Source organism: Elephas maximus, chromosome 27 (genome assembly GCF_024166365.1).
Source record: "Elephas maximus indicus isolate mEleMax1 chromosome 27, mEleMax1 primary haplotype, whole genome shotgun sequence".
NCBI lineage: Eukaryota > Metazoa > Chordata > Mammalia > Proboscidea > Elephantidae > Elephas > Elephas maximus.
The window spans coordinates 38,252,732-38,378,272 of record NC_064845.1 but is presented as its reverse complement, the minus strand read 5'-3'; the positions used below and the strand labels follow the sequence as shown (position 1 = coordinate 38,378,272).

The 125,541-nt window shown below is 42.4% G+C and overlaps 1 long non-coding RNA gene and 1 pseudogene across 2 annotated transcripts; one reads left to right on the top strand and one right to left on the bottom strand.

The window, feature by feature from the left end:
* Positions 1 to 10,235: 10,235 nt before the first annotated feature.
* LOC126068469 (uncharacterized) lies at positions 10,236 to 66,054 on the bottom strand. Of its 2 annotated transcripts, XR_007515706.1 has the most exons (5): positions 65,773 to 66,054; positions 62,742 to 62,879; positions 34,827 to 35,022; positions 34,557 to 34,671; positions 10,236 to 10,530 (listed from the first exon to the last, which is right to left on the bottom strand). It is a non-coding gene; the product is annotated as an uncharacterized LOC126068469 (long non-coding RNA). The 2 variants fall into 2 exon arrangements; XR_007515705.1 differs by lacking the exon at positions 10,236 to 10,530 and having other exon boundaries at positions 34,025 to 34,671.
* On the top strand, positions 39,335 to 40,464 carry LOC126068461 (cellular tumor antigen p53-like; annotated as a pseudogene).
* Positions 66,055 to 125,541: the final 59,487 nt, after the last annotated feature.

The following is a 125,541-nucleotide window of genomic DNA, read 5'->3' as shown; positions in this document are numbered from 1 at the left end:
TGGTTCTATAAGTCTTTTGAAGCTAGGGAAATGTTTATTAATAACCTTGGATGTATATTTTTAAATCCAGTTTATGCCATCGGTAAACGATACTAAACAAGGGCTTCTTGTTGTTGTGTGCCGTCGAGTCGATTCTGACTCATAACAGCCGTATGGGACAGAGTAGAACTGCCTCATAGGGTTTCCAAGGTTTATAAACTTGGAAGACAAAAATCGTATTCGCACTAACCTCTAACTGAAATTTTGCATTACCTTCCGTAATGAATGTAGGTAACAAATCACAGGAGTGTTAGCAGGAATTGTAACTGTCACCCACAGAAATCACAGATATTCTCATACAAGGTTACAGTTATTGCAGATATCTGGAAGTACTGCTTATGATCATTATTTCAAAATTATTGCAGTCATCAATCTGTTACTAGATCTTCATATTTCAACCACATTTACTACCATATTATAATACTTTAAATATTTTGAAAGCTGTATTTTAATATAATATTATACATTATGTTTTATGTACTTAAAATTTTTAATTTGAAAAGGGGTCCACAGGCTCCACTAGAATGCCAGAGGGGTCCATGAATCAAGTAAAATTAACTGCCCTCGCCCTGCCCCTGCTCTAGGGAGTGGAGCCCTGGTGGCAAAGCAGTTAACAGATCAGCTGCTAATTAAAAGTTCTGCAGTTCAAATCCACCAGTCACTCCTTGGGAACACTATGAGGCAGCTCTCCTCTGTGCTATAGGGTCGCTATCAGTTGGAATTGACTCAACAGCAATGGGTGGGGTTACAGCTTAGGTTGGGTTATAGCTCTAGGGAGTAAGCAAGGCTATTAATGCAATCAACTTTTCACCATCACTACTCCCCTCAGAGCCCAGCCTCTGCCAGTTTTTTCCGGCCTTAGGTTGCCTGTCTCTTCTCAGAGCCTGTGCACTGAGAACTCATTAGGGCCCAGGCCAGGCAGGGCCCCAAGGCAGGGGAGGCAGGGAAATGCATTCTTGTCCCATTTCTCCACCTCACAGCAAATCACCCCTCAAACCTGAACTGTGTGGACACTTTTCCAGATGACCTGGGGGCACCAAAGCAGCCTTTCAGTTTCAGCTTCTTTCTTACCTCCCAGTGAGCCCAGGATTTTTCACCTGAGCAGACAAGCTTTTGCAGTGAGGTGCACAAGTGTGCCTTTCCTCCCTGGCAAACATTCGCAGCTTCTCCTGGCAGGTTCCAGGACAGGACATGTTAATAAAAATATATATATATATATATATATATATATATATATATATATATATATATATATATTAATACGTGCTATTAATTGGAGCCTGATTTGCAGACCTTATGGATTATTTGAAGTTTGTAGCTAATGGGGATCAAAGCTTGCACATACAACAGCCTCCCTCCAGAAGCCTGGATCACCCCAGTCTGCGCATCCATGCTTTGTGAGAGCAGGAGAATAGGAGGTTTATCACACGAGGGCCCCCACAGTGGAAATGACTGACCCCGTCCCCCGCAACTTCTGCAGGACACAGACGAAGCCCTTCCTCAGTGCATGCAAGGGAGGATGGGTACATGAAGGGGGGCTCCATGTGATTTAGTCAGTGGCAGGAGATTTTCGCTGGTACCCCTGCCTCCCAGCTGGGCACTCACAAGCACCCTGAAGTGTTTTTCTTCTTCTTTTTTTTTTAAATCATAGCCTTTAAATGCTCTTTGTGTTTATAATTAGTCAAAAGCCCTGGGATGGCTCAATTCGAATCACTGTGCAGGGCCCGGCCCCCTTGGTTGCCCAAGGGTCGTTATTAGCCCTGGGATGATCAGCAAGCCTGGTTGGCAGGGGTGTTTGCAACACGCCCCCAGCCCTTTCTGCCACAAAGAAAAATGTGTTAGCATCTTGGCTTTCTAGCTGCCATTCAGATTCTTTGCTTTTCAGTCAGCCACTCCTGAGGATTTCCTAGAAACATTTATTTATTTTGAAATCTTATCACTGATATTTTGGTAGAGATTTGTAAATCTTGCCCGTGAGAAATAATGTCATGTTTGAGATTCTTCACAACTCAAAGAAAGGATACGATGGAGTTTTGTTGCTCTTGTGTGTCATCGAGTCAACTCCAACTCATAGTGAATCTATATGACAGAGTAGAACTGCCCCGTAGGGTTTCCAAGGAGCAGCTGGCGGATTTGAACCGCCGCCGTTTTGGTTAGCAGCCTGTGTTCTTTAGCACTATGCCACCAGGACTCCAGAATGGGAGTAGGGACGTTTACTGTTAGGTTAAGAATGGGCCTTCTGTTTTGGAAAATTGTTTGTCAGTATCTACCACAGCTAAACAAAGACACACACTAAACTAACCAAACCCATTGCCATGGAGTCAATTCCAACTCACAGTGATCCTACAGGACAGAGTACAACTGCCCCGTAGGGTTTCCAAGGAGCAGCTGGTGGATTCAAACCGCTGACTCTTTGGTTAGCAGCCAAACTCTTAACCATTGTGCCACCAGGGCTCCCAGACACACACTATGTGACCCAGCAATTCCATTCCTACATTATTCCCACAGACATGTGAACTGCATCCCCCCAAAATGTACAGAGATGTTTCCAGCTGCATTACTTATAAGAACCCCAAACTAGGAACAGCCTGAATGTCCACCAACAATACAATGAATAAAAAAGTTTGGTGAATTCAGAAAATGGAACACTATACAGCAACGACAATACAAACCACAATTACATGCAACAATGTGGGTGAATCTCATACATGTAAAGTTGAGCGAAAGAGGCTAGACATAAAAGAGAATATGCTAGATCATTCTAATTTTTTAAATAATTTTTATTGTGCTTTAAGTGAAAGTTTACAAATCAAGTCAGTCTGTCACATATAAGCTTATATACACCTTACTCCATGCTCCCACTTACTCTCCCCCTAATGAGTCAGCCCACTCCCTCCTTCCAGTCTCTCCTTTCCTGACGATTTTGCCAGTTTCTAACCCTCCCTACCCTCCTGTCTCCCCTCCAGACAGATGCCAACACAGTCTCAAGTGTCCACCTGATACAAGTAGCTCACTCTTCGTCAGCATCTCTCTCCAACCCATTGTCCAGTCCCTTCCATGTCTGATGAGTTGTCTTCGGGAATGGTTCCTATCCTGGACCAACAGAAGGTTTCGGGACCATGACGGCCGGGATTCCTCTAGTCTCAGTCAGACCATTAAGTATGGTCTTTTTATGAGAATTTGGGGTCTGCATCCCACTGTTCTCCTGCTCTCTCAGGGGTTCTCTGTTGTGCTCCCTGTCAGGGCAGTTATCGATTGTGGCCTGGCACCATCTAGTTCTTCTGGTCTCAGGATGATATAAGTCTCTGGTTCATGTCGCCCTTTCAGTCTCTTGGGCTCATAGTTATCCTGTGACCTTGGGGTTCTTCATTCTCCTTTGATCCAGGTGGGTTGAGAAGAGTTGAATTTTTTTTTTTTTGTTAGATGGCCGCTTGTTAGCATTTAAGACCCCAGACGCCACATTTCAAAGTGGGATGCAGAATGTTTTCATAATAGAATTATTTTGCCAATTGACTAAGAAGTCCCCTTAAGCCATAGTCCCCAAACCCCCGCCCTTGCTCTGCTGACCTTCGAAGCATTCAGTTTATCCTGGACACTTCTTTGCTTTTGGTCCAGTCCAGTTGAGCTGACCTTCCCTGTATTGAGTATTGTCCTTCCCTTCACTTAAAGTAGTTCTTAACTACTAACTAATCAGTAAATAACCCTCTCCCACCCTCCCTCCCTCCCCCCCATAACCACAAAAGTATGTGTCCTCAGTTTATACTATTTCTCAAGATCTTATAATAGTGGTCTTATACAATATTTGTCCTTTTGCCTCTGACTAATTTTTTTTTTAATTTCACTTAGCATAATGCCTTCCAGGTTCCTCTATGTTATGAAATGTTTAACAGATTCATCACTGTTCTTTATTGATGCGTAGTATTCCATTGTGTGAATATAGCATAATTTATTTATCCATGCATCCGTCGATGGACACCTTGGTTGCTTCCGGCTTTTTGCTATTGTAAACAGAGCTTCAATAAACATGGGTATGCATATATCTGTTCGTGTAAAGGCTCTTATTTCTCTAGGGTATATTCCGAGGAGTGGGATTTCTGGATTCTATGGTAGTTCTATTTCTAACTTTTTAAGAAAACGCCAGATAGATTTCCAAAGTGGTTGTACCATTTTACATTCCCACCAGCAGTGTATAAGAGTTCCAATCTCTCCGCAGCCTCTCCAACATTTATTATGTTGTGTCTTTTGGATTAATGCCAGCCTTTTTGGAGTGAGATGGAATCTCATCGTAGTTTTAATTTGCATTTCTGTAATGGATAATGATGGAGAGAATTTTCTCATGTATCTGTTAGCTGCCTGAATATCTTCTTTAGCGAAGTGTGTGTTCATATCCTTTGCCCACTTCTTGATTGGGTTGTTTGTCTTTTGGTGGTTGAGTTTTGACAGAATCATATAGATTTTAGAGATCAGGCACTGGTCGGAGATGTCATAGCTGAAAATTCTTTCCCAGTCTGTAGGTGGTCTTTTTACTCTTTTGGTGAAGTCTTTAGATGAGCATAGGTGTTTGATTTTTAGGAGCTCCCAGTTATCTGGTTTCTCTTCGGCATTTTTGGTAATGTTTTGTATTCTGTTTATGCCTTTAATTAGGGCTCCTAACATTGTCCCTATTTTTTCTTCCATGATCTTTATCGTTTTAGTCTTTATGTTTAGGTCTTTGATCCACTTGGAGTTAGTTTTTGTGCATGGCGTGAGGTATGGGTCCTGTTTCATTTTTTTGCAAATGGACATCCAGTTATGCCAGCACCATTTGTTAAAAAGACTATCTTTTCCCCAATTAACTGACACTGGGCCTTTGTCAAATATCAGCTGCTCATATGTGGATGGATTTATATCTGGGTTCTCAATTCTGTCCCATTGGTCTATGTGCCTGTTCTTGTACCAGTACCAGGCTGTTTCGACTACTGTGGCTGTATAATACATTCTAAAATCAGGTAGAGTGAGGCCTCCCACTTTCTTCTTGTTTTCAATAATGCTTTACTTATCCGAGAATTCTTTCCCTTCCATATGAAGTTGGTGATTTGTTTCTCCATCACATTAAGAAATGTCATTGGAATTTGGATCGGAAGTGCATTGTATGTATAGATGGCTTTTGGTAGAATAGACATTTTTACTATGTTAAGTCTTCCTATCCACGAGCAAGGTATGTTTTTCCACTTATGTAGGTCCTTTTTAGTTTCTTGCTCTAGTACTTTGTAGTTTTGTTTGTATAAGTCTTTTACATCTTTGGTAAGATTTATTCCTAAGTATTTTATCTTCTTGGGGGCTAGTGTGAATGGTACTGATTTGGTGATTTCCTCTTCGATGTGCTTTTTGTTGATGTAGAGGAATTCAAGTGATTTTTGTATGTTTGTCTTATAACCTGAGACTCTGCCAAACTCTTCTATTAGTTTCGGTAGTTTTCCGGAGGATTCCTTAGGGTTTTCTGTGTATAAGATCATGTCATCTGCAGACAGAGATAATTTGACTTCCTCCTTGCCAAACCAGATGCTCTTTATTTCGTTGTCTAGCCTAATTGCTCTGGCCAGGACCTCTAGCACAATGTTGAATAAGAGCGGTGATAAAGGGCATCCTTGTCTGGTTCCTGTTCTCAAGGGAAATGCTTTCAGGCTCTCTCTATTTAGGGTGATGTTGGCTGTTGGCTTTGTATTTTTTTTTTTTTTTTTTCTTGTATAGATGCCCTTTATTATGTTGAGGAATTTTCCTTCTATTCCTATTTTGGTGAGAGTTTTTATCGTAAGTGGGTGTTGGACTTTGTCAAATGCCTTTTCTGCACAAATTGGTAAGACCATGTGGTTTTTGCCTTTTGTTTTATTTATACGGTAGATTACATTAATGGTTTTTCTAATATTAAACCAACCTTGCATACCTAGTATACATCCCACTCGGTCGTGGTGGATTATTTTTTTGATATGTTGTTGAATTGTATTGGCTAGAATTTTGTTAAAGATTTTTGCATCTATGTTCATGAGAGATAGAGGTCTGTAATTTTCTTTTTTTGTGATGTCTTTACCCGGTTTTGGTATCAGGGATATGGTGGCTTCATAGAATGAGTTAGGTAGTATTCCATCATTTTCTATGCTTTGAAATACCTTTAGCAGTAGTGGTGTTAACTCTTCTCTGAAAGTTTGGTAGAACTCTGCAGTGAAGCCGTCCGGACCAGGGCTTTTTTTTTGCTGGGGAGTTTTTGGACTGCCTTTTCAATCTCTTTTTTTGTTATGGGTCTATTTAGTCGTTCTACTTCTGATTGTGTTAGTTTAGGTATGTAGTGTGTTTCTAGGAAGTCATGCATTTGTTCTAGGTTTGCAAATTTGTTAGAGTACAATTTTTCATAATAATCTGATATGATTCGTTTAATTTCATTTGGGTCTGTTGTGATGTGGCCCATCTCTTTTCTTATTCGGGTTATTTGTTTCCTTTCCTGTATTTCTTTACTCAGTCTGGCCAATGTTTTTCAATTTTGTTATTTTTCTCAAACAACCAGCTTTTGGCTTTGTTAATTCTCTCAGTTGTTTTTCTGTTCTCTTTTAATTCATTTAGTTCAGGTCTAATTTTTATTATTTGTTTTCTTCTGGTGCCTGATGGATTCTTTTGTTGCTCACTTTTTATTTGTTCAAGTTGTAGGGACAGTTCTCTGATTTCGGCTCTTTCTTCTTTATGTATGTGTGCATTTATCGATATAAATTCACCTCTGAACACATCTTTTGCTGTGTCCCTGAGGTTTTGATAGGAAGTGTTTTCATTCTCGTTGCATTCTATGAATTTCTTTATTCCCTCCTTAATGTCTTCTATAACCCAGTCTTTTTTGAGCAGGGTATTGTTCAGTTTCCAAGTATTTGATTTCTTTTCCCTAATTTTCTGTTACTGATTTCCACTTTTATGGCCTTGTGGTCTGAGAAGATGCTTTGTAATATTTCGATGTTTTGGATTTTGCAAAGGTTTGTTTTATGACCTAACATGTGGTCTATTCTAGAGAATGTTCCATGTGCACTAGAAAAAAAAGGATACTTTGCAACTATTGGGTGGAGTGTTCTGTATAAGTCAATGAGGTCAAGTTGGTTGACTGTAGCAACTAGGTCTTTTGTGTCTCTATTGAGCTTCTTACTGGAAGTCCTGTCCTTCTCCGAAAGTGGTGTGTTGAAGTCTCCTACTATAATTGTGGACATGTCTATCTCACTTTTCAGTTCTGTTAAAGTTTGTTTTATGTATCTTGCAGCTCTGTCATTAGGTGCATAAATATTTAATATGGTTATATCTTCCTGGTCTATTGTCCCTTTAATCATTATGTAGTGTCCTTCTTTATCCTTTGTTGTGGATTTAACTTTAAAGTCTATTTTGTCAGAAATTAATATTGCTACTCCTGCTCTTTTTTGCTTGGTATATTTTTTTCCATTCTATGAGATTTAGTTTGTTTGTGTCTCTAAGTCTAAGGTGTCTCTTGTAGGCAGCGTATACACAGATCGTGTTTCTTTATCCAGTTTGAGACTCTCTGTCTCTTTGTTAGTGCATTTAGTCCATTTACATTCAGCGTAATTATAGATAAGTATGTGTTTAGTGCTGTCATTTTGATGTCTTTTTGTGTGTGTTGTTGACAATTTCATTTTTCCACTTACGTTTTTGTGCTGAGACGTTTTTCTTTGTAAATTGTGTGCTCCTCATTTTCATAGTAGTTGACTTTATGTTTGCTGAGTTGTTATGTTTTTCTTGGTTTTTATTTTGAGTTATGGAGTTGTTATACCTCTTTGTGGTTACCTTAATATTTACCCCTTTTTTTCTAAGTAAAAACCTAACTTGTATTGTCCTATATCGCCTTGTATCCCTCTCCATATGGCAGTTCTGTGCCACCTGTATTTAGTCCCTCTTTTTGATTATTGTGATCTTTTACATAATGACTTCAATGATTCCCTGTTTTGAGCGTTTTTTTCTTTTTAAAATTAATCTTAATTTGTTTTGTGAGTTCCCTATTTGTGTTGATATCAGGATGTTCTGTTCTTTTACCTTGTGTTGTGTTGTTATCTGATGTTATTGATTTTCTGACCAAACAATTTCCTTTAGTATTTCTTGGAGCTTTGGTTTGGTTTTTGCAAATTCTCTAAGCTTGTGTTTATCTGTAAATGTTTTAATTTCGCCTTCATATTAGAGAGAGAGTTTTCCTGGATAAAGGATCCTTGGCTGGCAGTTTTTCTCCTTCAGTGCTCTATATATGTCATCCCATTCCCTTCTTGACTGCATGGTTTCTGCTGACTAGTCTGAACTTATTGATTCTCCTTTGTAGGAGACCTTTCTTTTATCCCTGGCTGCTTTTAAAATTTTCTCTTTATCTTTGGTTTTTGTAAGTTTGATGATAATATGTCTTGGTGATTTTCTTTTTGGATCAATCTTATATGCGGTTCTATGAGCATCTTGGATAGATATCCTGTCATCTTTCATGATGTCAGGGAATTTTTCCGAGCACAGATCTTCAACTATTCTCTCTGTATATTCTGTTATCCCTCCCTGTTCTCGGACTCCAATCACATGCAAGTTATTCTTCTTGATAGAGTCCCACATGATTCTTAGGGTTTCTTCATTTTTTTAAAATTTGTTTATCTAATTTTTTTCCAGCTATATTGGTGTCCATTCCCTTGTCCTCCAGATCCCCCACTCTGCATTCCAATTGCTTGAGTCTTCTCCTCTGACTTCCTATTGAGTTGTCTAATTCTATAATTTTACTGTTAATATTTTGGATTTCTGAATGCTGCCTCTCTATCGATTCTTGAAGCTTATTAATTTTTCCACTATGCTCTTGAATAATCTTTTTGATTTCTTCAACAGCTTTATCAGTGTGTTTCTTGGCTTTTTCTGTTGATTGACTTATTTCATTTCTGAGATCATCCCTGATATCTTGAAGCATTCTGCAAATTAGTTTTTTATATCCTGCATCTGGCAATTCCAGTATTGTACCTTCATTTGGGAAAGATTTTGATTCTTTAGTTTGGGGAGTTTTAGAAGCAATCATGGTCTGCTTCTTTACGTGGTTTGATATGGAATGCTGTCTCCGACCCATCTCTAAGATATTGTAGTGATTTATTTTATATTTGCTCACCGAGTCTTATTGTGTTTTGTTTTCTTTCAATATACATAGATGGGCTCCTAGATTGCGCTGTCCTGATTGCTGTATCCCTTGAATCACTTATGTCCTATTATCAGCTGGTTTAGGCTGTTACCAGATATATAAGCCTAAGAGTCCATTCACTATTCTTGAGTAGTATCTGATTTTAGGTCATCAAGTGTGTGGTACAGACTGTCACAAGTCAATAAACACACGCAATGAAAATGCCTCATTTGGTCCTGCCCCGGGGGCCCTTTGCATGATTCCCTCTTCTTCAAGTGCTCTTTCTTCTAATAGTTTTTGTCACTTACGACCCAGCTTAAATGTCACCTTCTCATAGAGGCCTTTCCTGCCACCCAGTCACCCTTTAGAAAATCCCTCAATTTTCATTCTCTGAGTACAACCAGTTGCCATTGAGTCGATGCCGATTCACAGCAACCCCGTGTCTGTCAGAGTAGAAGTGTGCTCTACGGGGTTTTCGATGGCTGATGTTTCGGAAGTGGATCACCAGGTCTTGAATTCGAACCACCAACCTTTCAATTTGCAGCTAAGCACCTTATCCATTTGCACCACCCAGAGACTCCATTCTATGGGGAGCATTTCCCATTATCAGATAGTTCCTTATATGTTTATTGGTTTATTTGTTTACAGTGTCTTTCTCCCCATAGAAGGTAAACTCCGGGAGCAGCAGATCTTGTCTGTCGTGTTCACTACTGTATCTCAAGCTCTTAAAACTGTGCCCGGCATTAAGTGGTGCTCAATCAATAGGTATTTGAATAAATGATGACATAAATTTGGCTCTCAACCCTTTCACTACTAAGGAAAACATTTTATTCTTTATCCTGTACAGTTTACTGGTGATTTTACATACCTTTCTGTCTCCAAAAACTGCACTTATGCAATAATTTGCACACTTCTTAAAAAAAAAAAAAAAGGACATACATATATTAACAGCCGATTACATTCTCTGCTTCTCATGAAAACCTGGGGTAATCTGAGAGGGCTTATAGAATTCCAGCCAGAAACAATGCAAATGGACATTTTCATCGGGGAGTTTTCTTACCCTGGATAAATGTGTGATATTTAAGGGGAATTTAGAAATCTTGGAAATAGCACACGGGCCCTCGTTACTATCCTCACAGGCTCCCGGTGGACATGAGTGATATGCATCTCTCCAGCCACCACACTAGAGTTCATTTTCAAGTCTATCAAAGTCATTTCCCAACCAGCCATACACTGAACACACACCTGCCTCACGCAGACCAGGCACTGTGCTACGCTCCGGTGTACAGAGTTGAATAAGACATGGTCTCTGGCCTCAAGGTGTTCAGATACTGTAGAGGAGCCTAAGACCAAAACAGACAAATATTATATGTTGTGATTCATTCAGTGTTGGAGCTAGGCAGAGACTGCTGGGCAAACACACTGGAAAGGTACCTAACACAACCTGGGAGGGTTGGGGTGGAGGGCTGCCTGGAAGAGACACTGCTCTTGTTGAGTGTTAAATGATGGGAAGCAGTAGCCAGGAGAATGGAGTGGGGATAGCTGGGCAGAAGGGCCAGCAAGGCTATGGGCACAGAGGGGAGGGATGAAACAGCTTGAGTGAGAATAATGAGCAGAGAAGAAAGGAGAAGAGCTGGGGGATGAGGTTAGCTGGGCAGCAGGAACCACTTGGTCCAACACTGGGTCCCAGTTCTGATGACCAGATCCTGTCTTGTTCCTTCTATCCTCCCTGTCTTATCAACCCACCTGGGCCCTAGGAACCTGCAGTTTCAGAACCAGGATGCAAATTTATGAAGAGCAACATGGACATTTTGGCCATTGTCGTTCATTTTCTTAAGAAGAATTTTTTGCCTGTCTTGGAGGCCCAGAAGATAAATATTTTTCTCTTACACTTCTTTTGGCCCCTAGTAGCAGCTAGCTTTTAAAAAGTCAGCGTGTGTCCACTCACTCTGAGAAACTTCAGCGAAGAATCCAGGAAATTTCCGCTACTTAGACAACTGGCAAAGACAGTAGTTTTCTCCCAGCACCAGGCAACAGTTTCACCCATACTGTGGTTAGACGGCAGGATAAACAGCAAATTAGAGGAAGAGATTAAGATGTAATTGAACCTGTTTTTTCTGGTTTATGAGAAACCTTGGAGACCCATGTTTTGTTTTCCTGCTCCACAATGAACAAGTGAACTATTTCTTGTGACTTCATCTGCTTTGTTAATCAAAAAATAGGATCCATAATACTGAAAAAATTAATTTTGGGAGAAATTCTACCTGTATTAGTACTGGTTGCCATGGAATCTACCCCAACTCGTGATGACTCCATGTGTATTAAAGTAGAAATGTTCTTCACAGGGTTTTCAATCACTTATTTTTCAGATGTAGATCTCCAGGCCTTTCTTCCAAGGTGCCTCTGGGTGGACTCTAACCTCCAACTTTTGAGTTTAGCAGCAGAGCTTGTTAACCATTTGCACCACCCAGCACTCACTCCCATGGGGGTAGATTCGCATCTGCCTTCCCATGCTGCTCACCAAGGGGCAAACTAAATCCCTTTAACATGGACTGCTCAGGAAGAAATATTTTCCCCAGAGTGCTGGATTTTCTTGTTTTTGTTTGTTTTTATTTAAGCCCATACCTAGAATCCCCCTTTAGTCTCAAAACCAGTCTATCACTCTAGTCCTACACAAACTCCCACACCAATGATGCTTAAAGACCTGGAGACACACACTCCAGGAGGCCAGTGTTGGGACAAAGTTCTACTGAGCACGTTGGGGAGAAAGAAGAGGAGTCCGCAGGTGAGTGTGTGGCATCTTATCTGGCAAAACGCTGCTCACATGGCTGCCTAGGGCTGATGGCACAGAGGCTTTGGGCCTGGGGTGGAGGCAGAGAGCAGCAGGGAGGGCAGGGTTAATGGCAGCACCATGACCATCAGAAAGGGCATGAAGCTTCCTGGTCTCACAGCATGGTGACCATCAGAGATGATAACAAGTTCCAGGGTGAATGGAATTGAGACAGAGCCCCCACAGTGCTGTGTTCTTTCCCTAGCTTCCTCCCCTACAGGGCTGTATTGAAAAATCTTTTCCTTTGCTGGGCTCTCCCCACCCCACAGCTTTGCATTTGAATCTTGCTTTTGCTTAGAAGTTATACATAAACCTCATTGCACCTGCATAGTACGATTAAGACTGATGCTGACTTAACTTGTATGAACTCCCTGCTTGTAAACCCCTTTAAAAGTAACTTGCCTGCCCGTCCCTGGTGAGCAGTCTTGGTGGCAGCAGCTCTGGCTGACTCCATTTCCTTGCACAACAGAATAAAGGTGCCTTTCCTGTTCTCCCACCTTGGTCTCTCGTTTATTGCCCAATATGAGTCATGACCAGTAAGAACCTGGGGTTTCCACCCAGTAACAGGAGTATGAGAGCTTGATCTTGTAGGAGGATTGCCATACTTAACAACTAAAAATACAGGAGTCTTACTTCAATTTGAATTTCAGATAAACAACAAATAATATTTTAGTACAGCCTAAATATTGCATGGAATATACTTACACTAACAAATTATTTGTAGTTTATCTGAAATTCAAATATATCTGAAAGTCCTGTATTTCATCTGGCAACTCTAACTTGTAGGTCTGTAGCTCACCATCTTCCATACCTGTCCCATTCCACCTGTTTTGGGGTTTTTAGTTCCTACTAAAATTGCCCCCAGACAATATGCAATGGGTGAGGGGAGATCTAAGGGCAACCCGCTTTATTAATTGAAGGAGTAGTAGTTGTTGTTGTTATTAGGTGCCGCCGAGTCGGTTCTGTCCCGTAGCAACCCTATGCACAACAGAACGAAACAGTGCCCGGTCCAGAGCCATCGTTACAACCGTTGATATGCTTGAGCTCACTGTTGCAGTCACTGTGTCAATCCACCTCGTTGAAGGTCTTCCTCTTTTCCACTGACCCTGTACTTTACCTAGCATGATGTCCTTCTCAAGGGACTGATCCTTCCTGACAACATGTCCAAAGTATGTAAGACGCAGTCTCACCATCCTTGCCTCCAAGGAGCATTCTGGCTGTATTTCTTCTAAGACAGATTTGTTTGTTCTTTTGGCAGTCCATGGTATATTCAATACCCTTTGCCAACATCACAATTCAAAGGCATCAATTCTTCTTCAGTCTTCCTTATCCACTGTCCAGCTTTTGCATGCATATGATGCGATTGAAGATACCATGGCTTGGGACAGGCGCACCTTACTCTTCAAGGTGACATCTTTGCTCTTCAAATGCTTTAAAGAGGTCCTTTGCAGCAGATTTGCCCAATGCGATGAGTCTTTTGATTTCTTGACTGGTGCTTCCATGGCTGGGGATTGTGGATCCAAGTAAAATGAAATCCTTGACAACTTCGATCTTTTCCCCGTTTATCATGATGTTTCTCATTGGTCCAGTTGTGAGCATTTTTGTTTTCTTTATGTTGAGGTGCAATCCATACTGAAGGCTGTGGTCTTTGAGCCTCATTAGTAAGTGCTTCAAGGCCTCTTCACTTTCAGCAAGCAAGGTTGTGTCATCTGCATAACGCAGGTTGTTAATGAGTCTTCCTCCAATCCTGATGCCCTGTTCTTCTTCACATAGTCCAGCTTCTCAGATTATTTGCTCAGAATACAGACTGAATAGGTATGGTGAAAGGATACAACACTGACGCACACCTTTCCTGACTTAAAACTAATCAGTATCCCCTTGTTCTGTCCAAACAACAGCCTCTTGATCTATGTAAAGGTTCCTCATGATAACAATTAAGTGTTCTGGAATTCCCATTCTTTGAAATGTTATCCACAATTTGTTATGATCCACACAGTCGAATGCTTTCCATAGTCAATAATACACAGATAAATATTCTTCTGGTATTCTCTGCTTTCAGCCACAATGCATCTGACATGAGCAATGATATCCCTGTTTCCTCTTCCTCGTCTGAAACCAGCCTGAATTTCTGGCAGTTCCCTGTTGATATTCTGCTGCAGCCATTTTTGAATGATCTTCAGCAAAATTTGCTGAGAATGACAACTTGAAGAGGAATGGTGTTGCATTCATCGTCAAAAAGAATGTTTCGAGACCTGTCCTGAAGTACAACGCTGTCAGTGATAGGGTAATGTCCATACGCCTACAAGGAAGATCAGTTACTATGACTTTTATTCAAATTTATGCACCAACCACTAGGACCAAAGATGAAGAAATAGAAGATTTTTATCAGCTGCTGCAGTCTAAAATTGATCAAACACGCAATCAAGATGCATTGATAATTACTGGCGATTGGAATGTGAAAGATGGAAACAAAGAAGAACGCTCAGTAGTTGGAAAATATGGCCTTGGTGATAGAAACAATGCCGGATATCAAATGTTAGAATTTTGCAAGACCGATGACTTCTTCACTGCAAATACCTTCTTTCACCAACATAAACGGCGACTATACACATGGACCTCACCAGATGGAACACACAGAAATGAAACTGACTACATCTGTGGAAAGAGAGAATGGAAAAGCTCAGTATCATCAGTTAGAACAAGGCCAGGGGCCGACTGTGGAACAGACCATCAATTGCTCCTATGCAAGTTCAAGCTGAAACTGGAGAAAATCAGAGCAAGTCCACGAGAGTCAAAATATGACCTTGAGCATATCCCACCTGAATTTAGAGACCATCCCAAGAATAGATTTGACACACCGAACGCTATTGCCTGCTCTGGATCCTGCAGCTGCCTCCTGTTCATCTGACCTCCGTTTCTTGGGACTTGAGCTAGCACCTTACCTGCTGATCTTGGGCTTCATCAATCCTCACATCCCACGAACAAGAGCCCTGCTCTACAACCTGTCAGTCTTGGGTTTGCCAGCCCCAGCAGCTACATGAATCAGGAGAAGCCTCTACCCTGATCCACGGATGTGGGATGATGCAACCTCTATAATGCTGTGAGCCATTTCCTTGATATAAATCTCTCTCTCTCTCTCCCTCTACTTATCTGCTTTACTGGTTTTGCTTCTCCAGAGAACCCAGCCTAAGACACTAAAAAGACACTAGGGGACCTAAATTTTGGCATAAATAGGCCATCAAACAAAACTACAAATGCACAAATGACAGAACATAAATTAGATAACTGGGACCATATAAATATTAAATATTTATACCCATCAAAAGACTTTACTAAGAGAGTAAAGAGAAAGCCTATTGACTGAGAAAAAAATCTTTGGCAACAACATATCTCATAATGGTCTAATCTCTAAAATATATAGAAAACTTCAACAACTCAAGAACAAAAAGACAAATAATCCATTCAGAAAATGGGCAAAGGACATGAACAGATACTTTCAAAGAGCATATAAGCCAGCCAACAAATACATGAAAAGATGTTCATGATCATTAGCCATTAAAGGGACATCAATCAAAACTACAATGAGATACCATCAAACCCCTGCAAAAATGGCAATGAACAAAAAAACAGAAACGACAAATGCTGATGAGGTTGTGGGGGATTGGAACTCTTATACACTGCTGGTGGGATTTTAAAATGGTAAAAGCACTATGGAAAACAGTACGGTGCTTCCTCAAAAAGCTAGAAATAGAAATACCTTATAATCCAGCAATCCCACTCCTAGGTATATATCCTAGAGATATAAGAGCAGTGACACAAATATATATATGCACATTCATGTTTGTTGCAGCATTATTCACAATAGCAAAAAGGTGGAAACACCAAAGTGCCCATCAACAGAGAAATGGATAAACGTACTGCGGTAAACACATGCAATGGAATACTGCACAACTATGAAGAATCATCGAATCTGCCAGGTACTCCTTGGAAACTCTATGGAGCAGTTCTACTCTATCCTATAGGGTCACTATGAGTCAGAATCGACTCGAAAGCACTGGGTTTGGGTTTTTTTTTTGGTTTATAAAGAATCATAAGGAGTCTGCATAACATTTTATAATGTGGATGAATCTGGAGGACGTTATGCTGAGTGAAATAAGTCAATCACAAAAAGACAAATATTGTATGCTCCCACTATTATAAAAAATCAAGAATAGATATAAACACAGAAAGCAAAGTTGATGCTGCTCACCAGGGACTGGAGGGAGAGAGAAGGGGAATCACTTTCTACATAGTAGACACTTGTTACTTTCGGTGATGGGAAAGACAATCCCAAATACGGGTGCAGTCAGCACAACTTGCCCAAGGTAAATGAAGACACTAAGAAGTACACTTAGAGAAAAAGGGCCAATTTTGGTAAAAACTATAACACATACAATTTTGCAACAACAGTAAAAATAACCAAAGGATATGTGTGTGGTTAAGTAGGTAAATACAGGTGCACGTACCTGTATAGGAAGGCACATGCAAGTAAATGCATGGGCTTGTATAGGTGTATCTGTGGGCATCTGTATATACACCTTTGTTTGCTGTTATGTATATCCACACGTATAACAAACCATATGGGAGGCACTATTACAGAGGCTTCCTAGACATATCCAAAGAACACACAGAATTGGTTTACTGGATTAGAAGGCTTGGAATCATAGCTTCCAGGGACAACTCAGTCAATTGGCATTCACAAAGATAATGTTCTACATCCTAGTTTGGTAAGTAGTATCTGGGGTCTTAAAAGCTTGCAAACAGCTATCTAAGATACAACTCTTGGTCTCTACTCGTATGGAGCAAAAGAGAATGAATAAATCAAAGGTTCCAAGAAGAAATTAGTCCATGGGTAATTATAAAGGCCAGTTATATTGTATTTTTGGCTAAGAAACTTGTCATGCCCCACATGATATAGAAGACAGATGCATTAAAAATAACTATAGTGGAGGGGGCCAAGATGGCTGACTAGGCAGACACTACCTCGGATCCCTCTTGCAACAAAGACTCATAAAAACAAGTGAATCGATCACATACATGACAATCTACGAACCCTGACCATCAAACACAGATGTAAAGAGTTGACCTGAGTGACAGGTGAGCGAAAAGTTGCGCCCTGAACCAGCAACCGCTTCTGGAACCCGCGACCCACCCCACGGCCTTGAGCCCCTGCAGTTCCCTGGTGCTGAGGGGCGCTGCTGATTGTGGCTTGCTGAGGCGGGGCAGGCACGGGACACAGCCCTAACCCCTAGTCCCCTGGGGTAACCTCCGTAGAGACTCAGCCAGCACAACCAGGCTGCACACCGACAGGGCTAACGAGAGAATGAAAAACCACGGGGAAGCAGCGACTGTTTTCGGAGCCTGGAGCCAGTGTCCCTGTCAGAAAACTTTGGCGCCGGGCTTTGGACTGGACGCAGGGGAGCTGAGCACAGCATCCTGAGGTGGTGCTAACACGGGGTGCAGCCCTAGCCCCCTGAACTGACCTCGGGGGAAGCCCAGCCAGTGTACGCAGGCAGTGCAGTGATGCAGCTGACAGGAGGAGAAGTCACCGGGAGGCAGCGACTGGTTTTCGAGCCAGGAGTGCGGCATCCCAGCCAGGGAACCTTGGTACTGGGCTTTGGACTGGGAGCAGAGGAACTAACCACAGCTTCTGAGACAGCACAAGCACAGGATGTGGGCCTGACCCTCAGGGGCAATCTCAACCCAGCCAGTGCACACAGTCCACACACCCCTTGGGAATCTCAGATAAAAGTCATGCCAAGCAAGACAAGTTGCTTTGTCTACATTCCTGGGTGCTACTCTCTCCTATCTATCTGATCCCTCCCCTTCCCTTCCCAGGCAGCTTCATTAACATTGGAATTTCCTGGGCCAGAGAGTGAAGTGCTCTGAGGTTTTTTCTTCTTTGTTTGTTTGTTTTGTCTTTTCCTAACCCATTCTCCTGGCCTGAGAGAAGAGAAGCAGCTACAAAAAAGCCAGGGACCAAGAATCCTTCCCTGACTTCCTGAAATTGGACTGAAAATACAGAACCAGCTCTAGCCAAGCATTTGTGATCCAGAGTCTTGGGCTTTCATCCCTACAGGGAACAAGGTGGCTATTATACCGCAAAGCAATTCTGATAGTGATCTGACTGTAATTGTTTTAGCGGATTACTGGAAAGACAAGTTTACCAGGACTGATATCTCTACCTATTAAACAGAGCCCTCACTGGCCCACAACGGGGAACTGAGGAACTGAGGGCTGAAGCTCCACCCAAACCACCTAACCTCCTGCCATAGGGGTCTGAGGATAGTGACATCTACCTACCTGTAGAGGTACATGCACTGGGTGTCTAAAGTACAGCTGCAGAGCCCACCCACCAAAGTGCTTTAGGAATAGAGACACACCTACCTCACTGGCATTTCGGGGAAGCCTGTCAGCATCGTGCTCCCCCCGGAATGTGACCCCCTGCTGCTACTAGAATCTGGTGCACACAACTAACACCACCACTCCTCTAAGAGAATACATGACAGTCTATCCCACACACTTGGTGACCCAAAATCAGATTCTACTCAAGAATAGTGAATGGACTCTTAGGCTTATATTTCTGGTAATGGCCCAAACCAGCTGGTAAGAGGACATAAGTGATTCAAAGGCTACAACAATCAAGACAGTGCAATCTAGTAGCCCATCCATGTATATTGAAAGAAAACAAAACACAATAAGACTCGGTGAGCAAATATAAAATAAATCATTACAATATCTTATAGATGTCTTGGAGACAACAGTCAATATCAAACCACATAAAGCCTCAGACCATGATTGCTTCTACAACTCCCCAAATTAATGAATCAAAATCTTTCCTAAAGGAAGATACAATCCTGGAATTGCCAGATACAGAATATAAAAAACTAATTTACAGAATGCTTCAAGACATCAGGGATGAACTCAGAAATGAAATAAGTCAATCAACAGAAAAAGCCAAGGAACACACTGATAAAGCAGTTGAAGAAATCAAAAAGATTATTCAAGAACATAGTGGAAAAATTAATAAGCTACAAGAAGCCATAGAGAGACAGCATTCAGAAATCCAAAAGATTAACAGTAAAATTATAGAATTAGACAATTCAATAGGAAGTCAGTTGAGCAGAATCGAACAAATGGAATGCAGAGTGGGGAAGTTGGAGGATAAAGCAATTGACCAATATAGCTGAAGAAAAATCAGATAAAAGAATTTTAAAAAATGAAGAAACCCTAAGAATCATGTGGGACTCTATCAAGAAGAATAACTTGTGTGTGCTTGGAGTTCCAGAACAAGGAGTGATAACAGAAAATACAGAGAGAATAGTTGAAGATCTGTTGGCAGAAAACTTCCCTGACTTCATGACAGACGAAAGAATATCTATCCAAGATGCTCATCGAACCCCATATAAGACTGATTCAAAAAGAAAATCACCAAGACATATTATCATCAAACTTGCCAAAACCAAAGATAAAGAGAAAATTTTAAAAGCAGCCAGGGATAAAAGAAAGGTCTCCTACAAAGGAGAATCAGTAAGAATAAGTTCAGACTAGTCAGCAGAAACCATGCAGTCAAGAAGGGAATGGGATGACATATATAGAGCATTGAAGGAGAAAAACTGCCAGCCAAGGATCCTTTATCCAGGAAAACTCTCTCTCTAATATGAAGGCGAAATTAAAACATTTACAGATAAACACAAGCTGAGAGAATATGCAAAAACCAAACCAAAGCTCCAAGAAATACTAAAGGAAATTGTTTGGTCAGAAAATCAATAACATCAGATAACAACACAACACAAGGTCACGAAACAGAACATCCTGATATCAACCCAAATAAGGAAATCACAAAAACAAATTAAGATTAATTTTAAAAAGAAAAAAATGGTCAAAACAGGGAACCATTGAAGTCATTATGTAAAAGATCACAATAATCAAAAAGAGGGACTAAATACAGGAGGCACAGAACTGCAATATGGAGAGGAAAAAAATGCGATATAGGACGATACAAGTTAGGTTTTTACTTAGAAACCTAGGGGCAAATATTAAGGTAACCACAAAGAGTTCTAACACTTCCATAACTCAAAATAAAAACCAAGAAAAACATAACGACTCAGCAAACATAAAGTCAACTACTATGAAAATGAGGAACACACAATTTACAAAGAAAAACGTCTCAGCACAAAAAGTAAGTGGAAAAATGAAATTGTCAACAACACACACAAAAAGGCATCAAAATGACAGCACTAAACACATTCTTATCTACAATTACACTGAATGTAAACGGACTAAACGTACCAAGAAAGAGACAGAGAGTCTCAGACTGGATGAAGAAACACGATCCGTCTATATGCTGCCTACAAGAGACACACCTTAGACTTAGAGACACAAACAAACTAAAACTCAAACGATGGAAAAAAATATATCAAGCAAAAAATAAAAAAAAAGCAGGAGTAGCAATGTTAATTTCTGACAAAATAGACTTCAAAGTTAAATCCACCACGAACGATAAAGAAGGACACTACATAAAGATTAAAGGGACAATTGATCAGGAAGATATAACTATATTAAATATTTATGTACCCAATGACAGGGATGCAAGATACATAAAACAAACTTTAACAGAACTGAAAAGTGAGATAGACACCTCCACAATTACAGTAGGAGACTTCAACACACCACTTTCAGAGAAGGATAGGACTTCCAGTAAGAAGCTCAATAGAGACACAGACGACCTAATTGCTACAATCAACCAACTTGACCTCATAGACCTATACAGAACACTCCACCCAACAGCTGCAAAATATACTTTTTTTTCTAGTGCACATAGAATATTCTCTAGAACAGACCACATATTAGGTCATAAAACAAATCTCTGTAGAATCCAAAACACCAAAATATTACAAAGCATCTTCTCGACCACAAGGCCATAAAAGTGGAAATCAATAAGAGAAAAAATAGGGAAAAGAAATCAAATACTTGGAAAATGAACAATATCCTCCTGAAAAAAGACTGGGTTATAGAAGACATTAAGGAGGGAATAAGGAAATTCATAGAATGCAATGAGAATGAAAATACTTCCTATCAAAACCTCTGGGACCCAGCAAAAGCAGTGCTCAGAGGCCAATTTATATCGATAAATGCACACATACAAAAAGAAGAGCCCAAATCAGAGAACTGTCCCTACACCTTGAACAAATAGAAAGTGAGCAACAAAAGAATCCATCAGGCACCAGAAGAAAACAAATAATAAAAATTAGAGCTGAACTAAATGAATTAGAGAACAGAAAAACAATTGAAAGAATCAACAAAGACAAAAGCTGGTTCTTTGAAAAAATTAACAAAATTGATAAACCATTGGCCAGACTGACCAAGGAAATACAGGAAAGGAAACAAATAGCCCGAATAAGAAACGAGAAGGGCCACATCACAACAGACCCAACTGAAATTAAAAGAATCATATCAGATTATTACAAAAAATTGTACTCAAACAAATTTGCAAACCTAGAAGAAATGGATGAATTCCTGGAAAAACACTACCTACCTAAACTAACACATTCAGAAGTAGAACAACTAAATAGACCCATAACAAAAAAAGAGATTGAAACGGTAATCAAAAAACTCCCAACAAAAAAAAACACCCTGGCCCGGATGGCTATACTGCAGAGTTCTACCAAACTTTCAGAGAGAAGAGTTAACACCACTACTACTAAAGGTATTTCAAAGCATAGAAAATGACGGAATACTACCCAACTCATTTTATGAAGCCACCATTTCCCTGATACCAAAACCAGGTAAAGACATCACAAAAAAAGAAAATTACAGACCTATATCCCTCATGAACATAGATGCAAAAATCCTCAACAAAATTCTAGCCAATACAATTCAACAACATATCAAAAAAATAATCCACCATGACCAAGTGCGATTTATACCAGGTATGCAAGGCTGGTTTAATATTAGAAAAACCATTAATGTAATCCACCATATAAATAAAACAAAAGACAAAAACCACATGATCTTATCAATTGAAGCAGAAAAGGCATTTGACAACGTCCAACACCCATTTATGATAAAAACTCTCACCAGAACAGGAATTGAAGGAAAATTCCTCAACATAGTAAAGGGCATCTATAATTTTTTTTTTATACAAAGCCAACAGCCAACATCACTCTAAATGGAGAGAGCCTGAAAGCATTTCCCTTGAGAATGGGAAGCAGACAAGGATGCCCTTTATCACCGCTCTTATTCAACATTATGCTAGAGGTCCCAGCCAGAGCAATTAGGCTAGAGAAAGAAATAAAGGGCATCCGGATTGGCAAGGAGGAAGTCAAATTATGTCTATTTGCAGATGACATGATCTTATACACTGAAAACCCTAAGGAATCCTCCAGAAAACTACTGAAACTAAGAGAAGAGTTTGGCAGAGTCTCAGGTTATAAGATAAACATACAAAAATCAATTGGATTCCTCTACATCAACAAAAAGCACATCGAAGCGGAAATAACCAAATGAATACCATTCACAGTAGCCCCCAAGAAGTTAAAATAATTAGGAATAAATCTTACCAAAGATGTAAAAGACCTGTACAAACAAAACGACAAAGTGCTACTACAAGAAACTAAAAAGGGCCTACTTAAGTGGAAAAACATGCCTTGCTCATGGGTAGGAAGACTTAACATAGTAAAAATGTCTATTCTACCAAAAGCCATCTATACATACAATGAACTTCCGATCCAAATTCCAATGCCATTTTTTAATGTGATGGAGAAACAAATCACCAGCTTCATATGGAAGGGAAAGAATTCTCGGATAAGTAAAGCATTACTGAAAAAGAAGAAGAAAGTGGGAGGCCTCACTCTACCTGATTTTAGAATGTATTATACAGCCACAGTAGTCGAAACAGCCTGGTACTGGTACAAGAACAGGCACATAGACCAATGGGACAGAATTGAGAACCCAGATATAAATCCATCCACATATGAGCAGCTGATATTTGACAAAGGCCCAGTGTCAGTTAATTGGGGAAAAGATAGTCTTTTTAACAAATGGTGCTGCCATAACTGGATATCCATTTGCAAAAAAATAAAACAGGACCCATACCTCACTCCATGTACAAAAACTAACTCCAAGTGGATCAAAGACCTAAACATAAAGACTAAAACGATAAAGATCATGGAAGAAAAAATAGGGACACCCTTAGGAGCCCTAATACGAGGCATAAACAGAATACAAAACATTACCAAAAATGCCGAAGAGAAACCAGATAACTGGGAGCTCCTAAAAATCAAACACCTATGCTCATCTAAAGACTTCACCAAAAGAGTAAAAAGACCACCTACAGACTGGGAAAGAATTTTCAGCTATGACATGTCCGACCAGCGCCTGATCTCTAAAATCCATATGATTCTGTGAAAACTCAACCACAAAAAGACAAACAACCCAATCAAGAAGTGGGCAAAGGATATGAACACGCACTTCACTAAAGAAGATATTCAGGCAGCTAACAGATACATGAGAAAATGCTCTCGATCATTAGCCATTAGAGAAATGCAAATGAAAACTACGATGAGATTCCATCTCACTCCAACAAGGCTGGCATTAATCCAAAAAACACAACATAATAACTGCTGGAGAGGCTGCGGAGAGATTGGAACTGTTATACACTGCTGGTGGGAATGTAAAATGGTACAAGCACTTTGGAAATCTATCTGGTGTTATCTTAAAAAGTTAGAAATAGAACTACCATACAACCCAGAAATCCCACTCCTCGGAATATACCCTAGAGAAACAAGAGCGTTCACACAAACAGATATATGCACAACCATGTTTATTGCAGCTCTGTTTACAATAGCAAAAAGCTGGAAGCAACCAAGGTGTCCATCAATGGATGAATGGATAAATAAATTGTGGTATATTCACACAATGGAATACTATGCATTGATAAAGAACAGTGACGAATCTGTGAAACATTTCATAACTTGGAGGAACCTGGAAGGCATTATGCTGAGCGAAATTAGTCAGAGGCAAAAGGACAAATATTGTACAAGACCATTATTATAAGATCTTGAGAAATAGTATCAACTGAGAAGAACACATACTTTTGTGGTTACGAGGGGGGGAGGGAGGGAGGGAGGGTGGGAGAGGGGTATTTACTGATTAGTTAGTAGTTAAGAACTGCTTTAGGTGAAGGGAAGGACAATACTCAAAACACGGAAGGTCAGCTCAACTGGACTGGACCAAAAGCAAAGAAGTTTCCAGGATAAAATGAATGCTTCAAAGGGCAGCGGAGCAAGGGCGGGGGTTTGGGGACCACGGTTTAAGGGGAGTTCTAAGTCAATTGGCAAAATAATTCTATTATGAAAACATTCTGCATCCCACTTTGAAATGTGGCGTCTGGAGTCTTAAATGGTAACAAGCGGCCCATCTAAGATGCATCAATTGGTTTCAACCCACCTGGATCAAAGGAGAATGAAGAACACCAAGGTCACACGATAACTATCAGCCCAAGAGACAGCAAGGGCCACATGAACCAGAGACTTACATCATCCTGAGACCAGAAGAACCAGTTGGTGCCAGGCCACAACCGATGACTGCCCTGACAGGGAGCACAACAGAGAACCCCTGAGGGAGCAGCAGATCAGTGGGATGCAGACCCTAAATTCTCACAAAAAGACCATACTTAATGGTCTGACTGAGACTAGAGGAATCCCGGCGGTCATGGTCCCCAAACCTTCTGTTGGCACAGGACAGGAACCATTCCCGAAGACAACTCATCAGACATGGAAGGGACTGGACAGTGGGTAGGAGAGAGATGCTGATGAAGAGTGAGCTACTTGTATCAGGTGGACACTTGAGACTGTGTTGGCATCTCCTGTCTGGAGGGGGGATGGGAGGGTAGAGAGAGTTGGAAGCTGGCAAAATTGTCACGAAAGGAGAGACTGGAAGGGCTGACTCATTAGGGGGAGAGCAAGAGGGAGTATGGAGTAAGGTGTATATAAACTTATACATGACAGTCTGACTTGATTTTTAAACATTCACTTGAAGCTCAATAAAAGTTAAAAAAAAAAAAAAAAGAATGAAGAGCTAGGAGGGGAGTGCATCCTTTGGTCCCAGGATCCCTGCGCTGAGAAGCTCCTAGACCAGGGGAAGATTGATGACAAGGACCATCTCCCAAAGCCTACAGAAAAAGCATTCCCCTGGAGCTGGAACACTGGAATTGGACTTTTACCTCTTAGACAGGGAGAGAATAAATTTCTCTTTATTAAAGCTAAAAAAAATAAACAAGTAAAATAAGTGTTCTTTCTCGTGCAACAGGGAAAGCTATTGATAGCTAGGAGAATCATGCTCCCCCTTGCCTGCTTTCTTCCTTGTTTCTGATGCCCCCTCGAAGGACGTGGGCTGCTAGGAACGGGTCACATTTAAAAACATTAAGTCAGCCACAGCTTTAGTTGTTTGGAAGTCCAAGGCAACAGCCAATGATGGGCTCAGGAGAGAGAGCACTGAGAGGCACTGCCCGTTCCTGGGCCTCACAGGAAGGGTGAGGCGGCTCAACAGGTGGGGGGCTCTCAGTCACAGGTCCTCAGTCAAGCATCTGCACCCACAGTCCTTCCCCTGGTGCACATTTATCCCTCAGGGGTCTCACAGGGAGAGGCCTGTGGCAGGACAGAATTCAAGGATACAGGACTCGAGGCTCTCAGCCATCTTTCAGAATCTCTCAGGATCTCTTTATATCCTGCAGGGAGCAGATGTCTTTACCGTTCCTACAGGATCTTCATTGAGGGTTACTGCAGGTTAATTCCTGATCCTATGGGAACAATTATATTTTTGGGAAAAAAAAAAGTTATGTATGCGCAGATTTGAGTTGCTTTATCTTTATCTAGTTTAGCCTGCAAGACTAATGCTCATTTAAAATTAAAATTGAAGGTTTTAATCTTCTGGCAATGTCTGGTTATCTATGTATCAATCTTCTCATTCAAAAGAAATAAAAGTAAAATTAACTACATATAATTCTGTACTTCTTTCTCTTCTCATTTTTTTCTTTTTTAATTCCATAGAGGGTGTAGGAATCTTCAAGAAGAGAAAGAAGAGCAACTGGAGCAAATGATTCCTCTCTGTTCTTTTCACTTTGGTAGTCAGCAGCTGGGTGAGAAAGCTGACCCAGGCCACCCCTGGGTAACAAACTACACTTTCTCCTCACCCACCAGCTGGAGAAGCCCTGCTGCACCCCTTCTCTGCTGACTCCCAATCGACAAAGCTCCATCCCTTTAAGGAAGCGCCGACTGATTCTCTGTTAGTGCCACGGGGATCCAGCTACTCGGTGAGAAGAATTCAGTGTTAGAGCCTTAAATGAATTCATCGACATCATGAGCTCTTTGTGCTGCCACAGATCACCCCGCTCACAGCTGTGCCGGTCCCAATGGAACCTGGACCGTCGTTCTTACCCTGACACAGAATCAGGAATCAGGACAGAGCCTTCTGTGATATTATAATGCATTCCCTTGTAAAGTCACACTCAGTCATTGGTTCACATGAACAAAACCCACTATAAAAAAATTTTAAGTACACTTTCTAAGACAGTAATCCCTGAAATGACAACATTAATATGGAACTTATTTATAGACTAAGAAGCCAAGATATTTTCTTTGTCAGAACTGGAATCTTACAAGCACAGCTGTTGAAGAACACTTGTCAGAGGTGTCAAATCATCTTTCACCATTTAGACAGTCACCTAGCCATTATTCTCGTGGGATACATGAGTGGCTGAGGGAATCATACTTGACAGATGGAAAAAACAGGCTATCCATATGGTAAATACAACTCCCCATTTCCCAATCATCCAGTTTAGCAATTTCCCTACTATTCTATACTGAGATGCAGCCCATCGTCTCAACTAAAAGAAAGGGTTCATGCTTTTCCCCAACTGCTACTGAACATGAGAACACGTAAGTTTTGTGAATAATCTTTCATTTCTCTATGCTGCATATAACCCACAAATGCTATTTGTATTGATCCCGGAAGTTAACAATTAAGGGTCCCTATGCCTGGGTATGCCAGAGAGAGATGTCCCTGACTGGTGCAAACGCTGATGTGCTCGATTACTAGCTGAAAGGTTGGAAGTGTGAACCCACCCAGAGGCGCCTTAGAAGACAGGCCTGGTGATGTACTTCTAAAAGCTCACGGCCTTGAAAACACTACAGAGCAGCTCTACTCTGCACGCACGCTCTTGCTATGAGTCAGAATTGACTTGACGGTGACCAACAACAGCAACATACTAGAGACAGAGTGCTTGGGTGGTGCAAACGGTTAAGCACTTGCCTACCAACCAAAAGGGTGGTAGTTCGAAGCCACGCTGAGGCTCCTTGGTAGAAAGGCCTGCTGATCTGTTTCTGAAAGCTGACGGCATTGAAAACCCTATGGAACAGGCCTACTCTGCACACATGGTGTCACCATGAGTCAGAAATGATGCAAGGGCAACTGGTTTATTGGTTTACACTGGAGAGGGGTCTCATGCTCTATCAGTCTATCCTTCCACTGCTCTCTTCTAGGGAAACTGCCAGGACCACAGTCCTTACTGAAGCAAGTAGCCCTAGGCCACAAATATTTGGACCATGTCATGGATTCAATTATGTTCCCCCCCCAAAAATGTGTGTATCAATTTGCCTGGACCATGATTTCCAATATTGTTTGGTTTCCTCCATTGTATGATGGTAATTTTATGTTAAACAGGATTAGGTGGGATTGTAACACCCTTAATAAGGTCACATGAGTGATTCAATGTAAAGGGAGTTTCCCTGAGGTATGGCCTGCACCACATTCATCTTTCACGAGATAAAAGGAAAGGGAAGCTAGCAGAGAGGGCAACCTCATACCAAGAAAGAAACACTAGGAGTAGAGAGTGTCCTTTGGACCCGGGGTCCCTGCACCTGGGAAGCTCCTCCACCAGGGGAAGATTGAGGGCAGGGCCTTCCTCTAAAACCCACAAAGACAGAAAGCCTTCCCTTGGAGTTGACGCCCTGAATTTGGACTTCTAGCCTACTAGGTTGTGAGGAAATAAATTTCTCTTTGTTAAAGCCATCCACTTGTGGTACTTCTGTTACAGCAGCACTAGATGACTAAGACAGTCCAGGAGAAGCTATGAGCATCCATAAGATTGCCTGGTTTAAGAGCTTAGGCAAAAAGGGATGATAACTACTACAGAACCTATCAGTCTATGCTTTTCTTGGAGTTTGGTCCATACACAGACCATCAGTTGGTTGTAGGAGCAAGAAGGGCGAGCACGAGCACAAAGACGCCAGAAGAGAAGCCTAAATGGAAACGCCGTGAAATGTTAATGGCAAAGAAGTAGAGTACGAATGAGCAACCAATGTTAGTGCAGACACACCCTGGAGTGGCACCAGACCGGGAACTATCTCCCTGCTCATGAGTTAGGTCCCTCCCTGGCAGTAACAGAGGCCTCTGTTGATTTTCAGCCTCTGAGTCCAAGTCTTGCAGTTGTTGTTGTTGTTAGGTGCCGTCGAGTCGGTTCCGACTCATAGCGACCCTATGCACAACAGAACGAAACACTGCCTGGTCCTGCGCCATCCTTACAATCCTTGTTATGCTTGAGCTCGTTGTTGCAGCCACTGTGTCAATCCACCTCGTTGAGGGTCTTCCTCTTTTCCGCTGACCCTGTACTCTGCCAAGCATGATGTCCTTCTCCAGAGACTGATCCCTCCTGACATGTCCAATGTATATAAGACGTAGTCTCGCCATCCTTGCTTCTAAGAATCAGTCTGGTTGTACTTCTTCCAAGACAGATTTATTTGTTCTTTTGGCGGTCCATGGTATATTCAGTCTTGCAGTAGCAGAATGCAATTCTTCTAGTCTAATAGAACAAAATCAGCTCCCAGCATCACTTCTAGCACTGCGAGAAGCGGCTGTTTGGGGCCAGGTTGTGTCAGAAATTAATGAGCGAGCCCCTCGGAGCACCTGCACCTTCACCAACTCTAACCACTTCTCCCTCCCAAAAAAGACACCAAGCTCATCTCTTTAGCAGCCAGTAATTCTCAATCACAGGCATTTGCAAATGTGTACTGTGGGTGGGGTGGATATCTCTGGTTGACACAATGACTTGGTTAGGTTGGAGTAACATGGGCATCAAGGGACCAGTGATGCTAAATGTCTGAAATGGGCAGGACAGTTCCGTATAATGATAAATCACGCCAATACACCCTCCTTGAGAAACACTGGGCCCCCTCCAACATTCTGGGCAGACAAAAGAGGGTAAGAAAGGCAAATTAAAGAGAGGAGGGCAGTAAGAGAATAAGCAACATCCTCCCTCAGAAGTGAGCCAGTCAAGTTAAGGCTGTCCAAAGGTCAATGTGATCCCCTATGCACCTCCTTCCCTCACCTCCAGCAATAATGCTAAAGACACACAAAATTTTTACTTTCATACCCCCTCCCATGGGCCCAGTTAGCTTTCCATTTTATCTTTTAAACACCGTGCATCTCCACATCTTTTTATTTGTTCTAATTCGGAGAATTTCTTAGCAACTAAATAATTATTGCTATTGTTGATAATAGCAATGACAAAACCAAACTCACTGTGATCAAGTCGATTCCAACTCAGAGCAACCTGACAGGACAGAGTAGACTGCCCCACAGGCTTTCCAAGGTTGTAATCTTTAGGGAAGCAGACTGCCCCATCTTTCTCCCTGTGAGCAACTGGTGGGTTCCAACCGTGACCTTTCAGTTAGCAGCTGAGCACTTAACCACTGCATCACCAGAGCTCCTTGATAATACCAATAGAGTATCAATGGAAAATTTTTCCACGTTGATAAAGGGCTTAACTACTAAATCTGTGGTGTAATATGTCTATTGAAATTTCACTTTAGCAATTAATTCTTCAGAGGATAACTCTTCTCAGATTGTGTGAATTAATTTTTTGAGCCATGCTGGGGAAAGAGAAGTGAAACTCTCTTGCCACCTCTTCCAGACTCTTTATAAAGCTCTAGGCAGTATTCAAAGAGACACCCTGCACAAACAAGCTTTAGCACCCATGGTCAGGGCATGGGCAGACCAAATGGAAAGAGACAGCTTAGCAGATATTAGAGGCAGTGCGCTCAATTATGTGGGAGACAGACCCACGGCACTTTCTATACCAGGCAGATACCGCCACAAGGTAAAAAGTTCACCAGGATACAACTACAGTCTGAAAGTCTCCCCAGGGTAGAGAAGTCCAAAACTCAATTCTGCTTTAAATGAGTTGAGGTCTTGACTTAACTAGAACACACCATCACTACAGGTGGGGGTTTCCGGCTTGTATGTGTCAAATAGGGGTCATTACAGGCTGAAACAGTGCTGTCCAATAGAACTTTCTGTGCTGATGAACATGCTCTACATCTGTGCTCCCTAATAAGGCAGCACTAAGCACATGTGGCTCCTGAGCACTTGAAAGGTGGCTAGTTCAACTGAATAGCTACATTTCTTTTAATTGTATTGAGTTGTATTAGTTTAAATATAAATAGCCACATGTGGCTTGTGGCTATTGTATTGGACAGCATAGTTAAAGGCTTACACCATGGACTAGGAGAATAATCCAAAAGTATGTCACAAGACAACTTTACTCATCTTCTGACTACCTGATAAAACACTTCCTTAACCCTTGCCCCTCCATACACACATAGACACCACGCATAAGATTTCACCATATCACACATCACTAGAGCAGTACTTCTCAAGTTTTAGCACACATCAGAATCACGGAGGGCTTGTTGAAACACAGATTATTGAGCTCCAATCCCAAGGTTCTGATTCAGGAGGTCTGGGTTGAGCCCCAATCATTTACATCTCTAACAAGTTCCCAGGTAATGCTGATGCTGCTAGGACCACACTCTGAGCAGCACTAGAATGAAAACTTCAACTATTCAAACACCAATTGTCATGGATTGAATTGTGTCCCCCTAAAATGTCTGTCAGCTCGGCTAGGCCTTGATTCCCAGTATTGTATGACTGTCCACCAATCTGTCATCTGATGTAATTTCCTATGCATTATAAATCCTACCTCTATGATGGTAATGAGGTGGGATTAGGGGCAGTCATGTTAGTGAGGCAAAACTCAATCTACAAAATTTGTTTCTATTTTAAATCAATCTCTTTCAAGATATAAAAGAGAGACGTGAGTACAGAGACATGGGGACGTCCTACCACTAAGAATGCAGAACCAGGAGGAGAGTACTTCCTTTCGACCCAAGGCCCCTGCACTGAGAGCTCCTAGGATGGGAAGATTGATGACAAGGACCTTCCCCAAGAGCTGGCACAGATAAAAAGCCTTCCCCTGGAGTTAGCATCATGAATTTCGACTTTTAGACGCCTAAACTGTGAGCGAACAAATTTCTCTTTGTTAAAGCCATCCACTTGTGGCATTTCTATTACAGCAGCACTAGATGACTAAGACACCAACCTATCTACCAAAACAGCTTCTCTCACTGTTCCCTTTCTGCTACATGGAAGTGCCCTTTCTTCTATTAAATACTTAACACCTAGTACTATAAATGCAGGGTAGAGAGAATATAAATAAACAAGGCTACCTAAGACGGCTTCTCCACGTATTACATCCAAGATCTGTCCACATTTGTCATAAACTTTGTTAAGTGTGTATAATGCTACAGAGACCAGAAACACAGAAAGGGTGAATGCAACCCTGCCAGGATAGTTTATGCCTAATCCCTAGAGTCAAGCCAGTGCTTTCTATCAAAATAATGTAGATCACTTGGGTCTATATGAGCATTACAGCCTTTTTCACCTTTCTGACACAAAGTTCTAAAGAGTAATAAAACAACACACATATCATAGTAAAGCATTTATGAAAAGCGTATATGAAGACATTTTTTTTTCCATATTCCAAAAGAGAGGAGACAGAAATATAAAGGCTCTAGAACAAAGAGACTTCTCCAAACAGTCTCTGGTCTACATTAATTACCTGCAACAACTCTTCTGGATCAGCAGTCATTTAAAAAGATATTTTGATTTTGGGGGTTGCTTTTTCTCTCTGTCCTCTGGTCTAATGATATATGAGTCTCTTTCACATTAACGAGATGGCCCCATCAAGTGCACTTTCCTGACTGTTCTTCTGAGCAGCCTCCTTCCTGCCTCCTCCACCCTCCCCTTTCTTTCCTCTCTAAAAGAAAGCCTTCATCCAGAATACACTGTCACAATAAGCTAGGACAGGATGCCTTCAAATAAACTCAGATTCCAGCAGGGTTCACCGTTTCCCACACCACTAAGCCTTTACCCTTCTCCAAATTCCCACTGCCCCTCACTCACTGCCATCACAAAGATTAAGAGTGATCTTTGGGTCCTGGAAATGTGGGCAGACAGGTATTGTTTCCAAGCACTTAGAGAACCCCCTAGTTGCCCCGCGGTACTATGCACATTGCTTCCTTAGACTGTGTCTACTTTACAGGTAGGGAAACTGAGGCATAATGAGGTTAAATCACTAAAATACAGTCCCAGAGAAACTCAGCTCAAGATTAAATTTGGTGCCCCTCCCCCCTCCCACAGACATTTGGCATGTCTGGGGACATTTTTGATTGTCACAATTTGGGAGGGGGGCAGAGCTACTGGCATCCAGTGAGCAGAGGCCTGTAATCCTGCTAAACATCCTACAACAACCGCCCCACGACCCCCACAACAAGAGCTATCTGGACAAAAATGTCAACTGCATTGAGGTTGAGAAACTCTGGTCTACTGGTATCTCTAGGATTACTTACTTAGGCCCCTAACTGACAGTTAAAGAATGGCTTACTCTACAAATTTGTCATTTTACAGCATTTACATATGCCAGTCAAGTGCTATTTCCGACATGCTACGCTTTTTAGTTACTGTTCAAACAGAGGATATAGGGAGCCATAGAGGAAAATGAGTAGAGCTCACAAAGCCCAACTCTTTTCCTTTATTGAGAAAACCTGGCAAAGTCCAGCTCCTTTCCTTAGCGACCTCCATCCCCTGAGCTGAGGTCTGCCTGTGCCTGGCTGCTCACCTGGAGTCTTCAGTTGCTGACATGCTTCTGCAGCTGCCTTTTCTCTGCTTTGCTCATCCCCTCACCCATGTGTCACTCCAGAGCAGTAATGAGGTATGTTGATGGGAATCTCCAGAGATCTACAGCCCCAAATTGTCTGATTTGTTCATTAAATTGCACTCATTACCAAGCCATGTCAGGCATCTAAGGACATCAGCCTTTCTGGCTTCCCTGTCCGAGGCTGGGCAATGGGACATTATCTAATAAGGGCTCCAAAGTACTACCAAAACGAAAACCAAACCTAGTGACGTCGAGTCGATTCCGACTCATAGTGACCCTATAGGACAGAGTACTGCTGCCCTATAGCATTTCCAAGGAGCACCTGTCAGATTTGAACTGCTGACACTTTGGTTAGCAGCCATAGGACTTAACCAATACGCCACCAGGGTTTCCAAAGCACTAAAGCAAGCTTAAAACAACACTCCAAACAGTTTATAAGCTGAATACAATTTTTCTTTTTTAATTTTTCACTTCCTGCCCCTCTTTCCTAGCCATCCTTGGCTCTGCCTAGATTTCCATTAGTTGTCATTTTCTTTTCAAGGAGTCTGATTTTACTTCAAGCTGTAGAAGCGGAGAGTTCAGAAAGAGACGTGGTATCTTTTCTACCCCTTCTTCCCAGACTTCCACCTGGACTCTGAGAAGGGGACACCAAACAGTGACTTTCTCCTTCTTGCCTCAAAAATCGTCAGCACAAATGAGAGCTCAAAGCCAGCCTTGGTCATAATGCTCCCAATGCCAATACCCGATTCACTGTTGTTAGGTGCCTTCAGATTCCCAGGTCTTTCTCCCATGGAGCCGCTGAGTGGGTTCGAACTGCCAACCTTATGGTTAGCAGCTGAGTGCTTAACAATTGTGCCACCAGGGCTCCTTACCTGACATGTGACTGCCAGTGATGAAGGATAAAGTGGAACTGGCAAAAACCATGTGCTTTACTAATGCTATTATCTACCAAACCTGGAATCGTCAACTCTCTGGCAAGCTGTTTCCTTTCTAGAAAAAGTAATTAACAAAACAACAGTTCAGGAAAGTGATCCATGGAGAAGGAGGACAGTGGTTGAGGGAATGTGAGCTGGCAGAGCTAACAACCTGATATGGTACAGGAAAAGGGCAATCAGACCTGGTCCCATTCTCGACAACACACCTCAGGAAGGCCCAATAACCCTTCCCTGATTCGAGGAAAATCACGTCTCATGTAAATAAATCCCTAATAATGCCTGAGGTATTTCCATGCACATAATGAATTCCATCCTATCACCCAAAACCTAATGGTTTCCTGTTCACAATTATTGATTGGCATAGTGTCAATCACTTGAATCAATAGAGATTTTGGGAACCTTTCACAGGCAGGGCATCCCATTGCACTGACTCCGAGAGGCTGGAGAGACAAGAGTCCCTGTGACTTGGCAAAGTCAGAGTAACAATGGCAGCCATTGCCTTTGTCTTACCCTGGAGTAGAGAGTGTGGCAGCCTTCAAACACATGTCTTCACAACCCACCAGCTCTGCTGCTTTTCTCCACTCACTCACTTCTGCATGCTAGACCACGATCCATTGATCACCAACTGCCAGAGACAAAAGGAATGAATGAATGCATTAGGCCAAAAGACCTATGACTTCAAGTACTAAGTCACTGCTCGAATGTATTTGTTACAGTTGGCTAAGCACTTAAGAAATAGACCCAAACACATATAACGGCTCAAGCTCAATAAAAGTTTACTTGTGGCTCCTGTACAGATACTGGACAGGTGAAAGATCCGTCACTGCAGTGGGCCTCCTCAATGCAGTCATCCAGGGACCCACGCTGACAACAGCCTTGTCATCTCTAAAACATTTCTAAGGTTGCTCTGGGGTGAGGCGGGGCCAAGATCGCAGAGTATTCAGATGTTTCCGGAGGTCCCCCTTACACCAAAGACCTGAGAAAACAAGTGAAATGGTTACATATATGACAAAGTAGGATCCCTGAACATCAAGGACAAAGTTTGGAAATCGGACTGAGCGGCAGGGCAAGGGAGAGATGGTTCGGAAGCAGCAAGGAGTTGCTGGACAGGATTCGACAGGAACCAGTTCCCCTCAGGCACAATCCCCTGGAGCAACCGCAGCAGTGCTGGAGGTAGTGTTAGGGACCTGGTTTCCTCAGGGAGAGACAGCCAGCTGCACAGTCCACTCACGTCTCACAAACCAGAGAAGAACGGCACTCTTGGCAAAAGCTAAGTACTTGCATTTATTTTACCACGCCCCCAGCCCCCAAGACGGTTTCAGTGGCTGTCAATTTCCTGGGCCTGAGACAGGTTCTGCTGCGTGCCCTGAGCCATCCTCCTGGCCTTGAAATAAAAAATAATCTGCCAGATCCACTAAGCTGGGGAGCTCAGGACAGAAGCGGCTCCTGTCCAAGCACAAACGGTCCGTGGACTTTGAATACCTTTAACCCCTGCACGGACCTGTGTGGGCCCATTTCAGGACATTAGGCCCTTCTTGGTAGACTGTGACGGTATATCTGCATGAGATCTGACTTCAACTGTCTCAGCTGTACGGTGGAGAGGTGGGTTTTTGATGTTTAACACCAATTTGCCTATTAAACAGGGTCCTGACCTACCCACATCAGGGGCCTGAGGACTGGTGGCTCCACCCACGTCACCTAGCCACCCAAGACAGGGGTCTAAGGATAAGCGGTGCCTACCAGTTGTTACAACCAAAAGCATTAGGTGCCCGTGATCCAGCTGTAGGACCCACCCACCTGTGCGTTCCAGGGAACAGGCATACGCTTTCCTCATAGACACTCAGGGGATGGTTGGCAGGCCCTTACGCTGTTCAGAGCATTAACCCCTGCAACACACAGACACCTGTGCCTACACCAGTCTCCCCTGCCCCCTGAAAACCAAGGTTGCTCTGGGGAGTTCTCTCTTTTCAAGCCAGCTAGGAGTGGAAACCACAATGGAGGAGCTACATGGGAGTTATCTTTTTGAGTTTGTGTCTTTTCCCTAGAAAGGGATCACAGTACTTCCTACTTTCACTCACATTATGCTGGCTAGAACTCAGTCACCAGTTGGCTAGAACTAACCACACAGACTGCTGCCAGGAGTCTCTGTTGTACAAGGCTGACTCCGCCCAACCAAGAAGACAGCATTAGGTTTGTTGTTGTTGTTGTTAGGTGCCGTCGAGTAATTCTGACTCCTAAAGACCCTGTGTACAACAGAATGAAACACTGCCTGGTCCTGTGCCATCTTCACAATTGTTGCTATGTTTGAGCCCATTGTTTCAGTCACTGTGTCAATCCATCTCACTGAGGGCTTTCCTCTTTTTTGGTGACCCTCTGTTTTTCCAAACATGATGTTCTACTTCTGCAGCTAGACCCTCCTGATCACATGTCCAAAGCATGTGAGATGAAGTTTTGCTATCCCCACTTCTAATGAGCATTCTGGCCGCATTAGGTTTAGAGCAAGAAATTTTGGAGAAGACACAAGCACAGTAACCTTGACTTAGTTACTTAACAACTCTGAGTCTTGATTTCCTCATCTGTAAAATACCCTGCCTTCCTCTGAGGGTCACTGTTGTTACTGTTGTTAGGTGCTGGTGAATTGGTTCCAACTCATTGCGACCGCATTAGGAGACTCACAATGAGACAAAGCAGCAGTTCTCAGACTCCTTGTGCGTGCACATCACCTGAGCATCTTGGTAAAATGTAGATTCTAACTCAAGAGGACAGGGCGAGGTCTGAGATTGTGCTTTTCTGGGAAGTTCCCAGGTGATGTCAATGCTGCTGGCCTCAGAGGAGCAGAAAAGAGAGTAAAAAGAGATAGTTAGAGAACAGTTTTGTAAACCACAAAGTGATCTGTAGAAATAAAGTATTATTTTCCTGGTCCTGACTTTAATTGATTATAAATGAATTCCCAACTAGCCAGCAGTTTTAGGATGTGTTTAGTATGAGCATCAGATAGAATCTGACAGTCACAGGGTTTGGAGAACAGGAAGAATTTAAGGAGTTACTACCTACTACCACCTCCCTTATTTTGAAAACAAGGAAACAAATTCTGAGAAATCACTGATGCCCCCCCAAAATCTCTCAATAACTTAGTAGTGTGATAGGATTAGAGAGCAAACATTTGACTTTTTTTTTTTCTGTCATTAAATAAACTCAATGATAGCCTTCTAAAGAAAAGGAATTTTTACTCTTCACTAAAGCTAGAACAAGTATGATTCTGGCCCATACCCAAAAAGGTCCCAGAAGGTGAAATTCACCAAGAAAGGCCACCGGGGTACTAAATACAGGCAAGCTGTCACAGGGTACGCAACAGGGATTTTTCAGGCATATGATCTTCAAAATACAGTGAGCCCTAACAAAGCTATGTCCCCCATATCCAAAATGTCATTTAAACACAAATTACCTTCCTTTCACTTTCTGGCAAAAACACGAGTTTTGTTTCCAATGTGTACTAATTCTGAGTCATTCCTATTTGGGGATAACCACAAAAAGAGAGAATTTGGGGTAGCAAATAGAAAACGGAAACCAATGAATTCGCAGAAGAGGAACACAGGTTTTGGTGGCGAACCCTGAAGACAAAAGAATGTAAAGTTTTTTTTTATCCTGGCATGTAAATTATTTTGCATCTCTGAGATGATGGTGGGTTCTAGGAGCTTACAGAAGAACATGAGATGTAGGATCACTGATGTGAAAGACAGGAGTCAAAAACTCCCAAGCGATAAATCAGAAAGGCACAGAGTATCTGGAAACCAAATCGGAGAGGAAAAGAGGGGAGCCACTTAGCACGCATGTCATCTCCAACAAAGCAAAGGGAATTTGAAAGTGTCTTGGCGAAATTAGGAAGGAGTACTTATTGAGCAAGGAATGGTAAATGGAAATGAACACTTACATAAAATTTTTTTTTTACGTACTCGTTATTAATTTAAGATGAGCTACTATCAGCATCTTCATTTAATGAGCAATTTTAAGTATTTTTAATAAAGATTAAACTACTACTTGAAACTTCCATATTCCACCTCACAGCTCTCTTCCACCTTAAGGCTTTTAACTCCTCAATCAAGAATTCTCCCATCCTGGGGATTTTCCAGAATCTTCTGTAGACTACAGCGTTATTAGTATTCTTTGTAGCATGGGCTTCTCTCACAGCCTGTTGAAGCCAAGAACTCCATCCTCAGACTAATGTTAATATTATTATTAAAAAGGAAGCCATGTCGAGAAATTAGAACCCTGTGCATTGCTGGTGGGATTGTAAAATGGCAGTCACTGTGGAAAACTGTTTAGCAATTTCTGAAAACATTGAACACAGAAGTACCATATGACCCAGCAATTCCACTCCCAGGTATATACCTAAAATATCTGAAAGTAGGCACTCAAACAGATACTTCTACACAAATTTTCATGGCAGCATTATTCACAACAGCCAAAATGTAGAAACTACCCAAGAGTCCATCAACAGATGATAAACAAAACATGGAATATGCACACAATGGCCTATTATTCAGCCACTAGGAAAAATGAAGTTCAGATACGTGCTACCACATGGATGAACCCTGAAAACATTAGCCCTTTGGGAGTTCGTGAACCTCAGTTTAAGAACAAGTGATTGGGGAAGGACTCTTCTAGGATGGTGAAGGTTTTTTTCTTACAGGAAATGGTGTGCAGCAAAGTTTTTAAAAACCCGAAGATGCACAGTAAAAAGTCCTGCTCAGGATCAGTCAGGGAAGAAAAGAATGAGCTGCAAAGAGAAGCCTAACCTTGACTTTCTCCCAAAACTCAACACTATTCATGCCATGCCTTCAAAATCCTATATTAAGGAATTCCCAAGAGATCTCTTTGGCCCCAGCCTCTATGTCCTGATGGCAGGTGAAGGGAGGCAGCACTGAGAAATGGAAGACCCAGATGAGATCCAAGCTTCAGTCTCAGACCCCTTGTTTTCTGCCACTAACTAGCTCTGTTAGCTTAGTCAGGTCACCTAGTTTCTGAATTGAAACTTCCTGTCTATAAAATGAAAAGTTTGAATTAAACCATCTCTGGGATTCTTTCTAGCTATGACTTTGTGATTCTAAGATAATGCATAACTATCTGGGAAGTAATGTTAATGTGTCAAAAGCGCAAAGCCACCACCCGGGGCACAGCTAGCTGCTGGGCTCTGAGGGCACCTGCTTTCTGGGCGTGGAGTGTCCTTCCCAGGACTGTTATACACTTCCCTGAGGTTCCATGGACAGACTAACTTCCCTGGAGCTGCAATGGAGGAGCCCAAGTCAGATCTCAGTACTGAGCTCCCTCTGAGTCAAGAGACTTTTTCATACTTGGGGAAACTCCTTCCTGAGAAGCTGGTTCTGTCCCCCTCACTGTCCCCAGCAGCGGAGGCAGTAGACGATCTGCTGCTCCCAGGAGATGCTGCAGACTGCCTAGAAAGCCAAGCTGGGGCTCAAGGAATATCAGCAGCCCCTGCACCAGCCTCACTTACACCAGCCACCTCCTGGACACTCTCATCCTCTGTCCCTTCCCAGAAGACCTACTGCAGCAACTGTGGTTTCCGTCTTGGCTTCCTGCATTCTGGGACATCCAAGTCTGTCACCTGCATGTACTCCCCTGGCCTTAACAAGCTGTTTTGCCAGCTGGCAAAGACCTGTCCAATGCAGCCGTAGCTCAGCTCACCACCCCACCCCAGCACCTGTGTTCACATCATGGCCATCTACCAGACGTCAGCATATGACAGAGGTCGTGCAGCACTGCCCCCACCTTGAGTGCTGCTCCGACTATAGCGATGGCCTGGCCGCTCCTCAGCATCTTATCCAGGTGGGAGGAATCCTGCGTGCTGATATTTGTAGGACACCATCACTCTTCGACATAGTGTGGGGTACCCTATGAGCTACCTCAGGTCGGTTCTGACTACCACCATCCACTTCAACTTCATGTGTAGCAGCTCCAGCATGGCGGGTGGGGAACCCATCCTCACCATCATCACACTGGAAGACTCCGATGGTAATCTGCTAGGACACAACAGTTTCGAGGTGCATATTTGTACTGTTCTGGGAGAGACAGACGTACAGAGGAAGAAAATTTCCACAACAAGTGGGAGCCACCCTCTGAGAGGATCACTAAGTAAGCACTGCACACCAGCACCAGCTCCTCTACCGAGCCAAAGAAGAAGCCACTGGATGAAAAATATTTCACCCTTAAGATCCGTGGGCATGAATGCTTCAAGATGTTCCTAGAGTTGAATGAGGCATTGGAGCTGAAGGATGCCCAGGCTAGGAAGCAGCCAGAGGGGAGCAGGGCTCAATGCAGCCTTCCAAACTCTAAGAAAGGGGAATCTACCACCCACTGTAAAAAACTAATGTTCAAGAGAGAGGGGCCTGACTCAGACTGACGTCCTTCACTTCCTGTCCCCCATTTACACACCCTGCCCCTGCCCTCCTTTCCTACCATTTTGAAATTCACATGCTTGAACCCCTACTTGATACAGGTGTGTCTCGAAAACACTCAAGAACTCTTCACTTACCTTGGCATGGGCCTCCACTAAAGAAGCTGGCCTACACTGGTGTTCTGGGGGGCATGAGGGAGCTGGGACAATCCAGCTTAGATTGTAAGGTTTTTACTATAAGGAATACTTGGAAGAGATAGGATGGCGTTCCTGCACGTAAGAATTAGATTTTAAGAGCAGTCATAGAACTTACCATACCTGGGTTGGAAGCCTAGACCAGTAACAGACTAGCCAGGGGAACTATCTCAAGGTGTTTCATTTCTCCTGACAGCAATGTGTATGTCTATAAAATGCTGATACCTACCGCCTACCTCGTGGGGTTTGCTGTGAGGTTAATGAAATGATATATGTATGACTCAAAGATCCTGTAGGGCTGGAAGTCACCAGGCTGCCTGGCCTTAAAACCTTCTTAGATTACATGGCATCTGGGACTTGGCCTCTGGGGAGTGCTGGTCCCCTGTCCCTGTCGGTTGATGGATTGACTGGGCAGCTGGTTAAGGGGAAGGAATTTCCTAGTTCCTTTTCTGCTGGCCTAGCCACGTCCTGTCTAGCCTCTAGGTAAACCTCAGCACCTAAAAGGAAACCTCACCCCATCCCACTCCCTGAAGGATTTCAGCTTTTACATGGAATCCGTACCTACCACCACGTCTAACTGCAACCAGACACTCAGAGCCTCATTTATTTTGCACTTTGGAAAGCACATTTGCATTCTTTGCCTACATCCCTTCTCCCCTCCCCTTTTTATATCCCATTTTTATATCTGTTTCTTATTTTACAATAAAACTTTGCTAATAAAAAAATATTAATGAGACTTTAAATTTCTTCTCACACTATGTCATGGATTGAATTATGTCCCCCAAAAATGTGTGTAACAGGAGGCAGAGCCAAGATGGCAGAATATACAGACACTTCCGGAGAGCCCCCTTTAAAACAAAGACCCAAAAAAACAAGAGAAACAAGTATATTTATGACAAGCTAGGAGACCTGAGCATCAAACACAACGTTAGAAAATGAACTGAGGGGCAGGCGGAGGAAGAGATGGTTCAGAAGTGGAGAGGAGTTACCAGACCTGAATCGTGGGGAGCCCTCAGACACCATTCCCAGAGTGGTGGCAGTGGGTTGCACTAGCGTTCAGACACAGTTTCCTCAGGGAGAAGCAGCCAGCCACACAGCCTACTCACACCTCCAGAACCAGAGAAGAATGGAGTTCTTGGCAAAAGCTAAGTACTTGCATATATTGTACCAAGGCCCCCCCCACCCCACCCCCGCCAGCCAGCTTCAGCGGCTGAATTCCCTGGGCCTGAGATTGGCACTGTTGAGCACCTATAGCCATCTTCCCAACCTTGGAGAAAGAAAAAATTTGCAACTGGGGGAAAAGATAATTTGCCAGCTCTACTAATGGGCAGAGCTCAGGACATAAGTAGCTCCTGGCCAGGAATAAATGCTCTGTGGAACTCTGAGCACCTTTCCCTTCTGCATGGACTTGTGTAGGCCTATTTCAGGAGAATAGGCCCTTGTTGCCAGACTCCAACCGTTTCAGCTGTGAGCTGGAGAGGTGGGTGTTTGTTGTTTGACATTGCTTTGCCTATTAAACAGGGCCCTCACCTACCCATATCTGGGGCCTAAAGACTGGTAACCACACTCAGGTCATCCAGCCATCTGTGACAGTTGTCCAAGGATAACTGGTGCCTCCCAGTCCTTACAACTAAAAACACTGGGTGCCCATGGTCTGTCTGAAGAACCCACCCACCTGCACGCACTAGGGAACGGGGACGCGCTTTCCTCAGAGACACTCGTGGGTTGGTTCTCAGCCCCCTACCCTGTTCAGACCGTGATCCCCTGCTGCAATCAGATACTGGTACATACACCAGTCACCCTGGCCCTCTAAGACTGTAGGACAGAGCCGTACCACACACTTGATGATCAGCTAAGAAGACACCTTAGCTGAATTCATACAAGAAAAGTCAGGGGACTCCTAGACTGATATACCTGATAACGGCTCTAGCCATCTGGGAAAGGACATCAGAGCTCCAAAGCTGAAAATAATCCAGCCAGCTCACTCAAGCAACCCATTTGAGCATATCAAAACAAAACAAAACAAGAAGCTATGACACAGTAAGCAAGTATAAATTAATACAATAACTTACTGATGGCTGAGAGACAACAGTCAATATCAAATCACATAAAGAAACAGACTATGATCACCTCAGCAAGCTCTCGAAACAAAGAATCTAGGAATCTCCTAGATGAAAGTGCATTGCTGGAATTACCAGAGGCAGAATCCAAAAGATTAATATACAGAACCATTCAAGACATCCGGAAGGAAATGAGGCAATATGCAGAACAAGCCAAGGAACACACAAATAAAGCAACTGAAGAAATTAAAAAGATTATTCAGGAACATAATGAAAAATTTAAAAAGCTGGAAAACTTCATAGACAGCAATCAGAAATTCAGAAGATTAACAATAAAATTACAGAAGGAGACAACTCAATAGAAAGTCAGAGGAGCAGAATTGAACAAGTACAAGCCAGATTTCTGAACTTGAAGATAAATCACTTGGCACTAATATACTTGAAGAAAAATCAGATAAAAGAATTAAAACAAATGTAGAAACCTTAAGAATCATGTGGGACTCTATCAAGAGAAAAAACCTACGAGTGATTGGAGTACCAGAACAGGGAAGGATAACGGAAAATACAGAGGAAATTTTAAGATTTGTTGGCAGAAAATTTCCCTGATATTGTGAAAGATGAGTATACCTAACCATGATGCTCATCTAACTCCACATAAAGTAGATGTTAAAAGAAAGTCACCAAGACATATTATAATCAAACTTGCCAAAACCAAAGATAAAGACAAAATTTTTAGAGCAGTGAGGAATAAACAAAAAGTCACCTACAAAGGAGTGCCAATAAGAATAAGCTCAGACTTTTATTTTTTTTACTAGGCAGAAACCATGCAGGCAAGAAGGTGATGAGATGACTTATTTAAAAAACGGAAGGAAAAAAATCCCCAGCCAAGAATCCTATATCCTGCAAAACTGTCTCTCAAATATGAAGGTGAAATTAGGACATTTCCAGATAAACAGAAGTTTAGGGAATTCGTAAAAACCAAACCAAAACTACAAGAAATACCAAAGGGAGTTCTTTGGTTAGAAAAACAATAATATCAGGTATCAACCCAAGACTGGAACACTGGGCAGAGCAACCAGAAGTCAACCCAGACAGGGAAATTAAAAAAAACAGAGATTAAAAAAAAAAAAGGGCTCAAAACAGGGTAACAGTCATGTTATTATACAGAAGAAGACAACATTTAAATAATAAAGAGGGACTAAGAAACGTAATAACAGATCTTCAATTGGGAGAGGAAGATAAGGTGATACAAAAAAATAAAAGTTAGCTTTAAATTTAGAAAAATAGGAGTAAATAACAAGGTAACCACAAAGCAGAGAAACTATCCTGCTCATCAAAATAAATACAAGAAAAAAATAGAGACTTAGCAAAAACAAAACTAACAAGAGCAAATACGAGAAAAGAACAATATATAATCCACTCAGCACATAAAATTAAGTGGGAAAAAGAAACTGTCAACCACACACAAAAAAAAAGACATCAAAATGATAACACTAAATTCATACCTATCCATAATTACCCTGAATGGAAATGGACTAAATGCACCAATAAAGAGATAAAGAGTAGCAGAATGGATTAAAAAACAAGATCGGTCTATATGCTGCCTACAAGAGACACACCAGAGATTTGGACACACAAACTAAACCTCATGGGATGGAAAAAATGTATCAAGCAAACAATAATCATAAAAAGAGCTGGAGTGGCAATATTAATTTCCCACAAAATTGACTTTACAGTTACATCCATCATGAACGATAAGTAAGGACACTATATAATGATTAAAGGCATAATATGCCAAGAAGATATAACCATATTAAATTTTTATGCACCCAATGACAGGGCTGCAAGATACATAAAACAAACTATCAGCATTGAAAACTGAGATAGACACCTCCACAATTATACTAGGAGACTTCAACACTTTCGGTGCAGGACAGGACATCCAGAAAGAAGCTCAATAAAGACACCCAACCCACTGCCGTCAAGTCGACTCCAGAATAAAGACACAGAAGATCTAAATGCCACAATCAACAACTTGACCTTGTAGACATACACAGAATATTCCACCCAATAGCAGCCAAGTAAACTTTCCTTTCTAGTGCACATGGAACATTCTCTAGAATAGGCCACATATTAGGTCATAAAGCAAGCCTTAGCAGAATCCAAAACATTGAAATATTACAAAGCATTTTCTCTGACCATAAGGCCATAAAAGTGGAAATCAGTAAAAGAAAAAGCAGGGAAAAGAAATCAAACACTTGGAAACTGAACAATACCCTACTCAAAAAAGACCGGATTACAGAAGACATTAAGGATGGAATAAAGAAATTCATGGACTCCAATGAGAATGAAAACACTTCCTATCAGAACCTTTGGGACACAGCAAAAGCAGCGCTCAGGGGTCAATTTATATCAATAAATTCACACAAAGAAAAAGAAGAAAGGGTCAAAATCAAAGAATTTTACCTACAACTTGAACAAATAGAAAGAGAGCAACAAAAGAAACCCACAGGCACCAGAAGAAAACAACTAATAAAAATTAGAGCAGAACTAAATGAAATAGAGAACAGAAAAACAATTGAAAGAATTAACAAGACTAAAAGACGGATCTTTGAAAAAAGAAACAAAATTGATAAACCCTTGGCCAAACTGACAAAAGAAAAACAGGAGAGGAGGCAAAAAACCCGAATAAGAATTGAGATGAGCGATATTACAACAGATCCAACTGATATTAAAAGAATGATATCAGATTACTACAAAAAAACGTACTCTAAGAAATTTGAAAACCTAAAAAAAAATGGATGATTTCCTAGAAACACACTGCCTACCTGAACTCACACAAACAGAGGTAGAATTATAACAAAAGAAGAGATTGAAAAGGTAATCAAAAAACTCCCAACAAAAAAAAAGCCCTGACCAAGACACCTTCACCGCAGAGTTCTACCAAACTTTCAGAGAAGAGTTAAGACCACTACTACTAAAGGTATTTCAGAGCATAGACAAGGAAGGAATACTCTAAAACTCATTCTATGAAGCCAGCATATCCCTAATACCAAAACCAGCTAAAGACACCACAAAAAAAGAAAATTATACACCTCTATCCCTCATGAACTTAGATGCAAATCCTCAACAAAATTCTAGCCAAGAGAATTCAACAACATATCAAAAAAATAATTCACCATGACCAAGCGGGATTCATACCAGGTATGCACGGATGGTTCAACATTAGAAAAACAATGTAATCCATCACATAAATAAAACAAAAGACAAAAACCACATGATTTTATCAATTGATGCAGAAAAGACACTTGACAAAGTTCAACACCCATTCATGATAAAAGCTCCCAGCAAAATAGAAATAGAAGGAAAATTTCTCAATACAAAAAAGAGCCTTTATACAAAGCCAACAGCCAACATCATCCTAAATGGAGAGATTCTGAAAGCATTCCCCTTGCAGTTGTGAAGCAGACAAGGATGACCTTCATCACCACCACTCTTGTTCAACATTGTGCTGGAGGTCCTAGCCAGTGCAATTAGGCTAGACAAAGAAATAAAGGTCATCCAGATTGGCAAGGAAGAAGTAAAATTCTGTCTATTGGCAGATGACATGAACTTATACACAGAAAACCCTAAGGAATCCTCAAGAAAACTACTGAAACTAACGGAAGAGTTCAGCAGAGGATCAGGATACAAGATAAACATACAAAAATCCGTTCGATTCCTCCCCACCAACAAAAAAAACACATCGAAGAGGAAATCACAGAATCAATACCATTTACAGTAGCCCCCAAGAAGATAAAATACTTAGGAATGAATCTTACCAGAGATGTAAAAGACTTATACAAAAAAAAACTACACTACACTTCTTCAGGAAACCAAAACAGACCCACATAAGTGGAAAAACATACCTTGCTCATGGATAGGAAGACTTAACATTATAAAAATGTCTATTCTACCAAAAGCGATCTATACATTAAATGCAATTCTGATTCAAATCCCAACGACATTCTTTAATGAGATGGAGAAATAAATCACCACTTTCATATGGAAGGGAAAGAGGCCATGGATAAGTGCAGCATTATTGAAAAAGAAGAACAAAGTGGGAGGCCTTACTATACCTGAGTTTAGAACCTATTATACCGCCACATTAGTCAAAACAGCCTGGTACTGGTACAACAACAGATACGTAGACCAATGGAACAGAATTGAGAATCTAGACATAAATCCATCCACATATGAGCAGTTGATATTTGACAAAGGTCCCAGAACAGTTAAATGGGGAAAAGACAGTCTTTTTAACAAATGGTGCTGGCATAACTAGATATCCATCTGCAAAAAAATGAAACAAGACCCATACCTCACACCACGCACAAAAACGAGCGCAAAATGGATCAAGGACCTAAATATAAAATGTAAAATGATAAAGATCATGGAAGAAAAAATAGGGACAACGTTAGGAGCCCTAATACATGGCATAAACAGTACACAAAACATTACTAAAAATGCAGAAGAAAAACTAGAAAACCGGGAGCTCCTAAAAATCAAACACCCTTGCTCATCCAAATGCTTCACCAGAAGAGTAAAAAGACTACCTACAGACTGGGAAAAAGTTTTTAGCTATGACATTTCCAATCAGCGTCTGATCTCTAAAATCTACATGATACTGTGAAAACTCAAGCACAAAAAGACAAATAACCCAATTAAAAAATGGACAAAAGGTATGAATAGACACATCACTAAAGAAGACATTCAGGTAGCTAACAGATACATGAGGAAATGTTCACGATCATTAGCATTAGAGAAATGCAGATCAAAACTACAATGAGGGAGGGGGCCAAGATGGCTGACTAGGTACACGCTACCTCAGATCCCCTTGCAACAAAGACTCGGAAAAACAAGTGAATCGATCACATACACGACAATCTACGAACCCTGACCAACAAACAAAGATTTAAAGAGTTGACCTGAGTGACAGAGACCCAGAACGAACACCTACGAGGAAGCAGCAACTGTTCTCGGAGCCTGGAGCCAGCGTCCCAGCCGAGGAACCTTGGCACGGGGTTTTTGACCGCGTGCAGGGGAGCTGAGCACTGCATCCTGTGATGGCGCAAACACGGGGCACAGCCCTACCCCTCTGAACTGACCTCGGGAGGGGGCCCAGCCAGTCCACGCGGGCGGCGCGGCGACACAGCTGGCAGGAGGAGAAGTCGCCAGGAGGCAGTGACTGGTATTGGAGCTGGGAGTGCAGCGTCCCAGCCGGGGAACCTTGGCGCCGGGCTTTGGACTGGGCACAGGGGAGCTGAGCTCGACATCCTGTGACGGTCCGCGCGGACGGCGCGGCGATGCGGCTGGTGCGAGGAGAAGTCACCAGGAGGCAGCGACTGTTTTTGGAGCCAGGAGTGCAGCATCCCAGCTGGGGAACCTTGACGCTGGGCTTTGGACTGACAGCAGAGGAACTGACCCTGGCTTTTGAGACAGCGCAAGCAGGGGCCGCGGGCCTGACCCTTGGGAGGAATGTCTACCCAGCCAGTGCGCACAGGCGATGCGCCCCTCAGGAATCTCAGATAAAATAGCCATCCCAAGCAAGATAAGTAACTTTGTCTATATTACGGGGTGCTACTCTCTCCTGTTTTTCTAAACCCTCCCCTCCCCTTCCCAGGCAACTTCATTAACAATGGAATTTCCTGAGTCAGAGGGAGAACTGCTCAGCAGTTTTTCTTTTCCTTTTATTGGTCTTTTCCTAACCCATTCTTCTTGCCTGAGAGAAGCAACCACAAAAAACCCAGGGACCAAAGATCCTTCCCTAATTGAACTAAAAACACAGAACCAGCTCCAGCCAAGCATATGTAATCCACAGTCTGGGGCTTTCATCCCTACAGGGAAAAAGGTGGCTATTACAATGCAAAGGCATTTCTGATAGGGATCTGACTGCATTTGTTTTAGCGGATTTACTGGAAAGACAAGTTTCCCAGGTCTGATACCTCTGCGCATTCAACAGAGCCCTCACTGACCCACAACAGGGAACTGAGGGCTGAAGCTTCCCCCAGACCACCTAGCCTCCTGCCTTAGGGGTCTAAGGAGGGTGACACCTACAAATCTGTAGAGGTACTTGCATTGGGGGCCTAAGGTACAGCTGCAGAGCACACCCACCAAGGTGCTTTAAGAATAGAGACACGCCTACCTCACTGGCACTTGGGGGAAGCCTGTCAGCATCCTGCCCCCCCCCCCGGAGTATGAACCCCAGCTGCTACTAGATTCTGGTGCACACAACTATCACCACTACTTCTCAAGGTGAATAGGTGACAGTGTGCATCACACGCTTGATGACCCAAAATCATATTCTACTCAAGAATGGTGAATGGACTCAGGCATATATATCTGGTAACAGCCCAAACCAGCTGGTAATAGGTCATAAGTAAGTCAGGGCTACAACAAACAAGACAGCACAATCTAGTAGCCCATCCACGTATATTGAAAGAAAACAAAACAAGATAAGACTCAGTGAGCAATTACAGAATAAACCACTATTATATCTTAGTGATGGCTCGGAGACAGCAGTCGATATCAAACCACATAAAGAAGCAGACCATGACTGCTTCTACAACCCCCCAAACTAAAGAATCAAAATCTTTCCCAAATGAAGATACAATCCTGGAATTATCAGATACAGAATATAAAAAACTAATTCACAGAATGCTTCAAGACATCAGAAATGAAATAAGGCAAACTGCAGAAAAAGCCAAGGAACACACTGATAAAACTGTTGAAGAACTCAAAAAGATTATTCAAGAACATAGTGGAAAAATTAATAAGTTGCAAGAATCCATAGAGAGACAGCATTCAGAAATCCAAAAGATTAAGAATAAAATTACAGAATTAGACAACGCAATAGGAAGTCAGAGGAGCAGACTCGAGCAATTAGAACGCAGAGTGGGAAATCTGGAGGACCAGGGAATTAACACCAATATAGCTGGAAAAAAATCAGATAAAAGAATTAAAAAAAAATGAAGAAACCCTAAGAATCATGTGGGACTCTATCAAGAAGGATAACTTGCGTGTGATTGGAGTCCCAGAACAGGGAGGGACAACAGAATATACAGAGAGAATAGTTGAAGATCTGCTGACAGAAAACTTCCCTGACATCATGAAAGACAAAAGGATATCTATCTAAGATGCTCATCGAACCCCATTTAAGATTGATCCCAAAAGAAAAACACCAAGACATATTATCATTAAACTTGCCAAAACCAAAGATAAAGAGAAAATTTTAAAAGCAGCCAGGGATAAAAGAAAGGTCTCCTACAAGAGAGAATCAATAAGAATAAGCTCAGACTACTCAGAAGAAACCATGCAGGCAAGAAGGCAATGGGATGACATATACAGAGCACTGAAGGAGAAAAACTGCCAGCCAAGGATCATACATCCAGCAAAACTCTCTCTGAAATATGAAGGCGAAATTAAGATATTTACAGATAAACACAAGCTTAGAGAATTGGCAAAAACCAAACCAAAGCTACAAGAAATACTAAAAGAAATTGTTTGGTCAGAAAACCAATAATATCAGATACCAGCACAACACAAGGTCACAGAACAGAACATCCTGATATCAACCCAAATAGGGAAATCACAAAAACAAATTAAGACTAATTAAAAAAAAATGCTCAAAACAGGGAATCATTGAAGTCAGTATTTAAAAGATCACAATAATCAAAAAGAGGGATTAAATACAGGTGGCAAAGAACTGCCATATGCAGAGGGAGAAAAAGCGATATAGGACAATACAATTTAGGTTTTTACTTAGGAAAAAAGGGGTAAATATTAAGGTAACCACAAAGAGGTATAACAACTCCATAACTCAAGATAAAAGCCAAGAAAAACGTAACGACTCAACAAACATAAAGTCAAATACTATGAAAATGAGGAACACGCAATTTACAAAGAAAAAGTCTCAGCACAAAAAAGTAAGTGGAAAAATGAAACTGTCAACAACACACATAAAAAGGCATGAAAATGACAACTCTAAACACATACTTATCTATAATTACGCTGAAGGTAAATGACTAAATGCACCAATAAAGAGACAGAGAGTCTCAGACTGGATAAAGGAACATGATCCGTCTATCTGCTGCCTACAAGAAACACACCTTAGAGTTAGAGACACAAACAAACTAAAACTCAAACGATGGAATAAAATATATCAAGGAAACAATAAGGAAATAGAGCAGGAGTAGCAATATTAATTTCTGACAAAATAGACTTTAAACTTAAATCCACTACAAAGGATAGAGAAGGACACTACATAATGATAAAAGGGACAATTGATCAGGAAGATATAACCATATTAAATATTTATGCACCCAATGACAGGGCTGCAAGATACATAAAACAAAGTTTAACAGAACTGAAAAGTGAGATAGACACCTCCACAATTATAGCAGGAGACTTCAACACACCACTTTTGGGGAAGGACAGGACATCCAGTAAGAAGCTCAAAAGAGAAACGGAAGACCTAATTACTACAATCACCCAACTTGACCTCATTGACTTATACAGAACTCTCCACTCAACTGCTGCAAAGTATACTTTTTTTTCTAACGCACATGGAATATCCTCTAGAATAGACCACATATTAGGTCATAAAACAAACCTTTGCAGAATCCAAAACATCAAAATAATACAAAGCATCTTCTCAGACCACAAGGAAATAAAAGTGGAAATCAATAACAGAAAAATTAGGGAAAAGAAATCAAATACTTGGAAACTGAACAATACCCTCCTGAAAAAAGACTGGGTTATAGAAGACATTAAGGAGTGAATAAGGAAATTCATAGAATGCAACGAGAATGAAAACACTTCCTATCAAAACCTCTGGTACACAGCAAAAGCAGTGCTCAGAGGTCAATTTATATCGATAAATGCACACATACAAAAAGAAGAAAGAGCCAAAATCAGAGAACTGTCCCTACAACTTGAACAAATACAAAGTGAGCAACAAAAGAATCCATCAGGCACCAGAAGAAAACAAATAATAAAAATTAGAGCTGAACTAAATGAATTAGAGAACAGAAAAACAATTCAAAGAATTAACAAAAACAAAAGCTGGTTCTTTGAAAAAATTAACAAAATTGATAAACCATTGGCCAGACTGACTAAAGAAATACAGGAAAGGAAACAAATAACCCGAATAAGAAACGAGTGGGGCCACATCACAACAGACCCATATGAAATTAAAAAAATCATATCAGATTATTATGAAAAACTGTACTCTAACAAATTTGCAAACCTAAAAGAAATGGATGAATTCCTGGAAAAACACTACCTACCTAAACTAACACAATCAGAAGTAGAACAACTAAATAGACCCATAACAAAAAAAGAGATTGAAACGGTAATCAAAAAACTCCCAACAACAACAACAAAAAAACCCTGGCCCGGACGGCTTTACTGCAGAGTTCTACCAAACTTTCAGAGAAGAGTTAACACCACTACTACTAAAGGTACTTCAAAGCATAGAAAATGACAGAATACTACCTAACTCATTCTATGAAGCCACCATTTCCCTGATACCAAAACCAGGTAAACAAACACATCACAAAAAAAGAAAATTACAGACCTATATCCCTCATGAACATAGATGCAAAAATCCTCAGCAAAATTCTAGCCAATACAATTCAACAACATATCAAAAAAATAATCCACCACGACCAAGTGGGATTTATACCAGGGCTGGTTTAATATTAGAAAAACCGTTAATGTAATCCACCATATAAATAAAACAAAGGACAAAAACCACATGATCTCATCAATTGATGCAGAAAAGGCATTTCACAAAGTCCAATACCCATTTATGATAAAAACTCTCACCAAAATAGGAATTGAAGGAAAATTCCTCAACATAATAAAGGGCATCTATTTTTTTTATACAAAGCCAACAGCCAACATCACTCTAAATGGAGAGAGCCTGAAAGCATTTCCCTTGAGAACGGGAACCAGACAAGGATGCCCTTTATCACCGCTCTTATTCAACGTTGTGCTATAGGTCCTAGCCAGAGCAATTGGGCTAGAGAAAGAAATAAAGGGCATCCGGATTGGCAAGGAGGAAGTCAAATTATCTCTATTTGCAGATGACATGATCTTATACACAGAGAACCCTAAGGAATCCTCCAGAAAAATACTGAAACTAATAGAAGAGTTTGGCAGACTCTCAGGTTATAAGATATACAAAAACCACTTGGATTCCTCTACATCAACAAAAAGAACATCGAAGAGGAAATCACCAAATCAATACCATTCACAGTAGCCCCCAAGAAGATAAAATACTTAGGAATAAATCTCACCAAAGATGTAAAAGACCTATACAAAGAAAACTACAAAGTACTAGTACAAGAAACTAAAAAGGGCCTAATTAAGTGGAAAAACATGCCTTGCTCATGGGTAGGAAGACTTAACATAGTAAAAATGTCTATTCTACCAAAAGCCATCTATACATACAACGCACTTCCAATCCAAATTCCAATGACATTTCTTAACGTGATGGAGAAATAAATCACCAACTTCATATGGAAGGGAAAGAAGCCTCGGATAAGCAAAGCATTACTGAAAAAGAAGAAGAAAGTGAGAGGCCTCACTCTACCTGATTTCAGAACCTATTATACATCCACAGTAGTCAAAACAGCCTGGTACTGGTACAAGAACAGGCACATAGACCAATGGGACAGAATTGAGAACCCAGATATAAATCCATCCACATATGAGCAGCTGATATTTGACAAAGGCCCAGTGTCAGTTAATTGGGGAAAAGACAGTCTTTTTAACAAATGGTGCTGGCATAACTGGAGATCCATTTGCAAAAAAATGAAACAGGACCCATACCTCACACCATGCACAAAAACTAACTCCAAGTGGATCAAAGACCTAAACATAAAGACTAAAACGATGAAGATCATGTACGAAAAAATAGGGACAACGTTAGGAGCCCTAAAACAAGGCATAAAAAGAATACAAAACATTACCAAAAATGATGAAGAGAAACCAGATAACTGGGAGCTCCTAAAAATCAAACACCTATGCTCATCTAAAGACTTCACCAAAAAGAGTAAAAAGACCACCTACAGACTGGGAAAGAATTTTCAGCTATGACATCCCGACCAGTGCCTGATCTCTAAAATCTATATGATTCTGTCAAAACTCAACCACAAAAAGACAAACAACCCAATCAAGAAGTGGGCAAAGGATATGAACACATACTTCACTAAAGATGATATTCAGGCAGCTAACAGATACATGAGAAAATGCTCTCAATCATTAGCCATTACAGAAATGCAAATTCAAACTACGATGAGAGTCCATCTCACTCCAACAAGGCTGGCATTAATCCAAAAGACACAACATAATAAATGCTGGAGAGGCTGCGGAGAGATTGGAACTCTTATACACTGCTGGTGGGAATGTAAAATGGTACAACCACTTTGGAAATCTATCTGGTGTTATCTTAAAAAGTTAGAAATAGAACTACCATACAACCCAGAAATCCCACTCCTCGGAATATACCCTAGAGAAATAAGAGCGTTCACACAAACAGATATAAGCACACCCATGTTTATTGCAGCTCTGTTTACAATAGCAAAAAGCTGGAAGCAACCAAGGTGTCCATCAACAGATGAATGGTTTAATAAATTGTGGTATATTCACACAATGGAATACTACGCATCGATAAAGAACAGTGAGGAATCTGTGAAACATTTCATAACTTGGAGGAACCTGGAAGGCATTATACCGAATGAAATTAGTCAGAGGCAAAAGGGCAAATCTTGTATAAGACCATTATTATAAGATCTTGAGAAATAGTATAAACTGAGAAGAACTCATGCTTTTGTGGTTATGGGGGGGGAAGGAGGGAAGGTGGGAGAGGGTTTTTTACTGATTAGTTAGTAGATAAGAGCTACTTTAGGTGAAGGGAAGGACAGTACTCAATACATGGAATGTCAGCTCAACTGGACTGGACCAAAAGCAAAGAAGTTTCCAGGATAAAATGAATGCTTCAAAGGTCAGCGGAGCAAGGGCGGGGGTTTGGGGGCCATGGTTTAAGGGGACCTCTAAGTCAACTGGCAAAATAAATCTATTATGAAAACATTCTGCATCCCACTTTGAAATGTGGCGTCTGGGGTCTTAAATGCTAACAAGCGGCCCATCTAAGATGCATCAATTGGTCTCAACCCACCTGGAGCAAAGGAGAATGAGGAACACCAAGGTCACACGACAACTATGAGCCCAAGAGACAGAAAGGGCCACATGAACCAGAGACTTACATCATCCTGAGACCAGAAGAACAAGATGGTGCCCGGCCACAATCGATGACTGTCCTAACAGGGAGCACAACAGAGAATCCCTGAGGGAGCAGGAGATCAGTGGGATGCAGACCCCAAATTCTCATAAAAAGACCATACTTAATGGTCTGACTGAGACTAGAGGAATCCCGGCAGTCATGGTCCCCAAACCTTCTGTTGGCACAGGACAGGAACCATCCCTGAAGACAACTCATCAGACATGGAAGGGACTGGACAGTGGGTAGGAGAGAGATGCTGATGAAGAGTGAGCTATTTGTATCGGGTGGACACTTGAGACTGTGTTGGCATCTCTTGTCTGGAGGGGGGATGGGAGGAGGGAGGGAGTTGGAAGCTGGCAAAATTGTCACGGAAGGAGAGACTGGAAGGGCTGACTCATCAGGGGGAGAGCAAGTGGTGGTATGGAGTAAGGTGTATATAAACTTATATGTGACACACTGACTTGATTTGTAAACGTTCACTTGAAGCTCAATAAATGTTAAAAAAAAAAAAACTACAAAGATTTCATCTCACTCCAACAAGGCTGGCATTAATCCAAAAAACACAAAAAATAAGTGTTGGAGAGAATGTGGAGAGACTGGAACACTTCTACACTGCTGGTAGGAAGGTAAAATGGTACAACCGCTTTGGAAATCAATTTGGCACTTTTTCAAAAGCTAGAAAAAGAACTACCATATGATCCAGCAATCCCATTCCTCGGAATGTATCCTAGAGAAATAAGAGCCTTTACACGAACAGATATATGCACACCCATGTTTACTACACCAGTTTACAATAGCAAAAAGATGGAAGCAACCAAGGTGCCCATAAATGGATGAATACATAAATAAATTATGGTATATTCATACAATGGAATGCTACACATGGATAAAGAACAGTGAGAAATCTGTGAAACATTTCATAACATGGAGGAACTGGAAGGCATTATGCTGAGTGAAATTAGGCAGTTTCAAAAGGACAAATAGTACATAAGACCACTGTTATGAGAACTTGAGAAATAGTTTAAACTGAGAAGAAAACATTCTTTTGTGGTTACAAGAGGGGGGAGGTGGGTAGAAGAGGGGTATTCACTAATTATTTAGTAAATATGAACTACTTTAGGTGAAGGAAAAGACAACACACAATACAGCAGAGGTCACTACACCTGGACTAAACCAAAAACAAACAAGTTTCCTGAATAAAATGAATGCTTGGAAGGCCAGCGTAGCAGGGGCAGGGGTTTGGGGACCATGGTTTCAGGAGACATCTACGTCAATTGGCATAATAAAATCTATCAAGAAAGCATTCTGCATCCTACTTTGAAGAGTGGCGTCTGGGGTCTTAAACGCTAGCAAGCAGCCATCTAAGATGCATCAATGAGTCTCAACCCACCTGGATCAAAGTGGAATGAAGAACAACAAGGACACAAGGTAATTATGAGCCCAAGAGACAGAAAGGGCTACATGAACCAGAGACTACATCAGCCTGAGACCAGAAGAACTAGATGGTACTGGCTACAACCGATGACTGCCCTGACAGGGAACACAACAGAGAACCTCTGACGGAGTAGGAGACCAGTGGGATGCAGACGCCAAATTCTCATAAAAAGACCAGACTTAATGGTCTGACTGAGATTAGAAGGGTCCTGGTGGTCACGGCCCCCAGACCTTCTGTAGGCCCAGGACAGGAACCATTCCCAAAGCCAACTCTTCAGACATGGATTGGACTGGACAACGGGTTGGAGACGGATGCTGGTGAGGAGTGAGCTTCTTGGCATCTCCTGCCTGAAGGGGAGATGAGAGGGTAGAGGGGGTTAGAAGCTGGTGAAATGGACATGAAAAGAGAGAGTGGAGGGAGGGAGAGGGCTGTCTCATTAGGCGCAGAGTAATTGGGAGTATGTAGCAAGGTGTATGTAAGTTTTTGTGTGAGAGACTGACTTGATTTGTAAACTTTCACTTAAAGCACAATAAAAATTATATATATATATATAAAGAGGCAATGTTAACAAGCTGTTGTGACTACTGCTATGTAGTACTAGCAGGGTTTTTTTCCCTAACAGCTTTTACATGTACAATTCATTTATACTGATTACATCCAACATGTTGTACAACCATTACCACCATCCTTTTCCAAATTATTCCACTGCCATTAACAGAAACTCAGTGGCCCCTAAGCACTGACTTCCCCCTTTCTCCTCCCTCCCACCCCTGCCAACCACTAATAACCTCTGGTCTCTATACAAATCTGCCTATTTCATGTAAGAGGGATCATACAGTATCTTTCTGTGACTGACTTATTTGCGCAGCATAATGTTTTCCAGGTTCATCCACGTCAGAGCATGAATCAGGATTTCACTTCTTTTGATGGCTGAGTAATAGCCCATTCTTATGTATATTCCACATTTTCTTTATCCATTCACCTCTTGATGGACATTTCCCTTATTTTTACCTTCTGGTTATTGTGAGTTGTGCTGCAATGAACACTGGTATACAGGTTGCTGTTTGCATCCCTGCTGTCAATACTTTGGGCCATACACTTAGGATTGGAACCTACTGGTTCACATGATAGTTCTATGTTTAACTTTTTTGAGGAACCACCAAACTGTTTTCCACAGCGACTGTGGCATTTTGCATTCCCACCAGCAATGAGCGAGGGTTCCAATTTCTCCACATCCTTGCAAACACCTCTGATTTTCCTCTTTTTTTTATTAGAGCCATTCTAGAGGGGGTGAGGTGATATGGCATTATGGTTTTCGTTTGCATCTCCCTAATGACTAATAATGTTGAGCTAGCACCAGCAGAATTTTAGGATTCGTCATCAGTAGTAAAAACAAGCTCATCAGTTCATTTGAAGAGAGACAGAAATAAACCTCGAATCAGCTGAGCACAGAATACGAACTGCAAGAGGAAGCAGGTGGCTGGGGTACTGGAACCAAAGGCAGTGTCCTCTCCCTGGGTCAGGGTCAAAGCTGAGGGCCTCATTATACACTGTAACCTCCCCATCACTGGCGACAGCACCCATCTCCCTCAAACATCATGTCTACAAAATTCAACCCAGCGGATGGCCATCTAGTTATTTCCAAAGAGAGAATGGATGACTGAATGAACCCTGGCTGGTAAGGTCAATAAAACCAATGTTCAAGCTTTAGGTTGTGAACACAATCTCAACAGGACAGAATTTAGGAAAATCCACACTTATTAGGAAGTTTCAAGTTTTAGAAGAAACTGATTTCAGAATAACTTTGATCTGCCTTCTGTGCCAGCCCTGAAGGATAGTGACTAACTAACCAACAGTATTTTTACTAATACTCTCACCCCTTCCTTCAGGGCATGTAATTACTGGATATTGTTCAGGTTTAAAAGTCACATGTGTATTTCCAGAATCCCAGCCGTGTGTATAGACTAGCTTTACACACAAAGAATTAGGAGTTATGAAGTTATTGGGCATTTTGATTGAATCATGATTTCAACTTCAGATGCGACTAACCAATTTACACAAAGTGCTTTCAAAACTTGTATTATGACGCTTAATTGTTAGGTTACATCCCGCCTTCTCCCCCACTACACACACACACACACACACACACACAAAACCAGCAAAGTGACCACAACTATCCCTCAGTCCCCACAACACCCATTATTCTAACCTTACAGAAACAACATCCATTATTCCAACCTTTCACAACTATTTTCTTTGAGCTTCTCTTTGACTGAGATCTTCCAAAGCCTTTCAAGATCTTCTAGACTAGAGGCTCCACACTGCTGGTTTGCCAGCTCCATTATTTCATCTCCTCCAGGAATTCCCAGAGACAGCAGTGCCACCTGCTGGTAGGGAGGGCACAATCTGCTTTCTGGAAGCCTATGGGTGACAGGAATGACAGCCTAGATTTCTGTCTTTGGGAGCCTTTCTTTTCTAGGCCACATTATAAGCATAAGCTACCACCTGAGATGTGTAACCTCCACAGGAGCCTCCATTGTGACTCGCAGGTCGTCTGGAAGCCACGTAAAGCAAAGCCAGGCTGGCCAATAATGAGGCACTTCTGCCTGGAAATGCCTCCTCAATGTTCCAAATGCAAGAGCCTCACTGAATTCAACATTTCCTGGCTCTGTTTCCTCCACTGCTTCAGTATCAGATAATAGCACTCCCGGCCCCCACCTGAGGCTCTGCTATCTAGCTCTATCTCACATCCTAAGGAAGGTGCTCAGACCCCTCTCAATGTGAAGGCTCTTACCTGTACACAGTGTGACACAGTTCCTTCTCAAGGGACACTAATGCTTAGGCATGCAGGTCGGACTCTAATCTCTTTCATTCGCTCTCCATCCTCCCCACGTCTAACCCAAGGGACAGAAAGGACAGAAAGGAAATGATTTTGTTGTTGTTTTGAAAGTAACACAAGTGAGCTTTCATTGATTCAGAGAGTAAACCCTTGTGCTATAGGTCACTGATACATGTCGTGTCCCTCAAGATGCACTCAGCCTGCAGATCTTCCTGGTTTCCCTTCCTTAACCTGATTAGTCTTTTTCAACCTTTCCACAGCCCCTTCCACAGGCTGAACGGAAGAACTGCACGCCCTCTGTGTAGTTCTCACAGGCAGTCCCCAGTTACAAACGTCGTACTAACGTGCAATCTATAGTTATAAACCAATCCCCGTAAAGCATATTTATTTTAAAAATTTGAGGTATATACAATGGTTCGTAATAATAAACTGGCACTACTTCAGGAAGCACATTAAAACACTGTTATTATTACCGTATTATCATGTTAGAGATACTTTAGTGTAGCTGGAAATGATTCTTTATGTATAGAAAAGGAACACTACATGCTGAGAGAAACATTTGATTAACTGACATTAGATACAACCCGTGCCTAACTGTTCCGACTTAGGTACAAATTCAGCTCAAAGACAGATTTAGGAACAGAACTCATTCGTAATCCACGGATGCCCTGCTTGACAAAAATGACATTTTTTTTTCTTTAGACCTAAAAGCATATACTTTTTGTAGTTATACCACCTCTCTCAACCTTCAGAATTCCTTCCCCCAGCATCACCAATACCAATTGAAAAATTTTAGGCAAAATTTTAAGTTATTCCCGATAATTAGCTTTGTGTTCCAAACTATTAGCCGACAACCTATATTTCACTTCACTAGGGACAGCTCTTATGTTCCCAGCAAGCTTGGGCTTCGCAGCAACTTCCTTTACTTTCATTCACCTCAGAATTCTCACCTCCCTAACAAATGTAGGTGCTCCCTCTTCAATTTTTTTTTAACTTGCCAAGCTAATTGATTTCCCATCCAGTATAGACATTTTGCCACGATGCAGGGGCAGATTAATCAGTAAGCAAGGTACTCACAGGATTACAGTAAGCAAGGTGTGCAACAGGCTTAATTGTGTTCACTTCCTAATCAGTAGTGTACAATTTCACGGGGGTTTTATCACATCTTTGATGTGGTGAAAACCAGGCAGAGTTTTGACTATAAACTAGTACGTGGGCACAAGTAAACCCATGTGTACCTTGTTCATTGGATAATCCATCTCTGGAGTACGTCTTACTTGTCTGAAAATCGTACTATTTCCTAAAGAAACAAATCTGTAGGGAGAAGAGGAAAAAAAGGGCTTTGAAGAGGTATCAGGATGTCTCCAAGGAATCAGGTAAATAAAGACCTTTGTCAATCTTATGCCAGAATAAGTTCTAAGTGGATTACACTGAAACTCCAGAATACAGTAAAATTAATACCAGTTAACCACTGGAAAGCTGAAGGGACTTTTGATGTTTCACTATAAGGATGCTATTGCAGGTCTGGGGAAATGGAGGAGAGAGGTAGGGGATACCTTGCAGTTTTAATCTGCTCTTAAACTCCTGCACACACCTCCCCTTTTCAAACCATGGTTTGCAAGAGATATTCCCTCCCACACATCCCTCTTCTGTCAGCCAAATGGTCTTCTTCAAACACACACTTTTCAAAGAACTGAAGAAGTCTGAAGAGGCTTAATTTAGACGCTGCCTTCCTCTCACTACAGCCTAGTAACATGCAGAAAATAACTAATTTCCCTCTTGAACAGCCCCAGAAAAGCCTCAGTTTACAGCAACTCCCCACCCACTCCCCCCCAACAACAAAAAAATCTGTCTTCTTGAACAAGAATCTCAGTGTGCTCATCTGGTCTGCAGTTCACTGCACGCATTTCCTTCCTCACAATTTACCAGTCATCAGTTAAGAGTCTCATTTAGACCTGCTCCGCCAGTGCCCAACCGCTTAGAACAGTTTTTGCCCTTTAACCAATCTCTGGGTTCCTTCAGCCCACTCAGAGCGCCCAGCTGTGGTGAATCTGGGCTGAGGACTCGCCTGCAGGTCCAGTGGGCAGAGAAGCTTCTCTGGGCAGCACTTGGGCTCAGTCCCCCGGTCACGCCGCCCCCACCCCGCCTGCACCGGGGCAGAGAGCACTTCTGCACAGCTGCGCTTGCAATTCAGCTTCGCTCACAGCCACGGGATTAGTGTGCATCCCAAGGCTTCAGAGGTTCGAGTCCCAAGGCCTTGGCTACTTTAACGTGACCCTGCATTTTTTTCCTTCATTTTCTCGCTGTATTAAAACTACTTGCTGATGGGCCGCAGCCCAGATCTAGCATCTAGATCGCCCCCACCTCACCACTAGCACTCTTTACCTGCCAGCATCCCTCTGGGTGGGAAACAAAGGCAGAGGCAAGGCTGCCAGATGGGCAGCTCCCTCCAGGGGCCCCATCTCCACGGTGGGGAGGATGTAGAGGTGTGTAAGAAGTTACAAGAGGGAAACCAAGGCACCAAGAGGTGTAGCTGAGCCTGGGTCTGCGACTACCTCAGAAGCAGGGCTCCCTGGTGGGGGTGAACCCCAGACTACCCCCATCCCGCCCCTCCCCGCCTATCCTGCTCACCCCAAACAGGTGAAGGTGGGATAGGAGGACCTGGTGCTCTATAGTGCTTTGATGTTTAGCAGGAGCAGGATCGGTATCAGCAAATGGTCTGGGGAGCCATTTCTGGAGGTGGCCCAGGATTGAAATCTACCCCTCCAGCTCCCTGTCCATCTGATGTTGGTGACGGAACACATGGTGCACTATGGAGCTCCAGTGTTAGTGCAGGGGTGGGATCGATATCAGCAGGTGGTCCAGGAGCTGGTTCTGAAAACGACTCATGTGGTCCCTGTCCCCAGGAGACATGAAGATCGATAAAAGAATGGAAACAAATACATGCAAAGAAAAGAGTATATTTTATAAAGAAGATAATGTAGGGTGCTGTGAGATAAGACTGGGGCATGCTCCAAAAGGCCTCATTCCGGTGACATTTTTGTGTGACTAGAATGACAGGAGGGACCAGCCCTGCTCTTGTGTGCCAGGGAGACAACACAGCTGGTACAGAGACTGGGAGGCAGACTTGAGTTTTTCCAAAGAGGGAGTTGAAATGCAGCCACTATGGCTAGAGGGAACTGAGGAGGAGAGGAGGCAGGGAGGAGGAGAACAGGTCCAGGACCCATGACCTGGTAGGCCGGAGGAGTTATCTCCTGCTCTGTGATAACAACACCCCCAAAACTAATGACTCACGACACAACACAGCACACAGTCTCTGTGGGCCAGAAATGCAGGCATGGCTTACCTGGTGACTGCCCCAAGTTCTCAGGACCCTGTGGTTGTGGGCTCAACTGAGTCTTGACCGGGGAGGATCTGCTCCCTACTTACTTCCATGTTATGAGCAGGACTCTGTAAGCTGTTGGTCTGGGGGGCCTCACTTCCTCTCTGTCTGTTGATCAAGACCCTCCAATCAGGTCTTTGTCACATGAGTCTCTCCATGGGCAGGTCATACGTCACAGCTCCTTCCTGGGGGGAGAGAGAGAAATAAATGACAGAGAGATGACTGAGAAACAGAGAATAAAAGAGGGCCAAGAAACATTGCCTCAAATGGGATCATTATAACTTGAAATCGACTCAGTGGCACCTAACAACAACACTCTTGAGAAACAAGTCCCTGAGTCCAATCCAAAGTGAGGGGACGTGGTCACACAGGATGTGGAGACCAGGAGTTTGGATTGTTAGGAGCTGCTGTACAGGTTGCCCACCCCCTAGTCTGAGATGAAACACTGGGTCAGATTGTATATAATGGGAGTTACTGGAAGGTTTTACGCAGAGGGTGATGATATCTGACATTCATTTAGTTCCAACCTCATCCTAGTGCAGACTGGGAAATGAGACTGAGAGTGGAAGCGACTTTCCCAGGTTCACAGCACCTGAGCCCAGCCCTGTTTGGAGATGTACTCCCTGGTGCTTCCCGCCCCTGCTTGAAATTCTTCCAACTCTGAGTTTGTTCATTAGCTACATGGACAGATTACCCAATAGGCAACATAAGCACGGTGAACACCACATCTCTGATGTAGCAAAACCCACGTGAAATTATTCACTACAGGTTAGTAAGTAAGCACAAGTAGACCTGTGTTTACCTTGCTTTCACGGTCACCTGCCCCCCATCAGAGAATGTATACTTGAAAAGAGGCTTTGATTCTGTAGGAAGGTGCTCTGGGGTTGGGAGAGATAGATGCCAGCCACACCTAGATGCAGAGTACTAGATGTGGTGAAAAAATATGAAAAGGTGAAAATGTTCACTACAGATGATCTGGTAAGCAGGTAAGCCCTATGCTTACCTTGCCTATTAGATAATCCACCCCTGGTTACCTTCAGGTAATGGCAGCCCACGGGTTCTATAGGTGTTATCTCACATACACCTGATGAGGTGTCTAGGAAGAAGACACTAGAATGTTCCCTACTGTCTGGGTAGGAGGACTGGGGAGGCTCTGAGAAGCACAAAGACTTGTCCAGGGTCACAAACTGATTGAGAGGGATGAGCTTTGTCTGAACCCAGCTCTGTATGCTCAGAGCTGGGGTCCTGGCTACACCCAAGCCTTCCACAAGCTCTGGGGGTGGGGGGAGGGCTGTGTTGGTGTCACTGTGTACAGTTATGGAGATGGCATGGGGACAGGCGAGCATTCTGCAGTGCAGAGGGGATTTGGGGGAAGTCTTAACTGACATCAGGCCCAAGTCAGGAGTCCAGGACATGACCTCACTTCCTTGATGACAGAGTACACAGAACTTGGAACCCTGGTAACCAGCCCCCTACCCAGCTCACTTGAGTGGAGACACTCAAGCTAGGAACATGTTTTCTTGTTGTCTCCCATCTTCCCTTGTAGCAAAGCTTGAGAGACGCAGGAGTTCGACACTTTCACCAAGGCTGAGACATGGTCTCATACCCCCCCAACGGAAGTTCAAGCCATTCACCAAAAACAATCCAAAGGTAACACAAGGTGGCCCAGGGCTGCCAATCCAGGCCAGACCACCACTGCGATCCCACCTGGGCAGCCCCACACCCCTACCCAAGGTCATATCATCCCCCTGGCCATGCCCGCCCTTGTCCTCATGGGGTCCCTGGTAACGGGGGCCGGGAGGAAAAGTGGACAGAACTGATGAGGCAGAAAATTCTTGGATGGGGCAGGGTCCATTTGGGACAGGGGTCGGTAGGACTCAGGGAAGGAGGCGCAATGTGATCTGGGGAGGTTTGGGGGGGAGGGGTGATAATGAGGAATGTGAAAATGGTGCTGCTGCTTCAGGACTAGCACACACTGAGGGCAAGGTGAAGCTCCACCCCCACGGCCTCTCACTATACTGGGTTCATGGGGCTGAGTCTGACCATGGCTTGGTCTAGTCCATCAGGTTGGGTGCCTTGGAGACCAGAGGCTGGGGTGGCAAATGTGGAGGCCTCTTTCACTTCCCTGCCCTGACTCCCCTGATCACACAGAACGCTGGGATTTAAGTTTACCCAGGGGTTCCAGCTGAAACCAGGTCTTAGGGAGGGATTGTTAGGATCACAGGCTGAGTCAGCACTCTCACTTGGGCCTTCTCTGAGATCCAGCTCACCCTGAGTGGGGCAGTCAACGTGCAGCCCTAGCTGCAGGCATTGCCTGGGCCACTGCTGACCCTGTGCCAGCCCAGCTTCTGCCAGATCCTGCTGCAATAGGCAGAGGTTGATTTTTCTATCCGCGGACTTGGTCAGGGCTGGATGGTGCTGCTCACAGTCCAACCCACCCAGCATGGGGGAACTGGGAGCTCCTCGGAACCACAAAGGCTTGAGGGGCAGAAAGGGAAGGAGGTGGCTCAGAGGGGCTCTTGATGCCTCCCTGGACGCTGCCGGCACTGTCTCTGCAGAACTGTCCGCAGGAGATCCCCAAGGAGAAAGAGAATGGCATCGTCTACTCGGTCTACCCCAAGGATGGGGCCAGGAAGGGCTGGCACAGGCGCTGGGTGAGTGCAGTGGGAAGGGATTGCCGCCCCCAGTCAGGAATCCGAGATGACCAGAGGGGGCAAAGGGCCCAAACACCACCCTGTAGACCTCAAGTCCCTCTCAGGACTTTTCCTCTCAAGGGTCCCAGTCCCCTCCCTAAGGAATCAACCCCCCCCCCCCACTGCCCTCCCTGCCCTGGCCAGCTAAAAAGTCACTCTTCCCATATTTGTAGGAATATGAGAAACGAGCTTTTCACACAGTCTTCACTTCACATAAGCCCATACATCTTTGCGTGTTGCTGCTGTTTTAGTGTTTAACTTTCAACCCCAGGGCCCCAACAGCAGCTGGCTGGACTGTCCTTCTACACCTTCTCCCAGCTTCATACATCATCACACTTAACAGGCTTCTTTTACCCTAAAGGGTGGGGATCAGTGTATGACTCACCTTTTTCTATAACCTCCAATCTTGGGGAATACATCACGTGACCCCTTCAGGTCAGGGGCTGTATCCTGACTCCATACAGAATGTTCCAGAAGGGAGGCCTGTCCCCACAGTGACCGAGCCTCTCGTTGCTGCTGGCCCTGGACTCATTCCTTCTGCTGCCCTTTCAGCAAAGCTGCAGGAACGCTTACATGTGTTCTCATACTCTGTCCCACCCAGGACAGATTCCCAGGAGTGGCATGCCGGGGGGAAGGATGTACACGTTTCAAGTTAGGATCATTAGAGCCAGACTCCTGCCCAAAATAGCAGTCACAGTCCCGGGGCCCAGCAGTTTGTGATGCTGGCTACGTCTCTGCATTGAGCCTGGTCCAGATGTTATGGCTCTTTTCCGTTTTGCCAATCTGCTGTCAGGGTGGCCAACAGAGCTGCTGGGTGGCTCTCAGGCACCTGTTGGCCCTGAGAAGCTGAGCCACCTCTCAGGCCTTTACCAACCATTCACATTTGTCCTCCCTGAGCCATCTGGTAAGGTCCTCGGTTCTGTAGGGGTCTTTCTCCCACCCCAGGATCTCCAGGCTCTCACACTTGGCTGGATCTGGGTGCTCCACAGCTTCAGGTTCTCAAAATCCCCTTTAATGTGCGGAAAGAAAAATCTGTGTCTTCCTTATCTCATGGGTGTGTCTGCTCTGTGCACTGTCTTCAGCCGGGAGGAAGTGAGCTTGCACCAGACCTTCCCCTCTGAGTCAGAACAGAGCAGGCCTCACCTAGCACAGAGGGAACATCACGGAGCCCTAGTATCAGACAGTTCTGGGCTCTGACCAGGTGACTTCAAGCAGACAACAGATATCACCAAGCCTCTGTTTTCACATCTCTGGAATGGGGTGTTTTGTGAGGACTCCCTGGGATACTGCTCTTCCTTCAGGGAGATAGCATGGTTACTTCGTTAACAAAATCACTTCAGGTCCCTAATGTTTGTAATCAGCCCCCACCTCCAATCCTGCTTGGAAAGCCAAGTCCTGTTTCCTACTCAAGGCACTTGTGTCCCACCTTCTACCACAGGTCACTGAGGGAGATGGAGTACCTGGTCTGAGCTCCGGGCCTCCAACCCTCCTGGTGGTTCACGTGGCTGACTCTGACAGTATGTCCCTACTCTGTCCCACTCCAGTGTGTCTGTGGTTCTGAGGAGGACCTGGAGGAGGCCTGGGTGATGAAAACCTTCAAGGCAGGCTCACTGGATAAGCTGGTGGAGCTCCTGGTGCCCGCCTACCTAAAGGGTGACATCTCCTACATCAAAATCTTTCTGGGAGCCTACAGAACCTACGCCACCACCCAGCAAGTCCTAGACCAGCTGCTCCAAAGGTGAGCCCTTCACAGCCTAATGGGGATTCTACCCCCTACCAGTTCTGCATCTGGAGAATGTCGCATCACCACAAAGAGCCTCAGTTTTCTCCCCTGAAAAGTAGGGTGGTAAAGGTCCAATCAGCTAGAATTACTGTCAGGACCACAAGGGATAAGCCACAGGAAGTACGTACCTGGAGCAGAGCTCTATGGCAAACGGTGTTGGAGGGGCTGGGATATTCACATTTATTATTTTCCTCTCGCCCATGAAGCAGCTGTCTTCCTCAACCCTCACTGACTACGTGACCTTGAGCAAACCTACTTCCCATTTGTAAAGGGAAGCTGGAGATTCCATTTAGTGGGTCCTTGTCCTTGGTATACTCAGAACAGGGGTACCTGGAGGCTGGTAGAGGGGCCCCAGGACTCTCAGATGCCTGGGAAGGTGCTGGTTGGGTTCACTCATTCAACAATCATCCATGAAGCAAGCCCCTACTCTTACAGACACTGTTCTAGGTATTTAGCATTGTTCAGTGAACAAAGCAGATAGGAGGCCCTGCCCTCCTACGACTCCGTTCTGTTCTGACAGTCAGACAGGAACACTAGACATCTTAAGCAAGTGGTGTCCACGGTTCATTACATGTGACACCCTCGTACCACCTCTAGGTATGGATGTAACCACCCCTATTCTGCTGAGTACGGTGAACCCCAGGAGCAGCTGAAAGGGTGAGTGAACTTTGTGTGGAGAAGGAGGGACTCCTATCTCTACAAAACGGTGGACGTTTTAGGGAGCCTGTGTCTGGACTGGGGTTGGCAGACCCTGGGCCCCATACATCTAGACTCCACTAGAGGGATGAGTTTAGGCGCATCCCTGCAGGATGTAAGCAGTCACAGAGAGCTGGGAGTGGATCCTTGGTGTCATGGGGAGTAGAGGGGAGGCTAGGGGCTCAGAGAGGGCCCTGAGAGAATCCATCCTCCCACAATTCCCTCATATCACTGCTTCCTCCCTCCTCTACTTGGGGCCCAAAACAGGAGGTGGTGGGGGGGGGTGCGGGAATGGAGAAAATTGCTCCTAAATCCCAATCCCCGGTTGCGGGTACTCAGCTGCATGTGGGGCCCCTGTCCCAGGGGAGAACAGTGTCCATGGGAGAAGAGATGCTCACACACGTGCAGAGAACCAGACAGCAAGCTGGTTCACACGCTCCAGAGGAGGGGCCCTATGGCCTGGGCACCTGGGTCAGGGGATGGACTCTGTGTGTCGCCCAGCATCAGATAATCCTGGAGCACTACTGTCTGCCAGGCTGTGAGGTGAACATGCAGACACGCATCCCTGTGCCCTTAGAGGATTACTGTTCAGTGGGGAGAGCGCCAGGGACAGAAAAGGATGTAATTCAGACTCCCTAGGAGGGAGAGTTCATCAGACCATTGATGGGAGCTCCTTGGGACAAGCTTCTGTGCTAGCCTCCTGTCAGTGACCAGGCCTGCCACTGTCAGGGCAGCCGCAGGGCCTGTGCAGGGTGATGCTGACCTTTGGAAGGTCAGGGACAGAAACAGGGACTGGCCCCTTGCAGGGGTTTCCTGGGAAAGCAGTGTGGCGGGAAAAGCCAGGCCTCTGACCCTGCTCATCACCACCCACCCCCCAGAGCCATCTCTTATATCCTGGACACATGGCTGAAGGAATACGCGGAGGATTTCAATCAGCCCCCGGACTTCCCCTGTCTAAAGCTCGTGGTGGAGTATGTGCAGGTGAACATGCCAGGCTCACATCTGGAGCGCGGGGCCCAACTTCTCTTGGCACACCTGGATCAAATGGAGGTCACTGAGGCAGAGCCAGAGGGTGAGGAACACTGGGGATGGCTGCATGTGAGCTTGTGAGGAGGATATGGGAAGACCCCCAGAGTTTGGGTTTGAGCCAGAGCTCAGAGTAACTTCAGGACCTCCTCTGGTGGACTACAGTCTGGGAAGACTTCCTGGGGTGGAAATCTTGGGAATGGGCTTCTCTTCGTGGCAGTGGGTGTTTTCCATCATTGGCAAGGCATGAGGAAAGGCAGCCATGTTGGTGAACCTTTCTCCTCTTGCAGCTCCAGAGCCGGGGCCAGCGCCAATTGTCAAAGGGGCTCGAGAGCTAACTTTGCCCCAAGAACCAGCTCCTGGACAATCTCCTGGGGTACATTTTGCTCCTGTAGCAGCACCAAAGAGCCGTAGTGCACCACCCATTACGTCATCGGCTCCAGCACTGGCACCACAAGGAGAGCTGGCAGGAGGGGTGGACCCCTCTCCTGGGCCACCTCCAGAACTGGCTCCTGGACCACCGGCTGATGTCAATTCTGATCCTGTTGGTGCTCCAACACCGGAGCTGCAGAGAGCACCAGCTATTCCATCACCAGCTCCTTCACTTCCACCACACCCAGAGCTGCCTGAAGGGTGGGATTCTCATCCTGGGCTACCTCCAGAACCGGCCCCTGTACCACCTGGTGAGGTTGATCCTGCTCCTGCACCAAAACCAGAGCTCCACAGAGCACCACTGATTCCATCACCAGCTCCTGCAGTGGACCCTGACGAAGAGCCAGCTGGAGGCTCAGATTCGTATCCTGGGCCACCTCCAGAACCGGTTCCTGGACCACCGGCTATCGTCCATCCTGCTCCTGCTCCTCTTCCAACACTGGAGCTTGACGTAGCCCAGGTCTTTCCACAGCTGCATCACCAGCATCAGGTGGAGAGTCAGATGGAGAGGTGCATACCCATTCTGAGCCACCTCCAGAACCGGATTCTGGACCACCAGCTGACGGCGATCCAGCTCCTGCTCCAACACAGGACGTCGACAGAGCAACAGCTATTCTGTCACGAGCTTCAGCTCTGGCAGCACATGGATAGGCCGCTGGAGATTCTGATTCTTAACCGGGGCCACCGCATGAGCCGGGTCCTGGACCATGTGGTGAGGTCGATCTTGATCCTATACCAACACCGAAGCTCAATAGAGCACCACCTATCCCATCACCAGATGGACAGCACGCAGCAGAGCTGGATTTTTACCGTGGGCAACTTCCAGAACACACTCAAGGACTACTTCTTGAGTCAGATCCCACTCTTGCAGGAACACTGGAGCTGGGTACGACAACAGGTCCTCTGTCACCAAGTTCAGCACTGGCACCTGACAGAGAACCTGCTGAAAGAACGGATTCTCTCCCTGGGTCAAGACCATAAGGAGCTCCTGGACCGCCTGCTGAGGTCCATCATGCACCTGGGCTAACACTGGAGCTCCACAGAGCACCATCACCAGCTCCAACACTGGCAGAAAATGGAGAGCCAGCTGGGAGATCAGATTCTTATCCTGGGCTACATCCAGAGCTGGCTCCTGGACCACTGGCTCATGTCAATCCTACTCCTGATCCTCTACCAACACCAGAGCTCACTGTACCCCAAAGCCCTCCATCTCGATCTCTGGCCCGGGCACCAGGAGAAGAGCCTGATGGAGGGCTCGATTCCCATCCTGGGCCACCTACAGAAATGGTTCCTCAACCACCTGCTCCTACACCAACACCGGAAGTCCTTAGAGCACCAGGTATTTCATCACCAGTTCCAGTGATGGCACTAGACAAAGAGTCAGCTGGAGGGGTGGATTTCCATCCTGGGCCACCTCCAACTGGCTCACGGACAAACACCTGATATCGATCCTCCTGCTACTCCTTCAACACTGGAGCCCCACGGGCTAATAAATCCTTCACCTCTAGCTCTGCCTCGGGCACCAGAGGCAGAGCCAGTTGCCCTACCTCCTCCACAGCAGCTCCTCATTCACAGCCAGGGAACATCAGCCTCAGAACCAGACATTTTCTTCTTCTCACCTCAGTGGGTACTTTTTTTGCTTTTGTTCTAGTATTTTTCCAGCTCAATTTATACTTTATAGCTTATACTATATTAATTGGTAGAGTTCTTCTTAAATAAACTTTTGTTTTGATATCTTTAAAATGTGCCATACACTGCTTTACCTAGTTTCATAATCCTATTCAACCATCACCAGCATCTACTTCAGAACACTTTCATCACCACTATGATGGTTCATGTTATGTGTCAACTTGTGTAGGCCATTACTCTCAGGGATATGGCAGAAGTTATGTAATCATCCTCCATTTTGTGATCTGATGTGAGCAGCCAATGAGTTGGAAGAGAATTTTCCTTGGGGATGTGGACTGAAAATTAATATATCTTCTGGGGTATGCATCTGGCCAATGCCTTTTTCTCTCTCCCTGTTTTAAAGGGCCACCAGAAGCAGTTTGCCTTCAGCTGGTAAGGCCAGCAATACACCTTCACTAGTTTTTCTCGGGGCAATATCAACTCTCAAGCCCTATGTGATAATTCAGTCCACAGGGAACTTGATCACTTTTCCCTTCCGAAAGACGTCATACTGGTCCATTACATTAATGGCATTATGCTGACAACCTAGTAAGAAAGAAGTATCAATACTCTAAACTTATTGATAAGACCTTTGCATGCTAGAGGGTGGAAAATTATTGCGACAAAAATTCAGGTGCCTACATCTTAGTGAAATTTCTAGGGCTCCAGTGGAGTGGGGCATGTTGAGATATTCCTTGTGAAGTGGAAGGTAAGCTGATATATCTTGCCCTTCCGACGACCAAAAAAGAGGCACAACATTTGTTCGGCCTCTTTGGATTCTGGAGGCATCACATCCCTCATTTGGGTGTGCTATTCCAGCCTACTTATCACATGACTTGAAAAGCTGCTAGTTTTGAGCAGGGCCCACAACAAGAGAAAGCTTTGGAACAGGTTCAGGCTGATGTCCAAGCTGCTCTGCCACGTGGGCCACATGATCTGGCAGAACCAACAGTTCTGGAAGTATCTGTGGCAGATAGAGATGCTCTTTGGAGTCTCTGGCATGCCCCTATTGGTGCATCACAGTGCAGATCCTTAGGATTTTGGAGCAAAGCCCTGCCATCCTCCGTGTTTAATTACTCTCCTTTTGAGAAACAGGTTTTGGCTTGTTACAGAGCCTTAGTAGAGACTGAACACTTAACCGTGGGACACCAAGTCACCATGCGCCTTAGCTGCCCATCATGAACTGCATGTTGTCTGACATACAGAGCCATAAACCTGGATGTGCTCAGCAGCACTCCATCATTAAATGCAAGTGGTATCTATCATACCACGCCTGAGCAGGACCTGAAGGCTCAAGTAAGTCACATGAGGAAACGTCCCAAATGCCCATGGTCTCCACTCCTGTTACATTACCTGCCCTTTCCTCATCTTCATCTATGGCCTCATGATCAGTTGACTGAGGAAGAGAAAACTGGTGTCTGGTTTACCGATGTTTTTCTGCATGATATGCAGGCACCATCTGAACGTGGAAAGTGGCAGCAAAGCACTACAGCCCCTTTCTGGGAACTCCCTGAAGGACAGTGGTGAGGGGATAGCCTCTCAATAGGCAGAACTTCAATCAGTGCACATGAGTTTTCACTTTACTTGCAAGGATAAATGGCCAGATATGCAATAGTACACTGAGTCGTGGGTTGTGGCCAATTTTTTGACTGGATAGCCAGGGACTTGGAAGGAACATGATTGGAAATTTGGAGCTAAGGAAGTACGAAAAAGTGGCATGTGACAGAGCTCTCTGAACAGGCCAAAGAAGTGAAGATATTTATATCTTGTGTGAATGCTCTGACATAGGGAGCATTCTCTAAAGAAGCAAAACCAGTAAAATGTATAAAGATACATAGAGAGAGAGAGATTTATATCAAGAAAATGGCTCACATGGTTTTACAGGCCATAACATCCCAAGTCTGTGGGTCAGGATAGAGGCCTCTCCTGATCCCTGTAGCCTCAGGTGCTGGTGAACCCAATATCAGCAGGCTGGAGAACACAGGTGTTGCTCACAGGCTGTGAAGATCAACCAATCCCAACATCGGCAGGCAAGACTGTAGGTAAACAGTCAGCTGAAGTCCCGAGCAAGCAAAAGCCCCAGAGCCCTGCCAGAATGTCTGCACACATTGGATGCAGACCACACACCCAAGGAAACTCCCCTTCAAGCAACTGGCTATTCACAGCATATTGCACCATTGGGGTGATCACATATCAAATCTCAACAGGGAAGTGACCACAACATGACTGCCCAAACTCTGAGAATCATGGCACCGCCAAGTTGACACACAATCTTAACTATCACAGTTCACCCCTTATCAATTCGGCACCTGTAAACATGTCCTTCAACCATACATAATCTCTGAATAAAGACAATTACAACGTCATTCTTGTGCCTAACATGACACAACGAACACACATACAACCAAAACTGCACTAGCTCTGTTTACATCTTATATTTTATATAAATGGAGAAAACAAAAATATTTGATGCACACATACAAAGCAGAAATACTCTTAACTGTTACAGCCCTCATTTCTGCAACTGATCACGTGGCCATAACTACTATTTGGAACTACCTCCTTCCACCACCCATCCCATATTCCCTGTCCTCAGCAAGCACCTCAGCTGGTCGTGGCTGGTGGGGTGACCCAAACTGTCATTCCTAAAGGGTCTGGGCCATTAGTAGTCATTTCAGAACGGAGTTGCTGTAATTTTCCACTGACTTTAATCACGGGGCACGTGTGATGGTTAAGAATGTGTCAACTTGGCTAGGCTATGATTCTCAATGTTTTGGCAGTTGTCTGATGTTGTGATCACTTCCCTGTTGAAATTTCATATGTGATCACCCCCATAATGGAATCTTCTGAGTAGTATCAGTGCAGGTAGAGCCTGTGGTGGCTCACTTCCCCCTCAGCCTTTATCTTTTTGCCCTCTACTACCTACTTCCTTTTTGCTCATCTTGCCAAGGTTCTTGGCTTGTTCTGGATCCTGTACCTGTCTCTTGTTCCTCTGACCTCCAGTTCTTGGGTCTGGAGCTAGAAGCTTACCTACTGATCTTGGGATTCACCATCATTCACAGCCTGTGAGCAAGAGCCTTGCTCTCCAGCCTGCTAATCTTGGGTTTGCCAGCCCCTGTGGCTACATGAATCAGGAGAAGCCTCTATCCTGATCCACAGACTTGCAGCTCTACAATCATGTAAGCTGTTTCCCAGATGTAAATCTCTCTTTATATATATTTATACACTATTCTAGTTTTTCTTCTCTAGAGAACCCAGCCTAAGACATTTGGTACCCAGAGTGGTTCTAGAGAAACAAAATTGTAAGGATGAGTTTTCTAAATTAGCTCTCAAGTCTGCTCAGAGTCAAAGATGTTGATGACTCTGCTTTCATTAGTAAAGAGGGCACTGCTAATCCACGGCATGAGGTGGCAATTCAAATATGCAAATTATCACCACCAAAGATTAGGTATTGGAAAAAGGCGAGGCTTGGAGTGATTGCATATATGATACCTTTCAACAATTTTCTCATAATGAGATGTTTAAGGAAGCTGGTTGGCTGGTCCTAGTTTCACTAGACGAACTGGTGAAAGAAAGACGTTCGCTCAGGGCTTCGGTGTCAACGCTCAAGTGCAGCATAAACAACCTCAAAGTTTCTACTTCTGCTTTGAAAGAAAGCCTTATTTCTTGTAGCAACACTGCTGATATTGCCAAAAACCAAAAAAGAGTCTTATTGTAAGAGTGGCTGAATTACAACACCACTTCAATTGCCAGCCTCAAGAGGTATCTGAAGTTCAAGTGAGGGCATTCATTGGGAAGAAATGAGATCCTGAAACTTGGGATGGGGACATATGGGCAGATAATTAGAAAGTTGGAGACACTGAGCCCCTAAATTTCATTTAATCACACCTTCCTATAGAACCACTTCCATCTGAAGAGATGACATCATGTGTGTCTGCTACACCACTCTGCCCAGTAAAACCATTATCCTCTCCTCTTCCATCTAATGAGATTAGCCCTAGCCCAGGTGCCTCTAAAGAGCCCTTGCCTAAGTCATTGCCTGGGGCATCATCTGAGACAGGTGCTTTATAACACAATACTGAATGTTCTCAAAACAATTCCACACTACTGATTCTGGCTTCTGGACCTATAACTAGATTTAAGTCCCAGAGAGCCCCAAAAAGGTGAAGTACAAACTGTGACCCAGGAGGAGGTATGCTACACTCCAACAGAACTGCTTGACTTTTCTAATATGTACAAATAGGAACCAGGGCAATAGGTGTGGGAATGGTTATTAAGGGTGCAGGATAATGCTGCAAGGAACATAATGATGGATCAGTCTGAGTTTATTGATATGGGTCCGCTAAGCACACATTCTCCATTCAGTGTTTTAGCTTGAGAAGACAGGAAAAGATCTAATAGTTCCTTTGGTTGGGTTGCTGAAGCATGCATTACGCAGTGGCCTGCACTAAATCAAGCTGAAGTATCAGACCTTCCTTGGTATACTGTACAAGAAGGTATTCAAAGGCTTAGGGAAATTGGCATACTAAGGTGGATTTATCAGGTTAAACCTACACACCCACTCATGGATGCCCAGAGAACACACTTTTACCACAACTATGAGGAACAAATTTGTGAAGGGAAATCCAGCATCCTTGAAGACTGCTGTGATTGCTATTTTATGTAAGTCAGATTTGACAGTGGGAACTGCCCTAACTGAATTAAGACAGCTAAACACAATGGGGCTGACTGGACCCTGTAATAGTGGGAGCCAAGTGGTTGCACTGAATTGACAAAGTGGACAAAGACAAGGTGGGCGTGGTTACAGTAACAGACAGCAGAATCAAAGCAGTAATCAGGATAGTCTGACTCATATACACTTACGACTACTAACTCATGGTGTCCCTAGGAGTGAAAGAGATAGGCAATCTACTAAATATATACTTGATCTGTACAAACGGATGAATTCTAGGTCAGGTGAACAGCAGCCTAACTCAAATTGCACTCAGTCAACTCCCACGCTTGAGCCAATTTGAATATCCACAATCCCTTCAATGAAGGGAAGGCCAGGTCCCCATGAGGAAAGACTGCCAAAAATTTATACTGTTAATCTCTCTCCTAGCCTTCCCCAAAGGAATCGACAACCTTTTATGAGAGTGACTTTTCACTGGAGAAAAGAAAATAATCAGACTTTTTGGGGAATACTAGATACTAGCTCTGAACTGACACTGATTTCAGGAGACCCAAAACAGCATTGTAGCCCATCAGTCAGGGTGGGAACATACAGAGGTCAGTTTATTAATGGAGTGTTGGCTCATGTTTGTTTCACGGTAGGTCCACTGGGTCCCCAAATCTCCCCATAGTGATTTTCCCAGTTCCAGAAGACAGTATTGGAATAGATATACTCAACAGCCTGCAGAAGCCCCACACTGAATCCCCAGCAAATGAAGAAAGGGGTATTTTGGTAAGAAAAGCCAAGTGGAAGCCATTACGACTACCCCTACCTAGGAAAATAGTAAACCAAAAGCAATACTGCATTCCGGGAGGAAATGCAGACATTACTGCCACCATCAAGGACTTGAAGGATGCAGGGGTGGTGAGTCTCACCACATCCCCCATTCAACTCGCCTATCTGGCCTGTGCAAAAAACAGATGGCTCTTGGAGAATGACAGTAGATTATCAAAAACCTAACCAGGTTGTGACTCCAATTGCAGATGCTGTTCCAGATGTAGTTTCATTGCTTGAGCAAATTAATACTTGTCCTGGTAACTCGTGTGCAGCTATTGACCTGGCTAATGCCTTTTTTTCCATGCCTGTTTGGAAGGACCATCAGAAGTTTGCTTCCAGCTGGCAAGGCCAGCAGTGCACCCTCAGTTGCCTGCCTCAGCGCTCCATGACTTTTCTAGCCCTGTGTCATAATTTAGTCCGCAGGGACCTTGCTTGCCTTGCCCTCTGGAAAGATGTCACACTGGTCCACTAAATGGATGATATTATGCTGATTGCACCTAGTAAGGAAGAAGTATCAATGACTTTGGACTTATTAGTAAAACATTTGGCTGCTAGAGGGTGGTAAACTAATCCCATAAAAATTCAGGCACCTACTATCTAAATGAAATTTTTAGGGGTCCAGCAGTATGGGGCCCGTCGAGATATTTCTTCTAAAGTGAAGGGTAAGTTATTGCATCTGGTCGCTCCCACAATTAAAAAGGAGGTACAATGCCTAGTGTGTCTCTTTGGAATTTGGAAACAACATATCTATCATTTAGGCATGCTACTCCAGCCTATTTATCAAGTGACTGGAAAAGCTGCTAGTTTTGAATGGGGCCCAAAACAAGAGAAGGCTCTGCAACAGGTTCAGGCTGCTGTGCAAGCCGCTCTGCCACTTGGACCGTATGATCCAGCTGATGCAATGGTGCTTCAACTGTCAGTGGCAAACAGAGATTCTGTCTGGAGTCTTTAGCAAGCCCCTACTGGTGAACCACCACACAGGCCCTCAGGATTTGGAGCAAAGCCCTGCCATCCTCTGCAGATAATTATTCTCCTTTTGAGAAACAGCTTTCGGCTTCTTACTAAGCCTTAGTAGAAACTGAACACTTAACCACGGGCCACCAAGTCACCATACAGGCTGAGCTGCCCATCTTGAACTGGGTGGCGTATGACCCACAGAACCATAAAGTTGGATACACACAGCAGCACTCCATCATTAAATGGAAACAGTACATACAAGATCGGGCCCAAGCAGGACTTGAAAGCAGGAGTAAGTTGCATGATGAAATAGCCCAAATGCCCACGGTCTCTATTCCTATCACACTACCTTCCATCTCCCAGTCTGCACCTACGGCCTCATGGGGAGTTCCTTCTGATCAGTTGAATGAAAAAGAGAAACTTGTGCCTGGTTTACAGGTGAGTCTGTGCAATATGCAGACACCACTCAGAAGTGAACAGTGGCAGCACTACACCCCCTTTCTGGGACCTCCCTAAAGGGCAGTGCTGAAGGGAAATCCTCCCAATGGGCAGAACTTCAAGCAGTGCACCTGGTTGTCCACTTGGTTTGGAAGGAGAAACGGCCAGATGTGACACTGTATACTGATTTACGGGCTGTGGCCAATGCTTTGGCTAGATGATCAGGGAATTGGAAGGAACATGATTGGAAAACTGTGAGACCAGGATTTACGTGGAAGAGGTATGTGGATAGTCCTCTCTGAATGGGATGAAGAAGTGAAGATATTTGTGTCGCATGTGAATGCTCACCAAAGGGTGGCCTCAACAGGGGGTTATTTTAAAAATCAAACGGATAGCATGATGTGTTCCATGGAAACCAGTCATCTCTTTCCCCAGCTACTCCCGTCATTGTTATGGGCTCATGAACAAAGTGGCACTGGTGGCAGGGATGGAGGTTATGCACGGAACCAACAACATGGACTTCTACTCACCAAGGCTGACTTGGCTACAGCCACTGCTGAGCATCCAATCTACCAGCAGCACAGGCCAACACTGAGCCCCCGATATGGCACCATCCCTTGAAGTGATCAGCCAAGAACCTGGTGGCAAGTTGATTACATTGGACTACCTCCATCATGGAAAAGGCAGTGCTTTCTTCTTAATGGAATAGACACTTATTCTGGATAAGGATTTGCCTTCCCAATATGCAATGCTTCTGCCAAAACTACTCCGTGAACTCGCACAATGTCTTACTCACCACTGTGGTATCAGATACAGCATTCTCCCTGATCAAGAGACTGACTTTACAGCAAATGAAGCACAGTAGGCCCACGCTCATGGAATTCACTAATCTTACCATGTTCCCCATCATTCCGAAGAAGCTGGTTTGATAGAACAATGGAATGGCCTCCTAAAGTCACAATTACAGTGCTAGGCGGGTGGCAATACCTTGCAGGTTTGAGGCGGTGTTGTCCAGGAGGCTCCATATGCTCCAAACCAGAGTCCAATATATGATGCTGTTTCTCCCGTAACCAGAATTCATGGGTCCAGGAATCAAGGGGTAGAAATGGAAGTGGCACCACTCACTATTACCCCTAGTAATCCACTCGTAAGATTTTTGCTTCCTATCTCTGCAACCTTATGCTTTGCAGGTCTAGAGGTCTTAGTTCCAAAGGGAGGGATGCTCCCATCTGGAGACACATCACTGATTCCACTGAACTGGAATCTAAGAATGCCACCTGGCCACTTTGGGCTCCTTATGCCTCTGGATCAACAGGCAAGGAAGAGAGTTACCATACTGGCTGATGTGACTGATCCTGATTACCAAGAAGAAATTGGATTGATATTACATAATGGAAGAAAAGAAGACTACACCTGGAATTCAGGAGATCCCTTAGGGCATCTCTTAGTACTACCATGCCCTGTGATTAAAGTCAATGGAAAACTACAGCAACCTAATTCTGACATGACTACTAATGGCCCAGAACCTTCAGGAATGAAGGTTTGGGTCATCCCACCAGGCAAAAACCATGACCTGCTGAGGTGCTTGCTGAAGGTAAAGGGAATATGGAATGCGTGGTGGTAGAAGGTAGTTCTAAATACCAATTACAGCCATGTGACCAGTTGCAGAAACAAGGACTGTAATTGTTATGAGTATTTCTGCTTTCTCTGTGTGCAGCAAATATTTTTGTCTTCTTCACTTATAATATACAAGACGTAAACAGGGCTAGTGTGTTTTTGGATGGACGTTGTGTTAGTTGTTTCATGTTAGGTGCAGGTGTGACTCTGTAATTGTCTTTATTCAGAGATTTTGTATGGTTTGGGAAGATGTGTACTGGTGCCAAGCTGACAAGCACTGGACTGTGATAGTGGCGTGTCAACTGTGGGTGGGCCATGATTATCAGTGTTTTGGCAATTCTATAGCATTGTGATCAATTCCCTGTTGAAATTTGGTATGTAATCACCCCCGTGATGGAATCTGCTGAGTGGTATCAGTGGGTGCAGGGCATGTGGCAGTTCACTGCCTTCTGAGCCTTCATCACTCCTCCCTCCGATGCCTACTTCCTCCCTGCTTGCCTCACCAAGGTTTTTGGCTGGTTCTGGACCCTACACCCACCTCACGTTCATCTGACCTCTGGTTCTTGGGACTTAAGCTAGCAACTTATCTGCCAATCTTGGGATTCATCAGCCTTCACAACCTGTGAGCAAAAGCCCTGCTCTTTGACCTGCCTATCTTCGGTTCGCTAAATAAGAGCTGTCACATGAATAGACATTTGCACATCCATGTTCACTGTGGCACTATTCACAACACCAAAAAGATAGAAACAACCTAAATGCCCGTCATTAAAAGAATAAATAAAGAAATTATGGTACATACAATGGAATATTATCAGCGATAAGTAACAACGATGAATCCGTGAAATACCTCACAACATGGATGAATCTGAAAGGCATTATGCTGAGTGAAATAACTCAGTCACAAAAGAACAAATATTATATGAGACCATTATTATAAGAACTCAAGAAAACATTTAAATAGAAAAAAGGATTCTCTGACGGCTACAAGGGTGGGGAGGAAGGGGTAGGGGAAACTGCTAACTAGATAGTAGACAAGGATCAACTTCGATGAGGGGAAGGACAACACACAATAAAGAGGAAGTCAGCACAACTGGACCAAAACAAAAGTAAAGAAGTTTCCTAGACACATTCACTTTGAGGGACAGAGTAGCTTGGAGTGGGGTCTGGGGATCATAGTTTTGGGGGACATCTGGGTCAACTGCCATAACATACTTTATAAATAAAAAATGTTCAACATCACACTTTGGTGAGTAGCATCTGCGGTCTTAAAGCTTGTGAGCGGCCATCTAAAATCCACTGATTGGTCCCATCCCACTCATAGCAAAAGAGAATGAAGGAAACCAAAGACGCAGGGAAAATATTAGCCCAAAGGACTAAAGGACCAAATGAACCAAAGATTTCACCAGCCTGAGACCTGAAGAACTAGATGGTGCTTGACTACCACCAACGACCACCCTGATAGGAAACATAACAGAGGGTCTTTGGACAGAGCAGGAGAAAAATGTAAAACAGAATTCAAATTCATGTAAAAAGACCAGACTTAACCATCTGACAGAGACTGTAGGAACCCAGAAACTAGGGCCCCCGGATGCTCTGTATCCCAGAACTGAAACCATCCCCAAAGCCTATTCTTCAGACAAAGAATGGACAGGGCTATGAAACAAAAAACAATACATGTGAGGAACACGCTGCTTAGTTCAATCAGATATACGAGACCAAATGGGCAGCTCCTGTCAAAAAGCAAGACAAGAAGGCCAGAACGGACAGGAACTGGACAAATGGACACAGGGAACCCAGGCTGGAAAGACAGAGGGTGCTGTCACATTGTCAGGACAGCAGCCAATGTCAAAAACAATAAGTGTACAAATTTTTGAATGAGAAATTGACTTGAGCTGTAAACTTTCACCTAAAGCACGATAAGAAAAAATGGTAATAATAAAAAGATTTCACCAAAAGAGTAAAAGGACAGCCTACAGACTGGGGAAAAGGTTTTGGCTATGACAAATCCTACAAAGATCTCATCTCGAAAATCTATAGGAAAATCCAACACCTCTACAACAAAAAGACAAACAATTCAATTTAAAAATGGGCAAAGGATATGAACACACACTTCACCAAAGAAGATACTCAGGCAGCTAACAGACACATGAGGAAATGCTCACACTCACTAGCCATTAAAAAAAAAAAAAAAGCCATTAGAGAAATGGAAATCAAAACTACAATAAGATACCATCTCACCCTGACATTTCTGTCAATAATAATAATAAAAAAAATAATAACAAACGGAGAGGATGCAGGGAGCTTGGAACTCTTATTCATTGCTAGTGGGAACATAAAATAGTATAACCATTTTGGAAAATATGGGGATTCCTTAAAAAGCTAGAAATAGAAATGCCACACATCCTAGCACTCTCACTCCTAGGAATATATCCTAGAGAAAAAAGAGCTATCACACAAATAGACAGATGCACATCCATACATCCATGTTCACTGCAGCATTATTCCTAATAGCTAAAAGACGGAAACAACCTAAGTGCCCATCAACAGATGAATGGATAAACAAACTATGGTACATACACACAGTGGAATACTACCCAACGATAAAGAACAATGATGAATCTGCAAAACACCTCACAACATGGATGAATCTGGAGGGTATTATGCTGAGTGAAATCAGTCAGTCACAAAAGGACAAATATTCCATGCGACCACTATTATAAAAACTCACGAAAAGGTTTACAAACACAAACAAACAATCTCTGATGGTTACTAGGGAGGGGAAGAGTCAGTATGGAAAAACACTAACTAGACAATAAATAAGTGGTAACTTTAGCAAAGGGTAAGACAGTACACAATACTGGGGATGTCACCTCTACTTGATCAGGGCAAGGTCATGGAAGCTTCATAGACACAGCCAAACTCCCTGAGGGACCAAATTACTGGGCTGAGGGCTGGGGACTATGGTCTCAGGGGACATCTACCTCAATTAGCACAACATACTTTACAAAGAAAATAGTCTACATTCTACTTCATGAGTAGTGTCTGGGGTCTTCAAAGCTTGTGAGCATCCATCTAAGATATCCCACTTGCTCCACTCCATCTGGAGCAAGGGAGAATGAAGAAAACCAAAGACACAAAGGAAAGATAAGTCCAAAGGACTAATGGAAAACAACTACCACAGCCTCCACGAGACTGAGTCCAGCACAACTAGATGGTGCCCAGCTACCACCACCAACTGCTCTGACAGGGATCACATTAGAGGGTCCTGGACAGATCTGGAGAAAAATGTAGAATAGAATTCTAACTCCAAAAAAAGACCAGGCTTACTGATCTGACAGACACTGGAGAAACCATGAGACTATGGTCCCCAGGCACATTTAGTACTGAATTTATTCCTGAGGTTCACACTTCAGCCAAAGATTAGACAGGCCCATAAAACAAAATGAGACTAATTCAGCACACCAGTCCAGGGGTAAGGACTAGAAGGCAGAAGGGGACAGGGAAGTTGGTAATGGGGAACCCAAGGTGGAGAAGGGGAGACTGTTGATATGTTGTGAGGGTGGCAAACAATGTCACAAAAAAATATGTGTACTTATTGTATAATGAGAAACTAGTTTGCTCTGTAAACCTTCATCTAAAGTACAATAACAAAAATGATAACGAAAACACAACAAAAACTTTTAGGATACAGCAAAAGTAGTGGTCAGAGTATGTATGCATCAATAAAAAAGAAAGGACCAAAATCAATAGTTTAACTCTACAACTCAAACAAATAGAAAAGAAGCAGCAAAAGGAGTCCCCATTCAACAGAACAAAAACAATAATAAAAATCAGAGCAGAAAAGAATGAAACAGAAAACAAAACAAAAAATAGAAAGAATCAACAAGACTAGAAGTTGGTTCTTTGAGAGGTTCAATAAAACTGAAAAACCACTGGCCAAAACTAAAAAAGGAAAAAAAATCAGAAGATGGAAATAATCAAACTAAGAAATAAGATGGGTGATATTACAACAGTACCAACTGAGGTAAAAAGGATCATAAGAGAATATTATGAAAAATAATATTCCAACAAATCCGAAAACCCAGAAGTAATGGACTAATTTCTAGAAACACACCACCCAGCTAAACTAACTCAAAAGAGGTAGAAAATTTTAACAGGCCAATAACAAAAGAAGAAATTGAACATGTCATAAAAAACAACAACAACAAAAAGGCCCAGCCAAGTCAGATTCACTGGAAAATTCTATCAAACATTCAGAGAAGAGTTGACACCAATTCTACCCAAACTATTCCAGGACATAGAAAAGGAAGGAATAGTCCCTAATTCATGCTATGAAGCCAGCAATATCCTCATACCAAAGCCAGGCAAAGACATTGTTAACAAGGAAAATTACAGACCAAGAGTCCTTATGAATACAGATGCAAAAAGTCACAACAAAATTCTAGCCAACCAACACTATATAATGATTAAAGGGACAATTCATCATGAAGGCTTAACTACAATAAAAACCTATGCACCCAATGACAGGGCTCCAAAAGACATAAAACAAACACTAGGAGCAATGAAAAGAGAAATTGACGGTTCCACAATAAGAGTGGGAGACTTCAACACACCAGACAGAATATCTAGAAAGAAACTCAACAGAGATATAGAAGAGCTAAAGAGCACAATCAGCCAACTTGCCCTCACAGACATATTTTGAACACTCCACCCAACAGCTGCAAAGTACACATTCTTTTCCAATGCACATGGGACATTCTCCAGAATAGGCCACATTGTAGGCCACAGAGCAACCCTCAACAAAATCTAAAGCAAACTGTCTTCTCTGACCACAATGCCATCAAAGTAAAATTAACAACAGGATTACTAAGGAAAAAAAAATCAGTTACATGGAAAGTGAATAATACCATTCTTAAAAACTGCTAGGCGATAGAAGAAATCAGAGATGGAATCAAAAAATTCCTAGAATTAAATGAGAATGAAAACATATCATACCAAAACCTTTGGGACACACCAAAGACAGTCCTCATAGGTCAATTTACAGCAATAGATACACACATCCAAAAAAAAAAAAAATAAAAAATTACACAACTTGAACAAACAGAAAAAAAAAAAAAAAAAGCCCACAGACACCAGAAGAAAGGGAGTAATAAAGATCAGACCAGAAATAAATGAAATAGAAAATAGGAAAAGAATAGAAAGAATTAAGAAAATCAAAAGTTGGTTCTCTGAAAGGATCAACAAAATCGACAAACCACTGGCCAAACTGACAAAAGAAAAACAGGACAGGAGGGAAATAACTCAAATAAGAAATGAAATAGAGTACATTACAACAGACCCAACTGAAATAGAAAGGATCATAACACAGTATTATGAAAAACTATACTCCAACAAATTTGAAAACCTAGAGGAAATGGACATAATTTCTAGAAACACACTTCCTCCTCAAACTAACACAAAATGATGCTGACAATTTGAACAGACACATAATAAGGGATTGAAAAGGCAAAAAAAAAAAAAAAAAACAACAAAAAAAAACCTGCTGACAAAAAAATGCCTTGGCCCAGATGGCTTTACTGGAGAATTCTACCAAATATTCAGAGAAGAGCTCACACCAGTACTACCCAAACTATTTCAGAATACAGAAAAGGAAGTGATACTCCCAAATTCATACTACAAACCCAGCATAACCCTGATACCAAAACCAGGCACACCCACAAAGACACCAAAAAAAAAAAAATTACACACCAATGTATCTCATGAATATAGACACAAAAATTTTCACCAAAATTCTAGCCCATAGAAATCAGCATCACATCAAAAAAATAATACACCACAACCAATTAGGATTCATACCAGGTGTGCAAGGATGGTTCAACAGTAGAAAATCAATCAATGTAATCCACCACATAAACAGAAAGAATCACATGATCATCTCAATCAATGCAGAAAAGGCATTCAACAAAGTCCAACACACATTCCTGATAAAAACTCTCAATAAAATAGGTATGGAAGGAAAATTTTCAACATAATAAAGGGCATATACACAAAACCAACAGCAAACATCATTCTTAATAGGGAGAGGCTGAAAACATTCCCCTTCAGAACAGGACAAGGATGCCCTGTATCACCACTCCTATTTAACATTTTTTTTTTTTTTTTTTTTAGAAGTCCTAGCTAGAGCAATAAGGCAAGAAACAAAAATAAAGGGCATCCAAATTGGCAATGAAGAAATTAAACTCTCCCTATTTGCAGATCATATAATACTATATATATAGAAAACCCAAAAGACTCCATGAGAAAACTACTGGAACTAATACAAAGATTAAGCAGAGCAGCAGGATACAAGATAAAAAAAACAAAAATCAGTAGGATTTCTATACATCCATAAAGACAACAATGGAAAGGAAATCAGGAAAACAGTATCATTTGTAATAGCCCCTAAAAAAATCAAATGTTTGGATGTAAAAGACCTATACAAAGAAAACTATAAAGCACTACTGCAAGAAAACAAGAAATCTACATAAATGGAAAAGCATACCATGCTCATGGATAGGTAGACTCAACATGGTGAAAATGACAATTCTTCCCAAAGCAATTTACATATACATTGCAATACCAATCCAAATACCAACAACATTCTTTAAAGAGATGGAAAAACTTATCATGAACTTTATATGGAAAAGGAAGAAGCCCCAGATAAGTCAATCACTATTAAAAAAGAAGAATAAAGTAGGACTTGCACTACCTGACCTCAGAACCTACTATACAGCTACAGTAGTCAAAACAGCCTGGTACTGGTACAATGACAGAACATTGACCAATGGAACAGAATTGAGAACTCAGATGCAAATCCATCCACGTATGGTCACCTGATGTTCAACACGGGTCCAAAGTCCATCAAATGGGGGAAAGACAGACTTTTTAACAAATGATGCTTGCAAAACTGGATGTCCACTTGCAAAAAGAAACAGTATCCATACCTCACACCATATTCAAAAACTAACTCAAAATGGATCAAAGACCTAAATATAAAGCCAAAAACCATGAAGTTCATAGAGGCCCTAATACATGTCATCAACAGGATACAAACCACAACCAACAACACACAAGCTCCAGAGGATGAGCCAGATAACTGGGATCTTCTAAAAATTAAACACTTATGCTCATCAAAAGACTTCACCAAAAGAGTAAAAAGAACCTACAGACTGGGAAATGATTTTTGGCTATCACAAATCAGAGAAAGGTCTAATTTGAAAAATCAACAAGAAAATCCAACACCTCTACAACAAAAAGACAAACCAATTAAAAAACGGGCAAAGGAAATGAGCATACACTTCACCAAAGAAGATATTCAAGGGGCCAAGAGACGCATGAGGAAATGCTCATGATCTCTAGACATTATAGATACACCAATCAAAACCAGAACGAGATACCATCTCACCCCAGCATTACTGGCATAAATTAATGAAACAGGTAATAACAAATGTTGGAGAGGCTGCACGGAGATCAGAGCTCTTGTGCACTGCTGGTCGGAATGCAAAATGATACAACCATTTTGGAAAACAATATGGCGCTTCCTTAGAAAGCTAGAAATAGAAATACCATATGATCCAGCAATCCCACTCCTAGGAATATATCCTAGAGAAATAAGAGTCATCGCATGAATAGACATATGCACGACCATGTTCACTGCAGCACTGTTCACAATAGCAAAAAGATGGAAACAACCTAGATGAACATCAACAGGTGAATGGATAAACAAACTGTGGTACATACACACAATGGAGTATTACAGAATGATAAAGAACAACGATGAATTTGCAAAGTATCACATAACATGGATGGATCTGAAGGGCATTATGCTGAGTGAAATAAGTCAATCACAAAAGGACAAAGATTGTATGAGACCACAAAACAAAAAGGTTTACATACAAAAAGAAACAATCTTTGTTGGTTATGAGGGAGGGGAGGGGTGGGGGTGGAAAAACACTGAATAGGCAATAGATAAGTGGAAACTTTGATGAAGGGTAACACAGTACACAATACTGGGGAAGCCAGCACAACCTATATCAGGTAAGGTCATGGTACCTCCATAGACACATCCAGACTCCCCGAGGGACCTAACTGCTGGGCTAAGAGCTGTGGGGACCATGACCTTGGGGAATATCTACTTCAATTGGCATAAATAACATAGTTTATAAAGAAAATGTTCTACATTCTATTTAATGAGTAGCATCTGGGGTCTTAAAAGCCCGTGAGCAGCCATTTAGGATACTCTACTGGTCTCACCCCTTCAGGAGCAAGGAATAAAGAAGAAAAATAAAGATACAAGGGAAAGTTTACTTGGAACGGCTAATGGACCACATCTACCGTGGCCTCCACCACACTGAGTCCAGTATAATGAGATGCTGCCTGGCTACCACCACTGACTGCTCTGACAGGGATCACAATAGAGGGTCCCAGACAGAGCTCAAGAAAAATGTAGAACAAAATTCTAACTCAAGAAGAAAGACCAGACATGATGGCCTGACAGAGACTGGAGAAACACTGAGAATATGGTCCCCGGATACCCTGTCAACTCAGTAATGATGTCACTCCTGAGGTTAACCCTTCAGCCAAAGATTAAACAGCCCCATGAAACAAAATAAGACTAAAGGGGTGCACCAACCCTGGGGCAGGGACTGGGAGGCAGGAGGGAACAGGAAAGCTGGTAATAGCGAACCCAGGGTTCAGAACAAAGAGTGTTGACATGTTGTGGGGTTGTTAACCAATGTTATAGGACAATGTGTGTACTAACTGTTTTATGAGAAACTAGTTTGTTCTGTAAACCTTCACCTAAGAACAATGTGTGTACTGTTTGATGAGAAACTTGCTTATTCTGTCAACCTTCACCTAAAGTATAATAAAAAAGAAAAATAAATTCTAGCCAACTGAATTCATCAGCACATCAAAAACATAACATGTCATGATGAAGTGGGAATCATACCAAGGATGCAAGAATGGTTCAACATTAGAAAATCAATCAATGCAATTCATCACATAAATAAAACAAATGAAAGAATCATATGATCATCTCAATTGGCGCAGAAAAGGCTTTTGATAAAATCCAACACCCTTTCTGGATAAAAGCTCTCAACAAAATAGGAATAGAAGGGAAATTCCTCCACATAATTAAGGGCACATATAAAAAACCAACAGCCAACATTATTCTCAACCAAGAAAGATTGAGAACATTCCCTTTGAGAATGGGAAAGTGAAAAGGATTCCCTTTATCACAACTCTTATTCAATATTGTACTGGAAGTCGTAGCTAGAGCAATAACGCAAGAAAGGGAAATAAAGTTTATCCAAATTAGAAAGGAAGAAGTAAAACCATGCTTATTCACAGATGCCATGATCCTAAAACAAAAAAACCCACTGCTGTCGAGTTGATTCTAACTCATAGTGATCCTATAGGACAGAGTAGAACTGCCCCATAGAGTTTCCAAGGAGCACCTGGTGGATTTTAACTGCTGACCTTTTGGTTAGCAGCCGTAGCTCTTAACCACTATGCCACCAGGGTTTCCGGCATGATCCTATACATAGAAAATTCCAGACATTCCACAAGAAAGTCACTAGATCTAATAGAAGGATTCATAAAATTGACAGGGTACAAAAGCAACACAAAAATCAGTTGGCTTCCTCTACACTAACAAGAAGGACTCTGAAAAGGAAATCAAGAAAACATTACCATTTGCAATAGCCCCCAAAAGGAGAAAATATCTAGGAATAAACCTAACCAGGGATGTAAAAGACTTATACAAGAAAAACTATAGAACAGTACTGCAAGAAACTAAAAGAGATCTACATAAATGGAAAAACATTCTATGGTCATGGATTGGAAGACTTAACATTGTGAAAATGTCAGTGCTACCAAAATAATGCGACTCTGATCCAAATCCCAAAAACAATCTTTAATGAAATGGAAAAACTAATTTCCAGCTTTATATGGAAAGGAAGGAGGACCCGAATAGCTAAAGCAGTATTAAGAAGAATAAAGTAGGACTCCTCACACTTCCAGCTCTTAAAACTTACTACACAGCCACCGTAATCAGAACACCCTAATATTGGTTCAATGACAGACACACAGACCAATGGAATACAATGCAGAACTCAGAAATAAATCCATCTATCTGTGGGCAGCTGATCTTTGGCAAAGGGTCAAAGTCCAATCAATAAGGAAGAAACAATCTCTTTAACAAATCGTGCTGGCAAAACTGGATATCCATATGCAGAAAAATGAATCCGGACCCATACCTCACATCATGCACAAAAAGTAACTCAAAACGGATAAAACACCTAAATGTTAAAGCTAAAACAGTAAAGTTCCTGGAGGATAACACAGGATCAAAACTAGGTGTCATCGTTAAGATTGTATGTCACCTTGGCTGGGCCATGGTTCTTAGTGTTTATATGTGATCACCCCCATTATGGGATCTGCTGTGAGTAGTCAGTCAGTTGAAACGGGGTTTCCTTGGGCTTGTGGCCTGCATCGGAACGTAAGTGTTCATTCTGGCTACTGCCTGCTCTGGATCCTGCAGCTGCCTCCTGTTCACCCGACCTCCGTTTCTTGGGACTTGAGCTAGAACCTTACCTGCTGATCTTGGGCTTCATCAATCTTCACATCCCATGAACAAGAGCCCTGCTCTCCAACCTGTCGATCTCGGGTTTGCTGGCCCCTGCAGCTACGTGAATCAGGAGAAGCCTCTATCCTGATCCACGGATGTGGGACATTCCAGCCTCTACAATGCTGTGAGCCATTTCTTTGATATAAATCTCTGTCTCTGTCTGTATATATTTATTAGGCTTTACTGGTTTTGCTTCTCCAGAGAATCCAGCCTAAGACACTAGGGGACCTAATTTTTGGCATAAATAGCCCATCAAACAAAATTACAAATGCACAAATGACAGAAGATAAATTACATAACTGGGACCATATAAATATTAAATATTTATGTTCATCAAAAGACTTTACTAAGAGAGTAAGGAGGAAGTTTATTGGCCAAGAAAAAAAATCTTTGGCAAGAACATATCTGATAAGGGTCTAATCTCTAAAATATATAGAAAACTTCAATGACTCAACAACAAGAAGACAAATAATCCATTCAAAAAATGGGCAAAGGACATGAACAGATACTTCCAAAGAGTGTATTTAGGCAGCCAACAAATACATGAAAAGATGTTCATGATCATTAGCCATTAAAGGGATGTCAATCAAAACTACAATGAGATACCATCAAACCCCTGCAAAAATGGCAATGATCAAAAAAACAGAAAACAACAAATGCTGATGAGGTTGTGGGGATCAGAACTTTTATACACTGCTGGTAGAATTTTAAAACAGTAAAAGCACTATAGAAAACAGTACAGTGCTTCCTCAAAAAGCTAGAAATAGAAATACCTTATAATTAACAATCCGACTCCTAGGTATATATCCTAGGGATATAAGAGCACTGACATGAACACACATATGCACATCCATGTTCATTGCAGCGTTATTCACAATAGCAAACAGATGGAAACAACCTAAGTGCCCATCAACAGAGAAATGGATAAGCATATTGTGGTACATACATACAACGGAATACTGCGCAACCATGAAGAATCAAGAGGCATCTGGGAAACATTGTATAATGTGGATGAATCTGGAGGACATTACGCTGAGTGAAATAAGTCAATCACAAAAAGACAAAGATTGTATGCTCCCACTATTATAAAAAGTCAAGAATAGATATAAACGCAGAAGGCAAAGTTGATGCTGCTCACCTGGGACTGGAGGGAGAGAGAAGGGGAATCACTTTCTACATAGTAGACACTTGTTACTTTTGCTGATGGGAAAGAGAATCCCAAATACGGATGAAGTCAGCACAACTTGACCAAGGTAAATAAAGACACTAAGAAGTACACTTAGAGAAAAAGAGCCAATTTTGGTAAAAACTATAACATATACAACTTTGCAACAACAGTAAAAATGACCAAAGCATATGTGTGTGGTTACGTAGGGAGATACAGGTGCACATATGTGTACAGGAAGGCAGATGCGAGTAAATGCATGCGCTTGTATAGGTGTATCCATGGGCATCTGTACATATACCTTTGTGTGTTGTCATGTATATCCACACGTATAACAAACCATATGGGAGGCACTATTACAGAGGCTTCCTAGATATACCTGAAGAACTCACAGAATTGGTTTACTGGATTAGAAGGCTTGGAATCATAGCTTCCAGGGACAACTCAGTCAATTGGCATTCACAAAGATAATGTTCTACATCCTAGTTTGGTGAGTAGTATCTGGGGTCTTAAAAGCTTGCAAACAGTGATCTAAGATACAACTATTGGTCTCTACTCGTATGGAGCAAAAGAGAATGAAGGAAATCAAAGATTCCGAGAAGAAATTAGTGCATGGGTAATTACAAAGGCCACTTATACTGTATTTTTCACTAATAAACTTGTCATGTCCCACATGATATAGAAGACAGATGCATTAAAAATAACTATAAATTTATGTTTTTGGACATATAATTTATAAAAATATAACTTGTGGCAACAAAATAAAGGGGGGGTGAAGCTGTATACGAATAGAATTTTTCTATGTTATTGAAGTTAAATTGGTATCATTTAAAACTAGATTGTTATGAATTTAGGATATTAAGTGTAATCACAATGAAAATATCTTAAAAATTCACACAAAAGGAAATGAGAAGGGAATCAAAATGGTTTGCTGTAAAAACTAACAACACAAAATATGGCCGTTTAGAAAGAAATGAGGACAAAACAGGTATAAGACACACAGAAGACAAACACCAAAATGGCAGAAGTCCTTCCCCTTATCTCTCACTCCTCTCCTTGGCTTATGGGATTGCCAGGGCATGGCCTCACACTCAGTGGATGTAGACCTTCATCTGATTCTTGGATTCTAAACTAAGAAAATAACAAGGTCTCCTGATTGGTTACTTGAGAAGAAAATAAAATTGGCCTGAGAGCCTGGCCTCCCTCTGGCAAGGTATTTCTTCGGTGTGCTCAGCGACTTCACATGCTACAATGCTATCATTTAACTTTCTACCTCACAACATAAATTTAGACCTTGGTGGAAACCACCCTTGGAATCTATGCAGTGACATTCACTTCAACCAACCATAGCATTAATGTTTTGTTACGAACAAACTCATAAATTCGGCCAGAGATGGAATGCAGATTTCATTTAATTGACTGGGTATAACTGTCAGGAGCAGCACTGTCCAGAGGCAGTATTTGAAAGTACATTTAGGCTCAGTGGGAAATCATGCTGTAATTGTTTAATAAGGAACCCTGGTGGTGCAGTGGTTAAGCATTCAGCTGCTCAACGAAAGGTCTGTGGTTCGAACCCACCAGCTCATCTGCGGCAGAAAAATAGAGCAGTCTTCTTCCATAAAGATTACAGCCTAGGAAACACTATGGGACAGTTCTACTCTGTCCTATAGGTTCATTATGAGTCAGAACTGATTCGACAGCAATGGGTTTTATGTCTTTAATAATGTCTGCCATGGGCTCACAAATGGGGATCCTTGGCTTCAGTGCTGCTATGGATTGAATTGTGTTCCCCAAAATATGTGCTAAATTCCTGGCTCTGCACCTACGGACTGTGACCCTGTTTGGAAATCAGGGTTTTCTTTTGTTACGTTATTGAGTCATACTAGAGCATTGAGTAGGTGGGTCCTAAACCTAATCACTTCTGAGTTATAAAAAGACCAGACCAGACACAGAGACATACACACAAAGGGAAAGACAGAGCTCATGTGAGGATTATCCACAAGCCACGAAACACCAAGGAACCAAGGAATGCCCGGGGCTGCAAATAAAGAATGAATCGATATGGCCAAGACCCTGATTTGAACTTTTAGACTCTAGAACGGTGAGAAAATAAATTTCTGTTCTTTACTGCCACACACTTGTGGTATCTGTGCTACAGCAGCACTAGGAAACTCAGACAGGTGCTGTGTATCTGTCATCCCTGTGCTAGACAACACAGGGGGACAATGGCGAATGGGAAAATGGGAAGTAGAGTAGGAGCACAGAGATCACAGACATTAATTGCCACCAGGAACTATTGTCGGTGGCATCATGGAAGAGCTGGTATTTGAGCTGGACCTTCAAAGATGAGTGGATTTTGGAGGGCAAATAAGAAGGGCAAAGGCATTGCTGCAATAACAGACACATGAACACACAGCATGTCAGAAGAAGGGCAATGTGTTTTTCTAACAAATGCAGAAGGAGCTGAATTGAAAGGTAATACTGCAAAGGCAGCCTGAAGCCAAATTCTGAAATGGAATGCCATGTTATGGAGTTTGTTTTCTAACGACACGTAGCCAGCAAAATTTTTGAACCAAGTTGTAGCATGGTCAGATCTGCATTTTAGGAGGATAAGTTTGTCTTCTATGATTGGGTATGTGAAGCAAGATGTGGAACACAGCGAGTTCTTTTATTAGTTTATTTGTAATGTAAGATTCTCAAAAGTCTAAAACTGAGTTGAGAGGGCTTATTGTGGCAGACACTATTGGTTGCTAACCCCAACAAGCATTTGTTCTTCTTTATCAGTTTATAAAATCTTAATTTTGTCCAGGCAGCAAAATGCACAGACAAGGCGGGCCTTCCAGCTTGCCTCAGGGGTTGAATCATGATTTCCCTAAGCCAAATTTAAAATCCATTGCCTTTCTGCTAGCGACTGGTGACGGTGTGCCCCAGTTCTGAACTGAGAAACTGAAAGTGAAGTCTACTAGGAGGACTTTGGGTATCGTAAGTATTTTGATCCCTGATTAAAATATAGATGGCAAAGAGGCCTATTCCTTCTTACTGCCCAGCTACGTGAGGATGTAATGTCTACGGCAGCAGCAGCCATCTTCAAACTATGAGACAAAAAACTAATGTTGAAAAAAATAACACATAGGAAAATAGCAAAGGCAAAAGATAGTAAATGTATATTTAAAAAAAAAAAACAAAGCCGTTGCCGTGGAGCCAATTCCAAGCCCTAGTGACCCTATAGGACAGAGTAGAACTGCCCCATAGGGTTTCCAAGGAGCACCTGGTGGATTCAAACTGCCAACCTTTTGGTTAGCAGCCATAGCACTTAACCACTATACCACCAGAGTTTCCACAAAAGTATATACGTCCTTGATTGATGGCCTGCTGTTACATGGCAGGATTAAATGTATTGTCTGAGATACTGTGCTATTCAAAAGTATTTTAAGTGATATGTTATATTTCTATCTCTGTATCTAGATAGGCAGATTTATTCCAGAGTCTACCCTAAGCCATTTTGCAGTAACTGGTATTGGATTTATCCTCCCACACTAAACAGGTATTAAACTGGACAAAACATATGAGGCAACAGTTTTCAGTCATTTTCAACAGGTAATGCAAGACTATAATCCTTGGGGGAAAGGAAACATATGAGCTTTGTCCCATATTCACCTTGACTCTCTGCCTAGCAGCATTTTCCTGACCATGTTGCAGGAAGATGAAATTTAAGCTGAGAGCAATGTATTGTTATGCTAAAGAGACAGAGGTGAGATTTTAGGACTGAAGATGTAACTAAAATTTGCTGGGCAGGGTATCAGAGAGGAGAAAACTGGGGATGGAGGAGGAGGGAAAAGAGTTTGGGTGGGTGTGCTTAGGTTGTTGGTTGAGGACTAGGCTGTACAAGAGAGAAGTAATACCAATCTGACACAAACACTTTCAGAAAACAGAGAAGGAAAGCACACTTCCCAACACTGGCCAACTGTTGTATGGCCAGCAGAACCCTAATACCAAAACCTCACAAGGTCATTCAAAGAAAAGAAAATAGCACACTAATATCCCTCAGGTAGACAGACACAAAAATCTTTAACAAAATATTATCAAGTCAAATCTCACAACGTATAAAAAGGATAATATAACAAAATGAAATTTGTTTCTGAAATGCAAGGTAGATTTAATATTTGAAAATTAGTCCATGTAAGTCACTGTATTGAGAAGAAAGCAGAAAAATCAGGATTACAAGCACATTTGAGGCATTTGACAAAATTCGATGCGCATGCAAGATAAAAATTTTGAAACCAGGAGCAGAAAAGAGCTTCCCAGATCCAATAAAAAGCAGTATCAAAAAACCTGAAACTATTGTTTTCCTTCATGGGGAAATGTTGAACACTTTCACCCTACAATCCAGAATAAGACAAATCTGTGTGTTCTCACCACTTCCAAACATTGCCCTTGGGGTCTCAGCCATGCATTAAAGCAAGAAAAACAAACAAACAAAAAAGCATAACGGTTGGCAAGAAGTAAAGCTGTCTTTATTTACGGTCAACAAGATAAAAAAAATGTACATGAAAACTCTAAAGAATCTATGAAACAACTACTAGAACCAAAAAGCGTATTTAGCAAAGTCACAGGATACCACCAGGTCAATACACAAAATCAACTGTATTTCTATATTCTGGCAACAAACATTTGGAAAATAGAGTCTTAAAAATACCATTTAAAGTAGTTATGTATCTAGATATACATAGGTACAGATATACAATAGGAATAAATTTAACAAAAGTCATGCGAGTCCTACACATAAAAAACTGCAAGATGTGGCTGAGAGATACAGATGGTTACTGCAATGTTGGGTCAACTTGGCTAGGCCATGATTCTCAGTGATTTGGTAGAAACTATGCAATCGCCTTCCATTTGGGGATCTGATGTGAGCAGCCAATGAGTTGAAGGAGGGAGTTTCCTTGGGGGTGTGGCCTGCCTCCAGTGTATCAGTGGACTTTCTGGCAAAGCCCTCTCTCTCTCATTGCCTGACCTCTGGTTCTTGGGATGGAAGCCTGCAGAAGTATTCAGCCTGCTGCCCGGTCTGCAGATTTTGGGTTCATCAGCCCCCAAAGCCCCATGAGCCAGCAGTGGTCTCCCAGCAGAGGCCACCAGCCTGCAGCCTGATCTGCAGATTTGGGGTTTGTCAGCCCCTGCAACCACATGAGCCAGCAGAGGTCTTCAGCCTGTCGCCAGGCTCACAGATTTGAGACTTGCCAGCCTCCACAATTGCATTAGCCATTTCCTTGAAGTAAATCTTTGTCTACATTTTTATACATGCTTCACTGGTTTTGCTCCTCTAAAGAACTCAGACTAATACAGAGATACTAAAGAAGACCTGAGTGAATTGAAAAAAAGAAGGACAATGTTTGAGACTCATCCTACCTGATTTCAAGGCTTACTATAAAGGTACAGTGATCGAGACAGTGTGGTATCGGTGAAGGAGAGGCAGACGAATGGAACAGGTTGGAGTGCAGACATAGAACCACACATTTATGTTCAACAGATTTTGGACAAAGATGCTAAAATAATTCAATAGGGGAAGGGAAAGTCTTTTTTAATAAATGTTGCTGGTACAACTGGATAAATATATGGAAAAATTAATAAGAGCTGAACCATAAATCTAATGTAAAAGCTGAAACTATAAAGCTTACAGGAAACAACATAGGAGACCATCTTGTGATCCTGGGGTAGGCAAAAAATTCTTAGATACCACATAAAAAGCAAAAAAACATAAAAGAAAAAAATACATAAATTGTATTTCATCAAAACTAAAATCTGCTCATAAAAAGGCACCTTAAAAAATGACCAGGTAAGCCCCAGATTAGGAGAAAATGCCTGCAATACACATATATGACATAGGATTTGTACTCAGAATATATTAAAAACTGCTACAAATGAATGATAAAGACACAATCTAATTTTTTAAACAGGCAAAAGACTGGTACAGGTACTCCAAATTGTTGTGGTTATGTGCTGTCAGATCACCAAGTTTGTTCTTCCAGGGAGCTGCTGGTGAGTTTAAACTGGCAACCTTTCAGTTAGCAGCCAAGCCCTTCACCATTGCATCACCAGGGCTCCTTACTCATCAAATAAGTTAAATGAATAGTCCATGAGCATATCACTGACCAGCAGGAAAATATAAAACCATAATAAGATAGAATTTCACAGCCACTAGGATAGCTAAAATTTTTAAGTGCAATAACATCTAATGTCGGCAAGGATATGGAGCAACTAGAAGTCTCGTAGAAGGTTAAACGTGTATCTACCCGATGGCTTAGCAATTCTGTTCCCACAGAGAGTAACTTAATTACCTTAGCGTTTGTGAAAAATGAAAACATATGCCCACAAGGCTTCTGCAAAAATATTTATTGCCACATTATTCATAAATGCCCCAAACTAGTAACTATACAAACACCCATGAACATGAGAACTGTGGCATATTTATAGAATGGAATTCTACGCACAATAAAAAAGAATGAACTACTAATACGTGCAGTAACATGTATGAAACAAACTTTGTTAAGCAAAAGAAGCTAGATAAAAAAGAGTATATACTGTACAAGTTCATTTATATGAAGTTTATGAACAGGCAAAGTTAATCTACCACAAGAAAAAATTAGAACAGTGTTCCCCTATGGGGATTCACTGGAAGGGGGACAAGCAAATTTTCTGGAGTGATGGAAATGTTCTATAGATTAATATGAGTGGGTTATGGATTGAATTGTATCCCTCAAAACATCTGTTGGAATCCTAACCCCTATACGTGTGTGGTGCAGTGGTTAAGTGTTTGGCTGCTAACCTAAAGTTCAGTGCTTCAAACCTACCAGCGGCTCCCTGGGAGAGAGATGTGGCCTTGGAAATGCTATAGGGCAGTTCTGCACTGTCCTAGAGGGTCGTTATAGGTCAGAACCAACTCAATAGCAATGGTTACACATGTGTATGTAATTTCATCTGGGAATAGGGTTCCTCTGTTATGTTAATGAGGCTATATCAGTTTAGGCTGTGTTTTGGGCCAATTACTTTTGAGATATAAAAGGAGATTAGGCACAGAAGCAAGCAAGCAGAAACAGGAGAAAGAAAGATGCCTGTGGAGATCTCCAAGGAACGCCGAGAAGAACGCCAGAGAAGCTGTCAGGAGGGTTTTCCCTTACAGCAGACAGAAAGAGCCTTCCCCTAAAGCCGGCACCCTGAATAAGGACTTCCAACCTCCTGAACTGTGAGAAAATTAATTTCTCTTCACTAAAGCCACCCACTTGTGGTATTTATGTTAAAGCAGCATTAGATAACTAAGAGAGAGTGCTAATTATACAGTTGTATACATTTGTCAAAATTCATTAAATTGTACATTTAGGATCCATGTACTTTACTGCACTGAAATTTTACTTCAATAAAACAATACATAAAATGACAATTAGTAATTAAGTCCCTTTGCTCCTTTGCTAAATTTTCTCAGTTCTCCGTATTTTACCCTTCACAATATTCATCACGCTTTAACATTTGTTTGTCTCCCCTACCCCTTCCTTGTTCATGGCTTGTTCATCACAGTATTCCCAGGACCAAAAAGTATTCAAAATCGAAAAGGTACTTAATTATTATTTCTCTAATCAACAAATAAATGAGATTTTAAAAAAAGCTGGGAAATAATCTACCAAGAAGCTGCATTAAGATGGTCACTCAATTTTATGCTTCCTGATAGCCAAGGCAAAAAGAGCAATATTATCTGTCCTATTGTTAGGTCTGTTAGAAGGATGTGTGATATTGGTATGTCAATGGAATTATGGCCAAGGCACTCAGGGATACCTAAATTCTATCAACAGGCAACTACCCTTTGCCATGGGGTCCCTGAATAAGATTAGGCACAGTGCCGGCAAATGTGAAGCAATGCTGCACTTTCTTTTTAGCTGGGCACGTTCTTGACCTGGCCCCAACTATAACTCAGATAAGCTTATAAATTGGGCTGGATGACATGAAGTACACATTTTTCCTGGGCTAGTAGAGTGAGGCCTAAGTAGCTTCAGACCAAAGCAGATCATGAGAGCAGCTTCATCTCTTTCTAGAATTCCCCTTCACCTCTTAACCAAATCTAGGGTACAGCTCTTATCCATGTCATTAGAGGAATCATTCACCCAACATGTAGCCAGAGAGAACCCAACATAAATAAATCTGCTACAAAGAATCTCAGAAGAGAGACTTGCGGGATTGAGAAGTGAAAAGAGGTAGAGTAGGTGCAGAATACAACCTTGAGAGTTTAGGCAAGGGCAAGGAAGAGCTGTCATTCTCCTTAGCCCAGTGTCTTGCTAAATTCCACTGGCCTCTGGCATACTGTTATTCTGACTATGTACCCAGAATGCAGCACCTGCAAAGGCAACTAGGTTATTTCTGCCTTGCACTGCCAAGCTGGGTAAATTGGTCAAGGACTTCTCTGTCAAGCATCCAGGTCTACCCTGGGAGGTGAGAATAAACATAAACTGTCTCTTGAGCACAGAAGGGGAACATACTTTCATGAGAAGGGGACAAGGTATTGGAATAAAAGGGCTTAAAATGTTGATCTGTTGATGAAGCTGGGTGTGAGAAGCTAAAGCCATATCTAATATACATTATCTATTGGCATTTTTTTTTATAATATGTTAAAATATTTTTAAAGTAAGTATAAGTGATGCACCCCCATATGTCTGTCAGTTTGTTGTACCGTGGAGGCTTGCATGTTGCTGTGATGCTGGAAGCTAGGCCATCAGTCTTCAAATACCAGTAGGGTCACCCATGGCAGACAGGTTTCAGCTGAGGTTCTGGACTAAGACAGACTAGGAAGGAGGACCCAGCAGTCTACTTCTGAAAAGAATCAGCCAGTGAAAACCTTATGAATAGCAGCAGAACACTGATATAGTGCCAGAAGATGAACTCTCCGGGTTGCAAGACGCTCAAAAGATGACTGGGAAAGGGCTGCCTCCTCAAAGTAGACTTCGCCTTAATGACATGAATGGAGCCAAGCTTTTGGGACCTACATTTGCTGATGTGGCACCACTCAAAATGAGAACAAACTGCTGCAAACATCCATTATTAATCAGAACGTGGAATGTACGAAGTATGAATCTAGGAAAATTGGAAATCATCAAAAATGAAACGGAATGCATAAACAACGATCTCCTAGGCATTAGTGAGCTGAAGTGGACTGACATTGGCCATTCTGAATCGGACAATCATATAGTCTACTATGCCGGGAATGACACCTTGAAGAAAAATGGTGTTGCATTCATCAGAAAAAAGAACATTTCAAGATCTATCCTGAAGAACAACACTGGCAGTGATAGGATAATTCCATACGCCTACAAGGAAGACCAGTTAATATGACTATTATTCAAATTTACACACCAACCACTAAGGCCAAAAAAAAAAAGGCCAAAGATGAAGAAATTGAAGATTTTTACTGCCTTCTGCAGTCTGAAATTGATTGCACATGCAATCAGGATGCACTAATAATTACTGGTGACTGGAATGCCAAAGTTGGAAACAAGACGATCGGAAATTGGAAAATATGGCCTTGGTGATAGAAACGATGCCAGAGAGCAAATGGTAGAATTTTGCAACACCAGCAATTTCTTCATTGCAAATACCTTTTTTCACCAACATAAACAGTGACTATACACATGGATCTCGCCAGATGTAATACACAGGAATCAAATCAACTACATTTGTGGGAAGAGACAACGGAAAAGCTCAATATCATCAGTGAGAACGAGGCCGGGGGCCGACTGTGGAACAGACCATCAATTGCTCATATACAAATTCAATCTGAAACTGAAGAAAATTACAAGTCAATGGGAGCCAAAGTACGACCTTGAGTATCTCTCACCTGAATTTACACACCATATCAAGAACAGATTTGAGGGAGGCGGGGCCAAGATGGCAGACTAGGTAGACGCTACCTCGGATCCCTCTTGCAACAAAGACTCGGAAAAACAAGTGAATCGATCACATACATAACAATCTACGAACCCTGAACAACAAACACAGACTTAGAGACGGAGAAAGAACAAATACGGAGAAGCAGCGATTGTTTTCAGAGCCTGGAGCCAGCGTACCAGTCAGGCGGCTTCATTAACATCCGAATTGCCTGAGCCAGAGGGAGAACTCTGATAGGGATCTGACTGCATTTTTTTTTAGCGGATTTTCTGGAAAAACTAGTTTCCCAGTGATGGCTCGGAGACAGCAGTCCATATCAAACCACATAAAGAAGCAGACCATGACAGCTTCTCCAATCCCCCAAACAAAAGAATCAAAATCTTTCCCAAATGAAGATACAATCCTGGAATTATCAGATACAGAATATAAAAAACTAATTTACAGAAAGCTTCAAGACATCAGAAACGAAATAAGGCAAACTGCAGAAAAAGCCAAGGAACACACTGATAAAACTGTTGAAGAACTCAAAAAGATTATTCAAGAACATAGTGGAAAAATTAATAAGTGGCAAGAATCCATAGAGAGACAGCATGTAGAAATCCAAAAGATTAAGAATAAAATTACAGAATTAGACAACGCAATAGGAAGTCAGAGGAGCACACTCGAGCAATTAGAATGCAGACTGGGACATCTGGAGGACCAGGGAATCAACACCAACATAGCTGAAAAAAAATCAGAGAAAAGAATTAAAAAAAATGAAGAAACCCTAAGAATCAAGTGGGACTCTATCAAGAAGGATAACTTGCGTGTGATTGGAGTCCCAGAACAGGGAGAGGGGACAGAAAACACAGAGAAAATAGTTGAAGAACTCCTGACACAAAACTTCCCTGACATCATGAAAGACGAAAGGATTATCTATCCAAGATGCTCATCGAACCCCATTTAAGATTGATCCAAAAAGAAAAAACACCAAGACATATTATCATCAAACTCGCCAAAACCAAAGATAAACAGAAAATTTTAAAAGCAGCCAGGGAGAAAAGAAAGGTTTCCTTCAAGGGAGAATCAATAAGAATAAGTTCAGACTACTCAGCAGAAACCATGCAGGCAAGAAGGGAATGGGATGACATATACAGAGCACTGAAGGACAAAAACTGCCAGCCAAGGATCATATATCCAGAAAAACTCTCTCTGAAATATGAAGGCGAAATTAAGATATTTACAGATAAACACAAGTTTAGAGAATTTGCAAAAACCAAACCAAAGCTACAAGAAATACTAAAGGATATTGTTTGGTCAGAGAACCAATAATATCAGATATCAGCACAACACAAGGTCACAAAACAGAACGTCCTGATATCAACTCAAATAGGGAAATCACAAAAACAAACAAATTAAGATTAATTAAAAAAAAATACACATAACAGGGAATCATGGAAGTCAATAGGTAAAAGTTCACAATAATCAAAAAGAGGGACTAAATACAGGAGGCATTGAACTGCCAGGTGGAGAGTGATACAAGGCGATATAGAACAATACAAGTTAGGTTTTTACTTAGAAAAATAGGGGTAAATTATAAGGTAACCACAAAAAGGTATAACAACTCCATAACTCAAGATAAAAGCCAAGAAAAACTTAACGACTCAACTAACGTAAAGTCAAACACTATGAAAACGAGGATCTCACAATTTACTAACAAAAACATCTCAGCACAAAAAAGTATGTGGAAAAATGAAACTGTCAACAACACACATAAAAAGGCATCAAAATAACAGCACCAAATACTTATTTATCTATAATTACGCTGAATGTAAATGGACTAAATGCATCAATAAAGAGAGAGAGAGTCTTGGACTGGATAAAGAAACACGATCCATCTATATGCTGCATACAAGAGACACACCTTAGACTTAGAGACACAAACTAAAACTCAAAGGATGGAAAAAAGTATATCAAGCAAACAATAAGCAAAAAAGAAGAGGAGTAGCAATATTAATTTCTGACAAAATAGACTTTAGACTTAAATCCACCACAAAGAATAAAGAAGGACACTGTATAATGATAAAAGGGACAATTGATCAGGAAGACATAACCATATTAAATATTTATGCACCCAATGACAGGGCTGCAAGATACATAAATCAAATTTTAACAGAATGGAAAAGTGAGATAGACACCTCCACAATTATAGTAGGAGACTTCAACACACCACTTTCGGAGAAGGACAGGACATCCAGTAAGAAGCTCAATAGAGACACGGAAGACCTAATTACAACAATCAACCAACTTGACCTCATTGACTTATACAGAACTCTCCACCCAACTGCTGCAAAGTATACTTTTTTTTCTAGCGCACATGGAACACTCTCTAGAATAGACCACATATTAGGTCATAAAACAAACCTTTGCAGAGTCCAAAACATCGAAATATTACAAAGCATCTTCTCAGACCACAAGGCAATAAAACTAGAAATCAATAACAGAAAAACTAGGGAAAAGAAATCAAATACTTGGAAACTGAACAATACCCTCCTGAAAAAAGACTGGGTTATAGAAGACATCAAGGAGGAAATAAGGAAATTCACAGAATGCAACGAGAATGAAAATACTTCCTATCAAAACCTCTGGGACACAGCAAAAGCAGTGCTCAGAGGCCAATTTATATCGATACATGCACACATACAAAAAGAAGAAAGAGCCCAAATCAGAGAACTGTCCCTACAACTTGAACAAATAGAAAGTGAGCAACAAAAGAATCCATCAGGCACCAGAAGAAAACAAATAATAAAAATTAGAGCTGAACTAAATGAATTAGAGAACAGAAAAACAATTGAAAGAATTAACAAAGCCAAAAGCTGGTTCTTTGAAAAAAATTAACACAATAGATAAACCATTGGCTAAACTGACTAAAGAAATACAGGAAAGGAAACAAATAACCCGAATAAGAAACGAGAAGGACCACATCACAACAGAACCAAATGAAATTAAAAGAATCATTTCAGATTATTACAAAAAACTGTACTCTAATAAATTTGAAAACCTAGAAGAAATGGATGAATTCCTGGAAAAACACTACCTACCTAAACTAACACATTCAGAGGTAGAACAACTAAATAGACCCATAACAAAAAAAGAGATTGAAATGGTAATCAAAAAACTCCCAACAAAAAAAAGCCCTGGCCTGGACGGCTTCACTGCAGAGTTCTACCAAACTTTCAGAGAAGAATTAACACCACTACTACTGAAGGTATTTCAAAGCATAGAAAATGATGGAATACTACCCAACTCATTCTATGAAGCCACCATCTCCCTGATACCAAAACCAGGTAAAAAAGACATCACAAAAAAAGAAAATTATAGACCTATATCCCTCATGAACACAGATGCAAAAATCCTCAACAAAATTCTAGCCAACAGAATCCAACAACATATCAAAAAAATAATTCACCATGATCAAGTGGGATTTATACCAGGTATGCAAGGCTGGTTTAATATCAGAAAAACCATTAATGTAATCCATCACATAAATAAAACAAAAGACAAAAACCACATGATCTTATCAATTGATGCAGAAATGGCATTTGAGAAAGTCCAACACCCATTTATGATAAAAACTCTTACCAAAATAGGAATTGAAGGAAAATTCCTCAACATAATAAAGGGCATCTATGCAAAGCCAACAGCCAACATCACTCTAAATGGAGAGAACCTCAAAGCATTTCCCTTGAGAACGGGAACCAGACAAGGATGCCCTTTATCACCGCTCTTATTCATCATCGTGCTTGAAGTCCTAGCCAGGGCAATTAGGCTAGACAAAGAAATAAAAGGTATCCGGATTGGCAAGGAGGAAGTAAAGTTATCACTATTTGCAGATGACATGATCTTATACACAGAAAACCCTAAGGAATCCTCCAGGAAACTACTGAAACTAATAGAAGAGTTTGGCAGAGTCTCAGGTTATAAAATAAACATACAAAAATCACTTGGATTCCTCTACATCAACAAAAAGAACACCGAAGAGGAAATCACCAAATCAATACCATTCACAGTAGCCCCCAAGAAGATAAGATACTTAGGAATAAATCTTACCAAGGATGTAAAAGACCTATACAAAGAAAACTACAAAGCTCTACTACAAGAAATTCAAAAGGACATACTTAAGTGGAAAAACATACCTTGCTCATGGATAGGAAGACTTAACATAGTAAAAATGTCTATTCTACCAAAAGCCATCTATACATTTAATGCACTTCCGATCCAAATTCCAATGCCATATTTTAAGGGGATAGAGAAACAAATCACCAATTTCATATGGAAGGGAAAGAAGCCCCGGATAAGTAAAGCATTACTGAAAAAGAAGAAGAAAGTGGGAGGCCTCACTCTACCGGATTTCAGAAGCTATTACACAGCCACAGTAGTCAAAACAGCCTGGTATTGGTACAACAACAGGCACATAGACCAATGGAACAGAATTGAGAACCCAGATATAAATCCATCCACATATGAGCAGCTGATATTTGACAAAGGACGAGTGTCAGTTAATTGGGGAAAAGATAGTCTTTTTAACAAATGGTGCTGGCATAACTGGAGATCCATTTGCAAAAAAATGACACAGGACCCATACCTCACACCATGCACAAAAACTAACTCCAAGTGGATCAAAGACCTAAACATAATGACTAAAACGATAAAGATCATGGAAGAAAAAATAGAGACAACCCTAGAAGCCCTAATACAAGGCATAAACAGAATACAAAACATTACCAAAAATGATGAAGAGAAACCAGATAACTGGGAGCTCCTAAAAATCAAACACCTATGCTCATCTAAAGACTTCTCCAAAAGAGTAAAAAGACCACCTACAGATTGGGAAAGAATTTTCAGCTATGACATCTCCGACCAGCGCCTGATCTCTAAAATCTACATGATTCTGTCAAAACTCAACCACAAAAAGACAAACAATCCAATCAAGAATTGGGCAAAGGATATGAGCACACATTTCACTAAAGAAGATATTCAAGCAGCCAACAGATACATGAGAAAATGCTCTCAATCATTAGCCATTAGAGAAATGCAAATTAAAACTACGATGAGATTCCATCTCACACCAACAAGGCTGGCATTAATCCAAAAAACACAAAATAATAAATGTTGGAGAGGCTGCAGAGAGATTGGAACTGTTATACACTGCAGGTGGGAATGTAAAATGGTACAACCACTTTGGACATATATCTGGCATTATCTTAAACAGTTAGAAATAGAACTACCATACAACCCAGAAATCCCACTCCTCGGAATATACCCTAGAGATACAAGAGCCTTCACACAAACAGATATATGCACACCCATGTTTATTGCAGCTCTGTTTACAATAGCAAAAAGCTGGAAGCAACCAAGGTGTCCATCAATGGATGAATGGGTAAATAAATTGTGGTATATTCACACAATGGAATACTACGCATCGATAAAGAACAGTGACGAATCTGTGAAACATTTCCTAACATGGAGGAACCCAGAAGGCATTATGCTGAGCGAAATTAGTCAGAGGCAAAAGGACAAATATTGTATAAGACCACTAGTATAAGATCTTGAGAAATAGTATAAACTGAGAAGAACACATACTTTTGTGGTTACGAGGAGGGGAGGGAGGGAGGGAGGGAGAGGGTTTTTTATTGATTAATCAGTAGATAAGAACTGCTTTAGGTGAAGGGAAGGACAACACTCAATACATGGAAGGTCAGCTCAATTGGACTGGACCAAAAGCAAAGAAGTTTCCGGGATAAAATGAATGCTTCAAAGGTCAGTGGAGCAAGGGCGGGGGTCTGGGGACCATGGTTTGAGGGGACTTCTAAGTCCACTGGCAAAATAATTCTATTATGAAAACATTCTGCATCCCACTTTGAAATGTGGCGTCTGGGGTCTTAAATGCTAACAAGTGGCCATCTAAGATGCATCAATTGGTCTCAACCCACCTGGAGCAAAGGAAAATGAAGAACACCAAGGTCACACGACAACTATGAGCCCAAGAGACAGAAAGGGCCACATGAACCAGAGACCTACATCAGCCTGAGAGCAGAAGAACTAGTTGGTGCCCGGCCACAATCAATGACTGCCCTGATAGGGAGCACAACAGAGAACTTCTGAGGAAGCAGGAGATCAGTGGGATGCAGACCCCAAATTCTCATAAAAAGACCATACTTAATGGTCTGACTGAGACTAGAGGAATCCCGGTGGCCATGGTCCCCAGACCTTCTGTTGGCACAGGACAGGAACCATCCCTGAAGACAACTCATCAGACATGAAAGGGACTGGTCAGTGGGTGGGAGAGAGATGCTGATGAAGAGTGAGCTAATTATATCAGGTGGACACTTGAGATTGTGTTGGCATCTCTTGTCTGGAGGGGGTATGGGAGGATATAGAGAGAGGGAAGCTGGCAAAATTGTCACAAAAGGAGAGACTGAAAGGGCTGACTCAATAGGGGGAGAGCAAGTGGGAGTACGGAGTAAGATGTATGTAAACTTATATGTGACAGACTGATTGGATTTGTAAACGTTCACTTGAAGCTTAATAAAAGTTAATAAAAAAAAAAAAAAGATTAGATTTGAAGCGTTGCACACTAATGACCGAAGACCAGATGAGTTGTGGAATGACATCGAAGACATGACAGAAGAAGAAAGCATAGCAGGGGCAGGAGTTTGGGGGCCATGGGTCCAGGGGACATCTAAGTCATTTGCCATAATAAAATCTATTAAGAAAACATTCTGCATCCCACTCTGGAGAGTGGCATCTGGGGTCTTAAATGCCAGCAAGTGGCCATCTAAGATGCATCAATTGGTCTCAACCCACCTGGAGCAAGTGACAATGAAGAACGCCAAAGACACAAGGTAATTATGAGCCCAAGAAGCAGAAAGGGCCACATAACGCAGAGACTACATTAGCCTGAGACCAGTAGAACTAGATGGTGCCCCGCTACAACCGATGACTGCCCTGACAGGGAACACAACAGAGAACCCCTGAGTGAGCAGGAGAGCAGTAGGATGCAGACCCCAAATTCACGTAAAAGGACCAGAATTAATGGTCTGACGGACACTGGAGGGACCCTGGAGGTCATGGTCCCTAGACCTTCTGTTAGCCCAAGACAGGAACCATTCCCAAAGCCAACTCTTCAGACAGGGACTGGACTATGGGATAGAAACTGATACTGGGGAACAATGAGCTTATTGGCTCAGGTAGACACATGAGACTATCTTGGCATCTCCTGTCTGGAGGGGAGAGGAGAGGGCAGAGTGGGTCAGAAGATGGCCGAATGGACATAAGACATAGTGAAGGGAAGAAGTGTGCTGTCTCATTAGGGGGAGAGCAATTAGGAGTATATAGCAAGGTGTTTGTAAATTTTGGTATGATTTATAAACTTTCACTTAAAGCACCATAAAATTTTTTTTAAAAGCAAGAGGCATTAAGAAGACAGGAAAGAAAAGACCAAAATGGATGTCAGAAGAGGCTCTGAATCTTGCTCTTGAACATTGAGCAGCTAAAGCAAAAGGAAGAATCAATGAAGTAAAAGAACTGAACAGAAGATTTCAAAGGGCCTCTCGAAGAGACAAGGTATTATAATGACATGTGCAAAGAGCTGGAGATGGAAAACCAGAAGGGAAGAAATGCTTGGCATTTCTCAAGCTGAAAGAACTGAAGAAAAAATTCAAGCCCCAAGTTGCAACAGTGAAGGATTCTATGGGGAAAATATTAAACGACGCAGAAAGCATCAGAAGAAGATGGAAGGAATACACAGAATCATTATACCGAAAAGAATGGATCAACTTTCAACCATTTCAAGAGGGAACATATGATCAGAAACCGACAGCACCGAAGGAATAAGTTCAAGCTGCACTGAAGGTATTTGCAAAAAACAAGACTCCAAGAACTGACGGAATACCAACTGAGATGTTTCAACAAACGGAGGCAGCACTGGATGACAGCTACCTGGCCAACCGGCTGGAAGAGAGGCATATTTATGCCTATTCCCAAGAAAGGTGACCCAACTGAATGCAGAAATTATCGAACGATATCATTAACATCACACTCAAGCAAAACTTCGCTGAAGAGCATTCAAAAGTAGCTGTAGTAGTATATCGACAGGGAACTGCTAGAAACTCAAGCCAGATTCAGAAGGGGATGTGGAACCAGGGATATCATTGCTGATGTCAGATGGACCCTGGCTGAAAGCAGAGAGTACCAGAAGGATGTTTACCTGTGTTTTGTTGACTATGCAAAGACATTCATTCGACTCTGTGGATCATAACAAATTATGGATAAAATTGTGAAGCATGGGAATTCCAAAACAATTAATTGTGCTCATGAGGAAACTGTACATAGATCAAGAGGCAGTTGTCCGGAGAGAACAAGGGAATACCGTGTGGTTTAAAGTCAGGAAAGTTGCGCGTTAAGGTTGTATCCATGCACCATACTTATTCAATTCGTATGCTTAGCAAATAATCCAAGAAGCTGGACTATATGAAGAAGAATGGGGCATCAGGATTGGAGGAAGACTCATGACAACCTGCAATATGCAGACGACACAACCTTGCTTGCCCAAAGTGAAGAGGACTTGAGGCATTTAATGATGAACATCAAAGACCACAGCCTTCAGTATGGATTACACCTTAATATAAAGAAAACAAAAATCCTCACAACTGGACCAGTAAACAACATCATGATAAATGAAAAAAAGACTGAAGTTGTCAAGGATTTCATATTACTTGGACACACAATCAACACCCCCGGAAGCAGAAGTCAAGAAATCAAAAGATGCGTTGCATTGGGCAAATCGGCTGCAAAAGACCACTTTAAAGTGTTGGAAAGCAAAGATGTCACATTGACGACTAAGGTGTGCTTTACCCAAGCCATGGGATTTTCAATCATATCAGAAGCGTTAGAAAGCTGGACTATGAAGAAGGGAGATGGAAGAATTGACGCCTTTGAATTGTGGTGTTGGCAAAGAATATCGAATATACCACGGACTGTCAAAAGAATGAAGAAATCTGTCTCAGAAGAAGTACAACCAGAACGGAATGCTCCTTAGAAGTAAGGATGACAAAACTGAGCCTTACATACTTTGGACATGTTGTCAGGAGGGATCAGTCCCTGGAGAAGAACATCATGCTCGGTGAAGTACACGGTCAGCGGACAGAGGAAAACCCTCAAAGAGACAGACTGACACAGCAGCTCCAACAATGTGCTCAAGTGTAACAAGGACTGTGAGCATGGCGCAGAATGAGGCAGTGTTTCATTCTGTGGTACACAGGTTCACTATGAGTCGGAGCCAACTGGACAGCACCTAACAATAAAAAAGTAATGCACCAGTATCGTTAGCGAAGCCTGGAACAGTGCATAGCACTTAACTAAACCAAAAAAAAAAAAAAAAAAACCCACTGTCGTTGAGTCGATTCCGACTCAGCGACCCTATAGGACAGAGTAGAACTGCCCCGTAGAGTTTCCAAGGAGTGCCTGGCAGATTCGAACTGCTGACCTCTTGGTTAATGGCTGTAGCACTTAACCACTACGCCGCCAGGGTTTCCACATAAAGGTTTATTGGATGAAAATTGAGAAACACAGTTCAATGTACAATCTTACAACAGTAGTTCTCGAATTTAGCATGCATCAGAATCATCTGGAGGGCTTGTTAAAATACAGATGCTGGCCGCACACCCTGACTTTCGGAACCAGTACATCTGGGATGGGGCCTGAGAATATGCACTTCTAGTAAGCTCCCTTTCTAGTAAGTTCCCAGGTGATGCTGGCACTGCTGGCTTGGAACTGTACTTTATTAAAGAGCCATTGCCTTACAACGTTAGAAGCCCTCGGCCTCGTGTGAGTCTCTTTTGGTTCTTACCTTAGCTGTGTAAGGATGTGTAGGTTCCTACCCTCTCTAACATCATAGTCTATGAAGTGGGAATAATGCTAGTACCTACCTCATGGGGTTACGGTGAATTTAAATGAGATGGTGCAAGTAAAGGCACCATCTAGCCCAGGGCAGGTGCTTAATAAACATGAAGTATTGTTACTGTAAAAGAGCTCCAACATGTAAAGCCCTTATCACCCATCACATAGGCACTTTTCAGTAATTTAATTCGGTGCTGTCGAGTCAATTCTGACTCATGGAGACCCCATGTGTGCTAGAGTAGAGCTGTGCTCCATAAGGTTTTCAGTTGCTGATTTTTTGGACGTAGATTGCCAGGCCTTTCTTCCGAGGCTCCTCCAGGTGGACTCAAACTTTCAGTTAGCAGCCAAGGGCATTCGCTGTTTGCACCACCCAGGGACTCCCAATCATTGTTATTTTCATATTAGAAAGAGTCAGAGTGATATTTCTGAAACAGCAATCTGATCCAGCATCTACACCCCAAGCACCAGGACTAGTAGTAACACACATTCAATAATCACTGCCCACCAGAGGTTTCTGGTTTTCCCCTGTCTTTAAAGAAAAAATCCAAGAAAAAGACACAAGGCCTTCTGCTTGGTCCCTGCTTATTTCTCTCCAAGCTCTTCTCTTAGCAATTCCACTCCACTTCTTCCTCTCCAAGCTTCTCCCCTATGGAACTACTTGAAGTTATCAAAGATACATTTTGTGATCTATCTCTGGGGATTTCACTTTGCCTTGAATATGCTCCCTGCTCACCCTGTTGCCCACATCACCTCCACTTTTCCTTGGCTAACTACTGCCCCTCTCTGAAATTTTTCCTAAATGCCCCTACCCCCCACTGAGTTCTTGCTAGCTGCCATCCAGTTGGCCCCCAACTCATGGCAATGTCATGCACAAAGAGACTGGACCACTGTGAGCTGTAGAGTTTTCATTAGATGATTTTTTGGGATGTAGATTGTCAGGCATTTCTTCCTAATCTGTCTTAGTCTGGACGGTCCACTGAAACCTGCTCAGCATCATAGCAACACCCAAGCCTCCTATGGCAGATAGGTGGAGGCTGTATATGAGGTGCATTGGCCAGGAATCAAACCCAGGTCTCCCATATAGAAGGTGAGAATTCTACCACTGCACCACCACTGCTCCCTAAATCTAGAATAAAAAAAAAATTTATAGGCACCCCTAATTAGGTGATCCCACAATACCATCCATTTCCTCTACCATAATCTTATCCCAGTGTATTGTCATTTCCTGTTCCTTTTCCCTTTTCTTTTATTCCACTCTCTAAAGGAAAGGCTCTGTCTTCTGGGTGCCATGTCCCTAGAAACAATCACAGTGCTGAGTACAGAGTAGGTGCTGAGCAATAGTGAATAAATGGAGGCAGGGCAATAATACGATTACTTTAGTCAACGAAAGGGATGTTGCAGGGCTCCAAGTTTTTTTGTTTTTTTTTTTTCCACAAGTTAATCTAATCTGGCAGCATCCTGGATTTATAATTCAGATACTGGACTCATCAACTCTCATTTGTGCCTTTCAGAGAAGTGATTTTCAAAATTTAATGTACAGGGAGACATAACCAAGATGGTGAAATAGACAGACACTTCCGGCGAGCCCATTTACAACAAAGACCCGAAAAAAAAAAGTGAAACGAGTATATTTATAATAAGCTAGGAGCCCTGAACATCAAAGGCAAGCTTAGAAAATAAACTCAGGGGCAGGGAGAGAAAGAGACAGTTTAGAAGTGGAGAGGAGTTACAGGACCTGAATCATGGGGAGCCCTCAGGAACCATTCCCGGAAGCGGCGGCAGAAGGCTGGTACTACCATTTGGCTGCAGTTTCCACAGGGAGAAGCAGCCAGCCACACAGCCTACTCACACCTCCGAAACCAGACAAGAACGGCGCACTCGCCAAAAGCTAAGTACGTGTGTATATTCTACTGTGCTCCACCCCCTCACTCCCCACCCCCTCACTCCCCACCCCCCACCACCACCCCCACTCCAAAGCTGCCTTCAGTGGCTGATTTCACTGGGTCAGAGATAGGCCCTGTTGAGTGCCTAGAGCTATCTTCCCAGCCTTGGAGAATGAATAAATTTGCAGTTGGGGGAAAAGATAATTTGCCAGAGCCACCAACCAGTGAAGCTCAGGATAGAAGCGGCTCCTGTCCAGGCATAAACAGTCCGTGGGCTTTCAGTACCTTTCCCCTCTGCATGGACCTGTGTGGGCCTATTTCAGGAGAAAAGCCCCTTGTTGGCAGACTCCAGCCGTTTTGGCTGTGTGGCAGAGAGGTAGGTGTTTGATGTCTGACATTGCCTATGAAACAGGATCCTCACCTACCCAAATAAGGGACCTAAGGACTGGTGGCTCCTCTCAGGTCACCCAGCCACCTGTAACAGGGGTCCAAGGAAAACTGGTACCTCCCAATCCTTACAACCAAAAACACCAGGTGCCCATGGTCCACCTGCAGAACCCACCCACCTGTATGCTCTAGGGAATAGGAACACACTTAGAAGATTCCATCCAGAGAGAGTAATGTGTTCCTGCATCTTCTGCCCCCATGTACGCACAGGGCCCTCTCTCCCTCACTGAACAGGTCTTTGCTTTGAGGAGGCCTTGTCAGAGAGGCCTTCCCTGGTCAAATGATCCAAAGAAGCATTTCCTCCGGCAGCTGGTGCTCTCTAACCAAGCCTTTCTCAACCAGGGTTCCGTGAGAGAATTTCCCTAGAGATAATCACGTCAGTGACTTTTTTCATACCTCCCAAGGATGATACATAGCTAACATCCTTCTAGTTGCATACAAGAAGTTAATTCATTGTATATAACAGGTGTTGTAGGGCGTTAGTGTTTAATAACCCCATGGAACTATTAGAAAAGGTCTACTGTAAATGGTTATCCTACTTGATTTTTCTTCTGAGCTCTTATCAACATTTCATGAATTATCTCTTTATTGTCTCTAGAATGTAAGCATATGGACCTTGATTTTGTTCCCTGCTTATCCTCCATGCCTAGAAATGGTATATAGTAAAAAAAAAAAAAAAAAAAAAATCCACTGCCATCAAGTTCTTTCAACTCATAGTGACCCTATAGGACAGAGTAGAGCTGCCCATGTGGTCTCCAAGGAGCACCTGGTGGATTTGAACTGCCGGCCTTTTGGTTAGCTCTTAACCACTATGCAACCAGGGTTTTCCTGGTATATAGTAGACACTCAAAAAATATTTGTTGAATAAATTGCACAGCAGCAATTTGTGTTATAACTTTGTATGTAAAAGCTTTTCCATTGTTAAAACAATTCATGTTAAAACTTCTATATCCAGAAACATGTATATTATAGATTTCCTGAGTAGTATGATAAGACAGAAAATGTTAAAAGAATTGGAAAAGCTAAAACTATTAGTCCAGATAATCATAACAGAAGGCTTTAGTCATCCAATCAGAAATGACCAACTGCTCAATCAGGATGAGAGATGGGGGAGGGGTTAATAATTTGAGGATGTTTTCTACAACCCTTACCAACGGAAAGTAGAGTGGGCTTTCATTCCAAACAGGATCAGAAATGGACTCTAGGGATTGCTGTGGGTGCGCCACTCAGTAAGAATTAATAACGTAATTAAATTCTGCATCCTCATGAGACAGAGGAAAACCAAGAAACCCATTTCATGAACTCTAGATTTTTAAAAAGGAACATATGATCAGCATAGGCCCCATTTAGGAGATAACTGAAAGGAAGTATTTGAAAAAGTCAATAACCCACAAGAAAATCCTATACACTTTTTCCCCTGCTATCCATGAAAAGTTTGTACCAAGAAATAAAGATAACAAGCATTTTGGGATAGAAGCTAAAAAGAGAACTGGTAAAGTCATATAAATTACTGGAGAAAAAATAGGGCATTTTCCCCAAACTCACAAGAGAGCTCATGTGAACAGGATAAAGACACCCAATCAATTATAAATGAGGAGAATAATAACTACACCAGAAAGACTCTGATAAAGCACCTTGCAAGTGTCTTAGAAACCAATAAAAGGAGATTGTTTCAACATGTGAATGGGAGGAAGTCACTCAAAGAATAGGTGGGATCTTTGATCCTTGTAGATAAAGGATTTGCTCGAGAATGGAAAAGGGGACATTTTACACGCTGAATTGAGCCAAATTGAAAGAATAAATGGAGGCTTCCTTTCCCATGATGTCCTCTAAGATGAACTAGTTGGAATTACTTGACTGCATGCTACTCGAAGATACTCTACCAGGCTGGACAAAATCAATGTAGACAAACTGTCAGGACAGAGAGATGGAGAATCTGCTGACTCAGATGGGTGGCTTATATCTACAAATGTGTAGCTGTAACCCCATTCAGTGAAGTTCAGAGGAGACCTGAAGAATCATGATCAGAAAAGCTTTGCTTTAATAACAGGAAAAGTCACAGAGCCTACAATACCCCAAAACCCACTGCTGTCGAGTCAATTCCGACTCATAGCGACCCTACAGGACAGAGCGGAACTTCCCCATAGAGTTTCCAAGGAACGCCTGGTGGATTCCAACTGCCGACCTCTTGACTAGCAGCTGTAGTACTTAACCACTACACCACCAGGGTTTCTCAGAGCCTACAATAGGGATTAAAAAATCATTGAATATTTAAACGAAAATCATCTTTGGGAGGAAAGACAATGTGAATTTTAAAAGTAAATGCATGCTTAATTTGCTGGTTTCAGGAGAGATGTGCTGGTCACTAAACAAATGAGAACTGATGACTATCTTCTGGGCTAGTATATTTCTTTCCAATTGACTTTAACTGGGCTCTCCATGATGGCAACAGGGGTACAGACCACAGAATACTGCACAATCAATAGACAGCAACGTGCCCTCCTCTGAATGAACTCCAAAGAGTAGGAATCCTCAGGGCTACCATTACATACCCTACTTCTTAACTTCTGTAGTAAAGAAATACTTAAGTGTTTGCTAACTAGGTTACTTCCAAAATTTGACATACTTCAAATGCCCTTATCATATACATTGTCTTGCTGTTTGACTAGGCGTGATAAGAATTACATATCACCATATTGTATTTTTGCTTATCTCTTATGACCTTACTATTACTTATGAATTTATTAACCAGTTAAAGTTACAGGTTTAAAACGAACTAAAAGCCCAGCACACAGTAAGCATTCAATAAATGTTAACTGCATTTAAATTGATTTAAGTAAATAAATGAAACTTCAGAAAATCAATCAATAGATTCCAGACTGTCCACTCTCCCTTCCCAACCCCAACTTTCCTTTATTTTCTACTGGGCTCCCTTCTGGAATTTCATCAGCTATCTCCAGCTATATCAGCAACAGCCCTCTGGCAAAAAGTTCCTGCTAATAAGGGTGCAAAAAATATAGTCTTTACATATTCTTACAGCTATTTATGGGAGTTCCCGGGTGGTACAAACACTTAAGCGCTGGACTACTAGCTGCAGAGGTTGGCAGTATGAACCCACCCAGAGGTGTCTCAGAAGACAGGCTTAGTGATCTGTATCTGAAAGTTCACAGCCTTAGAAACCGTGTGGAAGACAATTCTACTCTAAGACACATGGGTCGCCACAGTTGGAGTCAACTCGGGGCCAACTGTTTTTTAGCATACCTAATATTAAAGTTAATGAACAGTAATCCCATTCATTCACTCACACATGCCCCAGCTTTGAGGAAGTGCTCCTTGGGTATGGTAATTAGTCCTGATAAGTGTGTAAGGTTCGGGATGCAGCAGTCACCCATAGCTGAGGCACAGACAGATAAAACATGGCATAAAACAGAGAAAGGGTAAAAAGAGTAAGAGAGACACAACTATGGTTTAGGGCAGATGTTACAAGTCAGTCACCTATAGGGTGAGACTGGTGAAGCAGAGAAGTGAAACAGGCAGCGATAAGACAGTAAGAAGAGTTGGGGACTGTGGTATTTCTAAATTACACCCAATTTTTGCAACATGAGAATGCAATATCTACCGTATCTCATATTTTTAGAGATCTGGATTTTTATGAGAACTTACCCATTTTTTAAAAAGAAATCTCTGTGGACCAAGCACAACACATCTGCAAATCAGATACGAGCCACAGCTCCAACCCTTAGCTAAAAGGGTCAATTCCCCAGCCTAAAATCTCTCAAACCCCTTCCCAGAACTGTGTCATATGACCACTGCTAGGTGCAGGGGAGGCTGGGAAATTAAGGTGGTTTTTTGTTTATTTGTTTGTTTGTTTTAAGCTGAATACATTATTGTAGTAAAACCTGGGTTAAATTGTTGTAGCAAAACCTGGATTCAGCTACTAAGCAAGAAGGAGACCACACATCCAAAGGAGGGAATATGCCCCATGCTTTGAAATACTAGGTCTAAGAGAATTCCACAAACATCTACCTTCTCAGCAACCTCCTTTCTCCCTGCTCTTCAATGTTCCCTGGAGGTCCCTAAATTAAGCAACTAGCCTGAGTATAATGTGACTTGTACTGTTGTATTCCGCCAGGCGCTCCTTGGAAACTCTATGGGGCGGTTCTACTCCGTCCTATAGGGTCGCTATGAGTTGGAATCGACTCGAGGGCATTGGGTACTGGGTTACTGTTTTATTACACAACTGCATTCAATTAAAGGACTGCAATCACTGTGCTAAACGGGGCCATTATCAATATAATGTGTGTCTGGGGAAAGCAGACAAATGAGAAAGGAAATATGTGCTAGAAATACCAGGTGCAAGAAATTAAAACCTGAATCCCTGCTTTTGCTGGGGCTTTCATGACGTGACAGATGTACTTCTCCTGTCACTGTCCCAGCCTCAAGACAAGCAAATGTCTTGAGGAGTCATTAGATTTAAATTACTTAGGAAAATGTCTCTGAAGTCAAAAGGTGTATGAACCAAGTACACATTTCTTGTTTTCAAATCAGTGACCGTCTTATCCAAGAGTTAGATGTACCAACTTTAAAATGTGAAAGAGACGGCAATAATCTCCTAGTAATGATGCGACATCAGTGGGTGGGGTTGATCAAGCCCTCTGGACTGCCATATTATTTTTCTGACTAGATTCTCTGGGCTTTGCCTTACGCGACATAGGAGCAATACATCTAGTTAAGACACTCAGCAGAGTATCAGTTTCAGGTTTTCTGTAGTCTTTTTTTTTTTTTTTTTTGGAACATTTTCTTGTGGTTTGAGTAAAATTTTACAGAGCTTATTACTTTCCCATTCAACAATTTATGCACGTTTTGTTTCGTGACAGAAGCTGCAATCCCCCCAATCCCCAGTACCTTCCTGGGATCCCATTAGCCCGTCTTCCCCTCTCCTTCCTGCCTTCTGAATTTTGTTCTGGGGAAAATGCTGCCCTTTTGGTCTTGTGTGGTTGATTGTTCTGAGTAGGTTTCTCAAGGGTGTTATTCACTTTAGGGGCCGGTCTATTGTTTGGCCGAAAGGTGATCTCCAGGAGTGGGTTCAGTTCCAGGTTTGAAGAGTATCTAAGGGCCATAGTTTCAGGGGTTCCAGCAGTCTCTATCAGACCAGTAAATCTGGTCTTTTTCATGAATTTGAATTTTGTTCTAGAGTTGTCTCCCACTCTGTCCAGGACCTTCTATTACAGTCCCAATCAGAGTGGTTGGTAGTGGTAGCCAGACACCATCTAGTTCTCCTGGTCTCAGGCTAGGGGAACCTTTGGTTCATGTGGTCCATTAGGCCTTTGGACTGTTTCCTTGAATCTTTGATTTTCTTCAGTCTTCTTTGCTCCAGACAGAAAGAGAGCAATAGTTGTATCTTAGATGGCCACTCACAAGCTTTTAAGACCCCAGTTGCTACTCACCAAAGTAGGACGTAGGACCTTGTCTTTATGGACTATGTTATGCCAATTGACCTAGATGTCCCCTGAAACTATGGTCCTAAGCCCTCAAGACCCATGACTCAGTCCCTCAAGGAGTCTGGTTATGGCTAAAAAGTTTCCATAACTTTGCCCCGTGTGCTCTACTGTATACATTGACATGTTGGCAGCACATACATGTATGTATATGCTCGTGGGTGTACTCCCACACTTGTTCAGCTTACATATCTACCTATATATCCTGTTCAATTATTGTTTGTTGTTACATTATTGCAGAATTGTGTATTTACCTGCCAGTGCCTTCCTTTGCCTTGGTCACGTATTCCTGACCTCCCCCTTCTTGTTTATTGCCTTTCCCTTTACCCGAGTTAATATCTGTCTATTCAGTGATTTTCCCTCCCTCCTGTTCTCATCCCTGGTAACCATCAAAGAATATTTCTTTCTGTGTGTAAACCTTTTCTTGACTTTTTATAATACTGATCTCACATAATATTTGTCTTTTTGTGATTGACTTATTTCACTTAGCATAATGTCCTCTAGGTTTATCCATGTTGTGAGATATTTTGCAGAGTCACTGTTATTCTTTAACGTTGCCTAGTATTCCATTGTGTGTATGTATCATAGTTTGATTATCCATTCGGCCAATGATGGGCACTTAGGTTGCTTTTTCTGTAGTCTTAAGAGACCTGGATTTGCTCTTGATTTCTACCCAGAATTTACTTTCTTCAATTTTTTTTGAAGATCAAGTTTCTACTTAACTTTATTTTCCATTTACTGGGAAGAAAGAAAAATCATTTGCTTCCATTTTTACTTTTTACTCAATTCTCAGCATTTTTGTGGAGCTCTCCCCCACCAATGATGAAATCTTTAATTAACATTTTTTTAGTCATCAGGATTTTCTAGAGCTAATGATGCCTGGGAGCCCTGGTGGTGCAGTGGTTAAGGGCTCAGCTGCTAACCAAAATGTCGGCACTTTGCATCCACCAACTGCTCCTTGAAAATCCTAAGGGGAAGTTCTACTCTGTCCTTTAGGCTCACTATGAGTCGGAATGGACGCGATGGTAATGGGTTCGGTTTTTGTTTTGGGCTTAATGATGCCCGAGGAGCCTGTCAATAGCCACACAAATCCACATACACATATTAAATCCCTGTTACTGGAGTTGTTTACTCTGGGCCTTGCTGGCCAGCTGGTGTTCCTTCATCTATTTGCATCGATGTGGGCTGCCAGCTTTTGTAGAGTCAATATTTGTGTTTCAATCAAGCCAAGTCTCTTTGGAGTTCATCCTTCTTTACTCTTCCAGTGAGAACTATCATGGCCCTGCCCTTTCCTGTGGTTTTAGGGAATGCCTTGTCCTCATCCTTCTATTCCAAAGCAGGAATCAAATGGGAATTACTGTTGCCATGTCAATCTAGCAGTTTCACTTCTATTACATTAGCCTTCAGCAACCCATGCGAAGTCTCGTGAGTCAAATCTTAATTAGATTTTGAAAACCACAGTTCAAAATATAAAATGCCCTTCTGTATTAGACAGGGCTTGCTTTGGAATATACATGTGGAAAACCCAGTTGCAGTGGCTTATCTAAAATTTTTAAAAATCTTCTCAACAAGTCCAGAGGTAGGCTGGTGCAGCAGCTGTGCAAAGTCATTGCTGAAAGTTTGCTTGCCCAGAAAGCAACTCTGGGATGGAGAATGCACACAGGGAGTTTACTAATGAGCGCTCTTGGGATCAATCCCTATGGGATAATGGAAGGAAGCACGATTGGACAGAGAACAAGTTGGGCTGTGGTGCTGTCACAAGAGGACCTCAGCCAGTCACGTGAGATCTGAAGCTGTGATGGTTTTTTAGAATTTTTCTGAGTTGGGGCAAGGGAACAGGCCTTTATACTTCCTCAAAAGACAGTCACTAGACATGGGTTGCCCACCAGGAAGGAGGCATGACCTTCGGAGGGGTGCCATCTTTAAAAAAAAAAAAAAAAAGCCATCTTTAGCTGAGGGTAATTCCCAGAGAGGGCTCACAGCTGAAGGCTATCAACTGGCCACACTCCCAGCAGTGGGGGGTAACAGACTTCAGTCCTGAAGGGGATCTCAGTAGAGAAGGTCAGTGCCCACCACAGTCATCATGTCCTAGGCCCCTTCTACCTTTCTGACCTGCCACTCTTAGCATTTGGCTTTCACGCTCACTGTTGCTTCATGCTCTCAAGATGACTATTCCACCCCTTGCCTTATTTCTGCACTTGAGGCAGAAATAAGAAGGATGCAACAAGGAAGAGGAGGTAGCACCTATATTAAGAAAGGAATGATTTCCCAGAGATGTCCACCAGTCTTCTGTTTACATCTCACTGGCCACACATTGTCACATGGCTATTTCTAGATGCAAGAGCTGATGGGAAATGAAAGTTTTAGGCAAACATATTTCTGCCTCGATGAAGGTCAGAATTCAGAGTTTTGATTTTAATGAAAAAGCAGAGAATGGAGATTGGAATTAGGAACTAGCAGTACTCCCACACCATCTGATTTTCAAAAATAGTTCACTCTCATTGACAAGAAGTTGGCAATTCTCTATAAACCTCAAGGACGTTTTTCCCTAATTTCTTCCCAGAAGCCACTTCTCTATCTTAATCACACATTAGTTGTACTACTTCCTTCTGTGGCCACTGCACGTTAGGATTCCTTTTCTAGTTGTCATGATCATCTCAAAAGAGTAAACCTTAAACTTCTTTCTTACTGATACGTCATTTCTCTCTTTTTCTCTCTCTCACACACAGGCACAGATACGTGAGGTTTTACTCTTTCTGTGTTTCTGAGAGTAGAATGATAGTAACAAAGTGCCTTCATTTCATCCAGTCTAAAATCATCATTATATCCTTGTCAGTGTGGGATCAAACTAAAGTGCATCTAGAGATAAAAGAGCAACCATTGGCAATAATGGGTACACAGAGGATAGAGGTATAGCAAATCCAAGGTAGGGAATCCAGCCAAAGTAGAATGGACTGGGAAAAAGGTTGCCAGGTTTAGCAAATAAAAATACAGGATACCCAGTTAAATTTTAATTTCACGTAACTAACAAATAATTTTAGTATAAGTATATCCCATATATTGTACGGGACACACTGATACTAAATATTTATTTGTTGTTTATCTGAAACTAAAATTTAACTGGTTACCCTGTGTTTTATCTGGCAACCCTGACCAGGAAGAATAATGTCCACACCATCACAGAGCTCAATACTGCTACTGTGCCCACTTCTCTAACTACTAACTTCACCTCCTCCCCTGGAGCTTTCCCATAAACGTCTAGCCTGAGAACTACTGTCCAGTATGTTTGGAGACTCATCAAGACAGCTAAAGCTGAAACATTCTTTGCTAAAGCTTACTTTTTTTTTTATTGTCTAGAACACAGACCCCCTTGGGCATGCAGATGAGCTTCAAGTTGGTCTCTGAATCCATTGAAATTGTGGCCTTATATTGTTTTCATTTATTTATATTCATTCATTCATCCTTTCGTTTAGTCATTTGACAAACATTTACGGCTCCTTACTGTATTAAAGGCACTAGACAAGGTCCAGAGAAAAAAGTTAAATAAGAAAGAGTCCCTTCATTCCAGATGCCCATGTTATATATGACATAACCTACTCTCGGGTGTAGTTAATGGTGGTGCACCAGGGACCCTTGGTGAATCCTACAGACATGGCTGGAGACTTTGCTGGCAATTTGCCATGGTATAAGTCTGTCCTTTCTGAGCATATGGACTCAGAAAACTTGATAGGAGAACGCAATCCTTCAAAGGTTAGGCCACACCATTGCATTGAGTACTGAAGGGAGCATGATAGTATTCTGCTATCTTGCATTATTAGATCATGAGACTTTTCCATGCTTGCTACTATGTACCAAGCACTCTAAGAGGACAGAAGCCCAAATGAGAAGCAAAGAATTGTAATTGGAGGTTTTCACTGTCAAGCACTGTGAATGAACAGGACCCTTAAGGGAGAGAAGTAGTGAGAAGGTCTTTTCCACAGGACTTTATTATAGACAAACTTCTTAACCTGCCTCTCCAAAGACAGGGGTTGGAGAGGGAGTATGGTGGTCTCTAGTCTTTACCCTTTGAAACAGCTGAACGGTTTAAGGAAAAAACCTCACAGACAGAGATGCTGAAAAAACAGTGCCAGTTATTCGTGAGTTTAAGGGCTTTGCTGAAATACTCTCACAACTAATGTCTAACTCTGTCGTTGACTTTGGACTGGCAAAGAAAAGGGCTAATATCAACCTTCCTTTTTCAGACCTCTCCCCTAAGAACTCAGAATGAAGAACTACCCACTTCTCCCCAGCCTCTAGAAAGAAGGGAACAGATCTTGAACATGTATTCTACTCCTGAGGGATGCTGTTATCTTTTATTTTGAAGCTTCTGGTGATTAGATTTGAGAGAGAGAAAGAGAAGACAGATTCAAATATCCCAGATTTATCTTAAAAACACAGCCCATAGCCAGAATGCTCCTTGGAAGCAAGGATGGCAAGACCTGTCTCACGTGCTTTGAACAAATTATCAGGAGGTTCCAGTCCTTGTGGATTTGACAGGCTTGTAAAACATACTACAGAAAAGCTTCACCCTTAGGTATGGGCCAAGGGCTCCCCTTCTCAGGATCTATGCCTCAGGGAACCTATGCTTTGGAGGGCTTCCTTCAAATTTTCTATCTTCCTCTTACAGGTGGGGCAGTACCATTTGGGCAGGATGCCCAAAGCCCAGGCAGGGATCTACAGGGACCTTGTTGCCTGTTCTGTCCTTTGGAACACTCTCTAATTCTCCGCCTCATGGATAGGTTCACCAGATGCCCCAAGAAACGCTGGCCAATATATCCATGGGGTTGTCCCAGAGCTTCTGGGCTAGGCCCTGAATCTACAATGGCAGTCTGGTGAGCAGATTACTCCTGATGGCATAAGCAGTACTTCTTGTGGGGGATCACATGAGATTGGAATAAATTCACAGTTGGGGGAAAAGGTAATTAGCCAGTTCCACTAACCAGCAGAGCTCAGGACAGAAGCGGCTCCTGCCTAGGCATAAACAGTTCATGGACTTTGAGTATCTTTTCCCCCTGCATGGACCTGTGAGGGTTTATTCTAGGAGAATTGGCACTTGATGGCACACTGCAACCATTTCATCCCCATGGTGGAGAGGTGAGTGTTTAATATTTGCCACCACTTGGCTATTAAACAGGGTCAAAAGGACTGGTGGCTCCACTCAGGTCACCCAGCGACCTGTGACAAGGGTCCAGGAATAACTGCTACCTCCCAGTCCTTACAACCAAAAGCATTGGGGGCCCATGGTCCATCTGCACAACCCACCCACAGGTACGCTCTAGGCAACAGGGACCCGCTTTCCTCACAGACACTTGGGGAAAGTTTCTTAGCCCCCTGCCTTGTTCACAGCATGACTCCCTACTGCAACCAGATACCAGTACCTACAACAATCACTTCTGCCCCTCTAAGATTGTATGACAGAGCTTGTACCACGCACTAGATGATGATCTACCTGGACACCTGAGCTGAATCCACACAAGAAAAGTGAATGGACTCCTAGACTGATATATCTGATAACAGCTCTAGCCATCTGGTGACAGGACATCAGACCTTCAAAGGCAAAAATAATCCAGCTAGCTCACTCAAGCAACCCATTTGGGCATATCAAAACAAAACAAACCAAGAAGCTACAATACGGGAAGCTAAAAATCTTGTGAGTGGGTCACTAGGGGTAATAGTGAGTGGGTGCTACTCCCATTTCTCCCCTTAATTCTTGGACCCATGAATCCTGGCTATGGGAGATACAACACTGTATACTGGTTGCTGCTTTAGAGCATATACAGCCTCTAGGTGAACACTGCCCCAACCCTACAAGGTACTGCTACCTAGCTGGCACTGTAATTGTGTCTTTAGGAGTCCATTCCATCATTGTATCAAACCAGCTACTTTAGGATGATGGGGAACATGGTAAGACCAGTGAATTCCATGATCATGGGCCCACTGCTGCATTTCATTTGCTGTGAAGGGAGTCCCTTCATTCAAGGAAATGCATGTGGGATACCATGATGGTGGATAAGGCATTCTCTAAGTGCATGGGTGGTAGTTATGGCAGAAGCATTACATGCAGGGGAAGCAAATCCATACGCAGAGTAAGTGTCTATTCCCCTGAGCACAAAACGCTGTGCTTTCCATGACGGAAGTGGGCCAATGTAAACAGCTTGCCACCAGGTTACTGGATGATCACTTTGAGGGATGGGGCCGAATAGGGGACTCTGTGTTGGTCTCTGCTGCTGCCAGATTCTGCACTTGGCAGTGGTTCTCGCCAAGTCTGCCTTGATGAGTAGAAGTCTATGTTGCTGGACCCATGCATAACCTCCATCCCTGCCATCATGGCCACTTTGTTCATGAGCAATGATGAAAGTACCTGGGAAAGGAGGATGAGTGGTTTCCACAAAACACGTCATCCTATCCACTTGATTGTTAAAGTCTTCATCTGCTGAGGTCACTCTTTAGTGAGCATTCACATAAGACACAAATATCTTCACTTC